The sequence below is a fragment of the Ornithodoros turicata genome, chromosome 1 (assembly GCF_037126465.1).
Source record: "Ornithodoros turicata isolate Travis chromosome 1, ASM3712646v1, whole genome shotgun sequence".
Taxonomy (NCBI): Eukaryota; Metazoa; Arthropoda; class Arachnida; order Ixodida; family Argasidae; genus Ornithodoros; species Ornithodoros turicata.
The window spans coordinates 65,210,340-65,354,518 of record NC_088201.1 but is presented as its reverse complement, the minus strand read 5'-3'; the positions used below and the strand labels follow the sequence as shown (position 1 = coordinate 65,354,518).

At 45.0% G+C, this 144,179-nt stretch overlaps 3 protein-coding genes across 3 annotated transcripts in view; 1 reads left to right on the top strand and 2 right to left on the bottom strand.

Annotated features, from left to right (window-relative positions):
• LOC135378341 (15-hydroxyprostaglandin dehydrogenase [NAD(+)]-like) overlaps positions 1–5,173 on the bottom strand; it is a 24,950-nt gene extending 19,777 nt beyond the window's left edge. Inside the window, exon 1 of the mRNA XM_064611356.1 lies at positions 5,117–5,173. The gene's annotated coding sequence lies outside the window, so the exon portion shown is untranslated. The remainder of the gene's footprint in view (positions 1–5,116) is intronic.
• Positions 5,174–35,479: 30,306 nt separating this feature from the next.
• LOC135378337 (CD109 antigen-like) lies at positions 35,480–119,087 on the top strand. Its single transcript, XM_064611352.1, has 32 exons — positions 35,480–35,888; positions 79,676–79,856; positions 83,593–83,761; positions 84,516–84,586; positions 84,669–84,720; positions 84,997–85,322; positions 87,295–87,525; positions 91,216–91,413; positions 93,128–93,238; positions 93,353–93,415; positions 93,703–93,900; positions 94,160–94,309; positions 95,363–95,503; positions 95,641–95,689; positions 96,331–96,444; positions 97,139–97,259; positions 97,852–97,969; positions 98,037–98,150; positions 99,147–99,263; positions 99,388–99,516; positions 101,062–101,233; positions 101,442–101,630; positions 103,793–103,862; positions 104,220–104,400; positions 106,360–106,452; positions 107,421–107,598; positions 107,705–107,934; positions 108,496–108,657; positions 112,349–112,545; positions 112,975–113,149; positions 114,583–114,688; positions 115,874–119,087. Exons 1-32 carry the CDS (start codon positions 35,740–35,742, stop codon positions 116,056–116,058), a joined length of 4,740 nt encoding a protein of 1,579 aa, XP_064467422.1. The 5' UTR covers positions 35,480–35,739; the 3' UTR covers positions 116,059–119,087.
• A 2,470-nt stretch (positions 119,088–121,557) lies between these two features.
• LOC135378338 (glutathione synthetase-like) lies at positions 121,558–142,108 on the bottom strand. The gene is made up of 12 exons (XM_064611353.1): positions 141,891–142,108; positions 141,595–141,775; positions 141,463–141,538; positions 141,246–141,397; positions 141,072–141,114; positions 140,395–140,468; positions 136,379–136,537; positions 136,251–136,317; positions 134,199–134,390; positions 127,233–127,314; positions 124,789–124,978; positions 121,558–122,026 (listed from the first exon to the last, which is right to left on the bottom strand). Exons 1-12 carry the CDS (start codon positions 141,973–141,975, stop codon positions 121,903–121,905), a joined length of 1,425 nt encoding a protein of 474 aa, XP_064467423.1. The 5' UTR covers positions 141,976–142,108; the 3' UTR covers positions 121,558–121,902.
• Between the last annotated feature and the right edge of the window lie 2,071 nt (positions 142,109–144,179).

Here is a 144,179-nt window from a genome sequence, read left to right as displayed (position 1 = left end):
CGAACTACAGCCGATAAGAGCCTCCCGCGTCCGGGGAGGGTCACGCGGCTGAGAAGTCACGTGACGCTGATTGAAAGAGGGGGAAATGGGAGAGATTTCTTCTCCCTCCTTGTGTTTTCTCGAAGTTCAGAGCGGTCGGAGGATATGTCACGTGGGGCTCCGCTAACGAAGTGCAAAAAGTGAGCCCCCGGAAGGCGCGAAGGGCGACAACGTTGCCAGATGACAGCCGGACGCTCCGTCAGAGCCTAATATGACGTCACAGTTCGCAAAAATAAAAATTAATTTTCTCTACACTCTTAAAAATGAACTTCACCGCATAGCACGCTCCTAGCCAACCATCATCTCAAATGATATCGTTATCTGCCCTGATTTGTTGAAAACGGGAGGCGTACGCCTTTTCTGTGACAATTATGAACAGCATAAGTGTCACAAAAAAGGCGTTTTCAATAAATCAGGGCAGATAACGATATCATTTGAGATGATGGTTGGCTAGGAGCGTGCTGTGCGGTGAAATTCATTTTTAAGAGTGTAGCTTTCGCGTCACGTAGAGCAAAACTATTTTGCAGGAATGTAAAGTGAGACAAAAAGATTTCAGTAACTTAAATTTGGTAGGATCCTGAAGACAAGAGATTTAGTCCGCAGTGGCACTTTAATGACACAAAGTGTATCTCGGCAGAGCAACACACCTGCGCCGTCCAGTCACCAAACAAATTTTCCACAAGAACCGAAAAAGCTGAAGGTCGAGTACAGAAGTTAAACACACCTGTCAGGAAGCTGACCGCGACCGTTGCAGGAAACCGAATTCTTTCCCTGCTAATGATAAGGAGGGAACACTTACACAATGACCCTTTCCGTGTTTACACATTTGATACGCCTCTCTTTCATATTTTGTGCGGCCTCTACCAATAATCTCCACTCGAGCAAAGAAAGGAACATTAATTAATTAATTCGTTCATTCATTAACTCTTGAATCAGGGAATTCTGGGGGAAAAGCGAAATAACAGACTTTGGAGACAACCCTCGTTGAAAGCCATTCTATATTTTAAAACTCCTGAAACGAGCCCATGACGTGAAATATCCATCCTGTATAACACGACCATGACACAACATGACTCCATGTCCGTAATTCATGTAAAATATCCTTTCCGTTTTGTTTTTTCGCAAACATCGCTGAATTTCGGTATGCAAATGATCCAAAACCAAACCAGCGCGCGTCAGGAGCGCATCACCTTTGCCGACATAGTCTTATCTCAACCGGAAAGCAGTGGTGGTGGTGGAGAGCGGTTGACCTGACCAGCAGATCAGCACCTATGGTACAATCATCTCCATGGATGGGTGGATGGATACGGTCAGGGGCGGATTTAAGGGTCTGTCATGGGGGGGGGGGGGGCGGTCTTAAAGAAATTTCGTGCTTTGCGGCACAGCATCATCCAGGAGATAGGGTTTTTACATAGGGAACACAGCCGTATGGGGGGGGGGCGGTCGCCCCCCCCCCCATCGCTTCCCCATTAAATTCGCTCCTGTATACCGTGGCTTCCCCATTAAATTTGAAACGGGCTGCGCCATCTAGCCTAAAATTAACGCATTATGGCCATTGAAATTACATAAGAACTGTTTACACTGTCTGTGTTCGAACAAGAATTAACTAAATTATTCCTATGTGACGAATCATTTAGTTGGTCTTTTGTACTTTGTACCGCTTTAATGTTAGTTCGTCCCTGTCGTTTTGGAATCCTAGTGCTTCCCCTGAGGTCACATCCCCTCCTTGCGCCGGTAGAATACCCTTGGTCTCCTCTTGGTACCGGCGGTCTGTTCTTCTTGCCCACGTATACCAATTTAAATTTCAATGCATTTATTTCCGTCCAAAATGATGGGTGGAGCCGGTCAAAAAAGCTTTAAAAAGTTTGAGAGACGCCGCGGCTCCACTGCTTATGTGTGTACACATGTTTTGTCTGTGATATTCGAATATTTAGCCACATGAGTTTTCGTTCGTAACATCCCTGTCGTTGCCTCCAACAGCAACGCCTCCAACAGCAACGCGCTAGAGTTATCGAAAATTGCCCCTGACCGTATTTCCTTTTTATGTTCCCTGTGCACCCCAGGAGACGGTTTTGCCTGCTATTTACTTGGCCAGTGTCTAGTTTCCTATTCTCTTATCCTAGTTTTTATGGTTTCCTTCTTACGTTCCTCGTCCCAAGTTAAATATCTAGCAGACAAACGCCTAGTTCTTTAACGCATTTTGTGTCTACGTTGTTCAAGTACAAGGTCTGTCCCAAAAGTAATGAGAACGACTTTTTTTTACATTCTCAGAAACCTTAATGAACCTTAGAGGTGTTGAAGACAGTGTATGGCGAAGCCGCTGTGTGAGATGGCAAAGGTCTTTAACGTTGCAAGGAAAGCCGTTGAGGGTCAACATAGGGTGCCTGAAACTCGCTCCCTCTGTGTCCAGGGCGAGCTAGTACTCAGGCATCCTAGGTCAACAGCGCTCGGGGCGGCATTCAGCGTACCGATGAACCGATGAACATGTGGCTAGTCTCAAAACCGTATTGGGACCGACATTTAAATGCCAGGCTAATTTCGGACGAGGTACCTACAGCCTACAGGTCCTCGAGTGAAGGTTATTTTGAGTGTGCCATGTAACTGCCAGAAGGGTTCGGAATCCCGATTCGTTTGTACAGTCCCGGGATTTCGGAATTTCTAAAGATGAATCACGGAATCCCGAGACGGGATCGGTTTTTTTTTTTTTTTTCAGCTATTCCCAGGATGCGATACAGAAAGGTATCCACCTGTCATCCTGTCATACCCGCGGAACATTCTAGTGGAAGAAAACACACGCAAAAAAGGAAAGTAAACACTGCTCACCGGGCAAAAGTTTCGCAGCGTATTATATTGAGCTTTCGCACCGTGCAGGAATATCGACTTTGCGTTGGAATGCGTCTCTTCCCACCCGCTACGGAATATCTTGTAACTGCGTCTCCGCATTTTTCCCGCGGTTCGCAGTGCACGAGAAGACACGACGTTCTGCACTTATATGTACTTAAGCAGCTGCTAAAAGCAATGACGTTTTTCGCATCTTCCGCTGGGGTACTCTGGGGATTGGTGCGTTTTGCTCTTCTCCCCTTTTACTCATCCACAGTAATTGTTGTCTTCTGGTCTGAAGCATCCCAGTCAAGCTTTCTCAAAAGGCTGCCTCATTTTTTTCTTCTCACTTTCAAACATGCGTATTCATGGATAGTTTTAGGAAAAAATATTTCTAGAAACAACACCGCAAAGGACGGTGCCCCGACGACCGTGTTATGGGCAGCGCATTCAAAGACGCGACCCACCCGGGGACGGACCGCGTTACCAAGGGGCGCTTCTCCAAGATATGAAGGACCGCCTCCCTTCACAGCGTACGCATGTACTGCACTCTTAAAAATGAACTTCACCGCATAGCACGTTCCTAGCCAACCATCATCTGGAATGATATCGTTATATGCTCTGATTTGTTGAAAACGGGAGGCGTACGCCTTTTTTGTGACAATTATGAACAGCATAAGTGTCACAAAAAGACGTACGCCTCCCGTTTTCAACAAATCAGGGCAGATAACGATATCATTCCAGATGATGGTTGGCTAGGAATGTGCTATGCGGTGAAGTTCATTTTTAAGAGTGTGGCATCGGAGCAGAAGACCAGCCACACACTCTTAAAAATGAACTTCACCGCATAGCACGCTCCTTGCCAACCATCATCTCGAATGATATCGTTCTCGCCTCTGATTTGTTGAAAACGGGGGGCGTACGCCTTTTCTGTGACAATTATGAACAGCATAAGTGTCACAAAAAAGGCGTACGCCTCCCGTTTTCAACAAATCAGGGCAGATAACGATATCATTCGAGATTATGGTTGGCTAGGAGCGTGCTATGCGGTGAAGTTCATTTTTAAGAGTGCACAGACTGGTTCTCTCTAACGTTTCACACGGATCTAGACTAGGACTACGTAGATGCCAACTCTAGAGCAATATGATCTTTCGATTAATATGTGTGCTGGACGTCACCATGCAATCATCGAAGACTCGCGGAAAGTTGCGTGTGTGACCACTGAAAAGTGAGGCACATACGTACCGCGTACGAAAGAGAAATTATGCAGAGAGAGAGCTTTTGTAATACTTTGTGTGACCTTATGGATCGGAAGACTCACGATTTCGTAGGTGTTTTAATGCAAGGTGAAGGCTAATCTTGGCTATAGCTTGCGTGGTTTGCATAAGTTATCAGGCAACGTCTCTGTCTTCTCTTGTGTCGTGGACGATAAGGTTTGTTCGGTTTCGGATTGCAAATGATATTTTTAGGGGAGGTCCGCTTGAAACCAAAGGTCGGTAAGACATCGTTCTTTCCTTTTCACTCGTACGACCGCATATTCACTATCCCGAAATCCCGGGATTTGGCCTCGCGAAATCCCGGGATTTCGGAACACGAAATTATGCCCACATCCCGAGATCCCAGGATCCGAACCCTAACTGCCCCCGTGGGTCCTCCACCAGGACAATGCGCACGCCGTGGCGCAAGTCATTGGCTGTGACAGAATTTTTTACACAGACAAACATCCCTACCTTTTCCTGCGTGGCTGACTAAGTTCCACCGCCACCACCCTGCCGATCCTCTAACCCTAACTTGGTGCCGTGCGACTTTTTGTGTTCCTCAAAATTAACATCCCCCTGAAATGACACCATTTTGGCACCATTGACAACGTCTAGTCAGATGCGATGAGCGCTCTGGACAGCTTCTAGCGTGAAGACCTCCTCCACTATAGTATGGAGAATGGCAGCTTCGCTGGAATCACTGTGTTCAGTCGTCTCTTCGCTCTCACTTCACTTTCTTCGAGAGGACGTCCGCCTAGCCGTACCTATAACTCAACTGCAAAAACAACATCTATACTGCTCTCATAGCTTTTTTTAGAAAAAAATCTGAAAAGGATAAAAAAACGCCCTTATACAGGATGACAACAACAACAATAAATGAAGAAGTGATGATGACATGACAGGATGACGATGAAGCAAGGCAATCGGCAAAGCGTATTTTTCTTGTTACTGCGTAGCACATTTCACATGCGAGAATGCGCAAACGTGGTAATACTCACATCCACCCAGCAGAAGCTTTTCCTTCCGAGTGCTCGGCGAGCGACGTTAGAGCAAGATGTCCTCGTTAATTCGTGGCCTTATCAATCAGATGTTTCCGGCCACCACGCTACTTGCCGACACAGTTCCCTCAGGAAGTTGGCTCGGAAGAACGATAATGTGTTTCTCGCTTCTGAAGGACATTCCGTGTAACTGTTACATGGATGGCGATCTATTATACAAGTAGCATCCGAGCTTTTGAAGCTCATATTAGACCTGACGCGTTGGTATGTTTGAGTGCGCATATCGACCAATTTTTATTGCGGAATAGTGACGTTCCGAGTATATCGTGCTACTTCGGATGCCATGATAGTAAAAAAAGATGTTTTTTTTAACTTCGTGTTAGCGCCTCAAAGCAACTGTGGCTATGAGCGGCGTACAGAAGTCGACAGATGGAGAGAGGACAGCAGGAAGAAGTGGGGGATAGGCGGTTAGTATGCGTCCTGGGCCGACTTCAGGGGGAACTGTGCCGACATTCGCCTAGAAAGTCTTCGGAAAACCCAGGGAAAACCTCAGACAGCACAGCCGGTGACAGGATTCAAACCCGTGTCACCACCCATTATCGGCATGGAAAGCGATCATCCTAACCACTATGCCACGGGAGCTGGTTAAAAAAAAAAGAAAGAAAGATGACAACAAAATAAATATCGGAACACTGCATACAACCTTGCTCACATGCTCTATGATCAAATTAAAATCAACTGCAAAGAGTTCATGATCGACTCAGTGCATCACAAATTTCAACTGGACGCAAGAGCACTGAGAATTTATTGTTTAGTTCCTTTCTCTTTTTGTGTGTGTGTGTGTGTGTGGCTCAATGAGGAAGATACGGTGCACTGAGGGTGTCAAGCTATGATTTTAGAGGGGCGAGAGCCTCGGTAATTCCAATTGGCTCTCAGGAACACGTGACCTCTCCCGCGGCCGCTGCCCTCGTGATACGGCAGCCGCGCTGGCGGGGACGTAGGTCGTGATGTAGCAGCCGCATCTGCTTCCGTGCTCTGTATTCCATATAACACACTGAATATGACACTGTTGTCACTCCTGATTTGAGGAGAGAGTCCAGAGTACGGCTTCTGATGATCATCGCAAAGTGTCCGAAAAAGGCCGTAAGAAATCTGTTACTTATTTATGTACTTCTAAATACCCCGCGGGTCCTTACACACATTACATGGCGGTTGGAATACAGCATACGTAACAAGAATAAAAAACATGACAAAACAACACATAACGGAGCTTGCCATTGTTGGCCGCACGCAAGTGAGCATCATCACGAATATAGCAAGTCACGTCATATAACATATCAATGATCATTAATTACTGTCCAGTAACAAAGGACAGCAATCAGCGGTTGTACCTACTCGTGTAACAGAAGGCAATTCAGAGCAGCAGGAAAAAATAAACAGGTATAAAGGGACGTATATCCAAACAATGTATTATCACGCATGTTGTTTCGAGGAAGAAAAGGTTGCTGATGATGATTGCAGTTTTTATGGTGCAAGAGCAACTAACTATAGTTCGCCAAAACAGTGATATGTGTGGCAAGGTAAAACTGTAATAGTTCAATTACAACCAAATTATGTCACAATTTCAGGTGTAAACCACAGTAAAACACTTATAAAGCATTTAAATAGCCGATAGCTCTAAAAAAGTTGAGTTCTCATGTAGGACAAAAGTGGTTCATCCCCAAGCAATAGGGCTGGGCGAAAAGGCACTTGATATCGATCAAATTTTTTATAATGACGACGACGGTGATTTTCGTGTAATGGACATGCGATTAAAATGTGCACCGCAGAGAGCATGCGCATTGGGGGGGCTCCTCTCCATGGGGTAAAAAACCATGACGTAAGTATGTCCGAGCCTTAACCGAGCTAAAATTACTTCATGAAAGCGGTTTTCCAAATATCGTGTGAGGTTCCCTATGGTATCCTTAGTTAGGCGGATGATGATGATGATAGGAAAAAAATTGAGATGTGAGCGCGCTCACTGCGGGACAAGCTAATCCAGGTCTAGTAGAGAAAAAAGAAAAAGAGAAAAAACGTCTGAAAAGACGAGAGCTCTGCTATGCTCTTAACGAAGGTTATGAGCGAGCGCTGTGTACCCTGACGATGAATCGCAGGCCATTCGCTCAATACTTTCACGACGTCAAAGGGTCGGCTATCAAGGACGGTCCAGGGATCTCTGAAGTTGCAAACGTGCAGTGCGAAACCGCGCACATTCGAGAAGAATATGTTCCGAATCTTCACGCACACCGCACGTTGATCACAGCGACGAAGGATGGGCGCATATCTTGAACAGAAAATGCGTTGCCCAATGGGACATTGAGTCGGAGTCGCATATCTCATCCTGCTCCATTATGCCTTGGGGTAGTGGGCCGCACCTTACACTCTCAAAAATGAACTTCACCGCATAGCACGCTCCTAGCCAACCATGATCTCGAATGTTATCAATATCTGCCCTGATTTGTTGAAAATGGGGGGCGTATGCCTTTTTTGTGACACTTATGCTGTTCATAATTGTCAGAAAAAAGGCGTACGCCTCCCGTTTTCAACAAATCAAGGCAGATAACGATATCACTCGAGATGATGGTTTGCTAGGAGCGTGCTATGCGGTGAAGTTCATTTCTAAGAGTGTACGTGGCGAATTTCCCCATTCATTATCATTAATTTATTGGTTTTTGTTGTTGAGTCGGAGTCTGTGAAGCAAAGCTTCGAGAGGCCGGGACATCCGCGGAGGGATTCGGTAAGACAGGTCCAGGTCAATTCTGCGCAGCAGCGTCGGCTTTGCGGAATTCCACCACTGACTATGACATGAATATGATTGACACTGTCATATGCACTTCTGATATCCAGAAATACAGCCACTGTCACCAGTCCGCATGCCTTCTGCTCATCGATGTCCGATACCAAGTCCAGGATACAGCCCATGGTATTTGGACCCTTGTGAACCCTGCCATGACGGGAAGGAGGAGATTTCTATTTTCCATTTTCTACATTTCTTTAAGATTTCTACATTCCAACCGGTTTAAAACAAGCCGTTCAACAATTTTGCATAAACAGCTGTTAAGACGTATGGGACGAAAGGAATCAATTGAACGAGGGGATTTCCCGGACTTCAGAACGGGGACAACCACGGACGCTCTCCACGATGAGCACTCTTTGAGAAAATGTCGAAAAAATGTAGTAATGGCTGCAGTTACCACCGCTTTTCTCCCACTACTACCTTTTACCCGTGGTTACTACCATGCAGTTTTCAGACCTCATGATGCTGTACGCGTAGTAAGTGCTATTGTTACTATAACTCTGCCACAATTATACTATATTTCTACCGTGCAGTTGCTACCACGGCGTCTACGACTCAACGTCGCCTTTACCCCTGTGTTCCGTGTTAAGCTGGATTACAGTAACATGGCGCTGTGCCTAGCTTGCCGCACCCCAGCTACGATCCCCCATATCATCGAGGACTGTGAGCGGTACACGTGTGAACGCCGGGTACTTCGACGCCAACTTGAACTTCTCGACCACAGACCGTTCAGCCTGTCCAAAGTACTTGGCCCATGGGGCTCCCCTGCGCATCAGTGCCGGGCGCTCCCTTTTTGCTTTCATGCAAGCCACTGGACTCCTCGAAGAGCTCTAAACAGAACTCCGACCTGTCGTCGCTTCAATCTAACCATAATTTATCCTCTCATATTAACCACTGTGAAGTGGGGTAGGGTCCTGTGGCTACCACGGGGAAACATCCCATGTCATCGTCACTTCTTCATTTATTGTTGTTGTTGTTGTTGCTACCACATCCGTAATGCTAACGTTCGGGTAGTAACGGCTACCGTTACTACCGGCAAAGACACAGCACGTGGCGAGCAGGTTTTTTCTTGCGTGCTCCCTTTCCCTGGTAGATCAGATGAAATCTATTGTGAATTGGCCACCAGTCTGCTGTTCTCTGCTGCATGGGAGCCCTCTCTGTCCTTTACGTTGAGTTCACTGATAACTTTATCTTTAATATCTTTAATTTCTTGGAACTTTGCCGATCTAGACTGCATTGCAGTTGGTGTCCTGCGTGTTCTGTCGTTGCTGCTGAAGGAGCAGCCCGACTACCTGGAAAGCTCTGTAAGTACCCCTGTTATGCAAACCATTTTTAGTTAGGTCTCTTGTATCGATATTTTTCACCCATTTTCATTTGTTCATCGAGCACATTGTCCCTCTCTGTTCATGCCACAGACTTTCTCTCGTATTCATCCTCATTCTTGCAGTATTAACCCTCAGGTCACAGAATTTGACCATGATCAGTGCACAAGTTTACCAATCAATTTATCTATTGTCCAGTCGGCAGGCTGATGGATACAGCGGTATGGTGTTATTCATTAATGGATAGTAATTAATTCATAGTTTGTGTCCAGCACGACATTTTTACATTGATAGACAATGATACATAATTTAAATTCCATTCAATGAGGGAATCAGGATTAAAAGTACTGGTACGAAGATCAAATTGCCTAGCATGTGCACAACAACTGTGGAACAAGGACTAATTGCAGTGAGAAGGACGAGGGAGTAAAAGCTCATTAACTCGAATTTCCAGATAATTCAAACCTACACTCTTAGAAATGAACTTCACCGCATAGCACGCTCCTAGCCAACCATCATTTCGTATAATATCGTTATCTGCTCTGATTTGTTGAAAACGGGAGGCGTACCCCTTTTTTTGTGACACTTATGCTGTTCATAATTGTCACAAAACAGGCGTACGCCTCCCGTTTTCAGCAAATCAGAGCAGATAACGATATCATTCGAGATGATGGTTGGCTAGGAGCGTGCTATGCGGTGAAGTTCATTTTTAAGAATGTACATCAGGCAATCCCGCCTGTGCCTTAAAGTGGGCTTCACCGAAAGCATCGGAGTAGTGCAGCAAAGCCGCATAGAGGAACGCCTATCGCCACCGATAATCACGCGACGCTCTGTCACGCGTATTTTTGAATAGTAACATCTCCAATTCCTCCTCCTCTTTCGTTTTTCACTTTCATTGCAATGTTTTCAGTGATTTCCACTGCACACGATGGCACAGAAGCAAGCTTACGAAGTTGGTTTCGGGATGTGTTTTTGAGTATATTCGGGTTAAACCAGAAAAAGTAAGGCCCTACCCATACATACACTCTTAAAAATGAGTTTCACCGCATAGCACGCTCCTAGCCAACCATTATCTCGAATGATATCGTTATCTGCCCTGATTTGTTGAAAACGGGAGGCGTACGCCTTTTTTGTGACAATTATGAACAGCATAAGTGTCACAAAAAAGGCGTATGCCTCCCGTTTTCAACAAATCAGGGCAGATAACGATATCATTCGAGATGATTGTTGGCTAGGAGCGTGCTACGCGGTGAAACTCATTTTTAAGAGTGTACTTATGTACAAGGCCCTTCCTATTTTACTCACGGAACTGCGGAAGACTTCCATCCCAATATGACATTTCCAGTCATTATGACTTTGTATTTTTGTCCAATGAGCGTTGAATTGTACGCAATATTCCTCCTGAACTCGGATTTTTTTTTTCGAAAATTCAATATATGATTGTGATGCTTGTATCTAAAGCGGGCTTCCTGGCGCACGTAAGCACTGCAGAAAGCTGCCTTTACAGGTCAGTTTGCAGGTGGTGCAGTGGATACCTTGCATGCAATGGCTGAGATGTATTTTTTACAAATAATTTTTGTGAATGATACCTATTTTGTCGTTATTAAGTTTGAAATTAAATTGCTAACAGAAGGTTACTCATCCTGCTCATATATAGCCGTGACAGAAAGAGCACCATCTGGGGTATTGGCTGGGAAGGAATGTCAGGTGTATGTCTCCTCTGTGTAGACCAACTGGTACGCGAAAGCAGGACACTATTATTGTTAAACCATAAGGAATGCTTGAACAAGCACTGGTTTTGCTGTTGCCGCAGAAAATCACAGAATTTAGGGAGTCGAACCGCGGAATTCAAGGTTTGCCGTTGCCGAAAAGATGGTCCTTACTCATGTATAATGCCTGTCATTAATTCTCATGCAAATCGCGCCCACTACGGGTAACTCAAACTGACCGCCGCCCCTGAGCAAATGAATAGTCACCGGAAGGGATTTTTGCCATAAAAAACCACTGCCACAGCTGGACTATTGCATGCAAAGTTTTGACCTGCTGAAAGAGGTTCTGTAAAGTGGGCTTCCCGCAACGCTTTTGTGTGTGCAGGAGAAGCCCGCTTTACGAATGGAATCAAATTGTGCACTTCCACAAAACTCTGTGCCAAGCATTGTCCAATTGCCAATTCCGCGCTGCGTACCGAATTCTGCGAATTTTTGCGCAATCGCCATACTTCTGGCGAAATTCTTTTTGAAGTCAACCTTGGGCGATTCCTGTTTTTGCCAGCATTGGACATGTGTTTCCTTGCATTTTCGTTAATTCAGACTTCATTAATTCGAACGTCGTCTGAGTCCCCCTGAAATTTGAATTAACAGACTTTTACAAGCCTGGCTTTTCCTTTGACAAGTGGACAATTAAAGGGACCGAAAAGTGAAAAATAACCCCCATATTTTTGACCACTATCGTGCACAACATCGTTGTTTGATAACGCGCAGAAAGCATTACTTCTCAATTCGGCATATTTTTTACGTATAAATATTTTGAAGATTGCCGGAACATGGACGGTGCTGCCAACAAACGGCGAAAAAGAGCAACTTGGGTTTCGGGTCCAGGGCTCCCAGGGATTGGTCAACCCTTACCACGTGAGAGTTAATTTTGTAGAGAACAAAGCTGACGCGCATGATCTTACAGCCAAACGCCATTTCAAAAATGACGCTCACTTCCATAGTTTCTACATTGATAAAGCATTAATAAACATTCAGCTACTTCGCCGCTACGAGTTACGATCCGCCGCGCCATCTGCAAGGCCGTCTGTGTGTTATCGCGTTTATTGTCTACTTCGTGGGTGGTCGTGTTGGTCGCGCGAAGCAGAAAATGGAAGTGAATGACATGTCTGTGGCTGCTGTGTCACGTATTAGAGAGACCTACATATGCCTGGTGTGGTTTTGGTGTTCGAGGATGCAAAAATCATCTTCGTTCAGCTTCGACGACGGGCGTGTTCTAGCACAAGATTCCTCAGGACAGTGCGCGAAAACGAATGTGGTTCGAAGCACTCGGCTACTAGATACAGCAGTCGTGTCGTGTGTGCTGAGCTCATTTTGCTGCCGATGACTACGAAGATGCCGTAGAAGGCGAATTGCGAAGAAGGTCCGAAGGTCCGAAGCAAACTGCAGTTCAGTAACCAGTGATTTTGCTTCACCGAGGTGACGAGTTCAACACAACGTCTTAGGTATGTACAGGAGTCACACATGTATAAATTATAATATAGCGATGACGTATTCTATTTAACTCATGTTATCCTACTTGTCCCGTGCTGAACATTGTCAACATCAACAAATTTAATTTTAGGGGCCTTCCAGTGTTGAAGTGGCACCAGACTGCTTCGTGTGTGCGTGTGATCCAGGCACTCAAGTTGACTAGGCAGATATAGCTGAAAACAGGTATGCAAAGTCCACAGATGGAAGCACTAGATCTTTTACGTGTTGCAGACTTTGTGACATTTTTGGGGTCTTTGGACAGGTGCAGAACATTAGTATGACGTCAACAGTAGGAGGAGAAACCGATGAGAACTACTAGATTCTTTGAAGGGTAGAGGAATACTTCCTGTTGAGGTAGACTAAGGAACGCTAATCAACTTTCTAGAGATGCATCCTCTACACTTGAATTCCCAGTGAAACAGGGGAAGTTCATTGTCTTTGAAGCCCCACTACTGGAATTTTTCAAAGTGTGTCACAGCTGGAGTGAGCCATGCAAGGTTACCACATCATATTGGTCCTAAATTTGCAGAGTTCCCCTATCTCGGACACAACTGTCATTTCTCTTTATTGCTCTCCCGATCCTACCTTCTCAGAGATTAATGTGGTTCTCCATGCATTGCATTGGCACTGCCTTTTTCTACTCATGCTTTCAGTGTCTTGTTGTGTTGAATAAATCTTCAATTGAGAGTTTGCAGCCATCACGATTGTCTACTGTGTTTGCCCCTCATCTATATTGACGTGCTATAATGGTATAGCACATCAACATGCCAACAACCTACCAACAACAACCAAATAACCTTGCCTAGTCCTACTTTTGGATGGAAACTACATGTGGTGACATCCACATATATAAAATTTTAGTCAACGTAGATTTGCTGTTTTTGTACAATCTTCATTATACATTTCTTTTGTCTCACTTAGCACACGTGAAGAAAAGTTCTCATCTTCATCAAGATGACAGGTCATTGTTGGATCTATCTGTAGCATTATTGTTCCTGTAATCTTTTCATCAACCCAGAATACAAAAGTGCACAAATGGTAAAATATAACTTTCTTGTTAAAAGGGAAAGACAAAACTGTTTATACTTCTCTTGTTTATTTTGTTGCAGGTTTTACAACTCTATCAAGCATGTCAAAACATCAGAGGGCAGGAAGTCCTGCTCTGTTTCCTAAATCCCTGGACAATGAAAAAAGAAGGCTATAGTTTGAGTTGTGACAAAATGTTGCTTCTGCTCTTACATTATATTTCAATTAAATGTTACGATGTGTTTGTTGTGTACACTGAAGCCAGTTTCAATTTGCAGGGCTGTCAAAAGTACATCTCAATTACAATAACAGAGAACTTACACAATAAATTATTTAGCCATTTGGAGTATTATTGCCCACACCAATGCTGCATGGTTAACTTTGCTTTGAACCCAGATTAAGGGTTGCAATACTTGTAGTCAGCCCTGAAGTCCTTCTTTACGATTGTTAGTTGGTGATATGATAATGAATCAGTTACAACTACTCCTTTTAGCAAAACAGAGTTAATTAAGTGTTAAATCCCAATCTCGGTTCAAATATTAATTGGCATTTGGAAATCTGGTCAATAAGAAGCATATTAAAAGGTTATGAACACAGTTCAGCTGAGTGACACTGATGAAAATTATCGTATTTACTCCTCATATATATAAGACATGAGTATAATCTACAAATACAGATATGCCCCCAGGGTACTTAAGCCTCCAGGAACAAACTAATAAGTATAATATGCTGTGACTGCAAAGAAAAAGCAATTAGAAAAACTTGCAGCAAGCAAGAAATGAAAATTTGCTGACATCAATATATACAGATGACATATTTTCAATATGTCTCATGTTCTCATGTTTAATACTGCCGAGCCCATCCCTCTCGACACACATCCCTGGCCTCCTGGGGCCGAAGAGCCAGATCCCCGTTTCGGTTCTCAAGCAGTCTACTTTGGAAATGATGGATACAAACTACAGAGGCCGCACGGCTGTGTTCACAGATGGTTCGTCTACGTCGGATGGCTCCTCTGCTGCCTTTGTCATACCGGAGGAGTCACTATCATGTGGGTTCCGCCTGTCACATCGCACTTCGTCGACCTCTGCGGAGCTGTATGCCATCTTGTTATCTCTAAAGTCTGTCTCAAAGTACCCTCCCCGTTCCTGGGTGATATACACCGACTCAAAATCAGCCCTGCAATGTGTAGGAACCATGGGCATCCGCGGCTCGTTGGCCCCGGTGGTTGTTAGTATCCTGACGGCGCTCAGGGTTCTCAGCGAACAGGGACACCGGGTGACCCTACAGTGGGTCCCCGGCCACACCGGCATTCAGGGCAACGAAGAGGCAGATTTGGCGGCGGCTGCGGCCCACCGTATCTCCAGAGCCCTGCCCATTATCCTCTCCAACGGGGATAGACGCTCCTACTTGTCTGCGTTGGTGTCACCCTTGGCCCGCCAGCAATGGCTGCATGACATCACTCAATGGTCGCTTCTTCATGCAGTGGACCCGTCATTATCATTTAGGATGCCAGGTGGCTTCCCTCGCAGCTTTACGACACTCCTGCGGCGTCTACGACTCAACGTCGCCTTCACCCCTGCGTTCCGTGCTAAGCTGGGTTACAGTAACACGGCGCTGTGCCTAGCTTGCCGCACCCCAGCTACGATCCCCCATATCATCGAGGACTGTGAGCGGTACACGTGTGAACGCCGGGTACTTCGACGCCAACTTGAACTCCTCGACCATAGACCATTCAGCTTGTCCAAAGTACTTGGCCCATGGAGCTCTCCTGAACATCAGTGCCGGGCTCTTCGCTCCCTTTTTGTTTTCATGCAGGCCACTGGACTCCTTGAAGAGCTCTAAACAGAACTCCGACCTGTCGTTGCTTCATTCTCACCATAATTCATCCTCTCATATTAACCACTGTGAAATGGGGTAGTGTCCTGTGGCTACCACGGGGAAACATCCCATGTCATCATCACTTCTTCATTTATTGTTGTTGTTGTTGTTGTTTAATATATACATTTCTACAAGTCTGCACACTGATGGGGAAATCGTCCCTAATAGCATGCACGACGCAGGCAGGAAGAATACTTTCTATTGTACTTTCTCAGAGCACCCCATATCCTCCTTGTGAATAGCCGACAGGTGATATGACAGAATTTCCTGCAGAAATAAGGGCTTTCCGTCCAGTTTGCCGTTCAAGTAGTGCGTAAAGACCACACGGCGCTTCCGCGTATGTTGCCATGCTCTTCAGTTTCTCGGATGTATGTAAAAGACACTTGCAGTACTTCGGTGTCCAGGCACAGTATTTCGAAATATTCATTAGTTGTGATGCAATTGTCTCTGCTTTTCACACGCATTCTCTACCACTCGGCAGCAAAAACACTGTTCCGTGGTATCCACCTGTTTGCATTTCCCACATGAACACCTGCACGACAAAAAAACAGCGCTTGTTTCGGCTTACACAAGTGTTTCTCCCTGATACATGAAAATTTCACAAAGCAGTCCGTGTTCACGGCGCGGTGAGCTACTGGTGAGGACGAGTGTGACTCCGGTAAATCTCTGGACGAGGAATCTTCTGCTGCGAAGAACACACTTTCCAGCACGCTATCGCACGAACAGAAGTTCTGTGAGCGATAGTTCTCGAATGCGAAATTCCAGCGCACTCATGTTCAAGAAGTTATTCTCGATATAGAAAGTGGTCACAAATGCTAAGGCCATTTTCGTTTTCGCCGGATTAGCGACCGGAAGCGCGCGTATTACATGCGTCCTCGACAGATGGCGCGGGGTGATGCAATTGTTGACAGACTGCTCGGTTTCCTACTAGGTCCCTGGACATGCAATCATGGAAAATTCGATTACAGAAAAACTACAGCGATTTCAGCGGAGTTCTTTGATATTTGAACTTTTGAAGATTCAAGATTTTCGCTGAACATAAAGTTTCGATAGGTTTATATTCACTTTTCGGTCCCTTTAAGCAAGCAGTTTCGTGTATAATCTTGTGTGCCATACTCACAAAAAGCCACCACCTTGCTTGACGATTTCTGTGTTCCTCGTCTCTGAGCTTCTGAATACATGTGCCTATTTAATGCAGCTTTGTTTTCCATTTACAGGATGTGTACCCGTCATTGGTGTATGATGGAAAGCTTCACGAGACCAACAACATCCGGGTAAAATTTGAACAGTTTGACATGGAGATGTCTGACGCGATAAGCGCCGTTGCAACAGCGTTGGAACTTTACCGGGTCCTCGACGTGAAGTACACAGCCCAAAAAATAGGGATACCTGGACTGATTGAGTATGTGATTGGAGTACGCCACAGCGTTCTGTCACCACTGGACATCCAACTTCTGACATCTCTGGAGAGTGAATAAAGGCCATCACGCCCACTGTGAGACTGTTTTGTGCTCCTTCTTCTTTGCTACAGAGAACACATGAAGATCTCACATGCTGGCCAAGCACCACGAAGCACAGTGCACAGCCTCGTGCGTGTGGATACTGCCTGCAGACTCGGGGCATATTAAATGTATGAGTAGCAATGGCTACTACTCTGCTGATTACTACCTGCGGTTACCGCCTGAGCAGTAAAATTCTGCGACAGCTGTTACAACCTTTCGAGGCAGTAAAGTTTACTATCGCTTGGTCGCCAAGGGTAGTAACTGCATACATAGTAATGTTTGCTACCCAGCTGATTACTACACGTGGTTACTACAAATGTAGTAGAATTCTGCGACAACCGTCACTACGCTACATGTAGTAGCCACTTGGACCTTTTTTTCTAAGACTGAGGGGCCACAACGTTGGTCCAGGACGTGTTAATGAGACCCAGCAAGGTAGGAGTAACTTTCAGGCCGAGGTTCTGAATAGACCGGTAGGATATGCCATCCACGCCTGGTGCTGAGAGATCCCTATAGCTATGGAATGCCGAACGCAGTTCTTGTAGCGTGAAGTTCACGTTCATAGTTTCATCTTCGGCCGGGACATTAAGATCTATGGCTCGAGAAGCCAGGTCAACGGAACGTCTGTATATTTCCGTGGAAGATGCGTCAGACAACTTACAAGGCCGTAGGCAAAAGTCATCCCCCAACATATCTTCCTGAACCCCAGAGTAAAGGGCCATCGCCGGAAAAGGGCTCCGCTGGATGACCAGGGATCTGAGGCGCTTAACAATCTTCCATATATGCCCAGTATCCACTTCACACGACAGACAACAAACTCAAAGTCTGCAATCTTGGGAGGCACACAGCTGGACACTAGGAAAGTCCGACCTTATGCATAAAACAGCTGTGCTTTGACCATGTGCTCTATCCAGGGTTGCGGAATGGGGTCACTCATTCAATTCCAATTCCATTCCGAGGACTTTGTTCCGAGGAATATTCCACAATGTGATAATTCCGTTCCTTTCAATTCCTCGGAATGGAAAGGTGTCGTCAATTCCCACTCCTGGAATGGCTCGGCATCCCCATTTCATTCCTTTAATTCCATCAATAAAAAAAAAAGGAAAAAGAAAAAGAAGAAGGACCGGTAACTGTACCGGATAGCCGAAAAGTGTTAGAGGAGGTTTGCATTATACCCTGCACGGAAAAAGCACAAAGACAAGTTGCGGAGAGGTTCCTAACATCCCAACAACATCGGTGCATTAGTAATTGTGATGATAAACTTTTTTTTTTAATTCGAACATGTAAGCAATCTTGCTGATCAGTGATATCGTGTGTTCCGGTTCAAAAACATGAGGTGCTGGAAAGATGTGCCTGATACCCAACTTTGCTGTGCAGTCATAATATGCGAAACTGTGGAAAATACTCGTTCTATACGCCTCCTGAAGCTGCGCGGAGTTCTGGGTGACCGCGGAGAGCTTCCCTGTATTATTATTTTCGAAATGAAGGAGAAAGGAAGCCCCGTTTATAGATGCCGAATATTCCACAATATTATTTCGCTCTTGACTGTATGCAGGTGCAGTGCGTTGCAAAGGGCGCGAGGGCAGAAACCAGTGAGTTGAAATTAAAGCTACCATCAGAGCACCAGACCATTCCCATTCCAATGCCATTCCTGCGAAAAAGAGGCCTAATTCCATTCCCATTCCATTCCTAGGACAGTTTCTGCCATTCCATTCCAATTCCATTCCAAGCTATGATAAATCTGGAATGATTCCGGAATCATTCCACCTCCGGAGTGGCAACTCCGCAACCCTTGCTCTATCAGAGCTATACACCACGTAATTGGAGAGCCTCACAGGAGAAGCGAGGCGGTGTTCGCTTCAATGCAAGTATGGGAAACTGGTGCCGGTAAGTGACGTTTTTAAAATCGCCTAGTTCGGCACTGAGACCATTGCAGTTTCACTGAAAGACTATTGTGTTGGAGTACCTAGTCATTGCGCGTTGGGTTTAGCGGGTGCTCCATGGCAAGTAAGGCTTGGACTTCAGGAATACGCGAAGAGGATGGCAGATCGCGTACAATTGCACGATAGTGCAGCAAACGCGAGTGGGACAATGGTTTCGATGGCATCTCATCTCGGGTATGCAGTACCTTGCGGGTAGGTTGCGAAGAATGTTCCCTTGCTGAGCAGCGCTTCGCCTTCCCCGTGCTTGTATTCGAGTGAGCAGGCACCTGAAGAGAAACTTGGTGCTTGTGCATCCCGGAAACGACAGCAGTCGCAAAAGTCTTCGGAGAACCATTTTCCGGGTGACTGCGGTGCAGTTGTTGATTTTTGTCCGCAGGGTTTACAGGTCTAGCGTACGTAGGGTTGGAGTGTACAGCTTTTTGCAGCTGTTGGTGCTCGCGGCGAGTGGTACAACTTTTGTAATCGTGATCTCCGAGCATACCTTGCACGTCTGCCAGCCACGGCAATTCCGAGCAAAGTGGCCAAGACGCCAACATTTGAAGCATTGAACATGAGGGAGCACCTATTCGACGACTGGACGTCTGGTAAAGCCCAGGCATACTTCACGTGGCAAATCCACCCCTTTAGCGAATATGAGGATGACGCTGCCCCTCACCTTCGCCGTAGATGAACAGTCTTCGTGTCGCGAGAAGGCCTATTCTCTCTTAACGTGCGTAACGCCGTAGCATTCAAGGTATTCATGCAGGTCATCTTCGGTGTACCACTTGGGTATTCCCGTGGCACGACCCATAGTACGGAGATAGAACTCTGGATGTACGTTAGCACAGGGAGACCAGCAAGGGCCTTCATCTCCATTAATCTAGTAGCCGACCCTTTCGATGCTACATTGATGGCAAGGACGTCTTCTTTTCTAATTATGTGCGACAACACCTCTTCTTGAGTCGCTTGAACTATTTCCTGAGCTATGGCGTTTGGGTTAGCCCTCCAAAACGATGTTTCTGAGCTCTCTGGTTTAAATACAACACATATACCAGATTTGCGGGACTTCTTATAGGACACGAGAGTAAACCCATCGTCATCAATACGGTTGCCTGTTGGCTGCCTGCAGATAGGCACTGCTGCCACTGTTTCTTGTGCTGCGTCTGTCGTCACCTCCTCATCAATCATAGTTGCGTCCGATGAAACCTCATCGGGATGATCTGCACGAAAACGCTTACAGCGTTTTACAGCGTAAGGATCGGGATGGAGGTTCCCGAGAAGCAGTCAGAGGAGGCACAGGAGCAAAGGCTGCACCCGGGACGTCCGCCATAGCAGCGCCACGGAAAGCGAGCAAGCACTCTTCTTTCCTGCAGCGATTAGGACTAGAGTCACTAAATAAGCTAGGACCGCTTAGGATGCCACGTAAGAATGAAACGTAGAAAAATGAAATGTACTGCAGAAAACGAAAGCAGGACAGCCGTTCGGAGCGAGCTCCTTCTTCTTCTTAGTTAGGCGGAGTTTGTTGTAGCGCTGTGTGTTCCAGTGTTGCTGCCATTTATTATTTGGTATTCTTCTCAGAACCGCCTCAAGGTCCTGAGAAGAGACATCGAAAGGGGTCATGTCAAAAGAAATCTCAGCTATGGCAGCTGCATCGGCACGCTTGTTGCCGGGTATGCCCACATGACTGGGTACCCAGCAAAAGTTTAAAGACAGACGTTTGTTCATTATTCTACTGACAAAGAACTGCGCTCTCCATACAAAAAGGTTCTCTGATATATGTATGTTACATATGGCTTGTAGGCAACTGAGTGAGTCAGTGTAAATGACTGAAGACCTGATGTGATGCTCTAAGATGTAATTGAGTGCTGAGATTACACCGTAAACTTCGGCGTTGAAGATTGATAACATGTTTGGTAGGCGGTGCGATCTTGTAGAAGCCTGGGTTGCCATCGCACGTGAAACCCTGTACTGGTCTTTGACCCGTCCGTATAAAAGGCTACGTGCTCTCCGAAACTAATGCCAGGAATTCCTGCTGTAGCACCACAGGCGGAGTATCCTGTTTCTTATATTTATTATCCTGTTTCTAACTAACTGGCTATATTTAGTTAAAGGGGCCGTAAACAGGCCACCAAACATTTCTGAAATAATGATACCCCATGAAAGAACACAGCTCATAATACCCAAATATACATTTCGTTCGGCTCGTGCCAGCTCATTGACCCGTATAACTGCTTTCAAAGATGAGTAACCAGCGAGCCTCTCTCCACAACGCATACGTCACATGGCTACGTAGCGTTTTGCCGTCCAATCGGGGGGCCGAGCTGCGCACATGACGTTTCAAATTACCAGCCAATAAACATACTTCGTTATCAGCTGTGAGTCGGAGCGCTCAGTTTGTTTGTGTGAAACGACGTTTTGCGTTCAGTGGTTCCGAAATTCAACGTCATGACATCTTCAACATCTCCGGCTGGCGCAAACGTCAACAGCTGGGCTGCTATCACATGACGCGATTCGAACCCGGGTTCCTCCCAGTCACGATGTGACATGGCCAGCACGCTATCCACTGTACCACGCGAGCTGGTGACGCGATGCCGCGTGGCTCAAACCAAAGTACGGCAGCCCAGTTGTCGGAACCATTCGAAGATGACGAAGATGTTCCATAGCGCACCTACCTAGGATTCCGGAACTGTAGTCCCGGATATTCATTCGCGCTCGTGTGTGCTGCGTGCTACTGCCCAGAAAACGTAGTGCGCGTATGATACCTAAATTAAACGCATTTCTTTCTCAGTTCGAGGCTCTAACCTGTTTAGATTTTGAATAGAAGAGGATTCACGTTCATCTAGTCCAATTCCGCATTTGAAATGAAATCGTACGTGGAACACTCAATCGTAATTGGTGGGGAAAACGCTACGTCAAAATGACGTAAAGTTAGAGCGTGGGGCGGAGCTAAAATGCGAAAGAGTGCAGTGAATATTTCATCCGTATGCAAGCGCCTTTTGTTTTTGAGCGTTAGTAATTGCAAGGAGTTTTCACGGCCTAAGTTCCAATAATATAACACAAAGAAATGTGCACCTTTTGTACCTGTTTACGGCCCCTTTAATGAAGAGTTATGCTGTGGAGGTGGCTGCCACGGGGGAACTCTTCCGCTAGATTCTACAACCTGACAAGCATATTTAGAGAAACCATATGATTCAATCCCGTGTTGAATACGCATGTTAAGTAGGACGCAGGGACAACCGCAGGTTTATGAAGAAAAAGCTGTTCAAGTATGAGTGCCGTTCAGTATCCTTGATACTCGGCAGGGCTGGATGGCAGGGTATCCCCTTACTTTTAATGCATAAAAAGAAGCTAAGTAGAATCTGCGTCGTTCCAATGACCACTCATTAGATTCCACATAGAGACTTTGGGCTGGCGAGGTGCGGAATGTTATCAGAACCAGTCTCAGCCCTTGTTGGTGAATGGGGTCTAGACCTCGCAGGGCAGATTGACGTGCTGAGCTGTAAACCACAGAGCCATAGTCAAGTTTGGAGCGATAAGTTGAGAAGTTGATAAGTATTTTTTTTTAATATGGAGAAATTGAATTCGGCACTCGACCAATTCTGCAACTAAAAAAATACTAATATATAACTAGAGAAAATACTAATATATAAAAAATAGAAAGAGCAGAAACCCACGTCGTAACACACGCACCCACCAAAACGTAGTCTCGGGGCCACAATTATACAGGGTGTTTCACCTAACGTGATAAAAAAAATTCTAACTGGCGACGTACTCACCGGAGGATTGTGGGACTTTCGGCAATTACCTTCTGGAAACTTTTGCCACCATTCAGGAAGGCTTTGGACAATTTTTAATTGCGGGAAATTTATTGTTTCAACTGAACTTTGAAAATTGCCAAGCGAACCTAAGTTTTTTTTACAGAAATATGAAGTCCTCCACTGATAATCACAGACCATCACAGACCCAACAAAAACTATGCACAGTATCGCAACAGAAATAGTCGAAAAAATTAGTAAAAAGTATGCTTTAGCTCCGCCTGCTCGGTTGTCACAAAGAAGAGCCCCCGGAAGATGCGGGGAGAGAAGGTAGTGTTCTCGCCTCTTGTTTTACCTTTCTTTCCCCCGCTTTGACCTTGATGCTGTGGATGCTTGATGCTTGAAAATGCAACGTTGAGCCTCATGCGGTGGAAGCGTACAGTAAAGGGGCGCGGTAGTCGCGGAGGAATTTCGAGAGAAAGCGTGGGATCTACATCCGAGAGAAGGGAGTGGGCTATGTCGTGTTGCCATTGAGCCTGCATCTTGGGGCAGGTGAGTGTCGAAAGGAGGTGTCTTCGGTCGCACAGGGACATCATTATCGGGGAAAAAGCTGCGTGCTGATGGGCGCTCAAGGCGGCTCTGTCTGCTTCTTCATTACCACTGATGCCGACATGTCTGGGGATCCACGGCAATGCGAAAGTGTGCCCTGCAGCGGCTGCCTTCTTATAAACTTGCAGAATGTCAAAGACAACAGGGCTGACGGACCGCGTATCCTCAAGTATAGGACACACACTGGAGCGCGGGTCTTGAGTCTGTAAAGACAACCCAGGGTCCATGATGAGCAGCAGTGAACATGAGATGATGTTTTATGTGCATGCCTGAAAACCATGACGACATCATGGTCACAATATGTACCATTAACAATGCGTACTCGCATAATGCATGTTTCTGAATTTGAGCATACGCATGCTCGTGATATGAAGCAAACTGGACACGGAACAAAGTGGGGTCTGCTGTACACCCTGCGCGAGACAGGGGAAAGTTACAGAGGGAAGTCACACATCTCCTAATGAAAATGAAGTCGGCATAGGCTAACACCTTAACGGTATAACACCCACATTAAAGAGATTCAAGGTACAAGAAGAAGGATAGAGGAGCAACCCTGCCTGACTGAGCAGATATTTTTCACCGCGTGCGAACTCACTTCCATCGACGAGGAGCCGAATGCCCATATCGTTCCGGCACATGTGTGCCCACTTAAGGATAGTCTCCTCCACTTCAACATGGGCCAACTTTCCAAACGCGCCATCTCATGAAGATGGAGATAACCCTCTCCGGCGCCTCAAGGTCATGCGCATGCGCATAAGCCCTTGTGAAAAAGGTCCAACGGACCTTTTCCAATTGACCGTTATCTCCGGTGAGTACGGCGCGCCAGCATGGGTAAGCTTTGATAGGTATTAGCTACCCTGTATATTCGCCCAAAACGTATGGCAGCCTTGACGATAAAAGCGCTAAAACAGACAAAGACAGACGACACAACATAGAGCACTACACTATCAACAATTTAATGGACTGTCAAACCATCTTCATTTCTGCAGCAGGAATTCCCTTTCCTTCTCCGATAGTGTGATACTCTCTGTGCTAGCACACGTGTCACCACCTTTACCAATCAGCAGGGCTTCCCAAATCTCTCTCTCTCTCTTTGCTTTTTATAACGTCCCTTTACTTTACTTTTCGTAACGTATCTTTGACAGTCCATTAAATTGTTGAAAGTGTAGTGCTCTATGTTGTGTCGTCTGTGTTTGTCTGTTTCAGCGCTTTTGTCGTCAAGGAAATGTACCAACATGCCCATATGGATGTTTTAGCGTACGTATGACAGCAGTGCACAATCCTGGTGCGCAAGAGAGCTTTCAAATGTCACGGTGCCTTCTCTCCTTCTCCCGGCTTCCAGCCTGCGCGACGTCATGGCATCCGCTCAATAGGGAAGCGTGCGCCTCTTTATTTTTATTTCTTCTTCTTCTTCTTCTTTTTGCAGTTGCATTTCGCGCCGCCCCTCCCGCGTCTCAACTGGTCGTTCTCGCTGGAAGACGATTCTCGCCAGCCAATAAAAATTGCTGGCTGACTTGGTGCCACAACACACGAAGAGTGGGTGAGATCTCCGCCACTGCGCACGTTCTTGTAAAGGAATTTTCTCATGAAATTCGCATATCGCAAAGAAAACATTTCAGACAGCTCCTGAAAGTATTATATGTTCATATCGTGCGGTAAAAAATATACGTTCCAGGTGTCTTCCACGCTCCTTTAAGACAAACACAACATTTAAGCCTCGTCAGCACCCAAGCAATGATCTCAGAGACAGCAGTCGGAATGAAAGACGGCTGAAGCACTTCCGAATTGAGTACCGTTCGTCTGCGAAACGCGCAGTAGATTGGAGGTGTCCTGCGGTATAGCACCCTTTACAGTAGCATCGTGTATGCAGAAGCAACACCGTTTGAGCTTCGGCCGTGCTTCGTCCATTCGAACCGATACGATTCCGAGCCTACGTGTAAATTTCATATTGCAGATGATTTACTCAAGATATGTGCACTTGTATTGCGCAACACAATCCTAGATTACATCTTTTTGTTATCGTAATGGGAAAGCCGAAAAAAGATCTCTCCCAATCCTCCCGTTGTAACGGCCTATTTTATTTCATTCTTTTGGCCCTGGATTTTGTAAACATTCAGTTGAATTTTTTCCCCACTTGATTTGGCTTCTATACCGCCCGAGTAACCAAAAAAATACGAAACACGAGTTTAGCATCGCTTGGCTATGGAAAATGGCGTCATGCCCTAAAATAGGACATGTAGAGTGCGGATTTTTGGGCACTAACAGGGGGCGTTCATGACCGCATAGCACGCAGTATGCCAATCATCATCGCAGATGATATCACTCTGTCTCCCGATAAGCTGAGAAAGGAGGCGCACACCTTTTTACGTATCAACTTTCCTAGCAATCGGAAGATAAAACGATACGATTCTGCAGGTTGGTTGCCTAGAACGATTTATGCGACGAAGAACAACAACAACAACTTTATTGCAAGATGATGAGTGGGTAGTTTCATGCAACGAAGAACGCTACCTGTTAGCGCGCGCACCTGTTTCCCCTGTATACCTGGAGAGGTCGCGTTTGACACAACCGCTTCCAAAACGGCACTCGCGAAGACCAAATTGCCAATTTCATCAACTTCGGCGCTTAATATCATCTGATATAAAAATGATATCAGAGACGTCCTGAGATGATTTTGTAAATGGATATGTGAAATTAAGGTCGCGGAGTTTGAGCCCCATACCTCTTTCCCCTGTTGCACCCTGAGAGGTCGCGCTTGAGAAAATCGCTTCCAAAACGGCACTCGCGAAGACCAAATTACCAATTTCATCAACTTCGGCGCTTAATGTCCTGTGACATAAAAATTATATCAGAGATGTCCTAAGCTGATTTTGTAATATGGATATGTGAAATTAAGATCGCTGAGTTTCTGCCCCATACCTCTTTCCCCTGTTGCACCCTGAGAGGTCGCGTTTGACAAAATCGCTTCCAAAACGGCACTCGCGAAGGCCAAATGGCCAATTTCATCAACTTCGGCGCTTAATACCATCTGATATAAAAATGATATCAAGGATGTCCTAAGCTGATTTTGTAATAACGATATGCAAAAATAAGATAGCGGAGTTTGAGCGTCGTACCTGTTTCCCCTGTTGCGCCCTGAGAGGTCGCGTTTGACAAAATCGTTCCGAAAACGGCACTCGTCAGGGCAAAATGGCAAATTTCATCAACTTTTGCTCTTGATATATGATGTGCAATAAAAATAAGATCAAATATGTCCAAAGCGACCGAAACGACTAGCGTCATGGTGCAAGAGGGATCAACGGCTATGCTATGACTATGCCCTTCTACTGGGATTGTAACAGGAGCGACCACAAAGCTGGGAACAGGCGGCAGCAGAGCCCTTAGAAACGTGCGAAACCCCTTCAATCTTGGTGCCAAGGCGTACCTGTTTCCCATGTTACACCTTGACGGGTAGCATTTGATAAAACAGCCTCCGTGACATGCACTCTGGTCAGTGGCGGCCCTCCACCAACCGCCCCCCTCCCCCAAACGCTAGGTTACACATTAGTTTTTCTCCTATCCCTCCTCCTTTCCCTGCTTTTTTTCTATAAGCATTAAACATATCCCCCTCCCCAATTACTCGACGCTTGGACAACGAAACTTCCCCCCTCCCCAAAACGCGGGTCTGGGTCCGCCCCTGACTCTGATAGGTCAAATGGACAATTTTATCAAATTGTACAGTTTAATGTAAAAACGGTATAATATAAAACAGTATCATATTTATAGTAGTCACTCAATATGGCAAAGTTGTCTACTGTGTGAGCACTTTGGAGATCAATAATCAAAACCCTTCGCCGTTCGAACTCCTTCGGACCGGCCGTATGGTCTCAGCGCATGCGTATTACGATAATACTGGGACTTGGTCCGTTGATCGCCTATAGGAGGGTATACTCGTGTCTGGGTCGCATTTTTGAAGGCCCTTGGAGTATCAGGGTTAGCACCTACAAGTCGTGCTGCGGTTGGTATGTCGTGGCCTGGAGGTCGTACTCAGTCAAAACAGGAGACGACATTTCAAAAATTTGAATTTGAATTTTTCAATTTTGTCGAAAAATCATAGGCTGAATATGGGCCCTGTGTAACAACTGACGAAATCCCCATATAGGCGCAATGCATTAAAATTCATTTGGCCAGGGTGCACTAGATTTACATCCTGTTAGCGCCTTTCATGTTTCCAGGGATTCTTTACATGGTGTTCTTCCGTGTTAGACGATGACACCTTAAACTGTATTCTTCTTCGCTGTTATTTGGCATAAACGCAATTTCCCACTGTAAGGCCGCCTTCCTGCATGGCGGCTGAGCATAGCAGCGGAGTCTGCCGACGGGACGGGTCACCGCGAATGCTGCGAACGTAGGTTTATTTCACCCCCCCCACCCCCCACCCATACATTCCCTGTGGTTCACTGTTCGTCAGACTCGTCAGTTAGCTCATGTAATGCAATAATTAAATGGTAATGGTACTGTGATGTTACACGTAAGGTTAGTCTCCGCAGTGTGGCGACATGTTGCACGTGCCGCCGGGTAGGACTGCGGATAATTTGGACCGCGTGGGGTTTTTTTGACGTGCGCCGGAAGTCTCCGACACACGGTGCTGGAAGCAATGTTTACCTCCCCCACATTGCTACCGCCCTTGGCCGAGAGGGAACCCGCGATCTTGAGCTCAGCAAGCCAGCACGTTACCGACTGAGCTACGGAGGACGGTCATGTAATGCACGATGCCCGTCGTCTGCCGCATCTCGTAGAACAAGTTCTTCGTCTTCCTCGTCACCTGGATCATCATTCAATTACGAAATAGTGAACATTGGGATGTAAAAGTAAACCTATAGTTCACCATAGTAAAACCTACCAGGTGCAATTCCTATCAATAAAATAAAAATAAAGCAAAGGAAACGCTGCAGCGAAGTGGTATTTCTTGAGCCCATCTTGCAAGGAGCGACAGGCATAGGCCATGGGCCGCTCTCCCAAATTTAGGTATGGCGGGCTAGGACACAGGACACATACGGCACATAATATAGGACACATGTATCTGGGCATGCCATACCCGATGCATACACCGGGGCAAGAATTTTTCAGTGAGCATAGTGTCTTCAATAACTTATTATTTAAATTACATATAAAATTCCCATCACGGCCGCCAAAACGCTTCACTAACAAAAAAATATATATTTTGTACTTCCTGCTGCTTCCCTCACAACCGTCTTCTACCCCCTTCGTCTTCTTTTTACCCCTTCCACGAAATGCGACAGAGCAATAAGTGGTGCACATCAGGATTAGGATGTCTTACGAGTATTTTCGAGATCTTCTTCTTTGTTTATTTACGCCATTTCATTGAGAGGTCAAAACTGATTTTTTTGTCCTTGTTGTTAGGACGACAGGGCCGAAACGGTTAAGTGTCATCAGTTTCAGCTGTGACTAGTCCATATGCAAGCCTAGTTGGTGGTGCATGTCACAGACATATTTAATTTTCTGTTTAGCATATTTATGCTTCAGTTGATTGCCACATTAGTACTTAAGAAGAGATCGTCTGGCACCCCATGTGTGTCTGAAAAATGACGCAGATGCAGGAGTAAGCAGTGGCTTTTGTCTAGAATACGCTGTTAAAATACACGAGGTATTTGTTCGATTGGCTCTTTGTCAGGATTCTGCACGAAATTACTGCGCGCAAAAGCTTGGGATGAGACTCGATGAAAATGACTAACAGTTTACAAGGTTAAGGTCCGGTTTGAAAGTTATCGATGGAGTCAAACTGCGATGCATGAAGTGAATCGCTAAGTACAACCTGCGTAAGTTTGTTTGGCCAAGACATCAGCGCCGCGCACACCGAAGCTCTAGACAAAGGCCACGACATCTGGCTGCAGTGGATATCACGGTCACATGGGCATCAGCGGCAACGAAGTAGCCGACCGTCTCGCACTGAGCGCTCACCAGCTCGCGCCCACACAGAAAGTCTATTTCACCGGGTCCGACACGAAACGTACTCTTTGTCTGCTACGAACCCGACTGGTAAAACGTTAAGTGTACCGACGTCACTGCTCCATAGCAGTGATGCTCACCGCATATATCGAATACCGTCAAGGACGTCCCGACTACTGAAATCGATTTCGGCTGAACGTTCCCCACGGCCGCGCGTTTCTACACCGCATCGGGATAGCTCCGTCGCCAGATTGCATCCAATGCCGAGTGCCAGAGGACACTGAACATATACTGCTCAGTTGCGAGCGATTCACGGCAAGTCAACAAGTTCTCCGGGATGCCTTGGTCAGACACAACAACGGCCCTCTTGACCTCAAGAGGGTACTCGGTGACTGGCCAGCACATCGACATGTTTCACACTCTGTGATCTCCTTCCTTTAGCACTTTTGTTGAACAAACATCCTTTTAGACTCCTTGGTAGCCAGACCTCGCTGCTATAAGCGTACTGGAGCAGCCGACCCAATGTATAGAGGTGGGCCAACATCTCCATATTTTCCTTTTTCTTTCTTATTTCTTTCTTTTTTTCTACCAACCAACCAACCAGCTGTAATTTGTGCTTTGGGTTTCCCGGATTTATCCGAAATAGTCGGAAAGTCATACGCCGGTAAAATGTAAAGCAATTCTGTTCCACGACAACAACAACAACAATAAATGATGACGATGAGATGGGGTGTTTCACCGCGATGGTGCGGTACCCTACCCCATTGCACGTGGAACATTATGTGAAGATGATGAAGGAAGGATGAAAATACGAGAAAGAACTAAAGCGTCTGGAGCAATCCAGAACAGGTGAAGAACCCGACGATGGAGCACAGGATCTTCATAGGGGCCAATGAGTGCAGCTAAGGTGAGCGGCCTCTTGCTGATACGGGCAAGCTCATCACACAATATCCGCCTTTTCGGGCAGTAGAGTGCATATTCCATAAGAATGTGCTGGGCGGTCGCCACGACACCGCAGGTGCAACAGAGGCTTGTGTCACAGCATCTGATCATGCACTTGAATTGCGGGGTGAAAGCCACATTGAGCCGGACTCTACGCAGGAGGGAGGTAAAATGACGGGCAGGGAAAGAAAACGACAAATTTGGGTCTACCGAATACATGAGAGATTGAGCCATGATGTCCGGGCGCTATTGCTGCAGAGCCAAGGGTTGAAACCACGCAGTTAGTTGCGTCCTTCTTTCACCTCTCGACAGCACAATGGGCACGGCTGTCGGGGACTCGTGGGCAGCCGTTGCTACTCTCAGCCTCCTCATTGCCTCTTAGACCGCAGTGACCTGGAATCCACTGCAAGGATATATGATGACCTTCATCATGTAGACGCTGACCTTGGTGGAGAATATCTACTACGATGGAGGCCAGCGACCCACGAAGCCTCATGGTTGCCACACATTGCAGAGCAGCCCGTGAATCGGTGTAGACCACCCAGGCACGCGGAGGAAGTTGGGATATCTGCTGCAGAAAGAGTAGAATGGCATACAGCTCCGCCGATGTTGATGACGTACGATATCAGAGACGATATCCACGTGCGACTGCATCAGATGGGACGACAACAGCACACGACGAACCCTTCCGTGTGGAAGATCCATCAGTGAAGACGGCAGTGTGGACAGGATATTTAAGGTGCATCATGTCCGCTGCCAACTGTTGAAGAACTAAAGGTGGCACTTGATGCTTTGGAACCTTGAGGCCAGGGACAGATAAGTGAAGGAAGCGCAAGCGACCACGGAGGGGTTGTGGGAATTGTTGGGTGGATTGTGAACGGAGGAAGCTTGGGTCTGACTTTCATTAGACACTTGAAGACAGCACTTTGACTTCGCCAACAGACTGCACAGCATGAAAAGCCATGTACTGATGACTGATTGACAGGGTTCGTCCCTTCTTGTGTCGAGGTTGCTCCTACCGTGGGTTACCCAGTCCCTGCGAGAAGGAGAGGCGCCTCGCTGGACCCAACATGTGTATGAGACCAATACGGTAATGTTCGGCACCGCTTCACAGTCTAGTTGGTCAAGTTTCTCTTCCGAAAACAGGGGGGGGGGATATGTTTCATGTCAAAAAAGAAAACCCAAACGAGTTTTCAATATTCGCGCTCCCTCTGCAGCTAAGGAGGCCCCAACGATAGTAACATTATGATGATGTAACCAGGCACACACTCTTAAAACAGGTGGCGGTGGTGGTGGAACTGCTTGCCGTATATAGTCGGCCACGCACTGGCTGGCTACGTCACGACTATCGCAGGGGGGATTGTGCGTCCTAGGCAGACTTCACAGGGAACTGTGCCGACATTTGTCTTGAAGCGTCTTAGGGAAATCCAGGGAAAACACTCAGATAGCACAGCCGGCGCCCGGATTCGAACCCGGGTCACTTCCCAGTCTGTGGATCAAATACCATCGTCTCATAAAACAGAACTTCACCGCTTAGCACACTCCTAGCCAACCGCCATCCCGAATGACATCGCTCACTCCCCTGAATTGTTGAAGTTGAGGTGTACGCCCTTTTGTGGCACTTATGCAGTTATGGTAATTGTCACAAGGTGGTGGTGGTAACGAAAGAGCTCCGCTTTGTCGGCCTCACAAAGGTGGGCAACGTCACGACTAACGTGCTGGGGGAATGTACGTCCTGGGCCGACTTCTAAGGGAACTGTGCCGACATATGTCTTACAGCGTCTGAGGAAAGTGTCATAAAAAGGCGTACGCCCCGTGCTTTCCACAAATCAGGACTGACAACGCTACCACTGTGCAATGATTGACCTTACGCGTGCTATGTGATGAAGTTCTGTTTTAAGAGTGCACGAATTTGAGCGCAGCGCAGGCGATTGTCTCCGTGATCGTCTGCTTGGCGTTCGCACCGCAATATACGAAATGACAAGTCCTCTGGAAATACGCCGACTTACGCTTGCCAGTGTGAGCTCCGACGCGACCATGTCGCGTGGAACACTGTGTTACTCTCCTGGCTGTACGAACACGTCCGACGCTATCCCAGAAGTAACATTCCACAAGCCGGTCACAGACTCTCCGCGACTCGCAGACGCGCTCCCACCCACCCGCCAGTCGCGAAAGGCCCTCCAGCCGCTCCCTGATTCGACTTGTCTGCGCCAAAAAGACGCTCTCTGATTGACCTTGTCCGAGTGACGTTTTCTTCGATTTCCTTAGAGGGAATTGCGGCATATGCTCAGCATCCGTCTTCTGTTCTTGCCATGCATCACATCAAATTGCACAGAAACCACTCTACTTTTTCCTTCGTGCAGTCCCTTTAAAGGAACTATCGCATCCGTCCCGGTCCATTCCGAAAGTACAGTATCGTTTTACTCCGCGTTCATCACTGACAATAATGCCGAAAATCCGACGCGAATTGGTGCCGTTGTTCCTGTGCAGTTTGATGTAACACATATAAAGAGCAGACGACGCATATTGAGAGTATTCCGGAATTTCCCTCTCTGGAAACGTCACCCAGACAAGGCCAATCAGTGAGCGCCCTTTAGCACGGACGAGACCAATCAGGGAAGGCTGGAGGGACCTTGGTAGCCTTGGCAACCGATCGACCGACAGGCGGGCGGGCGGGCGGGCGAGTGGGAATACGAGGGGACGGCGTCTGCTGATCGCTGCGAGTCTGTGATCGGCTTGTGGAGTGTTGTTTCTGGTTAGCGTCAGACGTGTTCGTACAGTCAGGAGCGTAACACCGTGTTCCACGCAACATGGTCACGTCAGAACTCACACTAGCAAGCGAAAGTCGGCGTGGCGACTTTCGCCACGCCGAGGACCTTTCGCTTAGTCTGTTGCGATGCGAACGCCCAGCAGACGACCTCGAAGACAATCGCCTGCGCTGCGCTCCCATTCGTGTGCCTGGCTTACGTCATCATGGTGTTAGCTGCAGAGGAAGTATGAATCGTTAAAACTCGTTTATTTAATATGTACGCTGTTTTCGGAAGAGAAACTTGGCCAAGTAGACCGTGAAGCGGTGACGGACATTACCGTCTCATACATACGTTCCCGGACACAATAGTCCTTTTAAGGTTGTGCCGGAGGGGACAGGTAAAAGTATGTACACTCGTCGTGATTTTGACTTTACTGCACTGGGTTCCGCAGGTGTGCGAAGGCTTTGTACTAGGTGGATCGCACAAAGTGATTTTAGTTCTTTTAAGCCCCATCGTTCGCGTAGTATTCCATATAGGTCATGAGCTCCGCAGCGTCCGCGTACTTATCAAGGACTCCAAGTGTTTATGTTAGCGGCAACAAAAGCACATCCACCTGAACCCCTACGTGACACTCCCCCCCCCCCCCCCGGTTTGGAAAATCTGTCCCAGCAACGCTCTGCGCTCAAAGCTCTTCTGACATTTCTGGACACCGTCGGACTTCGATCGTTATTGTGAAGGGGCTCGTTACTTTATTCCCCCCATTCCATCCAGCAATGGGGTAGAGTATCGCCTGTGGCGATGAAACTCCCCACTCTCCAAGGTCGAAAATAAAGTTGTTGTTGTTAGTGCTTTGGCAAATAGAAAAGATGGCGGCTGACGTGAACGTTGACTTTACAACACAACCTAAATGCACTCGAAACTTCACAAATGCGGCGGTATGCAAAAATCGTGCACATTCCAAAATCCTAGGAAAAGATGGTACGTGCAATTCTGGAGCGCCTAGCTGGGAATCATGATCTGATAAATCACATACAGCGCCACTGCCATGATGGTGGCCACTTGGACGCGGGACTTCATGACCGCGTTTTTGGGGAACTGCAACTATAGTTAGTCATCACGAACAACGCCATTCAATGCCCTCTATAGAAAATGGCGACCACCAGTGGGTAGAGCTCCGCATGCGTGACGTCAGTACGTATCGTGTAGTCCCCTTATAGCCCCCCCCCCCCACAATAACACGAGTTCATGTGTTTGAGTAATGCGCATTAAGCTCGAAATGCGTTGCAGCGAACATATGTAAATAGAACGGATGCAGTCATGCGGAATCGTTGGAGAAGGACGTCCATCTATACATACATTTTGCATTACAAGTACTCATGGAGCGTAACCAAGACGACAAGACATCCCGAACTGCGCTGCTGCAAGACGAAAAATTCCATTCACCGTTAAATTTTCCGCTACAATGATCTGGAACGCTAAAACTGGAACCCTTTGTTGTAATGCGCGGTTGCTCAAACCGCCAATGGGGTGAAGAGACTTTACCACCGCACTTCATTCACGTACGACGCGCCATATATCAAAGCGTGTGGCGCAGAACACAAATTAGTTACACAAATTAGAACTGATTAGTTGAGTCATAACGTGTGCAATGCAAAAGAGTCGCCCTCGTCGGTACATACAAGAGACATCTAGCACCTCAAGCAGGATGGCCGCATGAAGAAGAAAAAGTCGAGACATCGTCGTCAGTGGTAGTGACGTATTCATTTGTGATGTCCTTTGTGATACAGTGTCGCTGATAGTTGCAGTCGTCTTTGACTAACAAGGACGCACCAACTTTCAGTTACACCAAATGCGAAGTCGCCGCACTCTTCAATCATCACCCAGGGGCGGATCCAGACCCTGCACTCTTAAAAAAAGGGTGTACTTTAAGTGTGTAAAGGAGTCTTCTCACTCCTTGTTGGGAGTGGGGTTACGCTCTATCCCCCTACTGGACAGTAATATTATTCTCCGGCAGGGAGAAAGGTGTTATGCTACTCCCTTGAGGGAGTGAGGAGACTCCTTTTTTGAGAGTAATTGTACTCTCCAAAAGGGAGTTATATATGTGGCAAGAAGAAGGAGTTAAAGTACACCCTTTTTTTAAGAGTGTGGGTTTGGGGGGGAGGTGGTGGTTTCTTCGATGAAGCGCGTAGAGAGGAAGGGAAGAGAGGAAAATCCAATGTATAAACTGACGTTTTTGGAGGGGATCCCCCTCCACCTGGATCCGCCACTGTCATCACCTGCCAACAAAATGCAATTCATCGCTTTGACAACAAGCCACCGAACAACAGCCCGCACCAGTAACCTGACAACAAAATGCCAATGACCATTTTCCCTTCACAACAAAAACGCACTTGCACCTTCACCTTATACAGCAGCTCATCGTACATGCAACCTCAACTTCCGCCACTCTAGTGTTACAGCCAACGAAGCGGCCACCACAGCCTCTCTTCTCTCACCAAGTGAGCTACCTCGATAATAATCAACTGTGGGAACCGGTTCCTATGCTCGACGCAGCGTCGTTTTGTTGCTTGTTTTTATTGCGTCACAATCGCCCTGCCTGCCCAGCACGCCGCATACCTACCCACCGCAGAACGAACGCAGCTCGTGTGTCTCGTCTGCCACATTCAAACAGTAACGACGCTGCATCTGCGACGAAACCGCCTAATTTGTGCTCGCCATCAAAAGTGGCATCGCGCCTACCGTTCAAAAGTGGCATTCTTTATTTTTCCCCTCCAATTTGCTTTCAGGAACATGTGTTTGCCGTAGCGACGCCGGAATTCTTGACCCCTCCGCGGGGATACTCAAGTTGTGCTTCCACCTGGTGGTCGGTATTAGAATTGGTCAGTGCGCCATGTATCGGCGGGCTGTGCTAGCGGCTTTGGTGGCGTGCGTTTTCGGCCCATGTGCCGGACCCTGGTGTTCTGGCACTCGGGAAGAAATCAGCAATGACCTCACTGACATCTTTCTATTGGATAGATTGGATTTGAACGGCACTTTTCCGTAAGTAGTTGTGTTCGTGTACAGGTGCGTTGCGCACGGAGTACGTGAGTGATGTGTTTTTATTTGCTACGGTTAAATCTGTGCGAAACAAAAATATCGTTTCTTGTGTGGCGTGGCATTTTACAGGTAAGATACATGTATCCGACTAGAGACTGTGAATTTACCTCTGATAGTTTCTTCATCATTGAAAGTTGCAGTTGGAAAGGGGGTGCGGTCTGTAAACGTTGCATGTTGGAAAGGTGCTCATATAATGTGATGTACAAGATGTAGATCGCAATTTTGTGAACACCTCTCTTCTGCATTTTCTTTATCACTGTTATTTTCTCTGTCGTACTTTTATTTGTTTTGTTTTATTATTATTATTATTATACAGTATTGTACAATATATCTGCACCGAAGAATGTTTCGTTTTATTTTTTCTACGTTTACCAAACTTGTGCCACGTGAAGTCTGCCTGCAAAATCACAGTGTTATTGAACGCACGAAGGGCTCGCGTCCGCGTCATTCTTGGAGGCTGAGTAATGCTCATGGGTGGTGGTTGTGACGTTTATGAAGGTGTGTGTCGTTGCAGGCGAAACCTTAGTTGTCTGGTGTGCAAATGAAATCACAAGCAACGTGCTCGCATACCATACTTTGATATGTATTTACTGAGAACGAGAACATTTCAGTAACCTGGTCTCTCGCTGATCTACCATCGATGCCAATGTTCGCGCCTAAAAGTTCCCAATAACAGGCTGTGCAACCAGGGAAACGTTAAATTTGTGAGAAACACGTAAAAAGAAGCAAATCACGCACTGCAAAAGTGAATCACGATTTTGAGAGGAACGTAGTATTTATCCCGCACCAAACTTGCTTTTGAATCGGCAACGGCTGCAGACGCGACCGGTTGTATGGCAGAAGTGGTCAGGTGCGTTGCGCCGCCAAGAATAGGGGCGGTCCGATATACTGGATAAGTGGTAATTTTCGCGATGAACAAACTTATTTGCGAAATTCGCGAGCGCTCTTTTCTTCGTGAATTTAAAGTTCCGCGAAATATTCAAACCAATGGCAGAAAAATACCAGAACATGAAATAATCTCAGAAATAAGGCACAGGACGCTGAGGTCACTTATGTACGCGGCTTACTGCACTATTACACTCCATTGCCTCATAAAGTGTTCAGTTCTTCCGTTGCTATTAGAGATAGTAGTGCAGCCATCATGAATCTCGCACGGATGTCCGCGTCCCGTGATTCCAGTTCGCCTGGATCATCATCCAGCAAGCGCTGCCACGAAGATCGGCCTTTGTGAAATCTACAGAATCACTATCGTGTGCCATACGCTCTGCGTACCAGATACCAGCCCAACCGAGTAAGGATCCCTTAATACTCTAGGAAGAAAAATGGAATGGGTTGCCTCCACATATGTTGCTGCCCAGTTCTGATGCCTTTCGTCAACTTCTTCCCGAAAGTTCAAGGTTTAGAGCTCCAAAGTCGTCTGGTGCAGGGTCGAAAATCGCGGTACCGCGAATTTACGGTTCCGCGAATTATTGCCTCCTCCTGGCTATTCACAAATTCGCGATTTATTGGGCCAGCGAATTTAACCGCTTATACAGTACACGTGGCGTCATTTCCTGGTAATGCCGCTTGTTCCGAAATATCGTTGGACTTCGCGTGGTCGGTGATGTGATGATGGCGATGATGGGTTGACGTTTTCTGGTGCACAAGCGACTACGGCCGTCAATGATGTCCATGCGAAGGGTACGAGAATAATAATGTACGTATTACATTCAGATTAATTCGGTTGAGATACATGCTGGTTTGACAATGGAAGATCTGTCTTTCTGGGTTTACATTTAGTCGAGGGAATTTTTTCACCGTCTACCGTCCTCTAACTCGTTCAACCGGTCCATTGACACCTGGAATACTGAGCAAACTGTTTTTATAATAGTGATACATCAGGAAAAGAATGTCTCGAGTAATTTCATTGTTCAGTTTCGATAACTCTGCCACGCACAATATTCAACGGATATATATTTACTATAACCGCATATTTAGCATCGATTGTTCTTTGCCCAACGGTCGGGTTCCTCTCTATTCATTATTCAATGAAGCTTGTCCGTGTTCACTCGGTTAACCAATTGGCTAAATGCACACGATTGTTCCCTGTAGTTTCCTGCTTTATGCATGACTGTCCAAACAGTGTTTGTGCGACGGCAAGTATAATGTGGTTTGAGAACAGCCTTTGTTCCGTTTGGTCCTCTGTAAGTTGTGTTTTATAACTGCAGTTTACACTGTGAAAAAACTGTGTCTTGCGATAAGAAAAACTGTCTATAGTAATTAGCTTCCTCGAAATGACGTCATCGAAGAAAGATCTTGTGAACTTGAGAAATAATGGAAACGTCATCTGTCTGACCTGTCTTCAGTTCTTAGCTGTGTGTGACGTTCTTGTTTCTCAGGTACTCACTGCTGCTTGAAGATGATCGATCACATTAGCATTCAACGAAGTTAAGCTAAGCAGACAACAATGAAACGTCAACAAGCGCTGAGAGCAGAAGGCATGCGAAACGCTTGCATAGCTCCACTGTCGAAGTAACCTCGACGTTAAAGGGCTCGTGAATTATTGCCATCCTTCGCATTGTTGTCACATCTATAATCCTCGTCTCTAGCTCCGGGCAAGAAGCGTCGTCTGGTAACATGATCTCTCTCGCGTATAGGACGGGGTATCTGCTTTCACCTGTCGTTCTGCTTCCTGTCGTTGTGCACGATGTCACCTTTGCTACCTCGGTGGTATGCCTCGGGGCAGGCATTTTCTGCTTTCTTAACCGCGTGTCCGGTGTGAAACAGGGCGCATCGAATGACGCATCCAAAATATATGGTGCGCAAAATATCGTTGCCTCTGAAGCTTTCTCAAAAGTGAGGCGTGGAATCTTTTGCAAACCCACCGGCATCGGCAGTATTAGGACATTGACCGGGACATTCGAGAAACGTGGAACTTTGCCCTCCCTTCCTGTATACGTTGTCTTCTGGTCCGTTAGGCGCCCTTTGCCGGGCAACGAAACGATCAAACAGCACTCCTGATTCGACTGAGGATTGACAAGGTGTGCTTTGTGCATAGTACTGGCGTTCAAGCTCCAGGAGAGATATACGTAACTTATTCCATGTTTTCCTGTCCTGATGTCGCGTGGAGGTCCTCCCCCTGTACTTTTATTGAACGCCTATTTCTTACACTGCTCGTGTAGCTATCTTTTTGTTGTTTTAGCTGCGTGGACGAGAGTATGCTCCACCAAGGTAGAAATTTACCAAGGTAGAGAACCAAGAACTGCAGTTCCGCTGTTGTGTGTTTCTACCGTTGTGTCTTCGTCCTCTCTTTGGCTGCAAGATTTTACTCATAGCATGCTCCAGTCTGGCGTGGGGTCCTGCCCTCACTCTAAAAGCGGAATTAAACAAAAAACGAAGTTCACTACAACACGCTCGAGACTAACCACGGCACAGAATGATAGTTTTATCACCAGGAGAGAGAGGGTATTTTTATGACCACGCATATGTGCAAAGTGTCCCTAGAAGGCGTACACTCTTAAAAATGAGCTTCACCGCATAGCACGCTCCTAGGTGGTAGGGGTACGCATTTTTGTGACACTTATGAGCAGCATAAGTGTCACAAAAAAGGCGTACGCCTCCCGTTTTCAACAAATCAGGGCAGATAACGATATCATTCGATATAATGGTTGACTAGGAGCGTGCATTGCGGTGAAGTTCATTTCTAAGAGTGTACGCTTCCCACTTGGAGCGTGGTCTGCGTATGTGAGTGTCTTGAATTCCTGGAATACCAACATTGATTGGAAACTGACTCGTTAAGTTCTGCATTACAGTAGACAGGAGGAGATGCGCGTAAAATGGAAACTTTGGTTGAGTGTGACATAGAATCTGATAAATAATCGGTTCAATACTGTATGTGAGACTTTCTGTGTTGCGTGTTTTGTTCGTGTGTTGCGGTACGTGTGATTTGGTAAGCTTATTTAGAAAGGCCTCCAAGCGATATCACGAACGCAGACAGAGAAAAGTCGTTTGTTTTACTATCAGTATAGTGTTACTTCTTCGGGAAACGTCTGACAAGTGTTTTCTTGTTGTTGGCGTCACCCTTAAAACAGAACTTCACCACATCACGTGCTGAATGTTCACCATTGCACTTTGCACAGAACGATACCGTCATCGCTGCTGATTTGTGGAAAGCGTACACTGTTAAAACAGATCTTCACCACATAGCACGCTCCTAGCCAACCATCATTCCGAATAATATCATTCTGTGTCCTGATTTGTTCAAAATACGGGGGAGGTGCCTATCTGGACAAGATAATCTGTCCCAGATAGGCGCCTCCTCCCATTTTCAACAAATCAATGCACAGAATGATATCATTCGAGGTGATGGTTGGCTAGGAGCGTTCTATGTAGTGAAGTTCATTTTTAAGAGTGTAGAGCAGAACGTCGTGTGTTCCTCCGCGTTGGCGTCTGATTGGGTGCTACAATTCTTCAAATGATGTAATAGTGGACAGCGGCATCTGGCGGTACGTCTACTCGCCAACACTCTACGTCTACACTCTACTAAAAGAGTGCGTTTTTGTATTAACGCTGCACACGTTATGGAGCAATAGTATTCGGAACAATGAATTGTGAATAGCATTACGAAGCGTACACTCTTAAAAATGAACTTTAACGGATAGCACGCTCCTAGCCAACCACCATCTCGAATGATATCGTTATCAGCCCTGATTTGTTGAAAACGGGAGGTGCACGCCTTTTTTGCGACGCTTATGCTGTTCATAATTGTCGCAAAAAATGCGTACGCCTCCCGTTTTCAACAAATCAGGGGAGATATCGATATCATTCGAGATGGTGGTTGGCTAGGAGCGTGCTACCGTTAAAGTTCATTTTTAAGAGTGTACAAGAACAATATTACGTCTATTACACCTGTAACTACACTGTTAAAACAGAACTTCACCACATAGCACGCTCCTAGCCAACCATCATTCCGAATGATATCATTCTGTGCATTGATTTGTTGAAAATAAGAGGAGGCGCCTATTTGGGACAGATTATCTTGTCCCAGATCGGCGCCTCCCCCCTGTTTTGAACAAATCATGACACAGAATGGTATCATTTGGTATGATGGTTGGTTAGGAGCGTGCTATGTGGTGAAGTTCTGTTTTAACAGTGTAAGTACCTGCAGAGAGGAGTTCTTACCTTCTTTAAGGGCGATGGGTATGAAGGCGTTATCATCACATTCCAGAGTCTCAATGCCCGTTGCAGCTCACTCTTAAAAATGATGGTGGTGGTGGTGAAAGGGCTCGCCGTTGTCGGCCTCACAGAGGTGGGCTCTTAAAAGTGAACTTCACCACATAGCACGCTCCTAGCCAACCTCATTATCTCATAATTGCCACAAAACTGGCTTACCCCCCCCCCCCCCCCCGTTTCATGGTTACACCTCCATAGAATCATGGGAGAGAACGTTGTCATCGTCAAAATATAATTGGTGTTGTTGTCGGGGTGGTGGTTGGCTAGGAGCGTGCTATGCGGTGAAGCACTGTTTTTAAAGTGGGAGTAGACGAAGGCATTAACACGATAGGTGGGAAATCATATTTGTGTCTTACCTGCAAACCAGTAAAGGTGAGGTTATTTGGAAACAGACAATGATACCGCCTTGCAGCTGCTAACAAGTTTCCTGACAAGATCATAAAAAGCATACACATACAAGGCTTCACGGGCTTGTCAGGTGCCCTTGTAGGCAACGGAGCATAGCATTTACCCTGCGTTAACCGCTTCTGAGGCTATTCGGCGCCTGATAGCATGCTAAAACTTGTTAAACCTATCCACTTATTGATTTCTAGCATTCCAACAGTGCAGTACCGCGCTTCATTTTATTTTTCCTCCGTGTGCTCGTGAGCGTCCTTCCGTACCACAAAGTTGTTTTACTGTTTTTACACTTACTTTACACTGTTTTTTTTTTACTGTTTTACTTTTTTTTAATTTGTGTTGTCTAATTTAATTGGTGTATCTCTTCAAAAAGATGTCTGGTTTGGTAGGTTAATTTTTCAATTCCACGTTGCAAAAGGAGGGTAATTATAATAGTAATAATTATATTAATAATAACGGTGGTGGTAGAGATACGCTACTCCAGAACGATTATGTAAAAGCATATGGCTAGTAAGGTGTTAAAATGACGTCTCCTCCTCTATGACCTTAAGAAAATATGTAAGCGAACCTTGTGATCATACCTCGTCTAAGCTCACCCATGCTCAGTGTGGCGAATGAATTGAGCATGAGTGAACAAACGGAGACCTGAGTGGCGAGTCAGTGAGCATGAGTTTGAGGAAGTCACAAGTGTCGACCTCAGCTTGTGATTTCCACCACGCTGCCTTCGCCAGTTATAATATACATTACACCTTGGTGCTGAATCCATGTTAGTGCGTCATGAAGAGCATGCCATATGGACTTCTGTGCTTCCCTATTACTCTAAATAATGTTTGCCAATTTTCCCCAGTGTTGTACCCGTTACCGAAATATGGTATCGCGATACCGATACTCGTTACTTGAGTAAAAAGTATCGAAATACCGATATCGATACTTCTTTTGTAAAGTAACGAAGTACCGCTACCGTTACTAAAAAAAGTAACGCGATACTTTGGGCGATACTTTTGTTTGAAATACGGAGATGGTGCAACATGGAAATATCGCTTACGTGAACAGTTCTGCAGTGAGAAGACAGCATATTTCATATGTAGCTCGGAAACGTTATGCTTGACTTTTAGCAATAGCTGGTTCTTGAAATCGTCTTCTGTCATCCTTGCAAGCTGTGGTGTCTCTGGCAGCTGACAGAGGCCAGTGTGACAATTACGTTAGTGTCAGGCCCACACATACCATGAAGTCCAATGACCCAGGAATCCTATCTGAAGTTTACAATGCCACAGTATATGTGAGTGTGACTCAGTGCGGCACGGCAGCTTAGCAGTAGAATTTAGAGCACACTGTTGACCTTGAACTTGAAGAACTTGACCTCTGTTCGTTGACCTCAACTCTCTTGTTGAACACAGCGTGGTTATTTCCTTCAGTTTCAAAGAAAAACGGTGAACACGTGTTTGGTATAATTTCATAATTCCGGTTACGGAGCACGTAGGCGTGTCCACAAGTTTCTTGTCGAGGGCTAGGCGGACCATTGACAATGAATAAGAGTAAGAAATATACTCGGTGAAGAAAGGGTGGGGCACTAAAAAGTATCGATATCGGTAACGATGCGTTACCATAAATGCGTAACGGAAATACTTTTCCGATACTGATTTTAAAAAGTATCGCCGATACGCACTCCGATACCGAAAAAGTATCGATTACTGTAACGGCGTTACTTGTAACGGCGATACGTACAACACTGATTTTCCCCCGCCTATACTGAAAGTAAATATAGTATTAGCTCGTGACCACACGAACAGAGCAGTGCATGACACCGTTCAATGCCCCGAACGTCCTCGCTGACCTCCCCGCATTCTATTAATAACCAGCCTATTGCAGAGATCAAGCTGAGTGCACTTTTGGGTGCCCGCGACGTGTGAACGTCAAAAGTATATAGGGGAACGCACCCAACGTCCTGCCGGCAAATGGAGCAGTTTCCGCAATGGCATACCGGCCTTTCAGTGAGGAATGTGGGAGACGTGGATTTCCCGCGATTCTTCCCGAACGGTCCTCCTTTTGTTGACGTGCTCGTCGGCATGTTGTCGGACATGAGGTGGCTGACACGTATCTGTCACTCAGTACCTTTACTCTTTCGAAGGTAAACGACACTGCAACTGGCTACATTGTAGCGATACCACTATACCGGGTGTTTCAGTTAAATCCCCGGGCTAAATAATTCGCGAACGGGTGCACCAATCCACGAACTTTCTTTTTTCCAAGTATCTGTCCGATACCACCTACAAGCTGCACACCGTGTGAATGAGTGGGAGGCGCTCATTATTAAAATAAAAATGCAAATGAGTTTCGTAAAAAAGCGTAACTTCTGAAGCAGGGCGCTGTCGGCATTAAAATGGGTACTACCCCTTTTGAGACCTTCAATGGACACCTTTTAGAGAAAAATCTGCCACCGCAGCGGGTCATTTGTTGCAGTAATTAATTGGTTTCAGTTTACGTATTTTTGTCGCGGCTGGTCGCGGTTTTCCTCAGACGCTTTCAGACATATGTCGGCACAGTTCCTTTAGAAGTCGGCCCAGGACGCACATTCCCCCAGGGCGTGAGTCGTGACGTTGCCCACATACGTGAGGCCGACAACGGCAAGCCCTATCACCACCACCACCACCACCACCATCATTTTTAAGAGTGTAGAACAAAAGTAAAATAACCGAAGTCAGTACTGCTTGTCTGATTGCGTTTCAGGTTATTGGTGGATGAAGGTAAATTATCAGCGATTATGTCATTGGGAGTGCCTAGACTCTTAGAAATGAGGGGGGGGGGGTGATGGCAGGATAGGCTCGCCGTTGTTGGCCGCACAGAAGTGGGCGTCGAAATGAACTTCACCTCATAGCACGCTCCTAACCAACCATCATCTCGAATGATATCGTTATCTGCCCTGATTTGTAGAAAACTGGAGGCGTACGCCTTTTTTGTGACACTTATGATGTTCATAATTGCCACAAAAAAAGCCGTACACCTCCCGTTTTCAACAAATCAGGGGAGATAACCAGAGTTGGAGGTAACTCGTTGCAGGTCTGCACTCTAAAAACAGAACTTCACCACATAGCACGCTGTGCGCCAACCATCGCCACGAATGATAGGGCTATCGCTCCTGATACGAGGATAGAGGAGTGCGTATACGCCCTTTTGTGGCAATTATCATATATCCAAATTGCCACAAAAAGGCGTACGCTCTCCTCGAATCAGGGGCGATAACCCTATCATTCGTAGCAATGGTTGGCGCACAGCGTGCTATGCGGTGAAGTTCTGTTTTTAGAGTGTGTAGCTAAGTTCCTTTTTTCGGTAACTTATAACTTAACTCGGTACTTTTGCGCCGTGGTAACTTTCTGAGGAATTGGTTCCTTGTTCAGGTAACTTTGCCAAAGTAACTTAAACTAAGCTCCATGTCACTTTTAATTCGCTTTTCACAAACGTACACATATTTTCTTGCTTTCTCTCCGGTTCTTTCATGGTAGTCTATGCCATAAAGCGTGATATTCAATCAATGAGAGTATTCTATTCAGGAAGTAAGAACCGCTGCCATTGAAATGAAGCTGAACCATTGTTCGCCCACATGGAATAAGATGCAAAGCGTTCGAACTGTTGGACCTAAACGAAAACGATCTAAGCGTGCTGCAGTCCTCCGCAGGCAACTCAAGGTCTAACTCAACTGCTCACGCGCGCTGCACATGTGTTGTGCTATTTTGTGTCCGAAGTAACTTGGAAGTAGCTCGTTCTTTTTTTTTTAAAGTAACTCCGTGACTGCGAGTTACATTTCAGGCCGAAGAACTTCGTTATTAACTTAGTTACATTTTTCACACGGTAATTTAACTTGTAACAAGTTCTTTTTGACGGGTAACTTCTCGATCTATGGAGATAACGATATCATTCGAGATGGTGGTTGGCTAGGAACGTGCTGTGTGGTGAAGTTGATTTTTAAGAGTGTTTACGATGCTTAGATTGAATAAATAATAACTATATAGATTGTGCAGCCCTTTCGTATCAGTTCTATGACATCATCATACACACTCTTAAAAATGAACTTCAAATGGGCCGTTATCTGCCCTGATTTGCTGAAAACGGGGGGCGTACGCCATTTTTGTGACAATTATGAACAGCATAAGTGTCACAAAAAAGGCGTATGCCTACCGTTTTGAACAAATCAGGGCACATAGCGATATCATTGGAGTTGATGGTTGGCTAGGAGCATGCTATGCGGTGAAGTTCATTTTTAAGAGTCGATAATTGAATTGTTGTTTTTGTTATTAGTATCAGTTATCGTTGGTATTGTCTACAATACTAAACTGTACAAGGCTCTGCATTGGTTGGCTGAGTTTGGTGTCAGAAAAAAATATATGTGGTGGCCGTGAAAAAGGGCCGGCTACTCCTGCACTCTCAAAACTGAACTTCACCGCATAGCACGTTGTGTCCCAGAAGACACGGTTCATAAAGAGAAAGAATTTGTAAACCGAGGGTTGACTGTGTTATACAGGGTGTTTCACCTAAAGCGATAAAAAATTCTAACTGGCGGTGTACTCGTCGGAGGATTGTGGGACTTTCGGCAATTATCTACAGGAAACGTTTGCCACTATTGAGGAAGGCTTTGGACAACTTTCAATTGCGGGAAATTAATTTTTTTCAATTGAGCTTTGAAAACTGCCAAGCAAACCTGTTTTTTTTTTTTTTTACAGAAATATGAAGTCCTTCACTGATAACCACAGACCCAACAAAAGCTATGCACAGTATCGCAACAGAAATAGTCGAAAAAAAATCGCTTTAGCCCCGCCTGCTTAATTTACGCAAAGAAGCGCGCGCGAAATGCGCGTCTAGAGGAGGAAGTGTCCCTGCCTTCATTTGTTTTGCCTTCTTTGTGATAATAGGATTGTTTTGTTTTCTTTGCGATAAGACGGTTGTCACCAGCATGAAGGTCAAAGCGGGGAAAAAAAAGGCTAAACAAGAGGCTTCCTCTCCATGCACCTTCCATGCGCTCTTCTTTGCGGCAATCAAGCAGGCGGGACTAAAGCGGAATTTTTACAGATTTTTAGACGATTTCTGTTGCTATACTGTGCATAGTTTTTGTTGGGTCTGTGGTTATTTGTGGTGGACTTCATATTTCTGTTAAAAAAAAAGGTAAGTTCGCTTGGCAATTTTCAAAGTTCAATTGAAAAATAAATTTCCCTCAATTCAAAATTCTCCAAAGCCTTCCTAAATGGCGGCAAAAGCTCCCAGAAGGTAATTGCCAGAAGTCCCACAATCCTCCGGTGAGTTCGTCGCCAGTTAGAATTTTTTATCACTTTAGGTGAAACACATTGTATCTCGAAGCCGCGAGGAGCCAGGACAAACCGTCGTACTTCGCAAACACAGAATTATGCTGTTCGTCATCCGACCGCTGTGATGGTAGTTGTCGTAATTGGCATCCCAACCAGATCCTCACAACGTCGGACAGCATAACGAGAAGAGGCTATGAGTGTCATTCATCGGAATCGATCGTCATATATAGGGGCCAAAAAATACCATGTCGAACTATAAAAATAGGCACCTGTGCTAACGAGCGGCACACGATAGCAATCAAGGGCCAGATGTTTCTTGGGTACGATGCTGCGACCGACTCAGAAGCTATTGGAGATTTATGTGTATGGGCTTATATTGCCGGAAGTGGGAAACGATATTCGATGAGTATCGGACAATGGGCGCGTTTACGCGAAGGCGACAGAAGCCATCGCATCCATTAATCTCACCCCTCTGGGTGGCTTGGTGGGAGACGATTCAGTGGGATAAGTGGGTACGATGCGCGTGCTGTCGCTTTCACGTAACCGCAGCTGATGAGCTGTTATATCTATAGCGGAAACGGGCCTTCTTTGTATAAAGTCTCGAGTATCGTATTTCGATTTTTGTGAACATTTTCTCGTCTATTCTATAAGGGTGAATCCCTTTCCAATACAATCATCATTTCACTTACCACACAAGCTCGACAGGGGAATTACGTTGCTGTTCCGTACATGTGCTGCGTCTGTGTTTTCTGTGTGTGTGTTAGCGCCGCGAAGCAACTGTGGCTATGAGCGGCGTACAGACGTGCACTCTTAGGAATGAACTTCACCTCATAGCACGCTTCTTGCCAACCATCATATCGAATGATATCGTTATCTGACCTGATTTGTTGAAAACGGGAGGCGTACGCCTTTTCTGTGACAATTATGGACAGCATAAGTGTCACAAAAAAGGGCGTACGCCTCCTGTTTTCGACAAATTAGAGCAGATAATGATATCGTTCGAGATGATGGTTGGCTAGGAGTAGGAGTGTGCTATGCGGTGAAGTTCATTTCTAAGAGTGTACTTTTTCGACACTTTCCTCAAATCGGGATATTTTTGGTGCCAACTGCCAATCAATTCGAAAGCCAATCAAGCTTTCGGCGGACTCCGGAGGCGCCAATTTTAGAAACACACAAACAAACGTGGTTGGTGGATTCGAAAGACTCGATTCGCCGTTTTGGGCACTGGCATTCGGATTTCCCAATATGGAATCGCTGCCTGTATAGCATTCGATGATTCGCGGATTCGGTTGGCTCATTCCTAACATAAATAGAAAGCCACGACGGAAAGCCGTGAAAAACAATGCTGACGCCGTAAATGCCTATCGAATTGCGGTACTCTTTCCGTTTCTGCACGGCTCACTGCTCCAATGGCGACGAGGACGGAAAGGCACGCGCACTTTAGGAACCGTCCGGCCGTAAAATTGTTCGTTAGATACGCTTCGTGCAAGCATTCTTCGAAAGTGAGCTCTCGGATGCATCTTGCTTGCCTTGAAGAAAAGCGATGGTCCTGAAGCTCCAATTCATTTATTCCGTTGGAGTTTCCTGACGAGGCGAATTTCACGGCCAACGATGATGATGATAGGTGAGACGCAGAGAACTCGAATACGTCGTACCCTAACGTAGCTTGGAGAGACGACAGACACAGCAGAATCAACAACATCAACAACTTTATTTTAATGATGATGAGTGATGGTGGGTTATTTAAATGATGATGATGAGTTCACGATTTATGCGCGAACGAAACAGCAATTTGGAACGAACCGCAATCTCAAAAATCGCGGCAGCGCGGATCGTCATGTCATTGGTCTGCCCCACTTTAGTGCCCCTAGTTCACTAGCACCTGGTCATAGTGCAGGGAGGTAACGTTGGGTAGACGAGCGGCCTGCCTGCCTCGGCTGGCAGCAGAGCAGGAGTCATCATTTTAACACCTCACTTGCCATGTGCGCTCGCACGCATAATCGCTCTAGAGTTACTGCCCTCCCGCTAAATGGGGATCACATACACATATCTTTCTTTACTATATGCCACCACCACTGTTATCATCAATAATGGAGCAAAGAGAAACACCAACCGCAACGCAGACATTGCGCTGTGTCGCGTCATTACAACCGCCCGTTGGAACATTCTTGGCGAGGAAAGTCGCAGTCGAAGGTGTTATGCCCTCGCTTATATTACTTTTGTCTGGCAGCGATGTAGTATGACTCTCGATAGACATATTCTATGTGATGCATATAAAATGATCTTTTTTTTATTTTTTGTATGAGTTACTGGGCAATAGATAAACGGCATTCACTAAACCACGAACACAATGTGATGCATCTTCCTCTCCTTGCTCGCTTTCAGGTGCTACTATTTTTTTTTAATTAACTGTAAAAAAGAACAAAAAGGAAGTGCAGCGTAGTTATGACCACTCCGCATCCGCAAGTATTCATATCCGCGAGTACCTTCGGCGTAATATAGATGCGTTGTCATCAAAGTGGAATATCGAACCTATACGTAAGCATCCGTGCTAAACAGTGTTGCCATGGGTAACACCCTCTGGAGTAGATACACAAACACTTAATCAATATTCAGTATTGCGGGTAACTGGCGGTAATTGGATGGCATGTTTTCACTTACACTCCTTGCTGTCGTTTACATTATTTCTTTCGTGGTGTAAAGAAGCGAGCTTTAGCAGACCGGAAAGTATTTGCAGTAACGGTTCCAAAAACACGATAAGTTACTGGCGCTATTCCTTTGCAGTGACCGACATCACACTGCTGAATTTTGATTTGACAGCGCAATGTATCGTATCGTTTTCGTAGAGTGCTTCGTTTTTCGTGACCACCACCACGACCGTAGAGTGCTTCCGACCGTCCCCCTAACAAGAAGGCAATTCGGACCCAATTTTCAACGTTAGATACGAAACCATTCATGCACTACATGCACGGCTACATGCACGTTATTTCGTAAGAGACATATTTGTCGCGTTGCCAAGGGCTTCGTGGCACTTTGATGTTGAATTAACATTTGATTTGTAACGAAATTTTCCTTCTTTTTTTTCTTTTTCTTTTTTTTTTTTTTTTTTTTTTTTCAGAAAGCGTGCTTTTGCGAACATGAAGAAAGTTGTCTATGAAAGAGGGACAGGGCGAACCCACGACTCAATCGGTGTGATTTCAATTTCAATTTGGTTGATAGGTCATTTTATCACTGGTGATAGGCTGCCTAATATGTGACAAAGGCGAATAAATTGATTTGCTGCACGACCTATCTCATACGCTAGTACCTCCATATGTTTGTTCATATACCCATCCATCCTACTAGTATCTCATACTTTGAACATTGCAGCGGAAACTTCGTAAGGAGCAAAGTTGCATTTATCATTCCGCAATTATTTGTCAAGTCCGTTAGAGTAGAAAATTCAGTAATCGCTGCACCAGACTTAACTGTAGAGACATCCCATAAAGGTGAAGGTATTATGCCGGCGTGCAGTCAAGGCTTTCTGGACTGTGCACAACATCAAAACAGATTCAGTTTGAACCGTAGCAATTTTCTTTTGAGATAATCCAAGAGGAACGTAGCATCGTTGATAATACGTATACCCATTCGATGGCTATCTGCCAGAAACTATACCCATACAATTCTATTCACCCACAAAGACATTATGTACAGCTGTACATCTGTCAAAAGATCCCAGCCACGCATTTTCCCAACGCTCGCGTATCGTCTTTGGGTAATATATTCATGCCGTGTATTCGTGACCACTGGCTGCACGATCGAAGCTGCTGCGGCCGCTCGGCATGTGCTTGTGGAAGGTTCGTCCGCAACAAAAGTGTGCGAAGAGAAAGCGACCCAAACCGTTTTCTCACTCACCCAAAGGTTTCCCCGAGTGCGTGTACCTGCGGTGTTCGCTGAGAGGAAAATCACTATGCAGACGGGAAAATGGAAAAAAAAAAGGGGGGGGGGGCGAAAGAAATCGCGGAAGTGTTACGCATGAGCCCGTTTCGATGGTTACCCCGTGTTTTCACTGTCGTCTACAGACGTAGGGTGGGCGTTGTGGCTCATCTTTGAGATCTCTGTGGGAAAAAAAAAAATGCGTATTTCGACACAACGTATTGTTGTTGACCGGCTGCTCTCCGGAGTCATAAAGACGCAAGGAAAAGCTTCCCTGGGAGGTGATGTCATTGCCAATAGTTGTTTCGAAGATGTTGCGATTTTCGTGTTTGGTAACGGCAATGTAAAAAAAAAAATGCATAGGCGAAGAAAAGCCAATACCTCGTTATCCTTATCCACCAATAAATTACGTCCTTTTGCGCTTCGCCGCGACCAGTCGCGACAAACATATGTAAACCGAAACCAATTAATTACTGCAACAATTGACCCGCTTCAGTGGCAGATTTTTCTCTAAAAGGTGTCCACTGAAGGTCCCAAAAGGGGTACCGTAGTACCCATTTTAATGCCGACGGCGCCCTCCATTAGAAGATATGTTTTTCACGAAACTCCTTTGAATTTATTTAATGAGCGCGTTCCACTCATTCACACGGTGCGCAGCTTGTAGGTGGTATCGGACAGATACTTGTAAAAAAGAAAGTTCTTCGATTCGTGCACTCTTTCGCGAACTATCTAGCCCCGGGATTTAACTGAAACACCCTGTATACTGCGTGTGAATGGTGTTAGGAGAAACGCAACTGCAGCTTTAAACTGCACTGAAAATGCAAATCTACGTTCTGCTGGTATTTCTTTGCCCGTAAAGATTTGGTGTATCGTTACACTGAGAAATGCGAACCCCAAATTTCATCTTTATGTAGTTGCCTGTTGGAGCATAAGAGCGTTGCACTATGACGTGCGGGAGTTGTATTGAAACTCTTCCGTCTATCGCACTCACGAGACATAGAATTTTCTCAATTACGTTATCCGATGTGGTAATTTAAAATATCACCTCATCTGATTCGAGTATATACATGTAGCCCCCCCCCCCCCCCGCCGATTCCATCATAAAATACTTTGAAGAGCAGAGAATGATTTTGGTAATATAGTAAGCCCCAGAAAACACTCCGCGCGTCTCAAACGGACACTTTTTTGCATTTGCAGGTAAAAGGAAGAAGAAATGCAACAAAGTGTCCGGTTGAGGCGCGCGGGGTTTCTGGGGCCGAAGTAAGCTCAAGAACACGTAATTCGTTGGTGGATAAGGGAGTGGAAGAGCGTCCTTTTGCGCTTCAAATTACTGCCAAACCAATTAATTACTGCAACGAATGACTCGCTTCGGTGGCAAATTTTTCTCTAAAAGGTGTCCACCGAAGGTCCCAAAAGGGGTAGTACCCATTTTAATGCCGACTTCGCCCTGCTTTAGAAGTCATGTTTTTCACAAAACTCTTTTCAATTTTTATTTAAGTACTGAGCCCCTCGCCCTCATTCACACGTTGCGCGGCTTGTAGGTGGTATCGGACAGATACTTGTAAAAAAGAAAGTTCTTCGATTGGTGCACCCATTCGCGAATTATTTAACCGGGGGATTTAAATGAGACACCCTGTATAGCTGACCTCTTGTTTGTTTGCTTGTTTCGGAGATTGAGAGGATAAGTTGACGAGGCGCAGATCCGGGTCTCTGGCCTTCCATCAAACTTCTCCATGCGCTGTAAGCTTTTGTGAGTTTTTTTACAGACGCCAAGTTGGTGGATTTACTGCGACCATGAACGTGATTTCTGGGGTCTCCGTGTCTTTCTTTATTTCTTTCATTTATTTCCTTTCCTCTTCCAATTACGCGAAGTGGTGTAGTAGTCAGACCTCTTCATGAACTCCGCACAGTCATTTCTATTTTTTCTTCCACCCCACCAAACCAACCAAAACTAATTCGGCCACATCCCACGAAAGCTTTTGTTTTGTGAGCACGGGAGGAGACGTTGACAGAGCAAATACTAGCGGGAGGGGAACCGTGAAATGAACGATGTCAACTGCGGAGGCGACGAGGGACGCACAGCCAGGAATACGTATAGGATCTGACTTTTTCGGGTTAAAACCGATTTACCCCGATTATTTTATCCGGAATCAGTTTAGGACCATTTAACTCTCAGTTCATTGAGTAGCAATTTGTACGCGTGCCAGATGTAAATATTATTTTAATGCAACGATAAACTATGTGAAGCACAGTTGATTGATTGATTGATTGATTGATTGATTGATTGATTGATTGATCGATCGGTAAAAGAAAAAAAGGAGATGTTAGTCCCAAACTACTCGGGACAGGCTACTCCAGGACGCGTTGTTTAGGGCTCAGTATATGTAAAACAAATTAAGGGAAAGGACGGTGGGGGAAAATGCATGTGTACCTCACAAAGTATATAAATTTGTACAGTTTCCCCTTCTTTTCATGACCCACCACATCGTCATGTGTGTGTGTGTTCCTTCTTTTCCATCACGTCATCATCCCATTTACGTGTGTGCCCCTTCTTTTTTCCCCGCAGTTGAATTTACAACATGTGGCGCTTGTCACTGTAAATCAAAGTCAAAGAAAATGGTAGAATTCCCTACCCAAGCTGGTAGAATGACAGATTCTACTCTGTAGTTTGTTTCTACTCTGCAGTTATACCCAAAAGGTAAAACTGGTTGGAGTAGAAATGTGGTTGCAATGCAGCTCTATATACCGAAATGGGTAGAAAATCGTACCTTTTTTCCTTAGAGTGTAGCGTTTTGCAAGTAGCCCGGTCCGTTTCGAGTATAACAATAATGAGGGTTTATTACAAGGCCAAAGCATTGGTGACAGTACGCCCCCCGTAACACCCCCAAATGTTTGGCGCCCCCCCCCCATCTTTTTTTCCTGTGCACTTCCTACAAAGGGGGGGGGGGTCTTTGGTTTTTCGGTTTAGACACATGTCGACGATGCTGCGTATCTGTTACAACGAAACTGTAATAATGCCCCCCCCCCCCCCAATTTTTTTCCAACACGAGCCGTGCTTGCGATTCTGGATAAACCACCACTTGGTGACAACAGACAGTGTCTTTGGAGCCTTGCTCTTTGAAACCTATACCATTCCGGTAACCGATGTTCGTTATGAACATCGTCGGTAAAGACATATCGAACAAAAGATTTTGATATTTATTCTGTACACGCTCTGTTATTAACCATTTGCTATCTCAGCTGTTAGCGTCAGAGGGCACGAAGGACATCTTGACCATAACCAGTATAGGCCGCCCAGACCGGCGCCCAATGGTATAGGTACCGAGCATTTGTCGTGTTCGTGTCCATCAGACTTGGGATGTTCGGCCACTGCCAATGCGCGACGGTCATCTTCATTAAAAAGATACTGAAGTGAGAAGTATAACAACGAAATAAGTCATTCAAATTGAGGTTGCATTATCTTCCCGAGTGTGTTTCAATTCAAACGCACATTGTATCCGCACATGTCGATCAGCAACGCACTAAAATGTTGTCTATGAAACTGACCCGTACATGCGATTCACCGCACTGTTCCACTGCCTACATTCCCAGTGATGTTTCTCAAATACTCCTGGCCTTGCCTCAACGCAGCGCCTTTCTCACGTGACGTCATATCTGAAGCGCTCTGCATTGTCTGCTAGAACACATGGTAGCTAGAACCTCCGGCCCGCTCCAGTCCAGTCCATAGTCTAACCCGCATTAGGATATTAGAGCGCCGCGCGCCAGCTGACGAGCTCAAGAAAGATCGGGTTCAAGCTTGCCGCTGGCCGCTGTTGGTGGCGTATCAGTTATGGGCAGCGGTTTTTCGTTTCGGTTCAAAGAAAACGGTTCAGTTACGCATCAAGAAGAATTGATTGCAGCGAAAATAATCCCCTTTATTCTTCCCAACAGAGAGAGAAATAAAGAGAAGGGTTACAAGGTCCTACCATGTGACTTATAGACAAAAACAAGGAGCCTGTGTCTTGCGCTCTGGCACATTGTTGTAATGTGAGGTTGCTGGAGTATCCTACTATAACACCAAGGGATGCCGTATATTGTGCACTTGAGGTCTTGCGTTACGTACCCTTGAGGGCGAAATAGTTCATTTCTTCATTTGAACCCAAAACCGAAAACATATTTTCGGTTTCCCTCCGGAGCATAAAATTTTGGTTTTCGTTCCGTCGGCGGTTCGCCCAAAAATAACGTGTGTGTGTGTGTGTGTGTTTCTGGGGGGGGGGGGGGGGGGGGGGGTTCTGGCTTTCTCTTCGCTCAGGAACCCTGTCACGACTGTAGCTGGAAGATAAGGTAAGATAGTGAGGAGAGGAGGGCAGGGGGGATATAGATCGATCCATCAATAGTCCTCCAAGTTCAAGTCTAAGCTTGTGCAAGCTATAAGAGGCCCAAAAAACGTGACCATAACACCTCATAAAGGTCTCCAGCTAGCAATGTTTCAAGAAGGAAGCGTGCTAGATCCTGCGTGCTGCTCACACCATTTCCGCCACCACAATCGAATTCAGACTGACTAGTTCCCAGCATCAGAAAGTGCCGTTGTAGGCTATGGCTATGGGGCGTGGGCTATGAGCATTTCGGACACCGATAGGGACCGTGCTGTGAAGTTTCGGAGCCGAGAATGAAGGCGCTAAGCGGTCGTGTAGCTTCCGCAAACGAACGCTCACGAACGTGCAGCGGCCGTGTTTTGTTCGCAAGGATAGTTCACCTTTCGTTTACTTCCGTTATCTGTTTTTTTTTTCTTTCTGAATGGCAATGAAGTTGGTAGCGATAAAAGGCGATGCAGGGAGCGACCGGAGAGTTAAAATTCTACCAATTTGGCGCTGTCGCCACAGTGTTCGGCGCGCAACATGGAGAAGCGCACGTCCCCTATTGGATTTCCTGTATCACTCACGCCTCACGATCGGAAACGGTTAGAAGATCTGCTCTTTCGTTACGCTCCAGAGAGCGTCCAGATGTTGACAGTGTCGAGGCACGAAAAAGAAAATGAAAAAGCTACGAGTGAGAGAAACGAAATGTTGTAAACAGCGCAGGTGCGACTCGTTCTGCGTCTGTGCGTTCCAGAGGCTGCTGTAACGGACGCTCGCTGCATAATTGCTTTTCTCGTGTGAACGGTCCAGTGGTATACGAGCATGTCGTGATTGATTTCGAGCGGGTGTTCGTGGGCGGCTCGCTTCAACCGATGAGACGTTTCGGAAGGAATTGACAGCGTGGGCTCCATTTTTGGCGGGTACCGAGCCGAGGCAAAGTATATAGGCGATGGATTGCGCAAGGTTACGAGTGCTCAAAGCGCAGTTTCAAAACTTAGGGGCTCCTCTCCGTCGGAGAGGTCAGCGAGGTTTTGGGCCTAGAATTTATATTTCGGTGGCTTTCGCGATGTTAATCGTGTTCATGAGTTGGTGGCCTTGACTGGTAAGTCGCAGCACTATAGTTGAGGTTCTGAAACAGCTGAGGAACCGTCTCGCAGACGACGTTGAACGCTTCTGCTTGGTGATGGCGAGCGTCTTTGAGTGCGTTAGGGGTGAAAATTGGTGGAGGAGCCGTAGCATTCCAAGGTTGTTCTGCACATTTTCTTGCTCCATATGCTCTCCGATACGCTATTCTCCTCAACGCCAAAACGTTACGTGAAATCTCTGTGTAAAATTATTCGAAACGAAGTACGTTATGTATTTCTGTGATAGTAAAAAAAGAAAATTTTTAACCTGTCTATTAAAAAAATAAATCCTCAAACGAAGCACGTGCTCATTATCATCATGATCCTGAATGACATCGTTCGTCACTCCCAGCTGATTTGTTGAAAACGGTGTGCGTACGCCTTTTTGTGACACTTACACGGCTCAGACAAAAGGTATTCCGTAGCAGACGACAGGGCCGGTGGTGTCATCTGCTGTGTGCTCAGTATAGTCAGTACGTCACTCCCGATATTCTGCCGTTGTGCGGCTGCTCAACATACAGGGTGATTCACGAACTATGTCATTTGGGGTTTATAAGAAAACGGTAGAACGGAAAAATATGCGGTCAACGGCTCCCGTGCGGCAATCAAGTTTGCCGTCTACAAAAAATAATTTTGTCGAATTTCAATTGCAATAAATTGAAATTTCTTAATTGAACTCTGAAATTTGCCTAGTCAATATAACGTGTTTTTTTGTTTTTGTTTTTTATAACAGACTCAGGAAGCCCGTGTCGAACTTAGTGGAATACACCGGAAGCTGAAGTCTCTAACGCTACAGCGAGTGCAAAAAAAAAGGGAAAATCGTCTTTTCCTGAAACGCGTATTTCAACGGCGCACGAAATCGGCCGTAAAGATGCGATGAGAGGAGGACATACCCCTGCCCTCTACCAATGGGAATCCATGTAGCCTCAGATTATTATCGCGATGTGTCTTCCTTTCCCTTTCCTCTTGTTTTTTGCAGATCAGATGTCTATCATCTGGGCAGGGGCATGTCCTCACCTCATCGCATCTTTGCGGCCGATTTCGTGCGCCGTTGAAATACGCGCGTCAGAAAACGCCGATTTTCACTTTTTTTTTTTTTTTTTCACTTGCTGTAGCATTAGAGATTTCGGCTTCCGGTGTATTCGACTAAGTTTGCCACGGGCTTCCTGATTCTGTGGGAAAAAAAAAACGTTACGTTGACTCGGCAAATTTCAGAGTTCAATTCAGAAATTTCAATTTATTGCAATTGAAATTCGACAAAAGTATTTTTTGAAGATGGCAAACTTAATTGCCGCACGAGAGCCGTTGACTGCATATTTTTCCGTTCTACCGTTTTCTTATAAACCCCAAATGACATAGTTCGTGAATCACCCTGTATAAGACGCGGTGCAGTTTTTGCTTTTGTTTCCACTATAACATTCCGTATCGACATCACCTCAACCACCCTTTTGTGAGAGTGTGCCTGCCGATAGACGGTGCGACAACGGCTATACACATCACCTGAATGCGGGACATTTTGGTAATGACACCTAAATTCCCCTCCCACCTGGGGTAGTTTATTGAGGGATTTCCTCGGATTCTCCCGACACCGTCCAAAGGTTTTACAACATCCCCTAAATTTTCTGACGCGAATATAGAATTCAGTAGCCAGGCGAGATGGATGGCCACACTTCCCTGCAGAAAGTCCCGGTTGGTGGCGTTTCCTTGTCGAGCGCTCTGCGCGTCGATATAGCAGCATGTTGCTGGATGGGACATCGTGCGTCATCGCGGCTCGGACTTCGTGTGAAAATTATCCCTGAAAAAATCCCCGAAGCTGTAACCCATCAGTTACGTTTCTTTATTTGAAACGCCGTGGCGCTGTCGTATGTCGAACTTTCACCTTTAAGTAACACAGAACTTCGCCACGTAACGCGCACAAATGCCACCCATTGCGAAGGATGGTACACTCTTAAAAATGAACTTCACTGCATAGCACGCTACAAGCCAACCGACCATCTCGAATGATATCGTTATCTGCCCCGATTTGTTGAAAACGGGAAGTGTAGGCCTTTTTTGTGACAATTATGAACAGCATAAGTGACACAAAAAAAGGCGTACGCCTTCCGTTTTCAACAAACCAGGGCAGATAACGATATCATTCGAGATGATGGTTGGCTAGGAGCGTGCTATGCGGTGAAGTTCATTTTTAAGAGTGTACAGTTATCACTCCCGATTTGGGGAAAACGTGGGGCGTACGCCTTTTTGTGACAATTATCGTAACTGCATAATACCCTGGTCACACGGGCAGCGCTAACCGCGGTTACACGTAAAACCGCTGTTCGTCGCTGTCACGCGGCCGACCGAACGGAGGTTACGCCGCTAACCGCGGTTATGGGAAACAGAGCTTGGCAACTTCGGTTTCATGAGGTAACCGAGGGAATGGACGGTTGCCGTAACCGCGGTTAGCGCTGCCCGTGTGACATTTCCCGCAAATAATCATGCGCGTACCGTGTATTTAATGATCCTTAACCTTTTTAATTACCATTATGCCCTTTTCTTTTCATATTCCACGTGCTATGGGGTACACTCTTAGAAACATGAACTTCACCGCATAGCACGCTCCCAGCCACCCATCATCTCGAATACGTACGCCTGCCGTTTTCAACAAATCAGGGCAGATAACGATATCATTCGAGATGATGGTTGGCTAGGAGCGTGCTATGCGGTGAAATTCATTTTTAAGAGTGTAGGGTACCGCACCGCCGCGGTGAAACACCCCATCTCATCGTCAGCATCTATTGTTGTTGTTGTTGTTCTTTTCATAATATACAGCGTAATCAAAGTATACCTGGCGCTTGTGTCATAATCACGAGGTAACTGCAGGGTTGCGGAACGGGATCACCCACTCCATTCCAATTCCATTCCGAGGAATGAAGATTTGTGATAATTCAATTCCTTTCAACTCCTCGGAATGAAAAGGTATCGTCAATTCCCACTCCTGGAATGGCTTGGCAACCCCATTCCATTCCTTTAATTCCACCAATAAAAGAATTAGGACCGGTAACCGTACTAGCTAGCCCAGCAGTGCTATAGAGGAGATTGACATTACCCAGCCCGGAAAAAGCACAAAGACAAGGTTATTTCACCCTCCTCCTCCTCTCCTCCTCCACTTCATTGGCATCATCATTACAGGAGTTTTCCACTACAGTAACTGGTGCAAGTGATGTGGGGTTGCAGGCCTCACACTAGTGAAGCCAAAATCTCCATTTTATTGTTTCTTAAAACCAAACCAAACCATCGCCCTTGACCGTGTGGCACTCAGACCATTACACTCCAATTCCATTCCGCCTGAGAAAAAAATGCCTAATTCCATTCCATTCCATTCCCAGGACAGTTTCCGCCATTCCATTCCAATTTCATTCCGGAATCGTTCCAACCCCGGAGTGGCAACTCGGCAACCCTGCTGCTATCATGTCACAAACTGCCGTGTGACAACAGCAAACCGCGGTTCACGATAACCGCGGTTTGGTCGGGTAACAGCACATCTCATTCTATCCATTGTGCCTTGGGGTAGTGGGCCGCACCTCATGTGGCGAATTTTCCCATTAGTTAGAGTTATAAAAGAAAAATATGGAGGTGGTGACTCCTAGAAAAGAAATGAAAATAAAAATTATGACGTCTATTAAGTTAGAGGCGCTGCAATGTCCACAAGGAACGTCATTAAAGCAGCTGTCGCAAGATGTCTAAGATCCCTCTGCCATTCTCTCAGGAGCTTCCTTAAGTCTAGAGGACGGTGGTCCAGTCTTTCCAAGGCGGCGCTAATGTCATTACGTTGGACACTGTATCTGGAGCAGTTAATTAATATGTGTTCAGTGTTCTCCACATCAGCACACGTGAGGCAGTTCGGCGAGTTTACCTTTCCCATCTTGAACAATAGGGCACGGCTGAACGAGACGTCTAGTCGAAGGCGGTACACCAATGATTCAATGGCATGCGGCGTGCGACTCGGAAGACAGAAGCATAAATTCGGGTCGACTCTGGCTAGCAGGCTGGACTCCGCGTCAACCAACCATGTACGCCTGTAGGCGTCGTAGTTTCCCCATTCATCATAGTTAATTTATCTGTTGTTGGGTAACTGCGGTTAAGCGTAACCGCGGTGAAAACTGCCCGTGCGACAACGGTATTAGTGTCACAAAAAGCCGTATGTCTCCCGATGTCAACAAAGCAGTGGCGAGAACGACGCCATCGGCGTGGTTATGGGTGGCTAGGAGCGTGCTATGCGGTGAAGTTCTGACTCACGCACCCCCTACGCTACCCTTCATCATCCATCCGGTTCTTTTTTTCTATAGTCATGACGCTGCCCACTTCTGTGTGGCCAATAACGGCGAGCCGATCCTGTCAATACCCCCCCCCCCCAACCCCAGCACCTGCCCCCGAACATTTGTAACCCCCCCCCCCCCTCCTTCAAACTACCGGGCAGAAAGGCCAAAGACGCCACAAAAGCAGCAGATATGGATGTCACCTCAACCCCCAACAGCCCCCCCCCCCCCCCCGAGATGAAAATCCTGGGAATGTCCCTGAAGTTTTGCTTTAAGAGTGCAAGGGTAGTGACGAAGAACTGTTGTTTTGACCCCACCCCTATCTTAAACCGTCGTGTCGGTCTCAACTGGAAACGAAGCTGCATGGCACGGCGTAGTGGATACGACACAAGATATACTGCACGCAGCCATGTGTACGTCCGGCTTTCCGGCTGAACAAACAGCAAGGGCGGAAATATCGAGCCCCTGCCACTTTACCTATAGGACGAGTACACGGGGGAACCCTTCCTTAACGTACGACAAGTGCACACTTGTTCACAGCTGTCAGGCGCGACATTCTGAGGGAAACGACGCCTCTGTTTGAGAGAGATGTACCGCCCCGCTCATGTTAAACCGCTGGAGGATAGATTCCCCCGGAAACAATAGCGGGTGGACGCTATTTTTCTCAGCTTCCGTTGTTCCGTTACGTCGGGTGCGGGCCGCGTCAAAGCCAAAATAAATGCCTGAACGTTTCCTCGCTTTATGTTAGAAATAAGAATATAAAAGAAAAAAAAAGTGAGCGCCGTTGTCGCGTGGAAAGGGGGTGCGTATAGTATTCACACTTTAGGTGGAGCAGACGACAACTGTGGAGCACGACCAGAACCGCACAGCTTGTTTCGGAGGGAACAGATGATAACGTGTGTCGCTTCGTGAAAGAGTGAAATGCGGCGGACGTCGAAAAAGCGCGCCAGTCTGTGGCAGGAGTCGATCCCGCACCTCCTGATTACCGGTCAAGCACGCTAGCCATTACATACACTGGCACGGCTTACCGACGGCTCGCCAAGGGGCCACATTCAACGAGCAGGTTTTCCTTTTCTATTTTTTTTTCTTTGGGGGAGGGGGGGTCTGTTTATGGGAGTAGCCGAATTTGTCGTATGACGAACGCAATCTCTCCTTATTATTTTTTCGTCAACATCGGCATCACTCTCTTCACATTATTTCTTCGGCTTGATGATGATTGAAAGAAAAAATGGGGATTGTAGCCCTCATCACGAGGGCCGGCTACCCTAGATCACCTAAGGAAAGGAATGCCAGACACATCCACCCACACCCACTGGAGATGTCGCGAAGCGGCGACGAACGCCACAGACAGGGTCATAGCCCGTCTGACAGCTTGGTGTCCCTTAAAAACTGTCTAACGGCTCGCAAAGCTGGCAGTTGAGTGCTCGTTGGCCATGGGCCCAGCACCTTCTGCACTCCGAAGGGTCGATTGTCAACCCTGCCTAACGCGGCTACAAGTCTGTCACGACACTCAGAGTATCTTGGGCACATAACTATAATATGTTCGACGTCTTCGATTGAGCCACAGACTGGACAATTAGGAGAGTCCGCCTTCCCAAGCCTATACAGGAGTCTTGCGCTGTATGGTACATTGAGCCGGAGCCTGTGAAACAATGACGTAAGCTGCCGTGGCATGGATGTTGAGACGACCAGGGCTAGTTCGGGGTCAACCCGGTGCAGAAGGGAAGATCCAGCCTCGCCACAGAACCATTCATCTTTTGACAGCTTATGGCTCAGAGACTTTAAGGCACGCTTGGCGTCCGCCTTCGTGAAGTAAACACTGCGAATGTGCTATTTCTATGTGCTTTCCCGGCGTTGTGATCGGCCGCATCATGTCCGGTGATCCCACAGTGGCCAGGTATCCACCGGAAAATCACGTCATGGCCAGCGATCACTGCTTTTTGGTGCGCTACTAGTATGTCATTCAGTACAGGGCTTACAAAGATGTTACACATTTATGTTGCACACTTACGTTGAACATAGGAAACGTATGCCTTTTTCTATCAACTTACTTATGTGTTAACTGATACAAAAAGGCGTACACTCGGCTATTTTTAACAGCTCAGGAAGGAGTTGTCACTCTGAATGATGGTTCACTCTGAGGATGTTATATGCCTCGAAGTTCTGTTATTAAAGTGCCGTAGTTACCGAAAATATTTTCCCCGCCACTTGACTCCCAGCCAAAAACAGCAGTAGCGGTGAAATATTCGTGACGTGCCACGAATATTTTCCCTTCTTTACAGATTCCCAGTTGCAGATTGCTTGCACCGAGACTTGTACGTAACGGGTAATTGCGTTACTAGTAATCAGTTACTTTGAGTAATTTGTAACGTAATCGATTACTTTTCCTGCCCAAGTAATTTTTGAGTAATTCAATTACACGCGAAAGCTTGTACAAATTAAACTTAAACAAAAATCTTCAGTGTCGGCTTCTGTATTTTGTTTATGTGATCTACAGGACTTGACTCCCCTCTTCGTATACGCATCTATTACTTCGAGACTAAAGAACCCACACTGTTCGGAAAGACAAAACATTGGGGGTGCCAAAGTATAAATTTCATTCTGAGAAAAATCAGGCTTAACAAGAACAAGGCAAAGATTAATTCGCAGGGTGCTTATCGAATTCAATGGGGACTTAACAAAACGTTCGCCGTTATTAATTGAAGATAGTTGAACAATAATAACACGACATCTAAATGAAACGCAAACTGTTTTATGGTTCAACACCCAAATAGTTGCTCTTTCCTAGGACCTCTGGTTATGTTCTCCGCGTGCGGAATGTTCACGACTCTACCATGAACACAGAATAAACAGCCATTGGGCAACGCAGTACCGATGATTTCGAAGAGTTTTCGGGCACAGCCATGCAGCTTGAGCAAACTTCTCGACGATTGAAATTTGGAATCCGCTATTATATATACATATACAATATAGCCTCGTGTATACATGGTGTTCAAAATTAAGCTTTCACGAGCGCTACGCAAACACAGCGATGACAGGAAATCGGATGATAACTTTACGCTACTTGTGTAAGAAACAGGTGCTGCTAATTATGTACACATCTGTTTCTTACTCAAGGAACAGAAAAATAGCAGCCAGTTTTCTTTTGTTCGCCTATTTATAAAGTGCTAGTGAAAGCTTAATTTTGAACACCCTGTATGTGCACAAGCTTTGATTCCGTACGCATATTTAACAAAAAGTTATATATATATGGGGTTTCTGGTGACGGTGACCCAATGAAATAATTGCTTAAAACAAGTGAGCTGGTGAATGTAATTCATGACTGTAAGACCCGGAGACTAGGGACGACGAAAACAGACACATACAGATGTGTCCAAACTCTGTCTGTGTGTGTGTCTTCGTCGTCCCTAGACTCGGGATGTTACTGTCACACAGCCACAATTATCCGAGGCATCAGCTGCACAGTCGACTTTTAGTATAAAAAGCTGAAAAATGCAAAGCAAATACAAGAAAACGAAATGTATATATGGTCAAAGTTTTTGTGTTCTATTTCATTAGAACGGATGTCGATATTTGTCTACTGCAATAATTATACTTGGATATTACACAACCGCAATGCAAGTCTATGACTGAAAATGGTAAACGACGGCAGTAGTGAGGAATAATTATTTCAGGGCTTCATATTTCAGGAATTAGCTAGCCCTTGAGTACAACAAAAATACCGCCGCCTACATATCGCCAGCAGCCGGAATAGCGCTGCCAGTCGGGGACATTTCTTGGGCGGGCAAGAGCTACCTTCTTGCTGCTATGGCACCGAACGACACAACAGTAGTTTGTAATTTTTAATAGAGTTCGATTCAAGTAGAGTAGAGCTGGATTTCGAAAAAAAAAAAAAAAAAACGGCGAACTCTTTCGCGCGTCCTACCCGTTGCTATCAGTTATGCATACAAGGCGTGAGCGGCCGCGTGTTGTAGCATTCCGACGGTAGGGGTCAGAGTGGCGCTCCAGTCACCCTCCTCAAACTTTAGCGCAACAGCTCTATACTTCACGCCGTCTTGATGGCTACAGGTGTTGTGATGAACAACAAAGGCGAAATGGATGTCTATAGTAGTTTTCGAATTCTTCTCTTTAATGGCATATTACGGACATAGTGTTGATGTTGTAATGAATGTGAAGAGCAAAGCATTCTGTACATTTCCTGAGGTTGATTGTCTCTAATAGTTCCATAACATTCTTTTGCTTCGCGGTGCTAACACGGAATTAAAACAGTTCACTAACGTTCTGTTCAAGCTCACTAGAAAAACGTTTTATTGCACTGCGAATTTATTTTAAGTCTACTGTTTATGAAGACTGACAGTAAGGCTGCGCGTTGTACTTCCATGCTTGAAGGAAAAACTTACATAAAGGTAATCAAATAAGTGTATACGTTGAGGAGAAAGGCCAGCCTCCTCCTCTTTCTTTCTTTTGATACTTCTGATACCACTACACTCTTAGAAATGAACTTCACCGCATAGCACGCTCCTAGCCAACCATCATCCCGAATGACAACGTTCTCGCCCCTGATTTGTTGAAAACGAGAGGCGGAGCCTATTCTGTGCCGTGCATAATGGCACAAAATAGGCTCCGCCTCCCGTTTTCAACAAATCTAGGGCTACGCGCTCAACCATTACCCCTTTCACCCTTACCTTTACTACTTTCACCTTTTGTTAAGTTTATTTTCTTTTCTTTTTCTTTCTCTCTTTTTTTTTCTATATCCCCTCCATTACACCGGATGACGTCGTTCTCACCATTGATTTGTTGAAAATGGGAGACATACACCTTTTTGTGTCACTTATGCAGTGGCGTTAGTTGTCACTAAAAGACGTAGGCCACGTGCTTTCCAGAAATCAGGAGTGATAAGGTTATTATTATCTGTGTAACGGGTTGGCCTTCAGCGTGCTATGTGCTGATGTTCGGTTGTTCGGTGTGGCCAACAACGGCGAGCCTATCCTGCCATCACCCCCACACCCCTCGGTTGTAAAAGTGTACAGTATTGTATATACTGGGTGTTCCACCAACCATGATAGAAATTCATAGTAAATAACCTAGGCAACGGAGAGACATGCGGTCGATGGATTTTATTCTGCCAGGAACATTGGCCCTAAATTGGTACCATTTTTCATTTCAACTGATGGAAATTCCATTTCTTGAATTGAACTCCAAAATTTCCCAAGTCAACCTAATGTTCTCTTTGCAGAAATGGGGAATTTCCGTCAATTGAAATGAAATAAAAATGTCACCAATATGTGGCAAATGTTCCTGGCAGTAAAAAAAAAAAAGCCCTCGACCGCGTGTCTCTTCATTGCATACGCTATTCACTAAATTTCTGTCATGGTTGGTGGACCAGCCTGTATATGACTTATGTCGCATAGGACGTGTCGTAAGAACTCGGGGCGTATCACGGTTGGCATAAGTCCCTTACTGAGGCTGTTTGGTGATAGGCATTAATAAGGGTAAAACAAATGCGTTACAAGTAACGATATGGTGGTCGTAGAAACAGAAATTGTGGAATGAAACGGAACGTCTACAGAGCAACGACTATAGAATTACTCATAGGTTCGCGCCATGTCAACGGCGCTCTTCAAGCAGTTATGAACAGGACGACAAACGATGTCGGTTATGGTCTGAGAGCTGAGACTGAGAAGAAGAAAAAAAACTAATAGAAATACTGACAACTACACCCCTCTAGCGTACCTCCCATCAACAGTGCTCTTCGGCCTCATCGGTTTTATTCATCCTGTACATACCTCACCTTCACCCCTTCAACCTTTTGTTGTTGTTGTTGTTGTCTTTTTTTGTTGTTGTTTTTTTGTGTCTTCAGTCGTGACGAGATGCCCACTCGTGAGTGGCCAACTACGGCAAGCCTATGTCGACATTACCCCCCTCTCTCTCTCTCTCTCTCTCTCTCTCTTAGTTTTAAGAGTGTAGGATACTCGACTACTAGCAACATGCAGTTGGTCTCTTAGCGTGGAGCGCTCCGTCCTTTTTAAGATCTTGCTGCACGTCAGTTCAGACACCCTGCACATGAAACTCCGCAACAGTGTCCTTGCAAGCTCCAATTTTCTGTTTTTTCTGGCCCCACCACTCAAAGGCGTTTACATTGTCTCCGCCGAATGCACAAGGTCTGGGTGCGGACAAAGCACGCAACTCTTCCCTGTGGCAAAAACAAAGGGTGACGCTTCACTGCTTCCGTAATTACCTGGCTTGTATACTCATGTGGGACCCACGATTAATGAAGCACGAGGAGGCGCCATTCACCCACGCACCACTGCCGCGTCGTTTCGTTTGAATGAGGAACTCGACTGCAGCAGCTCCACATCGAATGGAATGCGATGTATCACACGCCGCTATTGATAGCCGTCTGCGTATGTGTAGAGAGCGTGTCACAGGAGGGTGGACGCCGACTTGTAACCTGTTTGTTGCGAAAGAAGGAAGTCTTGTACAATGATACGGAACGACGCCTTATAAATTATGGCGTAGCATTGTCTCGGGCAAACGTTGTCTCTTTGCAGCGTCAGGGTGTTCGGTACAGCTATCTTGCATCGCGGGAGACTTAATATGGTATGTATACACCTCTCGGCTTCGATGCATCCGGACACTGTTCCAGCTGTTGGGTGCGCGGCGACCTGTGCTACATTCTCCTGGTCTATGTGGGCAGCATGGACGGCAGCGCGTCCTTGTGGAAAATGGTATGCAGAGACCAGCAGGTGTCAGTTTGACATCGCGAAAATTCTCGTGCCGTCGTCGAATATTAACACCCCATAAAACAGGTGCAGGGCCTACGGACTGTTACAGGGTGTCCCTTTCCCGCACCGGTGTGCTGGACGAGCTCCAACGGGGCACGTAAATACAAAATATAAATACAGTATATAAATACCATAACTACTACCATAAATACTGTGAGGAAGATGTCATCCAGAATTACAGAAATAATGATGATCATAACAACACATGAGTAAGGAAAACTAGCATTTATTTGTTAGGTTATCATGGATATTTTTAGAAGTTTCTCGAAGACTGCATCTTCTGTTTGGCCGTAGAATCAGATTCGCAAAGGAGAACACCTTTCCACTCGTGCTGATGAAGAAAGGCTTTTGTTAAATTTGACGAAGATGCTTCGTACAACAAGGTAGTCGCGTTGGCCCGACCATCGTCCGCAACAACAGTGAAAAACTGGCCATCTAAACTGCTTTGTTGTATGTGCGTGCTTGCTAAAACATGGCATAACTGCGCGGCTCTCCAAACTCACCTTTGCCTTTCTTACCAAGAATTTCAAATGCAGGGTAACTTTAAGATTTGAGTCAGTATCTTGCGTATTTAGGAGGATTTATAAAGTATTTACAAAAATAAGTACCCAAAAATTGGTATTTAAATGTAATTATAAATACATTTTTCGAGTCTCTATTTAAATACTGCCAATCCCCCTGCCCACTACCTACACTCTCTCACTATCTACAAATGGCACTGGGGCAGCGCCCAGCCTGCTGGCCGGCATCAGCCTCATCTCATCTCATCTCATCTCATCTGTCTGTCTGTCTGTCTGTCTGTCTGTCTGTCTGTGTGTGTGTGTGTGTGTGATTAGACACTAGCGATTAATTAATATAAAATCTTAACATGAAGTATATTTCTTTATGACCGTACGAAATGACGAGAGAGAACGTTGTGCGGTCTGTCGATGAACGGCAAACCAGTCAAGCAACATTTTCACGGCGTCAAAAGTTATCGGCATGCTATCGATTCTCTCCATGGGTCTTCGCAGCATCTCCCGGACAATATATCCCGACTCGTGTTAAATGATCGCCCAGTGTCAGAGTTTGCTCCGAATGTTCTCTCACGCCACGGGCGGAGCATATATACGGGAGATGTTGCGGCACTAACCTCATGTATATAGAAGCAATGCAGTCGGAGACTCCGATGAAGTGCTTCTAAAGGTCGGGCATTCGTGATGGAATTCTGCCTGAGAGATTAGTGTATGTTCTCTGAAGAAGTGATGATGGCGCCGCTCGTCCATTTACACGTAGTTAGGCGATGCCGCAACCCGTGGAATTTATCTTTGGCCTGGCCGGATGTGTACTTCTGAGCCTGGAGCGCTTCGTAATCAGCTGTATGATTCCCACCAATGCTGAAATATCCATGGATCCTCTGCAGGCGCATTTGTTTTCTCTTTTTTCTATTTTGCGCCGGTAACAGGTACACCTTCGTCGCAATCGACCATTTCTCAGAGTGGGTTGAGGTCCCGTCCGCCCCCCCCCCCCCCACCCCACCCCACGGAGCTCACTGCTCCTTACCACTATGAAATTAAGGGCCACTGGCTTAACGTAACAAAGTAACAACTTTACCATGACGTTATTACTTACAACTTTAGTTACAACTTTACTCCTTACCACTGTGACCACAACAGAAAATAACTATTTGTGTGCGGCTAGTTCTTGTCAAAAATTGTACATATGCAAAGAACCGCTTTCTTCCTTCCAAGAGTGCGTTGTTTATTTTATAAGTATAAATTATAACGTGTCCTTATATTAGTGTACTGCTGCTTTTGCTTTCGTGACACAGTTGACCCTTCTTTTGACGTTTGCCAATCATAGTGCAAATAAATGAACTAGTACACAGGATACGAAATATAGGGTTAATGGCATTGGTGCCGGGATTTGCAACCTCAACTTTCCTGCATGTTACCTGCAAACTACATATTTCTCACGTTAAGTCCTTGCGATTCTAAACGGGACACAGAGATTAGGTATGTATAAGATGCGCCGCCGTTTCTGTTCTTCCAGACCGTTCCACGTCGTTAGCTGACGCAGTCATGCCTATCGTACGCCCACCCTAAAGAAGAACTCTCTCCTGCGGACTCGAATGTTTTGTCCACAACATGTTACATGCAAAACGCATCTCGGGGAAAGTTGACGTGCACAGTTGGGTGTGTTGACATGAACGTAAACGATACAAATGCAAACCGTAACAGTAAGCGAAAACTGAGCGATCTTTTCTTTTCTTTGCGGTCTTACCACTTATCTTTGAGATGCATAGGTTCTAGTAGTATACTCACGATACAGTGCGCGCTGTTAAAATATGCGACCATCGCCAATTAGATTGCTGCCTCGCTCATGGCGCGTTCTTCCAGGGTACTGTGGTCACGTAGTGTGGCATTCACCTACTTCCTTTGCCCTTTCATCTCTCTCTTCGTTTAAGTGTGCTATTCATTTCTGGAACGTTAGCGTCATCCGTTCGCGTGACCCGCAGCAAGCGTAATCCCTTACATGTATGAGGTTCAAATGATATGTTGTACCACTACCGACTCCGTGGCCTGGAGACTTTGGTACTTCCCTCTTGGTGCACTTGAACGTCTCCCGTCAATGCGTGATTGCTCCAGAACAAATGGGATCACCAGCAGGGCGGCCGAGTGGGGAAAAGCGTCCGCTCCTTGGTGAGAGACCGGGAGGTGGTGGGTTCGAATCCTACCACCGGCTGAACTGGTCTCCGGTTTTCCCTGGGTTTTCCGACAAATTTTCTAGACGAGTGTCGGCATAGTTCCCTCTGAAGTCTGCCCAGGGCGCACACTAATCCCCCTGTCCGCCACTCCTTCCTTCTGTCCTCTCTCCATCTGTCCAGGTCGGTACGACGCTCATAGCGACAGTTGCTTCGCGGCGCTAACACGGAATTTAAAAAAAAACACGAATAGGATGTGCAGGGGTTCTAACTATACACACTCCGATTACTTCACTTGGGCAGCATCAAGGCAAGGCATCTTTTTTTGTTATTCTCTAAACAAAAATCTTCTTCCTCACACTTTCTGGCCCCGATCCACAAAGAAAGGTTAGTCAGGGCGAGACGTAAATATGCTCGCTTATTATAACGATGAGGACGTTAAATATGTGATGCTGGTACTTTATTATTATCATTATTATTGAGAAAGAGAGGAAGAGGGAAAGGGTAGTTCACATTCGTGGCAGTGGCTGGGTATGAGACACTGCAATCTCGTACGGCTCTCACTGTCCCCCGTGGGTACGCAGTGCCATTCCAACCGTTAGAGCATAAATGCATCCCCATGATGGAACACTAAACCAGAATTTCAGAAATGGGGCGCATGAAAGGCCGAGAGAAACACACGTTCGGGGTATTACTCCGGGCTGCCTCGGGGAATATTTTATCAGTCACGTTTCGGATGAGGAATCACGCGCACGAGGCAGAGGTTAAAAGAAATTCTCTCATTTTACCGTAGACGTCTCCGTTTTTCGGCGAATAGGACAGTCACGTTAGATGAGTGCGGGTATGTTGAAAATGTAGTCTTTCGGCTTGCCTGCGCTATCCCGGTGGTTGAATGACCGCGCCAGTACGTCGGTGTGTCAAGATTCGAGGCAGGTCCTGAATTTCCGGGATATATTTCGCGTGAAATTGTGCGGATACTCGGCAGAGACAGCTGACACAACGAGAGCTGTGTAAGTTAGTCAAATATGTAATTAAGTTACAATTACAGTTACGTGACTCTGAAAGTAATTAAGTTGCAGGAAAAGCTACTGAAACTGAAAACGTGATTCAGTTACAGCTACTCTTCAAATGTAATTTAGTTACTTTTGAGTTACTTCAGGCCGTGCGCGTTTAAATCGGCCACACGTTACAAATCCTGCCAGAAAAATAAAAAGGACAGTTTCTCATACCAGAAGTTCATAATCGACATCACAGGCTACATGACATAAATGTTTATGTGAGCAATGCAACTTATACGTAGGAAGCAGAATACCTGCACAGGATTCTGAACAGACAACACATCTAACGCTGGTGTTAAACTAGTAATTCTATATGGCACCAGAAATGTTACTCAACTAAAGTGTAACATACAGACCAGCAAAAATTAAAGCGTACATCATTGACGGGTTGAGAGGAGTATCCACATTCGCAGTTCACACATTGTTTGAGTATAACATGTACGCTAAACTGTAAGCAAAACCAGCAGCTACAAGAAAAATGGAAACACGAACGCAGTAGAAAAGTCCCAGACTTAGTTAAGAGAAAATACAGCAGACAGGAATTTACAGCGAGCTCAATAGAAACACAGCGGGAAGTAATTGACTTTTGACTATAAGTTAGAGGCAAAATGCCCAACTAAATGACAGTTACTCATTTCTGAAAGCATTTATATACAGTAATAATAAATTACTCCAAAAGTAATTCATTACTGTAGCTTAATTACTTTACCTAATCACTTCATAGGTTTCGGATCACTTCCTGTGGTGTAAAACTTGGAATGCAGTTTCACATCAATTCATATAACCGTTTTCTAAATTATTTGGCATAACTTGGCAACCCCTTTAAGTGTTGTGCTTGTCCTACACTCTTAGAAATGAACTTCCCCACATAGCACGCTCCTAGCCAACCATCATCCCGAATGACAACGTTCTTGCCCCTGATTTGTTGAAAACAGGAGGAGGAGCCTATTTTGTGCTCATTATGCACGGCACAAAATAGGCTCCTCCTCCCGTTTTCAACAAATCTGGGGCGAGAACGTTGTCATACGGGGTGATGGTTGGCTAGGAGCGTGCTATGTGGTGAAGTTCATTTTTAAGAGTGTACGTTTCGTTGGCCTCCAACTAACGGTGTAAACTTTCCAGAAATTTTTAGTGGCTTCAAAAAAAAAAAAAAAACGCCTATTTTCTTTTGAAAACGCGTGTTTTTCTTCCTCTTTTTTTTTTTCAGGAAAATTGGAAATGCTGCAGAAAAATAAATAACGGAACGTGACATCTATATTCTGATAAGAAGGGCAACATTTCCTGAAATTTTAGGTGTTATACACTCTTAGAAATGAACTTCACCGCATAGCACGCTCCTAGCCAACCGTAATCTCGAATGATATCGTTATCAGCACTGATTTGTTGAAAACGGGAGGCGCACGCCTTTTTGTGACACTTATGCTGTTCATAATTGTCACAAAAAAGGCGTACGCCTCCAGTTTTCAATAAATCAGGGCAGACGACGATATCATTCGAGATGATGGCTGGCTAGGACCGTGCTATGCGGCGAAGTTCATTTTTAAGAGTGTAGACTAATACCCTACCCACATGGCAAACTTAATGCATTAAACGGAATGGCAGTAACTTGACCTCCTAACCAACCATCATCTCAAATGGCATCGTTCTCTCCCCCGCTTTGTTGAAAACAGGAGGCGTACGCCTTCTTTGTGACAATTATGCGGGACATAATTGTAAGAGAAAAGGCGTACGCCTCCTGTTTTCAACAAATCAGGGGAGAGAGCGATGTCATTTGAGATGATGGTTGGTTAGGAGATCAAGCTACTGCCATTGTGTTTTAATGCATTAAGTTTGCCGTGTGGCTACACGCTGTGCAAGTGCGTCTCTGCGCATGACAGGAGGCAATGAGAGGGAAGAGGGAGGGCGCCGCCTTAGCCAATGGGGCTTCCCGAGTGGAGTAACCGGGAGAGGAGATATGCGCAGAACGCTCGGTTACTTGCAGAGCGTACACTCTTAAAACAAAGCTTCACCACATGGCACGCTGAAGGCCAACCGTTGCACAGAATGATACCTCTATCACTCTTGATTTGTGGAAAGCGCGGGGCGTACGCCTTTCTGTGACAAATTAACATTTCTGCATAAGTGTCACAAAAAGGCGTACACCTTCCGTTTTCAACAAATCAGGGGAGACAACGACGTCGCTCGGGTTGATGGTTGGCTAGGAGCGTGCTATGTGGTGAAGTTCATTTTTAAGAGTGCAGGGTATAAAAACCAGAAAGGAAGCGAGTGTTCATTGCTGCACTCTTAAAAATGAACTTCACCGCATAGCACCCCTCCTAGCCAACTATCATCTCGAATGATAACGTTATCTGTCTTGATTTGTTGAGAACAGGAGGCGTACGCCTTTTTTGTGACACTTATGCTGTTCATAATTGTCACAGAAAAAGCGTACACCTCCCGTTTTCAGCAAATGAGGGCGTACAACGATAGCATTCGAGATTATGGTTGGCTAGGAGCGTGCTATGCGGTGAAGTTCATTTCTAAGAGTGTGGTTTTGAGCATGTGCTGCCCATCCGTGTCTCCTCAGACTCAAGGAAATAATTACCTTTCTCATGTGTGCACCCGTCAGCTTGCATTTTTCTACGCTCTCCTACTTTATTGGTACATTTATTCCGTAACATTGCAGGTTATTATAAAAAGCAAAAGAACTAAGCTACTGCAAAATTTTCACTACAGGGAGGGATACAGCACTCATTATTGGAATCAACTCTCTTTTTTTTTTATCCTGAAACGTGCACGTACTTTGATATATAAAGCGCCAAATTTTGATATTGATATACGAATGAGCCGAAACCAGAACTACGCACTTCTCGAGCGCAGGAACTATTATGACTTTCAGCTTATCTGGGCGGCTTATCAGCGTTTACTGCAATCAGCTCCATCGCTATGAAACACGTGGCCCTCCAACGCGAACGCCCGTCGCTCCTTTTGCGCACGAGATGTGCGTGGTTTCGTTTTCGGCTCATTTGCATAGACAAATTTAGCGACTTATATTTCAAAGTACGTGCTCCTTTCAGGATGTTTAAAAAAGAAATGACTGGCTCCAATTCTGCTATCTCACGTTTACCCCAAAACATCTAATTAATAAGTTAATTAAATGATTTTAGGTATAATTAGTCGTCCAGTAGTTACCTACCCTTTCCGACCGGATGTTCCCCTGGCCGCAAAACCTGTGAAAACCGCATCTAGGGAGCTCTCTAAAAATTATGTAAAGAATAGGAAAAACGTCCTGTATTTATATGGATAAGAATATGAAGTTGCGCTCACTTTGTTTTATGCCCTCTCTTGCGCCGTCTTTGGCCTTACGTGTGCAGCTTCAAACCAGAATATATTCGGTTCGGAAGAAACATCGACTTGATTCGATATTCGAACATAAAATTCCGTATTCAATACGGAAATCGAATCGAATATAAAATTATTCACTTCGGTATTCGAAAAATTCGAATATTCGCACATGCATACTCTGTTCTCTTTGAGGTGAAATCTTCCGGGACTTCTGGTCTGTGGGGAAGAACGCCCCTGATACTCCTCTTTTGTACAAAATGCTCCTGAAGCTATGTACAGATGACATCAGCATTGCCGTCGTAGATGTAGATGTAGCCATCGGATGAAGAGTAGACACTGACATGAAAGGATGCAATTGGTCGGGAAAGATAACTATAGGAAGGAATCCAACTGTTAATTTACCGGCATTAGAAGAGTTGACGTGTGCCAGACAAACAGTCGCCACGCCACAACCACCAGCCTACGGCGCTCAAGTCAGGCATGGCTTAATTTTGCCGACAATATACCGTAAAACCCTTTAATTTCACGACCCCAATTTCTTGCGAATCGGGCACAGGACACATATTCGCGGCTACTAAATTTCGCGAAACTTAGATGCTAAAGTTCGCGGCTTGATTGCCTTACTTTGTGATACGTCTTAGATTGCCCTCACCATATTTCATTAAAGAGGCACTACATATGCTTGTGTGGCAAAGCAGTTCAAAGCAGGCAAAGCAGTTGGCCAGACGGGGCGATGTTTAAACATTAGGCTAAGGGAGCATGCTGCAACCCTGAGGGGTACCCCGTCCGGTCACTTGTCGGTGCATTGTAACACGTGTGGCTGTTCTCCAAGATTCCCGGAGACGACGATAAAAGGTCGTTCTTGTGATCAACGTACCAGAGCAATAATAGAGGCATTTGAAATAAGGAAAAATGAGCAACAGTGTGTGAGTCAGGCTTCTATCACTCTGTTTGATAATGAAGTCAAATTCCTAAAAACGTGGGACAAGAAAAAGGATGATGAGTGTGTGGATGACACATTAACCTTCTGAGTGTCATATTTAAAGACGGTACTATGTTGCCAATAAATTATTTTGTTGGAAGTCTAGCACCTGTCCTGTCGTCTCCTCTCTCTGTCCCGTTCCCAGTGCTAGTTCGTCATGCAGTTCAAATGCTTACTAGCAAGTAGCAACTGACTGTGAATATAAAGTTTGCGATTGCATTATTGACCGAAGTGTCAATTCTTATAAAATAACTTGGCCAATCATCCTGGCGGTTACCGTGGTACAGGGAGCGTCCCAATGAAGGCTACTGGGGGATGCTCGCATGTTCTCTGTGGTGGGTATAATGCTCTTGGGTTGGTGCCGAAACCGGGCTTGGGCCCGCGGAAGGTTCTTCGCCCAGGAAAAGAATCAGGAGGACCACTTCAGGCCAGCGATATGACAGACCAGGCTGAGAAGGAGTTACTTCTCGTGAAGAGAACTTGCACCCGTCAGCGGTTGACTATTATTCTCAGCGAGGCCGAACAAGTCATTACAGAATCCCACAACAGTTCGGACCACGTCAGTGGTTGTGAGGTACTGGTACAAAGGATCAAGACGTTCTCCACGAGCCTTGCGGACATCGACAGCAGCCTAGATACTCTGTTCACAGTTCAAGAAGCAGAAACGGAGTTAGGTGCAACGTTTGAATGGCAAGACTGCATCTTTCAAGTCATTTGCCTTCTGAAGAAGCGACTCGCCCAGCATGTGGGAGCGACGTCCAGAACAGCGACTCCGAATCGACAGCGGCCAATCGGATTTCTTCGCTACAGTCTTACGTTCCACTACTCAGGTTTGACGGCCGCCACGAATCATGGCAAGAATTTTGGAGCCGGTTCGAGGCACTAGTCCACAGCAATATGTCCTTGACGATCGCAGAGAAGATGACGTACTTAGTAACCGTGCCCTTCGGGGAGGCCGCAACGTTCATGAAGGGTCCTCAGCTCACAGATGCCACGTACGCCACCGCGGTCAAGGTGCTGAAGGACAGATATGGGAATCCGGACTCGCTGCCATCAGTCGTCCCACTTGAAGTAGAACTTAAAGGCCAGATCGCAGAAGGCGAAGCACCGGTAGACGCTCCGCAAGGAGCAGTAGAGCTGGCAGCAACATCAACAGGCGTACCTCTGCACGGAGTCCCATTAACTGGACTTGACGAGAAACACGCACCAGGATGCATCAGCCCAGCAGAGAGCAGGGTAACTGCGGAGGCAACTGCGGAGAAACCTCCAGCTGCTCTATTCGCGGATGCAGCTGAGGCCAGCGTGGAATTTGCAGTTGAATTAGAATTCGCAGCCGTACCTGAATTCACACTTTCTCCGCCTGAAGACGTGATTCACAGTGAGACGTCACTTACGGATGTCGAACAGAGGAAGGACCTCGCACTGACAGCGTCACTTGTTGAGACGCAGCGCTTGACCATAGGGCCATAGTATTACGGAAGCCACTGCAACGTAAACAGAAGGAAGCAACATGGAACATCAGCTGGCGTTTCGAAACGCTTAGCGACTCTACTTCGCATGGTGCCGTTCCGCTAACCACTGAAGCAGGTAGCACAGTCGTACATACAACGGGGGCTGACGATGAATCTTCTCGGCCTCCTGCAACAGAAACCGGCCAGCGTAGACACCAAGGTCACGAGCGCGTCAGCACAGCCTTTGGTGGACGCTGTTAGTCGTCGCTTGCTTCACACCGCTCTGGACGCAGGACAGGACGAAGCGGTGGAGCAAAGTCAAGTTGTGAAGCACGACGATAAGTTTGGACAACCTCGCCGGAGATAGTGTCAGCGCCGCATGCATCACCCAAGAGAAGAGCGTACGATACGCCGGTAAGGAAACAAGTCTATCAGCTTTCTGAGGAAACCGAGCATGATCCATTGACGACGGTGAACAAAACGCAAATAGCCGAAGGCCCCTTTAGTTCGACAAGTTTAAACGAAGTATTGGAAAGCACGCCATATGACACAGTAAAGCCCTCAGAAAATCACGAGATTCTCATAACCGCTGCTCACGATGCCCAACAGCATTCCAAACAAGGACCAGTGCTAGGCGTAGCAGCAGTCATATCTCAGCAACCGGCGAACCCAATGATGAATGCAGGTGCGAGGGAAGTTGCCGAATGGGAAGAGCACGGTACGCTACACCATTTTGGGGAGAATAGACTTCTCGAGCGTTCAGCAGAAGACGACCCACCAAAGTCTTTCGAAGCTGGCCGTACAGAGCCTAAACGTGTTCCCCCACAGAACGACGAAACTGATGTAGTGGATGTGGAGCTTCGTGGATGATTCCAGACCATGATCTAGTCCAAGTCACGGAATACGAGACACCAGCGTTGACAGAAAAGATCACAGGAACGACAGCGCACAAAATCGTATCACCCACGTATGTGCCAGCAAAAGCCAATGATGATCAGAGAGAGATGATGTTGGACGAGAAGCCGGAACAGAACCTCACTACATATATGGACCTCGCAGGCTAGAAAATAACGAAGCTGCGGAACTACAGAAACCAGCAGTCCAGGTTGCACGTCGGGAAGACGGAGCATTATATGGTTCCCCGACGCACCTCGGACTGCACTTTCAAAGCTTTGGTAACGATTTAGACTACCAGCTGGAGCCTCAGCACGAAGTTGTCCCACCCATGGCTGCTCGCAGCAAAGACATCAGAAATGACATCACTTCATCAGACACGGCGCAAGAAAACAAAGAACACGTAACAGCCAAATGTGACCGTGGCGGCGATAAGTAGGGCCCGATGCAGCGAGACTATACACCCACCAGCACCGGCACCGGCGTCGATCGTGGACGCTAACAATCTTGTTACGACCTAGACGCCACGGCTCGCTGTCGGGTCTCCCTGCATCAGTCAGGAACAGATCAACAGCTGTTAGCTGTTAGTAATCATAGATCGTCGGTACAGAGTCGAAACCACCTCATCGGTTCGTGGGCCGGAGTGTTAAGGAAAAGGAAGAAGGGAGCTCGAGCACGCATCATCCATCGTGTACAGTCGTTCTAGTCATTCTATCCATTAAAGCCTGTTTTGTTCACATCTCTGGCGCTTCCTCAACAAAGCCTCTCGCCTCCGTCATTCACGAGTTATTTCCGTTCATATGCGCGGCCACTGCCAGTTATTACCAGTTTTGCACCGCCCTCTGTAGGCGCTGACTGTCTGATACGTGCGAACAATTGTGCCTGCGCCAATGCGCCGAACTTGAGCAATCATGCCTCTCACAGTGATGCAGATATCTGGTTCTGTCCCTATCCTGCAGCTCAAACGCACACATTCTTCTGTCTACATTTCCTATAATAAACTATAACCACTGAGTGATACTGAACAGAAACAAAAGTACCACCTATGCTTCATGTACAACGCAAACAAAGGAAGCCCGACAACTTTACGATGTTCCTGCCACAATGACGAAGAACGCGTTGCACGTTCCTCCATTTATCGCGGGATATTGAAAATTCTGCTGCAGTGAGTCGATTCTGCACCCTTGCGCGCAACCTATGGCAGAAACACGGTTTTCCAACGCGCATTCAGATGAAAGTGCTGCACAAATCTCTGATAGCCGCCACAACCACCACCTGATCGAGAGTACGTGCAAGCACTCTGTCTTTATCTGCGAAATATGCCACCAGAAGTTCCAAATTTACCAGAGTTACCAGTTCTCGAAATTAACCAGAGAACAGGTAAAAGAAGAGCAGTTAGTCCTGCTCATTTGCGGATAACTTTGTTATTAGTAGTAGTATTTTTCAGTGGGGACATGCAGCTTTCAGATTACCACGACTTCAGCTACGTAGGGGTTTGAAGACCCCCTGAAATCTTGCAGATCATGTATGGTGGTCCTCTGACTGATCACACGAAATAAAATACTTGCAGATCACATTACGGATGACAGTGAAAAGTGCGGAAGAGCGTGGAAGCGGACCTCAGCGGCTTCTTACGCTCTCAAAACATATATTCATGCTTGAGATTGAAGGAAAAGCTTTAGGCCGGGAGACGCCGATATTTCGAACAGGAACTGTTCTTCTACTGGGCAGTATACAGTTGTTCAATCCTTAAACACCGGACCCTCTAAATGCACTGCCAATGACGAGGACGGTGCCCGGAACAGACTCTGTTCGAAATATCGACAACCCCTGACCTGATGCTTTTGCTTCAATCTATACCTTCCCCCGATCGCGATCTTCCTCTTCTCGATATGCATGCTTTAGGACGCCTGAGAAAACACGTATTGCTTTTGTTTGTCACGTTTTTGTGTACATGTCACCTGTTGCCGTGCAGACGTTACTTCGTGCTGGCGTCGAAGGTTGTGCGCCCTGGTCAAGTGTACAGAGTGTCTGTGAGCCTTCTAATGGCCGATTTCGCCCACACTATCCGCACGTCCCTCCTTAGCGACGGGGAAGAAGTGGCTTCCGCTAAGGAGCTCATTTCACCTGGAGAGACCAGCCTCGTCCTCATGCAGGTAAACACCTTGTATATGAGCCTTGTTTACTGTGTCGCAAGCGTGTCCTATCCCTACGCTGCAAACGTATAGTGGTCTCGACATGACGGCTTCACTTCAATAGAACAACCATCTTTATTTTATTTTATTTTATTTTATTTTATTTTATTTTATTTTATTTTATTTTATTTTTTTGTTCACTTTACGCCACTTTATCTCAATGTGATACACTAGCTAACAAACATTCGTTTGAAGCAAGATGAGTATCGCTACGAAGACTTTAAAAGACAACGCAGATTTAACGCCTGTTTCGCTCAACCCACTGTAGACTGACTTGCCTCCTTGTTGCATCTGTCCGTCCAATTCACGAAAGGCTTATGATAAAATATCGAGAACAATGAAAGTATGTGCGCGTTTTGCATAGAACAACATAATTGCGCAATAATGCAGTGTACGTCCAACAAACCATGCTGTGCGTCTTTTGATATGTCAAACACTCGCCGAAAGACGCCTTTCCCTGTGAACCAATGCCACTCCAGCAGCGCAGTATGAGAGGTGAACTTCTCCCACGCAAGGGCCTCCATCCGTTCATGTGCACGCGAGATGGACGTGCTTTGGTGCCCATGAGTGCGTTTCGTGAATGGCGCAGTCTTTTGGATCTTCGCTCAGTACCCAGACATACCAGGCTCGATGCCGGGTCCAAGTAACATCGAAATTTATTGCTGTCTCAGTGCATCTATATGTTTTTAAACGACAGGGGACTCTACGCGGCGCAATCATATACAATCGTCGAATGTCTCTATTTCAAAAACTGACCACTCAAGTGCAGTTTTACACGCTTGGGTACTATTTTGACATCATTCGTGGTTTTCGCCTGAAAATGGGCTTAGCAAAACGACAAAAAGGGAGCGGATGGAAAGCTTCGAATAACGCATTATTGTGTGGTGTATTCGTCTCAACTTGATATATTTGATCGAGCCCAGAAATAGGCTCGTAGAATACACATAGAATTTATTGATTGAATATTTTCTCATGTGACTTTGCAGAACGCGGTTGACAAAAAACAGCTGTGCCCGCTGAGTTCAGTTATAGTCCACCCGCCCAGCAGGGTATTATTTTAAAGCGATATCTTTATAGGATGCACCAACGTCGACAGCCGTGTAGGTCCGTCCGTAATAGTTGTTGATAAAGAAGAGAGAGAGGAGAAGGAAGAAGTGACAATGGTTCAGGTCCCGACAAAAGTTTACGGAACACGCGAGCCACACCCTAGCGGCAGGCGGAAGCAGACACGTTTGGGCGAGTTCACTACTCCGGAGGGGTGAGGGTGAATGAGTGTGCTGCGACACACTGCGGTAGCTTCGGTTGCTTCTCTTGAATGTGCCCGCGAAGTGGGTTGGATTTCACTGCAGTGCTGTCCAACATCACGTGACTGAACGATTGTATATGTAAAGTGCCAACTACCTCTGATTTAATCTGTTTACCACTAAGTCCCGTAACGATTCAATTGTTTGGAAGATACACCTTGTTTCTTTTGCTTGTCAGCGCATCGCTGCAAAAGCAATACAAAGCAATACACCGTTTCCACATGACTCATCCTTGTTATCCAAATGATAGCGGCGAGCTGCCAGACTTCAGAGTCTTTCAGTCATGTGGTGTCGGGGAACACTGCAGCGAAATCCAACCCACTTCGCGGGCACGTGCATTCAAGAGAAGCAATACCGAAACTACCACAGTGTGTAGCTAACAGCACACTCATCCACCCCTCCGGAGCAGTGAACTCGCCCAACCTCGCCCGCTACCGCATGCCGCTAGGGTGTCGGACCGGAGAAAAAGTACGCAACTCGCGTGTTCCGTAAACTTTTGTCGGGACCTGTACGGAGACGGTGCCTGAAGATGGCCCTACCGCATTTACGCGCATTTGGCGCAATGCCCATAGATGCAGCCTTTTTGTTCCTCTCTTTTATGGGCGCAATTTACACTGGCATTCCAGGGCATCAAAAAGCAACGCCTGATCAAGGCGCAAGACCAACGCATTCTGTAAACTAAAGAAAGCCTTATGTAGACATATATGGTGATGGTGGTGGTGACGCGAACCGCTTGCCGTTGTTGGCCTCACAATTCTAGCGGAGTCACGACTATAGCTGGGAGATAAGGGTAGGAGGTGATTAGGATCAACCGATGGCTGGCCGGTACTCCAAGTCCAAGTGTAAGCTATTTCAAGCTCCAAAGGCTTGACCTAGCACGTCATAGAGGTCTCCAAGACAGCCCCGTTGCCCAAAGGAAGCGTGCTAGATTCTGGGCCGTCATGCGTCGCTCGGAGAACGTACCTGTGGAGTGTACAATATCCTTCAGGGGTACCGTTCTTGCAGTCTGCCAGGTGCTTTGGGCGCGCGCCATCATGCGCGCAGCAGTCCATTGGGAGGAGTAGATTTACAAGTAAGGTGAGTCGACATGCTGCACGTGCCACAGGGTAGGACTGCGGAGAATTTCGACCACCTGGGGTTATTTTGACGTGTGCCGGAAATCTCCCGACACACGGTGCTGGAAGCAATGTTTACCTCCCCCACATTGCTACCGTCCTCTGTCGGGATCGAACCCGTGACCTTGAGCTCAGCAAGCCAACACGTTACCGACTGAGCTACTGAGGACGGCAACAGTCCATTGGAATGTCCTCAGTGGCCTCGAGCTAACGACAGTGCTCGCAATTTGCGTCACCCACAGAGCCGATTTTGTGGAGCAGCGAGTTGGTGAGCGCTGACCCGGTTCGCAGCCTGTGCAGCGCTGTTTAGATGTTTCTTGTGAGGCCTATCGTAGACCATCATCCATCCAACCGACAATTTAATGTAATACGCATCCCGGGTTCCGGGGTGTTCCTTTTGAAGTAGTTATCTAATGACCACATGAGTTATCTAATGACCACATGTCCATCACTGTCTACTGGCGTTGGTAAGGACGGGCTGCAATTCAAAATTTACGAACCCTGTCTGTGCGGTAGCATTCAGAAGACTGCTGGACAGACATCTCGTGGCGCAGAAGTCTCCCTGCGGTGGATTCCCTCACACGCACTAATCAGCGGCATTGAACACGCTGAGCGCTGACCGTCTAGCAACTGCATATCACGTCAGCTTCGTAGACATCGAGAGTCGCGATGTCGTTCGTTTCAGCCAATCAGCACAGACGATTTCAAACACAAAAAGTCTGCGGCTACGAGTGGCTGCCCCCGCGCCTTATGGCGGCTCGCTTCCATAGCTGTGATTGACCACGTCGCGTCGATTAGTCACCAGGCGTTATAGAAGGCGTTGCCCTGACGTTGGTAACGTAAGCAGGCAATAGAGCTCTACCCGAGAAACGTCATCATGGCGTGGTAGACAAACTGAAACCGAAACAAATCGGAAGGGGAGGGCTGGGTTCCACGAATGGGCACGTGTTCGCTGCCTCCTATTGAAAGAAAAGTGGGACCGAAGGTCGCGTCCCTTTCAGGGACCATCGTAATCCCCTCAAGATCCTGGCTTTCGGACGCGACCTTGTTCGCCCATATAGCTTCGAGCGTAGTTCTACTCTACCAAATTTGTGGCACTGTGGAACACTATGACGTTGTTTACAAACAGGGAGAGGTCTATACACGCGTTACACCCTGTTACGTAAACACCCTGTACTGCCTACAATAGGTCAAGTCCACCCCCCGCTAGGTGCTCTGTACTTTGCCATGGGTATAACCATTAGGCACTTTTCCCATCACTTGCCATTTTGCGTCTAGGTCCCTCAGAGTGCCAAACCAGGTGACTACAAGTTACGCTTCGATGGCAACGCCAATGACGTGCTTGGAAGCACAGTGTTCACCGACGAACGTCCAGTCTTCTTCCAGCCGCAGTTCCTTACCATACTCATCCAGACGAACCAACTCGTCTTCAACTTCGAACAGTCTAGTAAGTGTACATGTCAAGCTCTTTTCCACCTCTCCTCTTTCCTATTTCCTCGTGCATGAGAGTGCAGACGAACGAATCCTTTAAAATGCCACTACGGACTCAATCTCATGTCTTTAAAATCCTACCGAATTTGTGTCATTGCAACCCAGGTGTCTCGCACTGTATTTTCTCTCAAAATATTGTTTACTTACGTGAGGCGGAAATATAAAATTATTTTCTAGTTTTGAGAAGTTTTTTTTTTATTCCGTGTTAGCGCCCGAAGCAACTGTGGCTATGAGCGGCATACAGATCTGGACAGATGGAGAGAGGACAGCAGGGGGTGGGGGACAAGGGGGGCTTAGTATGCGTCATGGGCCGACAGTTTTAAGAAGTGTGACGTCATATGGTGTGCAACCTACCATGCGTCTGGCAACATTGCTCCTTGAGGTTCGGTTTCCATCTCCTCACTCCACCTACTGGCAGTCTTCCAACGTGGGGTGGACAGCGGAGGCGCACCATGTTGCTGGGAGACGGACGCCAGAGCTCCCGGTGACGTTACCTACTCTTGGAGAATCCGGAACTATGAAGTTTTGTGGGTTCTCTCGAAAATACGTAGAAGCCCGTATTGTTCACCGACGGGATTCATATTTTGCGGACAAGTCTTTGACGAGCTTAATTTATAATACAAAATAAAATGAATATATTTTTAGTCTGTTAGTGGCACTTCAAAAACTTCACTGACATCACACCAACATGTGGTATGACGCATTTGCAGTCAAATTTCGAGTGATTCTGCTAACAACGGAGCTGAAGCCCTACACTGATCCTGTGGACATTTACTTAACGGTTCGTGTGATTTTTTCTTCTACTTTCTTTTTTTGCTTTTTTTTAAGTTGCAGATCACCAAGACCTTCTCTTTGTCTCGCAGGACTCTCGGGGCATAGTTATGAAGCGATGGGTATCGCAGTATCCGTACTTAGGTAAGTGGAGGAAGTGTCCTCTGGAAAGCTGTAAGACGCGTCATTGGCACGCACGTTCCATTTCTATGCGCGGTGATAGACTTGCAATGTTCTTGCGCGGAACTGTACACAAGGCAGTGGAAATTATCAACATAGTGTCAGCGATAAAAGAAGGTATATCTGTTGGCAGGCTAAGGTATCCTAGGCCACCTTACTTCTCAGCATTCAGCCTGGGCGTTGTTGTGTGTCATTTATAATCAGCTCATTGGAGACAGTTGAGATTTCTTTTGCGCGTAGGATTCCTTCGGCTGAGCTTTGATCTGCCGTACCATTTCGCCGTGGGTTGGTGGACCATCAAAGTGGTGGCGCTCAGCCAGGTGGAAGAGAAGAAGATCCTCCTGGAGCGCTGGTACACCGAACGGTACGACGTCTACGTATCCGTGCCGCCTTTTATTGTGGACACGGATGAATATTTGGAAGGGGACGTGTCCGCGAATTACACTACTGTGGCACCTGTCTTCGGCAATGCCACCATCAAAGTGTTTGTGAGACCTATCTTAATCCAGGATCAGTCGGACGACGTTCGAGTCTTTGACAAGTACCTCGTCGACTACGTGAATAGGGTGAGAAAGTCTTTTTTTTCTTCCTAAGGACTGTACGAGATGTAGGATATTACGGGAGGAGCTTCAATACGCCCAACAAACTGTGTCATTCCGATTCAAGTGTTCCATGATGCAAAAACCCTGCCTCCCGGCAAAAGCGAACTTTTCTGTCTTTTGATCTGCATTACGATCACGTTCAGCTGGCAGTGTTTTCATTCTGATGACGTACAGGGTGCTTCACCTAACGTGATAAAATAATCGTATTATAAATCTACTTGTCCAAACATTATGGAGTCAATGCTATTTATCCAAGGGAAGTAGTACCCATTTGACCATTTTAATGCCGACAGCGCCCTGCTTTTGAAGTTATGTTTCTTTCTTTTTTTTACGAAACTCATTTGAATTTTTATTTAAATAATGAGCGCCTCCCACTCATTCACACGGTGCACAGCTTGTAGGTGGTATCGGACAGATACTTGTAAAAAAGAAAGTTCGTCGATTGGTGCACCTGTTCGCGAATTATTTAGCCCGGGGATTTAACTGAGACACCCTGTATATATCCAAGTACAAAACGGTGGCTGGAAATGACCGCGTTGTACTGCAGGTTCCTTGTTTTTGAAAACCTAAAAGTGCGTTCCTTTGGAATCGTAAATAAGGGTAGAGGACACAAAAATCCCCCTAAAGGAGCACTGAGGTGACCCCCCCCCCTTATTCTTTTTTCTTTTTTTTTTTCTGCGGCGTGTTCTGCAACGAATAAGCCAGCCTCGCCCCCCCCCCCCCCCCCCCCCAACGCTTTCGCACCCAGCACATTCCAGCAAGGAGGAAAGCAATACCATGGAGGAAGCATACGACACGTGTGCTTTCCTTCTCTCTGGCATGTGCGGTAAACAGTTTTCAACATGCTCCCCCGGCTAGACTGCGCTGTGCTTTCAATATGGCGGCGTCCACGGGAAAACGGTGTATATGAAGAGCGTAAGCTGAGAAGAAAGAAACAAAGAAGAAAGGCACGAGGACTTTTCGACATCACGCGGGGATCTGTCGGCCGTCCGCGGTTGCTTTCTCCGGCTGTTTTTGTGACAATACACTGCACAGCGAAAATATCTGGCTCTCGATGGACAGCATGACAGAAGAGGCAGGGTTTCGAGACACGTTAGATGTCACTTCATGGAAGTGCAAATCTTGCAAGACATCCTTTTCCCATTTCACGAATATGCCATCACAATAACATCGTCATTTGACTCGTATGACTTGCGTATTGACTCACCTAATCAAAAGGTGGAAAATCCATCCATCGATTCGGTGAAGAAAGGTTCAAGAGTCTGTTCTTCTGTTGTCCCAATAGAAGAACGGTCTCTGAAATCAATTGACGAGATTGGGAAATTGCGCGCTACGAGCCATTTAGACGGAATAAGACGTATAGTAACTGTAATGCGACATTTGGGCGGCATGATGTAGTCCTTCTGCTATGCAGTGCATTTCTACGCAGCGACTTTTGTAAAATCTATGGTACCTTAAAGTGGGACTCCGCAACAAAATCACCACAAAGATTGTGGCATAGCAGTAACCCTTGGGATGTCACGACATACATACGAAATATCGCGTTCAAAAGTGCGCAGATTTTCTTCAAACGAATTATTACGAAGTGAGCGCTTCGGCCTATGTGAAGCAAGACGGCACTGAAAGCAACACTGGTGGCGTAATCCGGCATGGAAGAATGCAAGCTTCGTAGCAGACGACAATGCTGGGTGACGTCAGAGTAAGTTCCTCCGGGCGAACCGCTGTGCGCTTTGCATTTCGGTTTCGGTTTGGTATTGTCATTATTTACGGATTAATTACTCGCGTAAAGGGAATGGGAATGTTGTACTCGGTATCAAGGGGGCGGTCTGTGTTCGGTATGATGCTCATCTAATTTTTTTCGAATCCTTGCGAAGCCTCCCTTTAAGACGCCGAGCAACCGTGTCCGTAACATTTGCGTGTCTTTCTCTTCCTGTAGTTTCGTATGGGCTATCAGTTTAAGTTCCCGATGGAAGAACTGCGACGGTTGGCAGAGCCTTATTCTCTTCGCCAGTGCGAAATTGAGGTCTACGCTTCTGTGGGCGAAAGGTTTCTTGACGTCGTAGTAGACGGCTACGCGCGAGCGAGGGTTGTCAACTCGACGCTCAGCCTCAAAATCCTTGGTGTCAAGCCCCTGGTGTTCAAGCCAGGAATGAAGTTCACAATAAGGGTAAGATTTATCGCGTTTGCACCTTTTAACATTTTTTACTATGGAAAAACGTGACTGTCGTAAAGACTGGCTTCCAAGTGAAATGCCTTACAGTGTGCTGTGAACGGGCAGTTGTGTGTGTGATGCACAATACGTCTAGACTCACACACTGCTTCTCTGCGAACAATTCCCAAATTTAATTTACAAAACGAGACCGATTTTTCGGACTCCAAACATTATGACTTTTTATTTTTCGAACAAAACTCTTCGCATCGAAAACCGCTCCATAGAGCCAACGTATTTCTGCTTCCAATATTTCGGACGGTTTATTAAAGGTATCACAAAGCAGCAGACAGACAGGCTATGAAATGAAATATGAAATATTTCATCGTTGATTTCTTAGGCAATTTGAGGCTTTGTTGTATCTGCCCCTTCTACGTTGTTCCAGCCTCAAAACATCAGTTTCTCTCTTGTCAGACAGGCTATGATGGCGGCGTAGTTAACAGCTTGTTACTTGTAAACCCAGCACAACGAGTTCTACATGTGGCAAGGAACGCTAAATATTTTTAATTTGCTAGTAAAACGGCTCGCGGCGACTTCTGGTAGGAAATAATCCCCAATTTGTCAAGCAACAGTGATCGATGTTCCCGACACGCTGTTTTTGCTGGACCCTCGTTTCAAAGAGGCCCACCAGGGATGCACCAACAATCCATCCATCCTGGCTTGCTGCTTATGATGGCTATGTAGTCGACTTCTTTTGTTTTAGACACAGTGTTATGCGCATGCACTGTCGTTTTGCCGCGGTACTTGACGAGCCGTGCCAGTTGGTGGTGACTTCGACGCAGTGTTGCCCGTAATTTTAATTTTCTATTAAAAAATTATGAGGGCAGTTTGGACGAAAATTGTGACATAAGAAGTACTGAGGGTTTAAGGTATCGAACCGATAAATTTTCTGGGAAGCAGCTCTACTGCTTTACAGTACCTTTAAAAGAACGGCTCCATTTTTGTTACGCATTTCGGCCTGAGCTTGCTCTTTCGGACCGAAATGCGTAACAAAGCTTTCCCGAAAGCTGGAGGCTCTAGATCTGAACATGACTGAGCACGTGGTCGCGCTAACGCAGCGTACTCGCAGACGCGCCAGGGCGCACGTGCGCGTACTTCTTTGCTGCAAACTTGAAATGCGTTCAAACACTTTATTTCTAAACACGGGTTATAAAGGCGAAGGAGGTGAGAAAAATGCATTGCGGAAATGTGCTAGGTGCAGACGATGATTGCATCGTAGGCAATCGAGAATGCCGCGACGAAGACGTTCGCCTTATCAGCAGCGCCGGCATCAAAAACCACATACAGCGAGAACCAGCGCGGTTTTCGCGTCGCGCGACGCATCTCTTGTCGCGCGAAGGACCAGTGACGCCGCTCCCTTTCTTCCCCTCCGCGACGTCGCAAGCGACCGCCTGCGCCTCTGCCAGATTTGGGTGGCGCGGTCGTCCGGTGCGACACCGGAAACCAGAACGCAAAGCACGAAAGACACTGGATGTAGTGACTATCAGGGTGTTTTTTTTTTTAATCAGGACATATATTTTATAAAAAGGCTATAGAGCAACGTGAATTTCGTTTTCGCGGGTGGGTTATACGGCCAGGAGGACATCATGTAGGAGAGCGTATGAAACTACTGGACGACTAATTAGCTAAAATTCAATAATTGACTTATTAATTAGATGTGTTCTGGGGAAATGCGAGATAGCAGAATTGGAGCCAGCATTATTCAAATCCATTGTCCTTATTAAACACCCTGAGAAGCGAACATACTTCGAGTTATAAATTGCCAAATTTCACTATGCAACTGCCAAAACCAGAACTACGCACTGCTCGAGCGCAGAAAGAGTGACAGGCAATCCGCGTGAGAGGGTCATGTGCTTTGGAGTGATGGAGCTTACTGGAATAGGCGGTAATCTGTTGGCTAGATAGACCGCTTTCCGACTCAGATAAGGTGAAGATCGCGTTGTTTCTGCACTCGAAAAGCACGTAGTTCTAGTTTCGGCTCATCTCAAAGTATGTTCGCTTCACAGGGTGTTTAATAAGGATGGTGGATGTGAATAATGACTGGCTCCAATTCTGCTATCCCCCATATCCCAGAAAACATCTAATTAATAGGTTTATTAATGAATTTTAGCTAATTAGTCATCCAGTAGTTGTATATGCTGTCCTACAGTATGTCTGCCTGGCCGTATAACCCACCTGCGAAAACGAAATTCACGTTGCTCTAATAGCCTTTTTATAAAAAATATGTCCTGATTAAAAAAAAACACCCTGCGTATAGTGACTATATCCAGTGACTTTACAAATCACTAATCAGGTCATATCGGCAGTGCCGCTATACCAATGTGGTTCTTTTGAAAAGGTAGTGCATGGTGTCGTGCAAAGCAATGTCGGCCAACATTACTGAATGCATTATTGAGGAAGTGCACGCACGTGCACCACTTTGGGACATCTCCAGTAGAGATTACACAAATAAAAAATGAAAGAATGAAATAATAAAACAATTATAAAAACGAAAAGCAATGATGAAGATGACCACAGAATACACAGGAACTGTGTGAAACGAAAGAGAATCCGAAGTGGCCGGCGTGCAACTAGAGTCACTAAATATAAGCGTTACTAAATAAGCAATGCTCCTTTAGTGACTTTAGGGTGCACACCTACAGACATGCTTCTTGCTTCTTTTGTCAGTATTGAATACAACCCTACTTCCCGTCAGTACGAGGTATGCTTTTCTAATGCAGGGTGTACGCCACATGTAATTATATTTAGTAATTGTTTTGTACATGTTTATCAACTTTGTGTTAGCAGGCATACGACTTGCACATTTGGGTTTTCTGTGTGCGACATCGCGGTGTTGTCGCGGCTTGTAGTTCGTAACACGACAAGCCACCTCGTCGCGCTCGGTGCAATGTCGGTGGGCAACGATCATCTCCAAAAATCGTTCCATATGGCTTACCACTAGAAACAGTGTCAGAAAGAGCGTCAGCGAAACGTCCAATCGGGTCAAAGGGATTATGCAAAAACCCGAAAGTTCTGTACTGGTCCCGCCGTCGATCTCGCGTTACATCGCCTACCAGTGGCGTAGCCAGATGGGGTTTTTGGGGGTTCAACCCCCCCAACCTGAAATCGTACCTTTGGCAGTGCATTTGGATTAGAAAAGAGGGTGAAATCCTCTCCCCCATGTGTAGTTCCCATAGAACCCCTTCCGAAATATCTTTCTGGCTACGCTACTGTTGTCTGCGAAAATGCTACAGCATGACCGCACTTGTACCGGATGGTTTCATGCTGGAAACGTAGTAGAAACTAGTGCTATGTAGATAGCGGTATTAAGGTCAACTTTAGTTGAAGACCAGCGCGATGACAATTCCCTCCGATATAACTTGAGATATGTGCGCTAATGTTGCCAGCTGTATTAAATTTTGTGCCCAGTTACACCAGTTGATTATTACTTAAGTGCTCTACACTTCATGTGGAAACTTCTATAATGTGAGTCTGAGTTCAGCACTGAACAGTTCTGACCACATACCATCAAACATGTGAAGGATTCTGCAGATATAGTAAGATTCCTTCTAAACAATATGATGCACCAGACAACTTCAATTCAATCAATTTGTGTGACATCCTTGACTTTTTTTTTTTTTCTGTGTGAACTCTTTTTTTCTTCTTTAGGTTGCAGTAACATACCACGACCTGGTGAGACTGTCCGAGGAACGTCTGGCAACGTCCAACATGACCATTAGACTATCAGCACAGACATTCCGAGGGGGACGCTATGACTTCTTGGAATACTCGCATCAGCCAGATGAAAAGGGACTACTGGTGCTCAATGTTGATCCCCCGGAGGACTCTGAAAAGATACTCATTAGGGTATGCAATGCCTTTATTCCACTTTGGCGAAGCCCACAAAGGAAAGCGCTGTTTCCATGACAGCTTCAGCAGGTGCACTTCAAACATACTTATGAACTACACATTTGAGGCACTAATATGAGACACTAACACATGTATTCCACTGCATGCTGCATGTGAAGTTCAGTGCAATAACCTTTGTGTGCAACCACAGCTACCTTAAGGGAGACAGATGTAGTTGCGTTTTACAGTTGAACCTCCACATAACAAATGCAGATTTAACGAAATCCTCTATTTAACGTATTATTTCAGTTGCACGTACATTTCCCCGTAGACGCCAATGCATTTCTTCACTCGATTTAACGAAGTGCTTTCATTAGACACGCTCTATTTAATGAAGCCCGTAAGCAGCAAATACCCGAAAACCCCCTCTTTGCACCGTCACACGTGTCTCTCCCCATGTGCAGAAGAGAGGATGAGTCCCGGCCACAGGGGAGGCAAGGAGCAACTTCAACATGACAATACGTTCTCATTGGTTATTGGCGTTGTCACGTGAAATTACATAATTAGCGGATCGGGCATTCATCACTTCTGCCATGTGCTTTTGCTGTGGGAACTGCACAATCGCTCCCCTGTTACATTAGTTTTCCGAATTTGTTTTCCAGTGGTGCTTTTTGATTAGTGCGGTCCAAAAAGTGAAGGTTTTGTCAGTTGATGAGGAACTTGCGATAATCAATGTCGTGTCCATGGCCGAAAAGGAAAATGGCGTTGCTATCCACGACTTACGAACATCCTGTGCTTGCCACGTCGGAAAGTACGATTCATGCAAGAATTACTTTTTTTTGTATGCTCCTGAACGGCAAGTACAGCAGTGACGTTTGTACTCATTGAAATTTCCGCGACACTCAATAATAAGCGGGCGTTCCGTGTTTTTACGCTAATCTTATGACAGCATAGCGTAGAATGGGGCGCGTGGGTTGGCGCTTGGGTCATTTTTTCGGAACTTATTTGGTTTAACGAATTATTCTATTTAACGAATTAAAGTGTGGTCATTTTCAATTTTGTTATACAGAGGTTCAACTGCCTAACTACGTACATAATAACTAGGGCCTGACTTTTTCGGGTTTTATTTTTGGCCAAATTCGGGGGGTAAATATCGGGTGATATTTTTCATGTGAAAATTCGGGTGTATTCGGGTTAAATCCCGTTACGGCATATTCTGTCGTCAGGAATTCGGGTGATTTTTTTTTTTTTGTTTAATAAAAAATTGTCTTAACATGGAACTAATGTTTAGCAATGTTATCAAACTTTATTTTAATACACACTTATGAGTGTGCCACGCGACCTGGTTGTTTTCGGGTAGATTCGGGTTAAACCCGAATTTTGCAGATTTCGTTCGGGGGGTAAATATTGGGCGGATACAGGTTTAACCCTAAAAAGTCAGGCCCTAATAATAACGTGTACATACCCATAACTCACTAACCTCTGTGACATGCCTGGTAATGTTCATCAATCCGAAACCTCAACCATATGCATGCATATGTGGGTCGCTTTCCTTGTTCACCTAAAAAATTATGTGCTTTGTTGACTAGAGTTTTGCATACAGCATCTGCACAGTTTGACACAGCTTTAGTTTCATGACCAGAATATTTGTTTATTTGCACTCGCAGCGGTGCGCTGAGAAATGTACCGAGGGTTGATCCATTCATTTAAGTATTCTGGTATTTTTATGTAGGCAACTTATAAAGATAGTGAAGATACAGTTCACAATGAAGCCACAGCTGTTGCCTATTATTCACCAAAGCGTAAATATCTCCAGATTTCAACGAGTACGTCTACAGGTTTGGTGAGTATAGTTACATAATCATGGCATCCTATGGGACACGTATGCCCTTGTGCTACACTACCATGCATCTGAGCTAATTTTTAATACTCTCATTTCTGTTGTTTCTTCACCCAGGCTGGGGAGTATGCTGTATTCCACGTGAGGTCAAACTACTATATGCGATCTTTCCACTACATCGTAAGTTTACAGGTTAAACAAGGTTATAAAATCTGGGCTGGTTGGTATTACATTGTTAAAAGCAATAAAAGCCCAGTGCCAGGACTAAGAAAATGATGAGGGACAAGACAAGAAAGACCTTGTCTCGTCCTTTGTCCTTTTCTTAGTCCTGGTACTGGGGTTTTCTCATTTTTTCAATTTACGTTTTGCAACTAGAGCAGGATATTCATTAAGTGAAAACTCTGATAGGAGAGGATAGGATAAGATGTGCATGTAGGCATCTACCAAGTTTGTGCTCTTCCTTTAAGGTATTATCGAAAGGCACAGTGCTACAAGCCGGAGTGATGAAAGCCAAAGGAATGCTCAAGACCATCACCACATTCTCTGTTCCTCTGTCGCCGGAAATGGCACCAGCCATTAAGGTGATGGTGTTTCAGGTGTCGAGTCAAGGAGACATGGCGACAGACGCTGTCATTTTGCCAGTCCAAGGCATCAACAGAGGAGGGGTGAGTGACTTGTCGTTTGGTTACTTTTATCCCGAATATGATTTGACTCCAAAATACACGTCCCATCTTTCCCTTGAGCCGTGCTGTGACTACGAGGTGTGACTGCAGTTGATGAATGGAATAGCCTAAAGAGGCATCAGGTGTTCACAATGATGGTCAGATGCTAGTTTTCCTTGAATTTGCTCGTTGTTCCTTCTCATTCGTTCTTTCTCTAGATTTCTTTCCCGGCTGCTGTTCCAGTAATCTATTCCCATTTCAGTTTACCTTGAAGAAGCACACAAGGCAAGATCGCACGGGAAATGTGCTCGAGCTGAATCCCGTTTATACTACAGAGTCTATAGTCGGACTGTCAGGATTAGACAGTGATCTGGTTGCTGTACAAGCAAGGAACGATTTAACTCCAACCTCGGTAAGCCAGATGAACTCAGCCTTATGTCTTTTCTGTGCACTTTCTATTGTGTACTTTCTATTCCTGCACGGAAGCTCGCCATTAAAACTAAATGGTCCTAACCGTTTGAATTTTCTTCTGACTACCTCCTTCGTGGACTTGACTGCGTTTTGGTACTTTGTCTATTCACTTTTTATTGCTTCAAATGCGAACAGAGATATAGATCTCATATAAATTTGAACTTCTGAATGTGTTTGTGAGATACGTATTGTTTGTTTAAAGTTAATCCAGTAGGTATATCAGCAAAAGAAGAGGGATTACGTTCCTTTATTGAAAAAGTTATGCTCTGTTGATCATGCCAGTGTGCAATGTGTACACAGAGACATGGAGAGCGTCTTGCTGCTCTGCAAGTTCCCTTGTGAGGTCAGACCTGGGCCTGGAGTTTTAGGGTTAAGCCTGGTAAAACCCATTTTTAGCCCCCGATTCGCATCATTGTCAGCCAAGGCAAAACCTGAAAAACCCCAACAAGTCACTTGGCAAAGTGCCAATTCAGTCACCAATATGAGCACTGAAGAACGCTCAGCACTGCACATTCAGCACGGCTATTCGGCATGTTGCGTTAATGCAGAAAGTGCTCTCTTTTTATTTTCCACCCAAAAATCTGCTTTTCAACCTTTGCCCTGTTTTACGGCTCCTGAACTAGCACCCAATTTTTACCCCGATTTTCAAACAGCATAAAACCCGAAAACACAAGGCCCTATAGGTATACGTACTTCCTTAAGTGCAGACCTGACTGCACAGACTCATTATTATGGAGAAGCGTGGTATGGAGAGGCATGATGAGATGTCCTTAAGCATTCAGATTCTTTGCGTAATGGTCTATACTAATCCTGCCAAGTGTTTGTGCTACAAAAGTTCATCATCCATCCAAAAACTAAAGCAATCTTGAAAAGGTACAGCCCCTGAAAGCAGTGCCAAAATTACTTATTCTGTACATACCCGTACATGTAATCCCTCTGAAACCCCTGCATTATGAGTCAGGTCATGTAAAGTGCGCGCTTACATTGTTCCCAGGTCATCGAATCGCTGTATCGCATGGAAGAACACTGGGGACAACACACACGAGCTGTTTGGAGGGATCGAGATGGAAAGCCTGATGAAGCAGAATATTTCGTCACTCAGAATTTTGCTTCGGATGACAATGGTACCTTCCAGGTATCATCTCATACACATCTCTAATTATGAGCTCCTTATTGGCTTTCTCTTTGTCTTCCTGCTTTATATATATATATATATATATAGCTTAGAACAGGATATGTGCTTCACGTTATCTTTCATGTCATCTTTTTCAGTTTTCTGGCTTGGTAGTGGCTACAAACTTGAACATCACCTCTTTCCCACGTGAGTGCAGTGCTTTCATTTGTACTATATCTATAGCTAGCTTTTCAAATGAAAACCTGCTGACGGAAACCAGAGAGAATTCTCGACGTCAGGGCCATTGCAAATACCATTTTGCTGCATCCTTGGGAATGTACGCCCAATAACGAACATGTCGCCCTCCCTGCTGCATGGTAGCAAAAATAGTGTACTGATATTTATTTACTTGCTCATGATACTCGCACTATCAATGGCATGCACAACAGAGACAAAAATGTTTTACATGTCTATTTTGATCACAAACTCAATCACGGTCACGGTTGGTTAGTTTGTGGAGTTTTATTGCTGAGCCCATGGTGCTAAATACAAGATGACTATGGGCAAGAATGAAGATCGTGATATTAATGTCAAGGTGTGTAATTTTAATCAGCATTGTGAAGCTTAATGGAGCTGGGAAGTGACATTTAACTTGGCTCTATACCCTGTTTCATTTATGAAAGAGTCAATCAGAAGTGGCCATCCAAAAAATACTTTCACTGAACGATGTCTTATTACTGTGCAATTCAGTTTACAGAAACTCTCTGAAAAATAAGCGAAGGTGGGAAACAGGGTATTAGCTTTCGTTCTGTTGGTTGGTGACGGGTCCCATTTTGATCACCTTGCAGACATGTGCAATGAAAGTCAAGGACAGCTTGCCTGTGTGAGCGGACAGTGTTACCCCAAATCGGCAAAGTGCAATGGCTACAAGGACTGCGATGATGGTACAGATGAAGGCAGCTGTAAGTCAAAAATGTCTTACAGTGATACATTCTTAAAATGTCAGCTTTGGCCTGTTGGTACAGTATCATATTAAAAGCACTAAAATATCTGTGCTATCTGTGTGTTTCGTCTTCTGTCTGTATTTTAGCGCTTTTATGATAGTGATACATGATACAACAATACAATAACTTTATTGGATGGGAGTTCGCAGGAGCCGAATCATAATGCTTATAGCAGCAGTCGCTTACAGTACAACAGTGTTGAAATGAGTCACAGATCTTAACTGGATTAAAGAGCAGATGCCAAAGCATATAATGTTCACTAGCTTTATTGCTGCGCTAGCAAAAGGTGGGAAATGAAACCAAAGGAAAGACGTGAATGAAAGAGCTAGGGTCAAAGCAACGGTGTGGGCGAGTGGGCGAAAGAGCTAGGGGAGCACTTAATTCCTGCTACGTACTGATAAAAACCAAGTACAGTCAAATACTTATCACAAAGCCACAGCCAAAAAGTAGACTCCCGTTATTTTATTTCAAATTCATCAAGACATAAAGTTGTGAAATCCTGCTGATGTACCTTACCTGACTTAACACGACCTCAAATTTTCTAAAAATGAGAAATTAGGCTTGACTAACATAGCGAATGTGAACTGTTTGGCATGCATTAAAGGGTTTAGAACTCATTATAAGACACTGTAACATGCACGTTTCTTTACAGGCGAGGAAGATGAGCTGATGGACAAGTCTCTCTTGAACTTCTACCTTTATCGGACAAACCGATTCAACAACTTTTTCGACGCTACAGGAGGAAATTTTGCCTGGCACGACCAAGCTACAGGGTACAGCACTTTGTGATGCTTGCTAAATGTCATTACTAATTAACCATTTATTTTAATGTGTATGTGATACACTTGACGAAATGATGGTTTCGCGTCATACTGTACAGAGCATGAACCCGCGTGGATTCGTCTGTCGAAATCAGTCGAAGTTCGTAAATGTTAAACATGGGTTCGTGTTTGTGGATGTTATCAAAAACTGCCGCTGAAATTCTACTGATCGTACCGTCCAGGGGAGTGTAAAGAACTAGAAAAAAAATACACTCTACACCGTGCTGAAGGAGGAGGCTCCTGAATGATGCAAGTTACCATGAAATATAAGGAAAATATTAATATATATTACATAAAGGAGTTCTCCATAGGGAATGTCAAATTCTGATTAACAAATTAGCAAGTTGCGGAGAGTTGCAAATGCTCTAAGAATGAACAAGAAGTTGTCTGTATTCCTTGTCTCGGGTTTAGTTCGCAAGAATGAACATGCAGAATTTGATTGCATGCACAACAAATTTTGTTTTTGCATCTAATCCAGGCTCTGAAAGCAGGAACTCAGGAAAACTTTTGGATAATAAATATATTGTTCTGTCCTGTGTTGCAGAAATCTTGTCGACTATTATGTCCAGTGTGAAGTACCAAAGAGTCCAACACTGTACATGTTCAATGCAGTGTCTGTCAGCAAGGAACTGGGCTTTTCCATCCTCACCAAACCTATATATGTAAAGTATAAAGTACTTGTGGTAGCCAGTGCATCTATAGACTTGCCGTTTCTTCCTATTGTTACAGCATAACAGTGTACGCCCCTTCTACATGACATACGAAGCCCCAGAGACCGCTGTTCTCGGAGAGCAGATCGGAATACGCATTCTCCTCTTCAACTACCAGAACTTTGAAGTCCAAGTAAGTTTGCCGTTAACTAAAAGGTGCAGTGAATCAGGCTGCCAATGACATGATGACGTGGGCAGTGGCGTAGTCACGGGGGGCCTTTGGGGGCCAGCTCAAGCCCCCCTACCTACCACGGGCCAACCAACGCAAATCATGCAAATCCAAGGAGAAAAACATTATATACATATATATATATGTGGAGGGGGGATGCAGGGAGATCCAGTGTGATAATCGCAAAAGTTCTTGCTGTTTCTGGCATCTATCTAGGCAGCATTTTGAATAGTTTTGAAATTATGAGGTTTTCAAACTACTTATAATCTCGTGACGCGGTATCGCCATGACAGCCTGTATGTACATAATCACATTTTTAACGTTCAAATATTCTAGATTTTCAGATCTTATCTTGCTGTATGCACAGGTATGTGTGTGTTGGAACAAACTGAGATCAGAGGGAGGTGGGGGGAGTTCATACCCAGCCCCCCCCTTACCTTGGAGGTCTGGCTACACCACTGGACAGGGGAAATGCGAGCCCTTAGTAAGCCTGTACAACCCTAAGAACAGAACTTCACTGCACAACATGGTCAAGGCCAAACAGTATTCCAAATGATGCCGCTCTTTCTCCCGATTCACTGGGGATAGGGGGCGTACGCCAGTTTTGTAATACTTTGCACATCTATAAAATCCAGTACAATGTAAAAACTAGGGCGTCATCCGAAGTCTCCTCATCCTGTTCATTGCTGTACTATGTATCTTCATCTCCCAACGCCGACTTCGGCAACCGAACACTACATCATCATGACCCTTTCTTAGAGTGTATACCAAGTTACCAATTTGCCAACACCCTCGAGGTTGATAAATATGTGGGCTGTGGTCGACTGAATGTTCATTGCCATGAAACTAAGTATTTTACGTAAGTTAAGTGGGATGAACTAAACCTGCAGGGCAATAGGTACTGCAAGACCCACAAGACCATGTGACATTTCAATCTGATCTTGCATTCTGTACTTTCAGGCTGAGCTGAGGGTGCTCCCTTCGGAAGATTATCGCTTCGTCCAAGTGGGACCACTGGGCAGGGTGTCGGCCTACAGCCCTGTCACTACGAAAGGAGAACAGCAGCACGTTGTCTTTGTATGAACTGAACTTATGAATGATACAATACTTGTATCTCATCCGTGACACACTCAAGAGTCATGTCATACAATTCATAACGCTGCATGCAAGCACCAACCATTTCTTTTCTTTGTATGTACAGATCCAGCCTTTCAATCACCTTACCATCCATGTTCCCATTGTCTCGGTGAAGAAAGGAAAGGTTGAAGTCAAAATCTCGGCTCGTACCAATGTAGCCTTAGAAGAGGCAACAATTCCTATCACATTCTTGGTAAGAGTTCCCTTCTCCATTCCTGATGTCATTTTGAGTACTAGCTCAATGTGCTAGCAGTAGAGCTGACTTAGACCACTAAACGCTACAGCTTTCTTGTAGTACTTTCATGAAACCTATACTTGTGCTTTCTGCTGCCATCAAACGGAAATGGAGGAGGACGTGTCGGGAGTATGTGAACTTTACTTGCAGTACGATTTAGCGTTAGCACTGTATGCTACATTCTGAGTGGGGAAGAGTGTGACTACTATACGTAAGAGACTCAAAAAGTAAATAAATAATCCATATTCCAACACTTAGCTTTGCCAATGTATAACATAGTGTGCACATACAGTACCATATACTAAGTACTGTAAAACCCTCTAATTTCATGACCCCAATTTTTTGCAAATCGGGCACATATTCGCAGCCATAAATTGAAAGAATTCTGGATGCTAAAACTTGTGGCTTGATTGGCTTACTTCATGATAAGCCCCAGATTGCCTGCACTGCAATTCCAGAAAGGCGACAATGCACGTGCCTGTGCTGTAAGCAGTTCAAATCTGCCTCTAACCTCAATCTGCCACTACTTTTCACTCGTCGAACAATAACTGTTCTCTGTTTGTTTCACAAAATTTATTATCATTATAATTACGTCAGAGAATCGTTAATCTAACAGCCTGCATATATCTCAGCTCGTACTGATCACCCGCAGGAAGTGGGCATTCCCTCATGCTCAACGAGGTCAATTCACGATTCATTTCTCCCTCGTACATCATTGGAGTTGAACCGCCTTCCCGGTGCCATTACTTCCATTACCAACGTCAAGCAATTTAAGAAAGAGTTTATGCGACCATTTTTCTGCATAGCCATTTTTATTCTACATGTTGTATACAGTCAAACCTCGTAATAGCGAACTTCGTTACAGCGAATTTTCAGTTATTGCAAAGTTTATTTTGCATTTGGTTGGCCACATTTTATTTCTATGGAGTTATTTTTTGTACAAAGAACTAAGCTTCCCCATATTCTGTTGGTTCATCGGTTATTGCGAAGTCGTTCACCTTGGTTTTCGTCTGCGGCGCTAATCTAATCTCAGCCTTCCGATGAATCACAGCCGCTTGTCGTTCATGTGCTCGTTCAAATTGGGAGTAGATTTACACGTAAAGTGAGCCAGCCTATTTGTGTGGCGACATGCTGCACATGCCACAGGGCAGGACTGTACTTGTGCTGTCATTGTTTGCTCTAATCAGCCCAAATCTTTCATTTTTTATGTACAGCCACGTATCTGTCTAATTTGTTCATGTGGACTTAATTTGTAAATATATTTTTGTATGCTGCTTATATTAACATTGTATTATCAAATGTTAACCACTCCCCTCTGTATTGCCTCACGGCCCTGAGGGTAAATAATTAAATAAAGGCTTACCAGTAGCCAACTAGGAAGATAAATTTTGCGATTCCAGCATAGTTTCTGAAGTGTGAAATCTTGCTACAAATTTTCACATTAATTAAGGACTCGCGAACATTAAGGGTTTTACAGTAAAACGTGTGCTTGTTGATGTGCAGGCAGATGGTGTTGCTGTGCATACACACACTTCCCTTTTGATGGACCTGCGAGCCCAAGCGTACAACATTAAGTTCATGGACCTTAACGTCACTGAGGATCCCATCATTCCGTTTGAGGCCCAGTACAGGAGGTACATGTTCGGGTCTCCTGAAGCCCACATTTCTGTCATGGGTAAGGCACCACTTATTGTACAGTGTGGTAGGCACAGGGGGAACGCCCCAGAGGAAATGTTGGGGCTTTCCTTCTACTCTTGCTGTATCACTATGTTATTTCTTCTGGATACTACTGTACTACTACATACTGCGCATTATGACGTGTCATGGCTGCTCAAGATTCACTTCTTCTGTGCTCAAATAGTGTGTGTTCTATGGGTCTGCAGGTGATGTGGTGGGTGCTCCCATGGAAGGTCCCATCCTTCCTGAGCAGTTCAGATTCTCAGCAGCACTCAAGTCCGGAGAACATTCAATGTTCAGCTTCGCTTACAACATCCTCACTCTCAACTACCTTCGCCTCACCGACCAACTGACGAAAGAAAACTCAAAGCCCTTTTTTGATCACCTCAACAAAGGTAAAGTTCTAATGATTGCATATCGAATATCAATAAACGAAACAAATCAGCACTGTTTTTTTTTTCCTAGCATAGACATAGCATTTATGGTGTATTTCTCAAAAGAATGGCTAATTCCAATGATAAAGTTTGGACTGGCGACGGAATGAGGATAGAGGTGCGGAGTACAAAGGTGACCAGTGGACCGTGAAAACGTGAATACAGAGGTGGTCTCAGGAGAGAGTCAAACGAAGAGAATATGGAAAGAAAAATGGAGAGCTGTTTTACAGACCATAACCCCCTTTTTATCCTTAATTTCTGGAACGTCACCTACATACGTTCTCGTTTCCTGCGTACCGTAATTTCACGCGTATAAGCCACACCGCAGATAAGCCGCAGGACGCGTTTTTAGGAACGTTTTGAAAATTTTCAGTCAGATAAGCCGCATTCGCAGATAAGCCGTGGGCAATACGAGACGACTGATTTATGCGACAAAGGAGACCATAGAGAAGGCCATAAACCCTGTGGTCCATACTCCGGGATCAGCAAAGTGTACAACAAAGCAGGTTAGTTCTAGAGTTCTACCAAGATCGGATTGTACCCTTGTTGGGGTTTTTTCGTGGATTGATGGGTCAGTGGTCTTCCAGAAGACGTGAGTCATTATAACCACTTTCGTTAAAGCTACTTGGGGGAATGCACCAGGAAGATCAATCTACTCGAATGTGGACCCGTCCCTGTTAAGCACTGTTCGTGCATCGGCAGGGCAGTGCTGTTCCAGAGACACTGTCGGCCCTTTCGTTAAAACCGGCGTATGGGGAAAATACCAGGAAAGAATAGTCATCAGATAAGCCACACCGGTGGATAAGCAGCAGAGCACCCGTGAGAAAAAAAAAATCGCGCATAAGCCGCGGCTAATACGCGTGAAATTACGGTAATCCCTTGGACTCGCGTTATGTTGCGCTTCTGATGCCCCTGCGTTTGTATTTATGTTATTTTCATTTTTACCTGTATTTGCATCCTTTCCATCACCCTGTTACCCTCTCATACCAAAACTCCCCCATCAACTCTATGTATGTTCCTGTACCATGTTCATATTTTTGCAACCTGAAGAAGTGCAGTCTCGTCCACAAAAGTCTCGTTACCATGTGTAAATAAATAAGTTGCTCCTACCGTTTAATATCACTCTTTGATTTACTCACCGGCAACTTGACATCGCCTATTTTTCTGCCTTCGTATCTTCTAGTACATGCACACTGTTTAGGAGCCAATATCTCAATTGTTCTTTCTACGCTTAAAGGGGCACTACAATGCAAAAACAACTAGCTCTTAAATGGAAGTCCATGTTTCAATTAGCATAATACAAGCAAAATTAGTTCACACGGCGCTACCGTTTAGAAAAAAAAAAACGCAATGAAAACAGAGCTGTCTTTGGCAGCAACGAATGGGATCCCCAGGAGGCAAAGATTGGCGGCATCCAATGAGACAGCAGAAGCGTGCGCATACCTATCATGGCCGTGTGGATTTGGAACGGGTTCGATCATAGTGTTCATTATATGCGCAGCATAATGCTCAGTGCTGCAGTTTTCAGTACAGATTCACTGAATTGTAGCCCACAACAGTTCTCGTGAATGTTCCATTGATAACATTTATCTTCACGTCCTTCGGACACCGCTTCGCAACATGCACTGTGTTTTTCACCGGGACTGTTCCATGGCGTGGCACACACGTGCACGCATAGCATGGACTATAAACACCTATGCATGAGCTGAAACGACGTTCACTGCTTAGCGCCGAAGCAGGAAAGAGCCCGGTATAATTTCAATTGTAGCTCTGTAACGGAATCAAAGTTTTGAATTATGATGACAAGTACGAAATTCACATAGCGTGGAACGCAATTTGAGGTGAACTTTTGCATTTTAGTGCCCCTTTAACTTAACCTAGCCTAGACTTTTGGATTACAGCTTCCACTGAGTGTGCACTGTTTAAGTTCCATCACTGCAATTCGTAAAATGTAAATTCTAATTTGTGAAATGTAATTTGTTGAAAATCCATAAAATGTAATAAACAATCCATGAACAAGCATCTGGTCGATGTCTAGGTGAATCTTGGTCGATCTTTAAAGTCATTTCCTTGCTCCTTCAAATTTATGCAGTATGAATGTGTGCTCTCTCTATTCTTTCTAGAATATATCTATCAGAGTGGATTCTGTAAGAATGGCGCATTTACAATGTTCAAGAGGGAGCCAAGCGTTTGGTGAGGAAGCTGTTTTGTACATTTTAGAATAATGAAACACTAACACCTTTCAACACCTTAAACATCTAAGGAAGTTGTGTGGTTAATCCTAGATCAGCATCCATCACGTGGCAATAGTTTTTTTTTCCACTGTTTTTCTATTCATTTTTTTATTGCAATTTTGAGATGACATCTGCATTACCGACATACCAAATGAATAATCCTGTAATTGTGCTCTGTTATCGCTGCACACTGTGAGACAAGTCTCAAGCCATCACTAAATATTTTAAACTTGATGATTTGCTCAGAAAGCAGAACACTGCACACTAAGTTGACATTATTCAATGATGCATCTAAAATTATTGTCATTCTCTTTAGGTTGACGGCGTTCTGCATCCGAATGTATCAGTACGCACAGTTCCCAGACTGGGAATACATTATATACATCGACCGGAAGATAATTTCAGATGGCATTCTATTCGTGCTGAGACATCAGAATGATGATGGCTCTTTCTATGAAACTACATCCTCACCCTGGAACAGAAGAATGTCGTCCATGGTATGGTTTTGACAAACAAAAGTGCTACCAAACGTGTTTGCTGCTATGGCTCCACCGTAGCAGAGATGTTCCAAGCAGATGCATGTAGGCATCATTCCAAGCAATGATGTTCCAAGCAGAGGGGCGCGAGGGGCAACTGCACAGAGCACCTTTGGCATATAGGGTGCTGGACAACGGGCACCGGCTCTGGGTTGCGGGAGCTACTGCAGTTGGGGAATAAAGTACAAGCTGAGAGAATTTTCACCGTAGAATTTAGAATCTATAGTCATGTTCAACTTAAGGAGGAAAAGAAATCTAGTCCGTCAGCTCTCAAAATATTACTGCACCGCAGATAGGATGGCTGGCCACAGGGACGTCACTCTCCCTCCTCCACCAGATAATGTAATCCATCATACTCACTCTGCTTCCGTATTGGCTGTTAAGACTGACCGCATGACACTACGCGAGCCCACCCCCATGGTTGCACTGCATTATTTCTCCTGGCACGCTATTGTGTCTCCTTATCTTCAACGGCGTATGTAGATGACATACTAGATTTCTTTTCCTTCTTAAGTTGAACACGACTATAGTTTTTCTATTGCATGTTGCTTCTTTTTTTTTTTACTTAAAATTTTTCTGAAGAGGCCCTAAGTGCAGAACGTTTATACAACAAAATTAATTGCCTGCTACGTGTGCATAGCTAAATATCAGGGACACAGGTGTAAATTCTATGCTCAAATTTTTTTTCAACACTTTTGCACTTTAAGACGCCATTCGGTTTGCCATTATCAACATTCGGTTGATTATCTCGACAGAGTGCATTGTTTTCCCATATCTCGTCACATCTCGTAAGAGCACATTGCGTTCCTAAGTTCTAAGTGGCTTCATCGTCAAGGGATCACAAAGTTGAAGTTATAGGGTGACAATTATCTAACTTCGTGACAGGAAACACATTCACTATAACGCCCAGCTTAACATGTTCACGACCCCAGATCTCAGCACACAGGTTACAAGTAGGGTTCCATCTTCTCTCTGTTTGGTGGGACAAATTCAGTAGATGTTTTTCTGTGTTTATTTTGCTCTCGAGAAATTGGTGCATTTTGGATAATGTTGCAGCATCTAGCTTATTTACCCTCCGACAACAGGCATATTTGGACTGTGAAACGAGCAACCACGATTGCTTTACATCGTAAAAAAGTGTAATCGAAGTTCTTTCTTTGAAAACAGGGAGGGCAGCGTAGTAATCTAAAATTGGCACTCGGCAAATCTTGTAGAAAATGCTGGCATACTTGCCAAACTTCTCATTAGGAATGACTGAGCGTTAGCTGACCTGTAGCACACAAGAATTCTTGGTTCTACATGGGCTCTGGAAACCCCTCAAGTCCTTCTGGGAGCCCGTAAGAGCATGAGTGAAGTTAAAGTCACTTTGTGATCCAGCAGAGATTACAGGCGATGAGAGATCACGTCAGTAGATCATCTTCCAAGGTCATGCTGCTTCACGCATTGCTGACATTTGAGGGCATTTTTCTCTATCAAATTGCACAGTGATAAGCAGGGCCGGCGAGAAGGAGGGGGGGGGGATGGCGCCCCAGGGCCCGGGCCTCTTCAGGGACCCGCACGACTCACGGCCCATCGTAATCATATAAAGAGTTTATGTCATCAAGACGTGAAGAAGGGGCACAGGCATGATCCATCCCCGGGGTCCGTAATTTCTCTCGCCGGCCCTGGTGATAAGGCACTGTTCCGCGAAAATATTTTGCACGTTTGCTCCAGATGGATTTCAATTAAGCATGTTTACGAGCACTTTTAAACACCAGTTTGTTGCTCCTTTAAACCAGAAATGTGGAGCCCTAGTTAAAAGGCTTTGCTTGCCATGGTTTTGTTGTATACTATAATTGCAGGACAGGACAAATCTTACCAACCTCCGCAACCTGCATGTAATATGTATCGTCGTAACAGTCTTACTTCATTTGCTTCCAGACCCTTGGGCGAGACAACAAGTACCACCTGAAGAACGTTACTCTCACAGCCCATGTGCTCATAACTCTCACTAGGACATCTGACCTGACTGGGGTGAGAAATAAAAAAAATTTAGGTCTCAAGGACGTCTGTGTTTAGATTGTTGTTGTTAGACGCTGTTTAGGTCCTTTACGTCTGTGTTTATTCACTGCGTAAAATACCATCTCACTTTCTTTCATCTTTAATTTGAACTCTGCCCTAAAACATGTAACGCTGCTGAAACATTGTCCCACCTGATGGCACATGACTTCACACCACCACCATAGTATTGCTTGTGTTTTGTTTTTGTGCACATTTTGCAGTTTTACATGCATTTATAAACACTCAAGACAAGCAAATTGCACTTGCTAAGGCCTTCTCTTCTGAACTCTCTTCTGAACTGGAGCATTTGTTTGAAATGTGTGCACATACAAGCTTGTTCACAATGTACTGCTTGCAACACACTTGTCTCAAGAAGTCACGAGCACACTACCAGCAACGACAGTCTTTATGCAGTATCACTGAATACATCACACTGCCCCCCCACCCCCCACCCCACCCCTCCGAGTCCACCTCTTTCATAGGTGACACTGCAAATAGGGGACACCGGAGGAGTGTGTCCAATGTAGTACATTTGGCACCTGGAGCACATTACATTGTGAGCAGCATACACATTCTAGATACCCTGTACTTTTGTGTGCTCCACGAAGCAGTCATCTGCATGTCCTCCAACAGTACATTGTGGTGTCATAGCCAAATGCCATTCAGGCATTCTATTTCTGTCCCAATTTTATTCCCCCCCCCTCATTCTTGCCCATAACAATGGATTGTCTCATAATACCACATCAGAAACGGGATGACTAGGGCGATACAGGGCGACAACCTACCAGGTACTTCATTGTTCTTTTTTAGGTGCTTCTCCACATTGCATGGTTATGTTGAGTTGTATCAGAGTTCATTAGAGTGTGTTCATGTCTAAGCTATACTGAAACCATGACACAAAAGAGATTTATAAACGACTTGCACGGCTATGCCATTCGTAGTACATCAAGCTGAAGGCATCAAACGCCAGAAGAGAAGCTGTGAGATTTCTAGAGAAAGAACTAGCATCTCTCGAGGATCCATACGCCATTGCCATTACAACATATGCTCTTATGGAGGCCGGGTCTATCGAAGCTGAAGCTGGCTACAGGATTCTAGACTCCATGAAGAAAGATGCAGGTGACGCTGCATGCTTATCATTGTATACTGACAGAAAACAATAATCCAGATCTGCTAAGGATAAGGTACTTCTTTCGACACTGTAGTGTTTCGTGTGATTTTGCAGAGGGTGCGACCTATTGGAGCAGAGTGCCCATACCTCCTCCAACAATCATCTCCCAAAGCCAACGGCCATTCCTGATGCCACGATGGCCACACCCGGAAGATTCTGTCGCTGTCGAAACCACTGCCTATGCCCTTCTGATATACCTCAAGCAGGGAGGCTTCCTTCAAGACCAAATTGTAAAATGGCTAAGTCGCATGCGCTATAGCGACTTTGGGTTTGTTGGAGCACAGGTAAGCATTTGTTTAGACAATACTGTGTAGAGACTACTAAGCACACGTGGTGGCAGTGAGGATTTAGCGAATGGCCTGAAGAGGACATTAGCAATGTTTAGGCAACACAAGGGCAACGTCTCGGCAACATAATCTGCTACTAGGGTTATTGCCTTCATGTTTTCAGTGCAGATGTACTGCACATGTATTAAATGTTGATTTCTAGACTGTAGGATATGAGGGTGTGATTAACGGTGAATGTTGTCCCTGGAATGTTGGTGCAGTGTGTCAGTGCAGTATTCCTGCAATGTTGTTTCTATAATGTTGCTGCAATATAACAAGGGCGGACATTAGCAACGTCACGTGGTGGCCACCACGTGGCGATCATCTATGTCGTGCACGATTGCATGCTTCTGCACATTTTATAAGCCCTCACATTCGGTGACCGTCTATTGCAATACGATAATCTATTTCATATGGTTTTGGTTGTATATTTATTTGATTATTTGTAGTGTTATTTTATGATTTCGTTGCGTATGTGTGTGAAGTAAGGCCACACTAATTTCTCTTGTCATTTCCCAGGACACAGTCGTTGCCCTGGAGGCTCTCACAGAGTATTCCTTTAGGACCCATGTTCGAGGCATCACAGAAATGCACGTTACGGTTGAATCGTCTTCAAATCCTGGAAACAAGGCAGTTCTTTATGTTGCTCCAGGCAGTTTGGCCAGCAGAAAGACTTACGAGGTATGATCAGAAGAAAAGTTCTATTTGTCAAGAACCGGTTACCGTATTTTCCGGTGTATAACGGAAAAAAGTGTCACAAAGGCGCACTGCACATTATACATCAGAGCGTTTCCCGGAAGATCGACTTTTAGGAGGATGTCGGTGACTTGTAGCCTAGGAATAGCCAATGTAGTTCAAGTAATAGTTCAATGCGGCACCTCTTAGGTAGTTATGATGGGGTAGATCTCCGACAAATAAAGGACACTAGGCTTCTTAGGTCCTGGATGGATAGCTGCTTCCCTTTGCAGTGGTATTGCTCCTGACTGAGGGCGACATATAGCACGCATGAATCAGCAGAGGGTCAATGACCCCAGGGGACTTCAGAACACTAGTGTTCCCTGGTGTTTTCACGTGGCATCACATTCTCTAGATGACCACTGAGGTGGCAGACCTGTACTTTAAAATAGAGGCCGTACCTTGCAGGTAAATAACCCAGTCAACACAGAAAGTTGCAGTAATGTTGCAGTAACGTTGCTGCAATGTTTCACAACCAAACGCAATGTTACCACAACATCATTTTCTCAATGTTGAAACAATGCTGCTGACACAATGTTGTGGGGGCAATGTTGTGGCAGTGCTGCAAGAACATTGCTGACACTCGATATGAAAAGGACAGAGTAATCACAAAGGAGCAAATTGACGCAGACAAGCAGATCGGCGGCGTTTCCCTAGTAGCACATATTGTGACCCCGATGTTGCAGCAATGTTGCGAACGTTGTCCAATGGGGGGCAACGTTTTTCAACCTTGCATGGTAGGAAAGCGCACAGAAGACACGGACAAAAGAAGACGACACCACTTGCGCTTTTCAACATTTCACAACATACCTGCAACATTATCAAGAGTGGACCAACATTACTTGACATTCAGCAATGTTCAAGCAACATGGCAGGGGAACGTTTGAGGAACGTTGCAGCCGAACATTCCTGTAGCATTGTCAGAAGTGGACCAACGTTACTTGACATTCACCAATCTTCATGCAACATTGCAGAGCAACGCTGGAGGAACATTGTGGCTCTATATCTTTCCTGAACGTTGTGTCAGGGTGTCGGAGTGAACCGAAAACCGGAACCGAAAACCGAAAAAAATCCGCTATTTTGGTGCGAACCGGAACGGAATCGAAACCGTATACGTTTTTTTCGCTCAGGAGGGAAACCGAAAAATATATTTAACGGTTTTCGGTCCAAAATAAAACTTCGCCGGTTTGGACTACGGATAGGCGAATGAAACAGACGTCGTGTGCTCTGAAGTCATGTCATGGGTACCATACGAGGGTTACGGTTACGGTGGAATGTATGTCGATATACTATGACCCTTAGGCTCCCTTTGTAACGGTTTATCGTTCGCGCACGCACACAGGCTTAGAGGTACATGTGACTCTCTAGCAATGTGCCGTACTGTTCGTTCTAATTTGATCCCCGCAAACTCTCCTCAACTAAACAGCGACCCAAGGGGGCTGCATAACGGCTTCTTTGTATGTAATGTCGTGCAACGCGTCCCTTGTTTGAGAGCAGCTAAGTTGAATACATTTACGTATACGCGAGGCCAAGCCCGTGCGAAGTGGCAACTCTTTTGTGGACAGGACAGAAAGAAAATAAAACGTGGCCGTCGAGCGCATTTGTGAGTGAAGGTGTTCCTCGATTTGCGTCGTACTCGTGCGGTAGTGCTTGCTGGCTAGACAGTAGCAACAGACATTCGGATGGGACGCGATCGCTCCAACCCAGCAAGAACGTACTTTACGTATGACATCACGACAAACAAGTCTGTTTGTAGCATGTGCTTCAAGAAAGGAGAAAGCCTATTTGAACAGACAGTAACCTACAGGAACCAAGAGCTACCAATTTCACAGCTGTCTATTAATATTAAATACCATGTATGCGGAATAAACGGGTTTACATTTTGTAACATTGCTTTTTTTTTTGTGGGGATAAATATTCCCAGCGGAAAGCGGAAAGGAGAAAGCGGAACCGGTTAAAAACCGGTATGAACCGTTATTTTTTTGCTCCGGAGCAGAACCGGTACCGGATCGTTTATGATGTAACAGGAACGAAAACCGGAACGAAAAACGTTTCGGTTCGACACCCTGCGTTGTGTATTGACTTTCCAGCAACATAACACTGCATAACACTCTGACCAACAGGGGAAACCTACTGGTTTTACATGTCCAAACAGCAGGTAATCACATTAGAGACGAAAGCCTGAATTAAAAACACAGTATATGACAGGGAGGGATGTGAAAAATGTTGTCAAGTTCACTTGACTCTTGCATATGCAAGTGCTAACTTCAAAGACGCATGCTGGTCACCGTTGCAAACGTTGTACACCCTGCTACACTTAATGAGTACACCCCAACACGTTGCATTTTAGTATATGCTCCATCCTGTTCGCAAATAGGCTACCTCTATATCCAAGTAGTATACCCAAGCGGTCTCCCCTAGCTAGCCCCACCCCAGTAAGTGAAGCGGAGATTTGCGGAGCTGAAGTCGGCTGCCAGTGGCGTACAAGTGCTTGCAGTCGACATGCGTCTATCTTCTGACGCAGAAAAAATATAAGAAAAGAAGAAGAAATAAATAGCGCACAAATACCTCCACCAACCTCTTGCCAATATTACCTAAATGTTGTTATGTATAACTTTGCCTGTATGTGGAATGTTGCAGTTGTCATGTTGCAGCAACGTTGAAATAACATTTTCTAGCAATGTTGCTAGAATGTGGCCTGAAGAGGACATTAGCAATGTTTAGGCAACGCAAGGGCAACGTTTCGGCAACATAATCTGCTACTAGGGTTATTGCCTTCATGTTTTCACTGCAGATGCAATGCACATGTATTAAATGTTGATTTCTAGACTGTAGGATATGAGGGTGTGATTAACGATGAATGTTGTCCCTGGAATGTTGGTGCAATGTGTCAGTGCAGTATTCCTGCAATGTTGTTTCTATAATGTTGCTGCAATATAACAAGGGCGGACATTAGCAATATGACATGGCAACATTGCTGCAATATTACTGCAACAATTTTTTTTTACTGGTAAACTGTAATAATAAATTATGTTATACACGGCGTGCATGCTTTTGTTGCTATGCACAATGAGGACGATACAGAGCCTGGTTCCTGCTCAAAACTAAAGAACTGGGAATTGCATTTCGTTGGTGCACGTTATCTATCGGTGCACGTTATACACGTAACTTTTTTAAATTTTTGCTAACTTTAAGGGGTGTGCGTTATTCACATCGGTGCACGTTATACACCGGAAAATAATTAACCGCAAGCTGTCGATTTCAGACAAGTATGTTGCAAGCTGTACATTGCATGGGAACTTGCATGTCCAGTATGAAATGAGGGGAGCAGCATGGGAATCAGTCCCACTGGTACTAACACCAAACAAAGACTTGGAACATCAGTACAAAGTCTTTTCACAGACACTTGTCCTGTGCAGATTCCAATTTGCCCTCCTTGCTTGCTTGCCCTCACGTCTGCAATGGTTTGTTGCTGGAAGAGCTTTTCAGTACTCCCAATTTTAGTGCCAGGACAAATAAATACATTGTGACACAATGGCAAAACAAAAACAAGACAAAAATGGAACAACAAAATGACATCATTTTGTTTTCAAAATGCAGGAACTGCCTTATATTGCCATGTTCAATGTGTGTCCAGGTTCAACCCAATGTATGGGGACATTGTGACGTGTTGGCCAAGGGTGCTGGCTTGTCGCTCGTCCAACTTGACGTTTCTTACAATGTCGACCGAAACTTCCTGCTCATCCCACCTGCCAACGATGCTTTTGACCTGACACTGGAAGCAAAATACTCTGGAAGAAACAGGTCGCATATCAACATTAAGAGCTGTGCTAAGTAAGATCTCACAGTTTTTCTTTTTTTTTAATGTGGATATTGTGCTGCCCAATACATCGACAGCATGTGAACTAACTTGACAATGGTTAGAAGAAGAAAAAGAAAAATTAGAGGGTGAAAAGATTTGCAGGAGATTGTGAGCAATTTGAGACATGTGCGTATTCGGTAGTAGGCGAGCACATACAATTAAGAACATTTTGATGCATGAGAGTGTTTCAATGACATTTAGTCAAGGCGAAGCGTGTGTTTTATAACTGCATCGTAAAATTTTGCTACTGTAGGTTCATGTAGCTACTGAGCAGTACATGTTTTCCACAGTGCCAGCAATAATAATGTGTACTTTTGCTGCATCTCATAGAGGCCTCTTGATCACCACTTCCTGTCTTATGCGCTTCATTTTTTCTCTGATTGTCACTCACATATTATCAGGTGGAAGCTTACAAGAGTGAGCCCCACAAGCGGTGCAGCAGTTTTGGAGCTCGACATTCCAACAGGGTACATGAACTACCGCCCTGCCTTGGACACGTACGTCAAAGAAGGAAGTGTTCCACACCTACGAATGGCTAAAGTGCTGCCACGGACTGCAGTTTTCATGTTTGACCATGTACGTGTTATGCAGAATTGAAGATATTTCTACACTACCCAGCTGTCCGATGATGCGACAGGCTGATAATTCTTATAGTATTCAATACAAGGCATGCCGTTATGGTAAACGTCATGCTAGTTGCAGAAAAGCTAAGGGAAGAGCCTCAGGACGAAAGTCACTGATATTTCGAGTCATGGGGCGGCACTCTGCTCCTTCACCCTCTCACATTGGGGGTGAAGGAAAGATGCGTCTCCGAAGAAGAATGAACAAAATAAAGAAGAAATTGTGTTCTTTCACTAATTTTTTGCAGGCGATCTATCGAACGAATTTTTGTTCTGAAAACGGTAACGGTATCAGGTGACCGAAGGGACCAGATGTACTCATTGGGACGACCTTGTAGCTTTTATAATTGAAAAGTTAATTAACGATTTTTAGGTAATTAGTCATTCGACGGTTGAGCAGCAGATGGCCAAGAACGTCCACCGGCACTGAGACAATAGAAGTGAAAACAGGATGTCTATCGAGAAAAAAAAAACATTCTGTAGATCAACAGCATTCATGGTAAAATCCAGCTGTGCTTTTATGGCTGGGTTGAACAAGCTGTGTCCTTAAAGGGGTTGAGACACTTTCATAGATGTGGTTCATTACATCTTGGATGCATTGCAAGCCAGAATACTGAGGAAAAAATAATTATTCTTCGTGTCGTACTTAGCGATACACAAGTACTCGAATACACTCCCGAGCAAAGTGCAGACGTCAGAGAGCTCAGAGTTACGTCCGTTCCCGTTGGCAGCCGCAAGCACGTGAATTCTTGTGCGCTGCCTCAGTGGCAACAGCGAGGGCTGTGATGTCAGAACTGCACGAGTTTCAGTATTCAAAGTACGTTTTCTCCGCTTCTATTACCCTCCCCACTGTGAAACTTTCAATGCAGGTTCACATCGGTGCAAAGAACCGTCTTTTATGTTTATCTGGGATGACCTGTCGCAACCCCTTTAAGGCTGATGAAGCTTTCTGTGACAGTAGGAACATTGCTATGTATTGTTATTGTTTCTTAATATGTTGCCCTCTGGTGGTTAAGTATGTGCACAACAAAATGTGTCCACAATGTCATTCTTAGGTTTAACACAACCATAGATGTTGCAGCATTTTGGATATTTTGTTTAGTCTGAATGCATTCACATAGCTCTCACCTGCTCATACAAAGTCACATGTACAGTCAAACTCCTTTATAGCGAACACCTTTTTAACGAAAATACCACTACAGCAAATTTTTTTGCGGTCCCACTGGAGCCCTATAGGTCCAATAATGGACATCCTTTTTAACGAAAATACCTTTACTGCAAATTTTTTTTGCTGTCCCCTGAGTTTCGTTGTAAAGGAGTTTGCAGGACTGTACCAAGTAACCTGAATTATTAAATGAGTCTTTTATTCTTTTTGTTTTTTTCTTGCAGCTGGTAAGCAATTGGACATGCATAAATTTCCTGATTCAAAGGTGGTACCCCGTGGCCAATTCGACGAGATATCTGAAGGCTAAGGTGTACGAGTACAATATTCCAGGTAAGTACATTCCATGTACATTATGTACAGTGTTCCAAGTTCTTTGAAGCTCTCCCTTACGAAAAATTACACGATGTTATTCGAAGTGGTGTACTGGAGCTTATCTGGTAAGTGAGAGATATCTGGCACCCAAGGAAGAGTGAAGCAAAACAAAGCTTCGACAAAACAGTATACAGTATACGTAGGGCCCTCAGTTTTCGGGTTTTATTTTTTGTGAAAATCGGGGGGAGGGGGGGGTATATATCAGGTTGAAAATTAGGACCCGCCAAACAGGGTAAAAATGGGGTGATATACTGAGATGTGATGTATTTCATGTTGAAAAAAAGTGAAAGAATATTTATTAAGCGACGGGGATAATTCACTGTATCACCGCTAAGGCTTGCTTTGATTGGTCGGTGTTGCGGCTGGGGCGATTACAGTCGTTTTAAATGTGTTATACTAGTTGGAGCGGCAGCCGCGGGCTTATGCGGGTCGCCAGACGCGAAGCCAAGCAAAGCGCTGCCACAGTTTCGGCATTGCAGCGATTGCCGTAGCTTGCGAGTGTGCGGATTAAGTCCTTGGTTTGCACGTTTGCAAGCCCAGTTTACGAGTTTTATCGGGTTAATCCCTAACTATTTTTATGTAAATCGGGGGTAGGGCGGGGGGAACGGTCTTTGTCGGGTTTTACCCGAAAACCGAGGGCCCTAAGCATACCACCTACGTAATGCATAGCCTGCTCAGAATTATGTATAAACTGATTTCCTCACACATCTGCAAACATCAACTGTACACTGCAAATAGCCTTTGCATGCATCCTGCCACATATCTCATTCACCGTGTACCGGTACAGCTCGCAAAAAGGCCTGCCTGAATTAATTTAAAAAGCTGTAAATGGACTGTATATCACCTTCTCAAGTTTATCTAAGGTGCAAACACAAACATATGCACGTAACAGCCTTGTGAGGCAACAGAATCAACGTTTTATTATCTACCTGGTTGCGTTATGTACAAAGCATGAAAGAGGAACATGCAATGTCGTTGTAGATACTCAATAAACATTGTGACATCAAGCTTCTTGATATGCATAGTTGCTCCTTTTGTTTGACAACGGTGAGTTCGCTCCTACATCAAGACCTACAAGCAGTTGTTTACCACAGCACCTCTACTCTTTCACCATCTAACAGATATAAATCCTCTCCCCAACAGAAAACTACAAGGAGACAATCTGGGAAAACTATGACCTGTACGTCCTCAACATCTGCGAAGTGTGCGGCTCCTACCAGTGCCCATACTGCCCTTACTTCAGTGCGGCAAGCAGCATAGCAGCCAATGCATTATTAGTGCTCGTGGTAGCCCTGCTCTGTAGAACAGTCGTTGAGACATTCCAGTGACTTCAGCAGTGAATCGACTTTGCCACCTGAACAGTTCACGACACATTCACTGAAACGTTAAACTGAGTCACGCGTGAGTGTGTCACAAAACTGAATGACTTTAATTTTATGAAAGTTGAAAAGTTATGGTGTGCCTTTCTTTTTGTATTGTTTTCGTAATTTTTTTTTTAATGGGGCTCAAAATGATGGATGTAAGAAAGTATATAAGGTTACCAAGAACCAAACAAATATTTGTTAACAGCTTTGCTGTCGTGCTTACGTAACGGTGTGCTTATGTTTGTGAATGGTGAGACTGCAAGTGCAATGAATTATCTCTGTGAGAGACAAGGTATTCACAATGTAAATAGTACATCACTGCCAGGCATAACTTTACAAGTGCCACATTTAAGCACTTCCATCATCAAGTGAACTGCATCTCATTATGGAAATGTGGCTGTATGGCCATTGAAGACACTAAATGTACGGTGTCATCTTTTACTGGGGGTGATATGTACTCGAGCGCACCTAGTTTGAGCTTACCTCCTGGCTTTTAAATAGCTTTTCTTTTTTTTTTTCTTTTTTTCAAATTCAAATTGTCCATTCATTATAAGAAAATTGCACATACAAAAATATACTAGTTGATTGCTGATATGTACATAATGCAATTTTAAGGCTTAGGTAAATTTTTAGGGTTTATGCTTGCTTGCATATTATCATTATGCAAGCATATTGCATTATCAAGCAAGCTGTATGCATCCACATAAGGCAGAGTACAAGGTTCTCCATGGATAGCATGGACCGAATTCTCGTTGTTAGACATGTCTTCCACAGTACCCGTCGCACAAAGCGGCTGAGATCACGGCATCAAGTGGCATTTGGTTAGCAGCATTCGTCCTTCACTCTAACCCACTGCCCACATTACATGCCTCCTTTCCTGTGCGTTTTCTCCAGCTCCTTACGATTACTTTTCATGAAAATGCTCTTTGGTGCAATGTACTATTACGTTGGACAGACACTGCACTTCTAAGTTTATGGATACTAAGTCAAAGCATCTAAAACAACAGAGGTTAGAGATTTAATGATTAAGACCTTAGACAACGAAGAAGTGAGGGAAGCATTCTATTGTACATGCCTCAGTTTTATGGATTATGGATAATGTGGCGCAGCCCAGTCATGTGAACGACAAATGTGCAAGTGATACAGAAGCACATTGTATGGCCCACTTCTGTCCCCTGTCAACCACGAGCTATTCTACTATTGACTATATTTCTTGCACTTGTATTGCCACAGCGTAAGAACAGTGCTATCCCATTTCTGAAGATTTCACTTGCTCTCAAACCTCAGTCAATGGATGTATAAACATATGAAGGGCCCTCCCAGGAATGAAAAACCGCATCTTCTGATTTCAAGACCTTGTAGGGTTACAAGGTACTTGCAGCAAGCATTTACCTTCCATATTTGACCCAGCATCCCCTTGGAGGCTTCTGTCTGCATATCTCGATATATTTGCTACCACGCTAGTACAAACAGCTTGTCTTGCAACAGGAATTTGGTCCGAGGTGTGACACAGGCAAAACGGTCACTCGGAAATGACTACTCTTTTCAAAAGCTTGTTTTGATACGGGTGTACCATGCTCAGCAAACGGCGGTGACTATGATGCTGTTTATCATAGCCACGCAAAATGGTGCTACTTATGGTTGTCATCACCCTAGTCTCTACTTTGAAAAGTTCTAGTTCTAAATTCTGCCAATGTTCACAGGCATGTTATGTCATATAGTTGTGTATAATCTCCTCATCTTGAATTTATTTTAGACCTTAATGTTCAGGATTGCCTGAACTCTGTATCCGCCCTGAGCGTCCACAATCAAACTTCATTACACCAGAGCCTTCACTGAAGGCAGCTTGATAATTTCCAGTACACGCACGCTGTCTTATTTTACATAGCAAATTGAGCAGAGCTGTCGTATCATTACTGACATTTTTAATGAGTCACAAATGCGTGCGTACTATGGGAGTGAATTTTTTTCCATATTTCTGTAGTGAATTTTTTCACCTACTGCACCTCACGTTCGATCCTTGTATTGAATCTTTACACTACTTATCACAAGATTGTCGCTTTGCTCACTGGAAAGGATGCGCAACACCTGACCCAACCCAAGCAGCCATTGTACGGAAGGCTCCGGTACACTGGCATGGTTTGCAGGTATCTTATCAGTGGAGCACTTCATTTTGTAGAGCTGCACAATTAAAGAAAAGCTTCAGTAACCGGCCTGCCCCTACGCACTTGTACTTTCAGCACGTTGTGCTGCTTGGGAACCAGTTAAGCTCTTGCTCTTTCTCTTCTCAAAGTCATTCAAGGCACAGCATACTTCTTGCCTATGGTCATTCATTGACTTTACATCCATGTACTCAAAGCAGTCATTCTTGTGGTGTGGGCTCCTGTGTGTTTGTTACATGGTTAGAAATTACAAACTTTTTGTTTTCATGCGCGTGAATGTCAACCGGTGATTGCAGTGCCTTACATTGTGCCCACACAGTATGAATGTGTCTACCTACTTTTGTACCAGACATGTGTTTCCAGCAGATACGTTATAAAAAATAGATAATCTAGAGTCATCTGTGAACAGTGTCAACAAACAACAATCTGTTTTCTCTCACATGTGTCTGCTTATGTCAACTAAGTGTCCAAGACAACAAGCATGCTTCTGTGTTCACCTTGAGAATCTAGCCCCCGTTTCGTCTTGGGGCATGTTAAGACAGCGTTTACAAGAAAGAAAACATCGGACACAAGCACGCGTGAGGTCTAAGAAATGTACGACCATGCGGTTCTGTTTGTTATACTGTGTGTTGTATAGTGCATTATGCACAAAGCTTCATAAAGTGATACACAGTTATTTCAGTAAATGCCACTCTTATGTCATGTTACTAAAGCACAATATAAATACAGTACACTGCACAAGACAATGCAGATGCTGCAGTGTAGTCTCGTTAAATGAAAAGGTTTAATTTTGGACATAGGACAAGGAATAAAAGAAACTTGAAAATCTGATTACTGTATTTTTTATGTGCCATGCTTTGCCTACAAAGAATTATAGGTAGTGGCTTAAATTTGAATTTCTATACATTATGGTTATGGTCATTATGTAAATATGGTGTATCGCATTATTGGTCCATACGGTGCAGTACTATAAGCACAGGCGTGTCTGCTCCACTGCAACATCGAGCACTGCAGTCGAAGGAGCTGGTTGACGTCTATAAGGCATCTAAATGTAGATGTTAGGAATAGTACTACAAAAATAAAATGTCCGATATCCTGTTCAATGCACAGATACACCTAGCAAATGAAAATAGAAAAGCACCAAAGCAGGATAATAACGTGATAGAAACAAGGTCAATGGCTTCAGCACTGCCTTCAAATGTTGGTACCACTTTGTCAGCATCGAAGTTAGAGCCTGCAAAGGCTTAATGGCTCACTACCCTGATTTGCTGTTTTGTTAATTTAGTTTCAGGAGTGTGTGTTTCCAGAGTGCAGTAAGTATTATAGCTAATTTTGGTCTGTTTTGTTTTCTTCTGCACAGTTCCCTTAGTAGTATACTGTGAAAAATTATACCTTCATGACTATCAGTGAAAAACTACACCTTAGTGACTTCCCTTCAACAGCTGCCATTTTTCCAGCAGTGGCCATTTTCAGCTAAAATTTCCGGACAGGGATGGATCTGGATGAACGAAGAATATATTGCATTTCGGAGTATGTGTCCAAATATGTAATTGATGTACCCTAGCTCATCCTGAGCATCACTGTTACAACTACCAATAAGTGAAGAGGTGCACTTCACTATAGACCGTTTACAGTAGAGTTATCTGGGCGCCGCCATCTTAGCACACGTGACCTTGCGCACCATTGCTTGCCTTCTCTTTCGGCTGCCTGTTGGCACGGCACATGCACGCAGTACAGCGGTGCAACCCAGAGACACTTTCCCCGATTTTCAACTTTTTGCAATAAATTCCGGATGAAGGCTTTGGCTGAAGCTTATACGGTCAGGCGAGTGCTCTTTTTTATATAATTTAAGTTGCATTTGCCTGATTTAGAGTGATATTTCTGCCCTCGTACATCCCACATCATCGGCCCCACTATGCTTGAGTTACTACACATTTCGGCGTTTTTTTGTTCTTTTGTGCGCATGTTACGTTACGTTATGGACACGTTCATAATGTAATATCGTAAGATCATGATTTCTTGCTTTTTATTGCAAGAGTTGTGGTACAAGTACCTGGGGAAGATACGCATGTATAAGGGCTGTTATGTTTTCGTTATGAAGTAGCATACCTTTTTGTTGATTTCAGATGTATGCAATTACATGATCAACAAGATAGAGGGAGACGGAATGCACGCGCTGAACTACAGAGGGTTTGCAAAGGGAACAAATGTGTTTGACAGTGGCCATGTCGGTGTAGTACTGTGCCAGTGCAACGATAGTGTATGTATTTTAAAGGCTGACATCAAGTCGACACAAACAGTGAGCAGAACGTATAGTACAGAGATTCGCTTCGGGCCCACTTTGGCGGCAACATGCACCTGTAAAGCAGGTTTGAGCAGCAGGTGCAGTCATATCTATGCACTGCCCATCAAGGTTGTAGAGGCGACGAACAAGGGGCTCACGAGTGCTTCGTGCACCGACAAGGCATGTACATGGAACCGCTCTACTACAAGGAACGTGACCCTTGCTACTATGAAGGAAATTTATAGTCACAAGTAGCAACCAACGCCTACAGCAGAGTTTAGGGCTCACACAGAAATGCTGCGCCACTTTCAGGGCAGCATTATTCACCCTCGCTGACTTGGAATCCTTCATCTGAAGATTCGATACCCACCGTTGTCAGATCAGCTGGTTTTTCTCTCTTTGTGGGAACCCGTGCATTGCAAAAGACCTCGAACACGGGCAGTCTTTGTGTAGCGACGGCTCGTGAATTTGACCAACTGCTTCGTCCCACACGATCAGATCTCCGTCACAGTTTCTACACTCAATCACGGAACAAGTCTTCCCTCTGCTTTTCCACATTTTGCACAGAGCTGTAGCACAGCGGCTAAAAAGCTCGGAAGCACTCACATAGGCAAAGGCACACAGGCACTCGCAGAAGGCAAGCAATGGCTGAGCAAGTGTGGCGCCATCTATTGGTGCCTGAAGCAATGACTGCTGTAAACGGTCTATACCTAAAACCACGCATGTAAAATATGTAATACAGTATTTACATTGAACTCCACGGGACCTGTGTCATTAGAGCGTCCTTTGCTCCCCTGCCACACTGTGATGTCTAAGGTAAATGATGTTTCTAGTGTCCTTGTGGTCATTGAAGTTATTGCGCACAGTGCTCACCAACTGGAAGCAGGAACAGCTACAGATTGGCACAGCTTGCCTTTGCTTGGCAGTGCTGGTTAAGGTGCACCTTATTTTGGCTTTATATGCTGTTAACTCTCCTTCCCCCATGTGTGATATTCAGTACGTGTGAAAAGAAGCATGTTCTCACCTCTTGTTATCCTTTATTTGAAGATAATGCTGCAGATAGTTGTGCATAATTAGCCTAGCATGTACTGATGACAGTGATTCCTGAATTTAAAGCATTCACAGGCGAGTGATCTTCGTAGATAAAAAAATATATATCTGCATTTTGTTACTTTTTTTTACTATATAAAAGATACGTGAAAAATGTGTCGGTTTTGGTGCCTACATTTGTAATGCAGGTTAAAAGACACAAACCATGTACGTGCTGCTTGACAGCTAGACCTCGCAGCTAATGTAACATGCCATGTTATCACTACACCTTTTCTTTGTTGACTAGGTGCCTGCTACCTGCAATGGCTATCATCACACAAGCAAAATGGAATTGAGGGCTCCAAACCCGGCAGCAATTCCTCCTTCCCGGATTTCCACTTTCTTGGAACGAAGGATGAAGCCAGCTTCATAGTTCTCCAAAATGTCATCTTGGTCCCTAAGGTTGTACCAAGGAACAGTTTAGCACAAACTATGCGTGTTAAAAATTTTTAAAAATGGGGCTGTTCGGTAGTAGTTTATACTTTAAAAGCGATAAAGACATGGGAAAAGTAAAGAGCGGCGAGAAAGCAGGCGAGCTGGTGATAACTGATCTTCATAACGAACCCTGGGACTGGGGAAAAAAACACACTAAACAGGAGTCTCAAACACATCTGAAAGTTTATTCCATCCCACATAGGTATATACATCAAGGGGGAAAGGGAGGGAGAAAAGGGAAAGAAACATTTTCAACTGCTCCGTGTAGGAAAGAGAAGGACTGCTACAGTCTCCTGTTTAGCGTGTTTTTTTCCCCAGTCTCAGGGTTCGTTATGAAGACAGGAAAAGCACTAGGCAGGCTTGAAGGTGTAAAAGGGTGACCTAGCAGAAGAGGGCATTGCTGGCTCAGGTTATTTAAGAAGCAGGTCTGTCAATAAAATCTTGTTCGTCAGTCTGAGCTGTGTGTTGTGTCGCCTTTTTGTTTGTTTCCCGGCACTGGGGTTTTTATCGCTTTTAAAATATGCATGTTAGAAAACATTTTTGGTCAGATGCAGAAGAAATTGCATTTTGACAAACTTTCTTTCACCGTACCTGACAGCAGATTTATATTTACTTCTTCACCAGCACAAGTAATGTGCCAGTGAAAGGGTACACGTGCGTTTACAGCATTCTCCTAAATCGCCCCTTTCATGCCTATGTGCAGCAGCATATCAGGTTCAGCTTTTAGGACGAGTACAGACACCTTCTACACAGCAATACAACAACACAATGCTCATACATAATTTAATTTTAATGTGTAGTATGACCCCAGTGGTATTCTCATTAATGCGTCACACAATATGACTTGCAACATCTCATGACCTAACTGAGTTTCTGAAAAGCAGGGACCAGAGCTATGCAAAAAATCTCTCTCTTGTGGAGATAGTATTTTCACTATTGTAGTGATGCCACTCTCAAAAAGTCATTTGGAGCAATTTTTGGAGCAACAAAATTTTGGTTTTGGAGCACTTTGGAACATGCAAATAGTATGCAATTTCTGAGCGCTCTAGAGCACATAGCCACAAAATTTTGGGTACCAAAATTTAGTGCACGACATTTAAACATGCATCCACATGGTATCCTTTCAAGCACAACAGTACGCTCGCTTATGCTGGCCTCCACAGAGAAAAGAATCTGATAACGAGCACACTATCGCCTCTTGCATCCTGGAAAAAGATTAACAGAAAACAGCAAATGCAACTCAATATAATGGCACTTCGGACAGCATAACCCGATACATTTCTTTTTGTTTTGTTTCTGTAAGTTAAAGCGCAAGCTTCGACGCATGAGGCGGCACTGTGCTCCTTCACCCTCTCACATTGGGAGTGAAGGGAAGACGCGTCTCTGAAGATGCGCAATGAACAAAATAAAAAAATTGTGTTACTTCACAAATTTTTTGCAGACGATCTATCAAAAGGATTTTTGTTCTGAAAACGGCAACAGTATCAGGTGATCGAAAGGACCAGATGTTCTCATTAGGGCAACCTTGTAGCTGTTATAATTAAAATGTTAATTATTGAAAGTTATTTAGGACATTGCCTTAGGAGTTTGCTGGTGCCCTCCTAAAGAGTGCCCTTCAGCATATGCTATACTGCAATTGATTTCATCTCGAAAAAAGTGATATATATATATTTTTTTTAAAATCAGTTCACAGTTAGCTGGGACACACTGTATAAATGGACAACTTAGTACAGATGGACATGAAAAAGACATGAGATACAGGACAGTCCTGCTGAAGGCAGCGTGAACTGATGTTCACGCTGATGCCGACATAGGACTGTGTCCGCGATGTTGCTTTCAACAGGCTCCCCTCAGTCTCCACATCCTGATACCCCGAGCTTACCATAACCAACTATTACTCAACTGTTACCATAATATTGTATTTGCATTGAAGTAATATGGCTATAATGCTGTCATAATGTAGCAGAAACATTACCCAAATGGTGCCTCAATATTGTGTTTGTATTGAAGAAATATTGCTGTGATGGTGTCAGAATATTGTGGAAATATGACGGAAATGTTGCCTCAATATTGTATTTGTGTTGGAGAAACATGGCTCTAGCGCTGTCACAATGTTGCAGAAACGTTTTCCAGCAACGTTCCTGCAACAGATTTTCAAGAGGACATTAGCCACATTTTTGCAACATTTGAGTAAAACATTACCACAACATTCCGGGAGCAAATTGTGCTAGCACTAGGGGAGTTTCTAGCAATGCCTGAAACTTTCCAAACTATGCTGGAATTGCTAACTTGGTCCTCGCAGTTGGTTGTACGTGTAAGCATTTGAACTGTCTTACAGCATAAGCATGCACAATGTAGCTTTTATCATATTCGGTACGAGCAGTCTCAGGCTTATCATGAAATAAGCTAACCAAACCACAAATTTTAGCATCCAGAATTGGCTAAATTTAATGGCCACGAATACGTGCTCCATGCCCCATTCGCAAAAAATTGAGGCCACAAAAGTATTATTTACATCAATACAAGCTTTGCAACAGATTGTATTCACTGCATCCTTAACCATGCCCAGATTGAACTTTGCAATGTGTCCCATGTTTAGCACTGCTATGAACTTTAGGGATATGAAGACTAACCATATAGCTACCATACATCATGCTTTTCCACCCCACATGCACATCCCCTGTGCACCTCACTGGCTTATGTAGCATCCAACGTGCTACTTACCCTAGTACAACTCCAAAGATGCCAATCTCGCTAACGATGTCGACCAGCTCCACTGGTGTGTCAGGCTTGACAATATAATTGTGATTAACAGGCGGAGTAATCAGGTCCATCAAAATGAAGCCCTCCCGTTCCTTCTTGTTTCTCAGGGCTAGAAGCATTGTTTTCACATCTTCCCCATAAATGTTGTTTCCTAGAAAACAATGAACATAGCTAGTAGGCACAAGAAAAGTTTCACATCTTACAAAGCACAGCACACACAAGTGTTCCAAGCTGAGAGCAAATGGGGAGAGCACACCTTGAACACTTGTCTGTCTCCGATTAGACCTCTCTGGGTGAGTTGGAAATAAACGGAGACACGGGACAGACATGGAACAGACATGACAACACAAACAAATTCTCAGACACAGCAATGCTTCTTTTATAAAACCTACATCCTTATAACCAAAAATCTCAGTACTGAGTATGTAACTCAGTAACTCACTTCAAAGTCATTCTTTTCAATTGTGTTGTTAACAAATCTTTTGCAAGTGTTAATACCACAGCGCCCTTTAGGATGGGTTCACACGAGGGAAGCAGGGAGAAATCCTCGTGACGTGAGAGACGTCATGCGGACCATTTGTATGGCGGAGGCAAACCGTCCGTGCTCCCTGATCTCGTCCCTCGCAGACCAGAGTGTGTACATTTCCATGACGTAAGCGGTGACGTTTACGCTGTCCACAGATTGATCCTGGGGATCCGTCCGCCATGTTAATCTACTCTTAGCATCATGGATGGATTGCATTTCATTATTATCTGAATGATATGCAAAGCAGAGGTACCCTGTTACACAATTTTTAAGTGGCTCAAACAATTTTAATTTGATATCTTTCTCTATTTACAAATAAATGAAGAATGAGCACCTAACAAGTGCAGCCTCATGCACAAATGCCTGTAATTAAATGATTTATTTGTGCTCAGTTCGTTCTTTATTTATTTCAACTTTATCTTTTCGGTCTTGAATGACCTGCAAGCTTTGACCGGCCTTAATCCAGTTAGCTATTGACACACAAGAAGAATGGTACGACATGGCAATGGAGCAAGCACTAACGCTTCATCAAGGATTCTCCCTCTAGTATCTTTACATTTCATTCTCACACTATAAGCAGTTATACAAACCCAATGTGCAGGTTTGCCTCAGCCTGGGATCACATTCAACCCTGTGCATGGGGCTGACAACCTGGAGCACTCGCAAGTGATGTCAGAGGAAGAAATGCGAGATAAAAGGTGCGGTGCAATCCCTGTCAGAACATATGACAAATATGTACTGTGCATTTTTACGCAATCATGAGGATGGCTAATGTGTAGCACATGTGAACGGTACTTAACCCATTGAAGGGTACGGGCGCACTGGTGCCACTGCCCGACCGTGCCTGCCACTGCGCCGAGCGACCGTGCCACTGCCGGTACAGGCGCACCAGTGTATCCAAAGGTCTCGATTTAAATTTTCGTGCTCTCTCTTTATGGTGCCATAGTGCTGCTTTGGGAGTGATGTTTGGCTGCTTGAGGCTTCTCCAGGGAACTGTGGTGCCATCTGTGGGCTATTTTTACAAGTATACTGGTAATATCGCTGGTGGGTGGTGCAGGGAAGCCGAACGCGCAGGAGGCACTTTACTTGCGCCAACGCGGAACGCTCAACTATGGAAGGACACAGAATTCATATGCGTTGAGTACGACAAAGGCCTCCGTGTACAACCATGCCTTCAAGTAGTACCACACTCTTGCATACCTTTGCGGACAAGTAGAAAAACACAAAACATTTTCTGGTATGCGTAACCAAAGTAACCAAGCAATATGACTATCAATGGCTTACGGACTATTCATAGGAATACTCGATAAATAAGTTTCCCCCAATTCATCAGGTGTGCTCGTTGCTTATGAAGCCTTACCCATTTTGGCATGCAGTTGTAATTTTTGCCCACCCTTCAAAGGGATAATCACACATGGCGGAGTCACATGGGCTCCTCCTGAGCTGGGATTCCCCGCCAGCCCTATATTACTGTATCTGACATGAATGTACACGACATAGCAACCAGGTAAGGTTGGTGTCAAACCTACGCGTCAGCATTCCAGCACACTCTTCAGAATAAAATCCTGCACAAATCTCAGATTCCAAGAAACCCACTCGGGAATGAGTGGTTTTCTATTTCGCTTCGTGAAAACACTGCTAATGTGTCAGGATCGGATCCTGTTGTGACATCAAGCGACTCGGCCATAGTGGCCAGAGGACAGCAAAGAGTGAGACAAGATTAGAGAAAGAGCAGAAGAGAGAAAGCACTACATTTTTTAAAAATTTCGGACGATATGTGAATACTGTCATACTGCATCTCAGGTTCAGTAATCTTAGGTTGGCAGCTCTACACAGAGGACTGACTTGGCGATCCAATGACAGAATTACGTGCACCTACCTCCACCCTCACGCTGTGGTTTCAGCACATATCCATTTGGCTTTTCAATAGCCTTTGCAGCTGCTCGGTTCCCCTCGGGTGTCTGATCAAAGTACAATAAACAACTGCATTTAAAAAATCATCATTTGAAATGGAAAAGTTGCTAACCTTGCAACCATGCTGAAACAAGGATGTTTTTCCGAAGGGTAGTATATATAGGGTGCATTAGTAACTGTTAAAAAAAAATAATGAAAAATATGCAATCAATGACCTTTATCGTGGGAACCTTTGCAAAGTACTCCGAGCTATTTTATCAAATTTTATTTGAGAGACGAACTCTGAAACTTGCCAAGTCGATGTAACGTTTTTCTGCCAGAAACAGAAAGTGCACATCGGATTTACCCCACTGCGTTACCGTATACATTCCCTACCATAATAGTATGAGCCGGAAAAAAGATGCAAAAACGATTGTTTCCAGATGCACAAATTGTGGAGTCAGGAGGGCGAGGCAGAAATGAATCAGTCCCTTGGGTTCCTTATCCATGCTTCTGATGATAACTGCAGCAAGGTCAGATTGCCACAACTATCTGAAAACACAGTGAGAAGGAAACAGGAACGGGAGGAGGGAGGGGGCACTGTTTCCTTCTACCACTTCTTGCACAAGTTGCTCAGCATGCCGACAATTTGCGCATCTCTTGCTCCTTTTATTTCGGGCAAAAGAACATTGCACTGACTCCACAAATTTCTGAGTTAAATTCAATAAATTAAATTTATTTCACTTAGAATTTGATAAAATTACTTGCATCATGTGGCAAAAGCTCCCTGCTGATAAATGTCATTTATTGCATATTTTTCTGTGGTTTTTTACATGATTACTGAAACACTGTGTATGTCGTGTTGTACTGCAGTAGTGCGAAGAAGCATAGGAATGGCATGGGGCTTTGGAATTAATAGTTTGCGCAATTTTCGAATAAAGGTTCCACATAACATATCTGCCTGGTTGTACTACCGGCATTGGAGCTACCACATAATGTCTGCTCAGAATCAGATCTCGCCGAGAAAACTCATGGGTACCATGCAATGACCAAAGCAATGCCTTGGAAATGGGTTTGCACATTTAATGAAATATGGGGCGTTCATGACAAATACTTCGATTAATATTAGGGTTGTGCAAATAGTAAAAATGATGAATACAAATATTACCAATATTTTACTTCAAATATCGAATCGAATATAAAAAAGTTCCAGTCATGGGCGATGTACCGGTGGCCAAAGACAATGCAGGTGTGCATTTAATGGATGGTGCCTCATATGCAAACATACATATTATTGCGCATGCAACTATTTATGTGTACACAACTCATAACAGCATCCTCAGCCACTGATCTGGGAGGTTCTTCCACTTCCATGTTCAATGGCATCATCTGCAATTGCTTTGATCGGATGGCTATTATCACTGGCATGTGATTACTGAAGTATGAGATGCAGTCTTGTAGGAGTGCGCTGAGATGTCTCGTAAAAACGTAGTCGACACAAGTCCCTTTGTTTAGCTTCTTCCCTAAGGACATGCGCCTTCTGTCTCATTCCTTGATTACGGACACGATCTTGCTCCCGTTTACACACCAACTGCTCCGCCTCTGTCTTCTTCACTCGTTTGGCACCAGGTTCTGCTGCCGCACCCTGAGGCAAAGGCGCCTGCCTCTTATGGGGAGGCAACATCCTAGCTGGACATTCCTAGCTGGAAGCCGATTACTGGTTCCATAATCCACTTGGAAGTGGATCAACTTCAAGATGGAAATTCATTCTTAGTTGGAAACCAATTACTGGTTCCATAATCCACTTGCAACTGGATCCACTTCAACAATTTCTCCACCTGGGTATATGCGTCCCGTTTGGAACGTAGCCGCGTTTCGCGCATAGTTTCTGAAAATTGTTACAGTGTCCAGTTTTATTACCTCAGTATGATGATTTGCAAACAGATCGTACTTGCTGCTTCACACATGTGTGATGGAAAGTAAGAGAATAAGGAATTTCCTTCATGTATGAGAGTCAACCAACAAACGAGTTTCCCGAGTACCGTGAAAAAAATCTACAGCATAACACTGAAGAAATTTATGTACAGATTAGAGGTCAAATTTACTCCCTAATACAGTCACCTTATTTAGCTAAACATTTTTGGCACTGTGATACCAAGTTTTCGATACGTTGTCTGTGCCATGCTATGTCCTGTTTACGAAATGAGGTATTCACTTTGCATTTCACCTGATCAATTTGTGTTTCATGATCACTTGCGAATTGGTGACTGCCGAGGGGTACTTTGAGAGGAAGATGCAACAGCATCTGGGGCAAACTTCCATTGAAGTAGGAAGCATCACCTTGAGCATGAGGAGAACGAAGTATACAGGAAGCTCACGAAAAGGAGGCTCACGTTTGTGAGCCTCCTGTATACTTCATTTTCCTCATGCTCAAGGTGATGCTTCCTACTCCAACATTACAACAGCAGCTTGTGTGCTTATTCTCTCTGTGGCAAATTTCCACATGAACTTCTCGAACAAATCCAGAGCCTTCCAAGGCGGGTGCAGACCGCGTTGACGTGGTACGCTACACCCTTCCGAGTCTGTGGTGGAGCCACAGCCGCAGCGGACGCAGCGCTGATTTGATTTTTTTTTTTGAAGACACCGATGCTACTGATTTTCAATTGGTACACGGATTATCCAGTGCACGCTATTTTCCGGAAGGAGGGCGAGAAAAGGGTCTGTGACGGTTCGGAGCTATCGGCTGTCAGGCGAGTCTTCAAGTGGTCGGCATGAACTCTGCGTCGCCGGCCACCAGCGGATTGGACCTCGTAGATGACCGTGCCCACTTTATCGGTTATGGATCCCTTAATCCAGTCGCCTGTCCGTCGCCTGTCCATCGTTAATGTCGCCTGTCCATCGGATCAGCAGCCCAAACTGGTTGGCCAACCTCAAAAAGTCTGTCCTGCGCACTCCGGTCGTAATTCCGTTTCTGCCTGGTCGCAGCATGTAGGCGGTGTGTGTCTAAGGCGGGTCGCAAGAGGTCAATAGCCATTCTGATTTGTCTTCCCATGAGTAGCATAGATGGAGATTTGCCTGTCGTTGCATGAGGGGTGACGTGGTACTGCGTCAGGAAACTTTGAATTCCGTCCTTGGTTATTCCTCTCCTCCGCAAGGCGAACTTAAACGTGCGGATGAAGTTTTCTGCTTGTCCGTTTGACTTTGAGTGGTAAGGCGGTGTAAGAACGTGTTGAATGCCATGCTTTGTTACGAAGTCCTTGAAGGTCTGGCTGGTGAATTGGGGTCCACTGTCTGTAACCAGCTGCTCAGGAAACCCTTGGTGGATGAAGATGTCTTGCAGCGATGTCGTGGTGGCGGAGGCAGAAGTTGTCGGCATGTACGCCACCTCAGGCAGATGGTATTGTTCGGGCGAAACGTGGGGACAAAGTGAGAAACCGCGATGGTGGTGCCATCTGCCACGCCCACAAGAATATACCTGTAGTGTGTACCTCACAATAGGGGGGGTGCCACACGCCTGGTCAAGCATATGGGAGTTGTGGTGGGCCATAATTCCCGAATTTCTGTGGGTGAATCCATGAAACTCATGTCATTGGAAAGCATTCGATGAGACCTTTCGAACGGCATATGGTGATTTCTTATACAATGACTAGTTTGCATACAATTTTATGCGACGGGTTTGTTTTCGCTATAACCCTGAGAATTAATGCGTACGTCCTTAAGGTGGAATCACTCGCTCCTGTTATGTCAGCTCCTCCCGATGGATGGCGTAGCGAGCAGAGTGTCACGTGATGTTTCTCTCCAGGAGAGGATCTCAGTTGTCTCGCGACGTAAACCCCCAATTATTAATCTCCAGGAGAGATCGGAAGTTGCGTCACCCTCTCCCCTCTCTGTTTCGTCCCCTCCCTTTCCCCTCCCTTGGCTACGTTGCTACGTTTCTGACTGTTAGCAAGTCTGTCTCCCATACGCGTAGCACTGGTGTCCCGTTACACTGCGTCGGGGAGCCCAGAGGTGGGAGGAAATTTATGGCGTGAAGTTGTTGGTTGCCACGTATTCGCAAAAACAACCAGCGCAATTATCCGAGGCTCTCCTGAAACATACTGAACACGAACAAAAAGAACGAAATGGAAGGAAAGAAATTCGGTGGCTTTCTGACTGCCTTGACTGTACGGTTGCCAGCCTTGCCGGAGAAAACGATTTTCGGGTCTCCCTTTTCCCCCTGTGTTGTCCTCTTCGTACTGTGTGTTCCTCAAACTCAAGGAAATGGTACCTCTTTCTACAGCACACCAGCTTGCTTGCGCCATTCTAATTTGCTCAACTCAGAGAAGGCTAGTGGCACCTTCCCCAAACGTTATCCCTCCCCCCTCCCACAACTAAGGAGGTGAGGCCCTCTTCCCTCCGCTGCCTGTTCTCCTGTAAAGTGTTTTACTTGGTTGGTCCTCTTGTCTTCCACAGATGAATACCTGCGTAAATCGTAATACGCGTAATGTTGGACGAGAAAGTGCGGGGCTGTCACATGTTGGCTGCCCTGTACGCTGTGGACAAAGGGTGCTGCACTAATCATGTAAGAAAACTGTAGTTTGTAAAGCAAAGTGTAATTCCGTGAATTTCTTATTTTGGAGTGTAACTGCCAATAAAATATTCTGAAAATAAAATTATAATAAAAAAGCTCGATAAGAAGGGGCGTGTGATGTGATCAATGGTGCTTTTCCCGCTATCTTTTTGTCACACAGAGCGTCATTTCAAACTATTTTCGGGAATAAATAATGAATACCGCTAATTGTGCCTGTCATTCTGAGACTTTCAGGTCCCAGACTTCGTGTGAACTTTTATGAACCCCTCGTGTTATGAACGATTTTCCGAGGAACGTGTGCCGTTCATAAATCGAGGGTTGACTGATGACGTGCATACAGGAAATAGGGGAAGGAGGGACCGTTTGAAGTAAAACGGGGAGTTATCTCCCTTCGTGTCCGTCTCTAAACACGGTGTCCGGTTACATATAGCCACCTGCGCGTAGCTCCCTTCGGGGCGGCTATACCAACCTCTACTGACTGAGGACCGTTTCGTGGAACAGTTACTCCGAGTAGAGAAGTTCCGTGTGGAATGACACCACGAAATCTGCTGTGTCACAACTGTCCTGTACCGAAATATCCGTATACGCTGCCGCGGTCACTGAAGCCTCTTCCGAAGCTCGCTCCCGCGCCGAAATCCGACTGCACGTCTGCACAACCTTTCACAGTGAACAGGATGACAACTTTACAAGTGACAGTAGACATATTTCACGGAACTTGTGAAACGAGTATCCGTCTTGCAATGGTGAAATCAAGGTAATCAAGGTAATCGAAAGCAAGTTCTGGAGATAAAAGAAATGAAACTGATGCCCATATTATTTATTTAATCAAAATGCCCCAACGGTCAAAGACAGAGACTAAACCCAAACACTTCTTTCAAAGAAGAAAGAAAAGGAAGAGAAATGCGTCAGATGTCTGCGTTTGTGAACATTGAGCATGAAGCTAAAATCACGGTCCCCTAATATTACTGTTCCACAACAAACTGCCAACGAGCCCTTCTTGTAACAGGGCGCTGGAAGCCCCCAAATAGTTCACCATGGCAAAACAGTCAACAAGGCCCTGAGTTGAACGGACAGGATTAGACTGCGTCAACATGGCGCAGCAAATAAGACTAGGAACAAACACAGAGGGGGACAGAACACAACGTCTGCAAACTCACAACTGAAGATTTATTCGCAGAAAACGACACATGGGGCACGACGAACGAGGCCAAAGTACACCACCGCCTCCCTTGCGCGCTTCCTCCCCCACCCACCCCACCCCAAACGGAAACTGGTTGTGGTTGCAGCACTGTGCAGTACCTTGCTAGCAGACGACAAATTGAATCATTTTATCAAGGTTATCACAAAAGCCCGACTGGGTACACCAAAATAATTGCTGGAATAGGTTCCCAACAAAGAGCTACACGCCTTTACACCATTTTCAAGCTGGGCATTCGCCACGGAAGCACTTTGGTGGGCATTTTTGCGTTCTCCCCATAGGACTTCATGTATTACTACCCAGAGAAACAAATATTTCTATAAATTAAATGAAACGGTACAGAGAATTGAAAATGGAGTCATTTCGTGTGTGATATCTCATAGTATTATCTGACTGCAGTTTAGCTCAGTGCATGGAGCCGCTTGAGGTATAACCTGGAAAAATCGAGCCCCATAGGGAATGCAATGAGGTGATTCCCCCTTAAAAGCATAAGAGTGGATGCGAGTGGATGCGAGAAATACATAGCTGCATTAGTAGATGCAATGTAATAACTTCAAGCAAAAAAGCATCCTGTATGTAACGTAAAATTTCAGCCATCTGTCGCATGCGCTTCACTATGGAGGTTCATTACCAAGAGCACCATTAGCGGATCTGGACAATGCTCATCGCACTGCACTGGCGAGGAGCCATCAAGAAATCGTTCGTTGGCGCACTGGATGATTTTGCACTGATGTCACAAGCTGTCGGGAAAACGCTTGGATTTAGCACGTAAGGATAAGGTATCTTATTTATTCGAAAGCCACGAATATAGAATTGTCAAAGCAAATTGGAGTACTGAATAAGTATTCGATTCCTATTTGAAATAGTATCAATTGCAGGCACAGCCCTAATGAATATCGAATATAATTATATGATCAATATACCAGAGGTTATTTCATAATCATACACCATACTTCTGTATTGCATTCATGTGTGAGTTAAGGCCCAAACAATTTTTCTATTTTCTCCAGCCCCATATCCTAATTTTAGAAACAATCGAAAGCAAGCAAGTACAAGGCAATGCCTCAGCTATTTCTCGAGCATGTACTGCAGTAGGCATGGCTACTGCAAAGTTTTAAGCTAGCTAATTCCTTCTAATTAAAAGAGGAGACTTCCCGTAGCCACCACAGCTTTCTATAACTTACAAAGTCAAGGGAGTAAAGGCCGGTAAAGTAACTCCTGATTTCATCGATGGTGACTTTGCTTGTAAAGAACCTTTCGAGTACTCCAGGCTGAGCCAACACCTGCTGGACTTTCTTGGTTCCAGCCAACTGGTACTGTACTGAGGGGCACTTGATGGCAAGCGACTTCTCTATCAGAAGTCTTATTTCCCAGTCCTGTAAGACAGTGGCAGAGCATACCTTAAATATCCATTTTATCACTCAAGGGAACTTTATTACATATATGCTTTCATTATTATACTATCCAAACCACAGGCGACAAAAGAGACAATGCTCTTTATAAATTTCGCTACAAAGCACACAAAAACAACAACAAAAAAAGGAGTGCGATCATTACCCTTGTGTCTTTCTTTGTTATGAAAACGTCAACAGAAGAATAATAAAGTAATCCTGTAGCTGCAGCAAGAATGAAAGGCATATCCAAAAGAACAGTTAATTTGGCAAATGTGTTACAAAATATGTACTCAGGTACCATATCAGTAGCATGTGTTTTCATTTTAGCACTGCACGAATATCAATGGCACAGTATGTGGTACATAGGAAAACAAACTATGGTTAATAATGAAATTCCAGCCTATCATTCTTTGCAAACAGCAACTCCACAATTTTGACAACATGCTGCCAGCAATTCATGCCCGCCAATGCACAACCTTCCAGTGCTCCTTCATCCAATCATATGCAGCCCTCAACACTGTAACAGGTCCCAGGCATGCAGTGCCGCCACACGGTGCAGGAGGTTTTTGCGTCAACCCCCCCCCCCCCAATAATGGATCCCTTTCCAAACCAGTCGATACACAATAAATAACAGTATCATACAACACACAGAAGAGAAATCACATCTCGAAGAGGGCCCCTCGTGGTGTTTTTGGCAGCGTCACGTCACCCCCTTCCATCGCGTCACCCAGTGCTGACCGCACACCTCGCAACACCTCCTAGCCACTGCCGCAACAACATCCCACAGTAACGCACTTTCTACTGTAACAAAGTGCTCAAAACAAAGATTTCAGGTTGTTAATGGATCAGCTGTTGGAGCCTTCAGTCAACAGAGTAGTTCATTCTCAGTGGCCCATGCTTCTTTAATACATAATATCATAATATCACAATATCAGCAGCTCCCAACCTGAGGTTCCTTCCTTTCATTTGTTCTTGTTCCTCCCATTTACTTTCATTTACACTTGGCACTAGGAGCCATGGCATGAGAAGCTGTGGCATGAGGTTTGGGGTGGAGAAGGACAAGGGGACAAGCACACGAACAGGACAAAGACTCAAACCAGCAATGAACGTTCATTACGTACTCAAAATGGGGAACAGAAAAACAAACATGGGACGAGGTTAAGCAAGGCTAACAAGCAATGGTTTATCGAGGATTGCAAACGTGGGGGAGTCATTACTACAGTTATGTTGTAACACCCTTATACATCATTGCTGATATGTATATATAGCTCAAACAACACTGGCCACCCCTGTAGGGGGAAATGTTCGGGGGTGTCGCCAAACATTGGGGGGGCGGGGGGTGGGGTGGGGGGTTAGAGGGGGCGTCTGGAGAAATCACTGCTAACAAGGCTGCCAAGGGAAGGGTCAATGACAATAGAGGCCTTGCTTACACAATAGTGAGTATGATTAATAGTTGGGGAATCCAACAGAATGTGTGACACATTATCCTTACAAGAGAGCACAGGCTTCGTTGGGTCAAACAATGGTTTGCAATTCTCACAACTGGAAGTGTGTTTATTCAATTCAGAACAAGTGGATCCGTCTTTTATATTGTTGACATGTTCTCTGCGTCTCAGGCTAATGGCATTTTTACAAAGTCATGTATACCAGCTAGCTCGCATGATTTCCCTATGTTCTATAGATAAAATACTTTTATAGAATTTGCAGATATCCTAGAACAAGCTTGTTCTCAGACCTCTTCAAACAACACAGATCAATGTTTTGGTTCCTGTCAAGTATACCATTTTCAGAAGAAAACGCCTAATATTTCTTGTTAAAAAGTCTGATTATGGAGTAACTCACCTTCACAGTCATCTGGTTAGGTGCATATGAGGTGCGGTAATATACAACTGCAATCTCAAGGTTGTCACTGTCATGCAAGTAAGGCATTTTCAGTTCCAGTTGGAAAATAAATTAGAGAGGTAGCTTACACAAAAAGCCTTCCATCTTGTAGACTGCATTGATGAAGTTCAGAGAACTTCCTCCTAATCACTTTGACTCCAGGACTCTGTCTGATGATTGCATACTCCAGAAATCGCTGGTCATAGACATTGTAGGTGATTTCCTCCACAACAAACATGATTGCAGCCCTGCGTAATAAAAGGCCACCGAAGATATAGCGAAGCCAAAAATTTAAAAGGTCCTTTCTGTTTCAACCGGAGGTTAATAAGGCCAAAGCTCACTAACATCAAGGCCTGTAACTGAGAGCCATGGGAAGAGTGTTCACAGATTGAAAATCTGGACTCCAAGAACTTGAACATGCCTCCCTCCCTCCCTTTTTTTTTTTTTTTTTTTTTTGACAGACTGTCTGGCATCAACCAATACCTCATAGCACCGATGTATTATCAGAGCTGAGTATTTTTACCATTTCTTTGCAGAATAGCTCAGTTTTTTCCTTCTTTTCTTTTCTTTTTTTTTTTTTGTGTGTGTGTGGTACACTCGACCGTCAACCGGATTCACAACAGCTACAGAGCTTTGTTGAACCAAGTACACTGAACCCTCCCAGCACCACCTATGCCAATGCAGCACATGTCCTATACATACAAAGGCATACATTACATGTGATTACATTAGATTAGATTACATTAGAATACATTAGACATTACAGTGCACATTACATGTGCATTGTGCAGACTCAGCTGTCATGGTGTGAACAGCTGAGAGGCGAATTCAAAGCCACCAGCCAATGATTTTAACTTCAAGTTGTAAATGATGCTTGCTACACCTTCAGGTGAAATTGAGATGGGACTCGGGGACACATTACAGGTACGTAATTGCACAGAGATGTACATTGGCTGTATCTTCTCTGACAAAATCATCAGAAAACACACTGTTCAACTAGCATAGTATTCTTCACATTTAACACTGTCATTATTCTTAAGCAAACTACCAAGGAGCGGGAAATCCTCAAGGTGCGTCATGTCAAAAAACATGCCAGGAGGAATGTGTCAGTGAGCCATCTTTAAGTTTATCTGGTCAAGAATGCCGTATGATACAAACGTACTTTGAACATTCCTAGCCTTGTGAATCTCCCCGCGCCTTTCCTATTTTTTCTTTCTTCTCACCCACTTCCACAGTGCCGGTCTATGTCACAAGTCACATGATCACCCTGCCAGAGGAATTGCTCATGTCTCAAAGTGGCCTCCACCTCCCCTCGTTCCCTTACACGCTCTTTAAAAGAGTGGAGAATTTGCGAAAGGTGTGCAGAACTGAGGCCTCATGCGCGCTGCAGGTCACCCGTACCCGTCGTTCTTTCTCAGGAGCGCCGTCTGTTTGTAGCAGAACACGCCACAGCAAAAAACAAAAAAATTTATGGGGGGGCCACCTCATTGCTCCTTTAATCCTCAAGCGTACACCACCTGTTGTGGGTAACATGAACAACTAACTATGCTACTACACTACACTATGTACACTACACTACACTACACTATGTACTAACAACTATGAACAAAGGACAAACTCAAATGGACAAGGCAAGACGTTTTGTCTCAAGTTTTCGTTATTGCTGAAACCGATGTGTTATACCCTGCCTTTTCCTCCTCACCTTCTTGTCCCTCCTACATGTGTGAATCGCAATAAACCTTCAATGCTGGTTTGAGTCTCGTGTCATCACTTTGTGTTTGTCCATTGTTCATAATCCCCCACCCAGAGTCGGGGAAATGTTACTAACAAATAGCCTACACCAGCTTGCTTGCTTGCATTGCGTTTTTTTTTTGTTTTTTTTTTTACACCACCTCTTTGGCAGTCCACACTCCATACAACCACATTCATAAATCACATAGTGTGAGAAGGAAGTACTCGACAACAGCGGGCAACCCATGTTTCAGTTAAATCAATAATGAATAGGGATCTGCGTGCTTTGGGAGGGCAATTCTTGTGTTTGTTGAAACAATATATACTGTATTTACTTTCATAGTAAACATGAGAGCCTAAATGTTGCTATTTTTCTCTTTTTTTTTTAGTAGAGCCAACCCTTGTAGAGCAGCCTCCACTAATGGAAACTAGGTGCCTTTCAATTTATAACCATTCCACGGGACTCGCTCTTTAACTTTATACTGAGAAGAAGTTGCGAAGCGACTGGACAATCCTTTTCAGAGGAAGACATCATCAGTGTGCATGCTCAATATTATGTGATAACGGCCATTACTGCCTTTTGTATTCCACTCTATTGTATCAAGTTTTGAGTATACATTGCGTGAAATCACACATTCAAAATTAGAACCTTAAGTAGAACAGTACACGTTCGAAATGTATTAGGTGGCTCCTTATTGGGGCCTTCCTCTTCAACATTCCAAAACAGGGCCCGCTTGCATGAACATTGAGGAAATTCCTCAGTGGTGTCCTCAGTAACTTTGGTAGTGCTTCGGGCACACGCTGCAGTCCTCAAGGCATTTTTGCGTAAAGCACTGCCAAAGTTACTGCGGACGCTACTGAGGAATTTTCAACGTTTGTGCAAGCGGGCCAAGGTATACTGGAACCCCTACACAATTTTATGATCTTCTAACAGGTGAACCAGAAAGAGCACAACTGCACTGGACAGATTTGTGCATGGTACATGGTTGCACTGCACTGGACTGTAGGATTTCCTTCCAGAACCCCACTGAGATTCCATCCCGAGCAGTCCAAACCAGGGATCGGAACCGATATTTTTTCGCTCTGGTTCGGGTTTGGGTTCAGGCATATTGGTTTGGTTCAGGTTTAGCTCCGCTGAACCGAAATTATCAGCCTGAACCGGTTCAGGTATATCGGTTCGGTTCAGCTCAGGGAGAAACGAAAAAAAAAAAGTGGTCAGCAGTCGGGACATTTACAGGAATTGGAACCGTTGCTTTTTTCTGTCCTGCTTTAACCAGTTCATCGGCAGGAATTTTGCTACATGAAAGCGAGCTAACCCCCACCGTACACTGTTGTAAGAGAAAGGCGCGAGATAACCATTTCAAGAAGCGTCTACTGCTGCCTCGCTTCGACCACTTGATTCACAAGACGCAGCGTTCTTCGGGAAACGCACAAAGTTTTGTATACTTTCGGTTTCACTCTCTGCCTGTTCGTTGTACAAGATGGTCAAGGGTATCTGAAGGGAGAAGCAGGGCTCTGATATTTTACTGTATTGCACTCTCGTCGTCATCTGCTGAAAACGAAAAACAAAGTGCTGGAGGCCTTTTCGCAGAACTCGGTCAGGGCCCTCTTTTGCTCCGCCAAAAAAACTGGCGCAATAGTCACAAACTTTCAGTCGCATCTGGCATCGCACAAAAAATAAATAAATAAATGAAAAATAAAGGTCGGTCAGTAGTACAAATCTCTGAACCGATTCACGAACCGGTAACCGTATCAATTTTTTTCGGTTCAGGTCCGGTTCGGTTCAGGACAAGCAAAGAAACTGTTTGTGTTCGGTTCGGGTTCGACAGAAAATAATGTTTTGTTCCGGTTTTCGGTTTGGGTTCAGTTCCGGTTCCGATTCCTGGTCCAAACCCCCAGAAGACTGAGCAGACTGGATTTCTATAAGCTCAACCCACTCAACATTCCTATTAGATTTACAGAAATTACGTTTTTCAGTTCAGGTTAAAGTTTCTGTTACAGTTACGTCCCGGTTACGGTGCTTGACAAAATTTGGGTTCCCCAAGCGGTTTACGGTTCCGTTCCAGTTTCAGTCCCTGGTGGAGACGCAAGAAAAAACACACAGGACGAGTGCTGATCCTGTGTTTGTCTTGCATCTCCACTTTGTCCCGTCCCAGTAACAGTCATTACAGCACTTGGAATTTTTTTTATCTATGTATTACCAACTAGCCCAAGGTAAAGCTTTGTTCAACTTTGAGCTTTTTCCTTCTTTCATTCACGAGCGGTCTCAGTACATAATTTTTTCACTGCTGTTGAAGGCACTGAGGTACATGCATGACTTTTCAGTGCAACTAGCCCATAGTGACGCAGCAATGACAAGAGGGTGATAACTTACACCTTGTTGTTGTATGCTTTCCATGCTGCTAAAATCCCACGAGCCAGCAACTCATCACTGTTACTGTCAGGCATCTGAAAGCAAAGATGAGAGGCATAAAATCAGTCACATTAACTGGCAAGTAATATTCCGAGCATGGACACAGAAAAGCACGAGCATTAATATACAAATATGTTTACGCCTATTCCCTATCCATGTGCCTCCTAGGTCTGTCTTCATTACTGATACTAGATGTAGTGTAGGTTATCGTCCCTTTCGATGATTCACATGCAGAGTCTGACTTTTTGGAGTTAAATGCCTTTCCCAGATTTAAGAGGGAAAAATCGGGTGCTACGTTTAAATCTGTAATTCAGAGTGAAATCTGGTACTATCGACACACTGACACATGCATGCCTCACATGTTATGGTGACAAGGACCACATGTTCCAACATCAAATGTGCTTCACATAATTCATTGTTGCACTCAAACAATATTTACGTCAGACATGCATAAAACTGCTACTAAACAGTGCATGCGACATAGCGCAATGCATGACTGAAATTCGGGCAGAAATCGGGTTTAAACTAGATTGGTCCCAAACCAATTCGGGAGGGAATAATCGGGTTTAACCCAAAAAAGTCACACTTTAATCATACGTTACTTGTTTCAGAGCGGAATAGTATTAATGAATACTTACCTGCGGTAACAAATTGCTGAATCCCAAGGAGGACAATACATGCCTGTGAATTCAATCTAGATTAACTGGTGCATCGCGATTTCCATTTACAGACAATAAACGTGAGTTTTTCATGTTATTCTACGTCATATTACACAACTGGACTAAGCGAGTAGCTGTTTTAAACTTGCATACTTTTGCTGCGCTTGAAGCACAGGAGTGAGGCCGCCAAAACTCGAAGATATCGTGTTAATTTCGATCTGCTTTGGAACTGGCTCTCCTTTAGTCCCATTGGATGCACCGACATCTAGAAAATAATCGCTTCTCAATAAACCCAAGCTCAGAGGCTAGAAAGAAGAAAAGAATGTTATGAAAACGGCAATTACAACAACAGGAATGTGCATTTGTTCACCTGGGGAAATCCGCAACTGTAGACTTCCTCGTACATATTAAAAAGATGGGCAGTGAAGTCATCTGTCGCGATCGTGCTGTTGCGAAAAGTGTCTGCTTAGGATATTAAAATTGTGACCCCATATACCATTACCTTTCTAGGCAGTTCTTTAAAAATTCGTAGTCGTGGGCGACCCGATGCATGAGCACATTCATTTCTGTCTGGACCGACTTCAGGCGCTCGAAAACCGATTTTGGAAACGGAGATGGTGCTAAGCAAAACGGGAGAATGCTTATGCTGTCCGGAGTTCCTGTCCGTGGTTTTATGCACAAACCTGCACAGAAGTGAGAGGACGTTACGTGACCCCAGCGGGTTCTTTGCAGATTCTGAGGAACACTTATGATTCGCGTTCCGTTCTAATCTCTGCTGCACTTCACGAGACGTTTTACCGTGTGTAACCGCGTAGTCCTTCGCAGTTTCAACGGTGTTTTGCAAGTTTTTGATGCCACTCAAAGGTTTCAGGTGCGATTCCATAACTGACGTCTATATTGCTTTTGCCGAACACTTGTCTAGTTTGCTACGATTTGGGAAAATTTGAAAAGAAGAGGCGGAGCCTTTTGATTGCACTTGATATTGAAACCAGTGATTGAAACAAACGCGATTTCTTGTCATGGTAGCCAGATGCTCGGCTCATAGTTTTGCGGTTTCGCTAGATCGGCTAGAACCCAACCGCTTGTGTCGTATGTTAAAAAAAATAAAGTGGAAGACTGCCTTGACATCAATACGTGGCTTCAATAAATCTAAAAATGTCGTTTGTTTATCCAGTAAAAATCATCCGCTAATACTTTTCTTTTCTTTTTTTCGCTTGAAGTGAGAACCGCCTGGCAGTGTAGTTGCGTGGAATGGAATTGTCGCTCTTCCAAACTATTCTCCTTCCTTGCTTTTTGCACCAGCAAAGTGGGTATCACGTCAATATCGAAAGTATAGTACAAGAGCGTGGGAAACTGCACGCGGTCAGTATATAAGGAGGGACAGAGGCATCTAGCCCAGCATCCCCGCACCCCCGTATGCCCCCCAAAGCTCTTGCAAGCAACACCCACAAAATGCCGACCAGAAAGGACAAAAACGCCACAAAAGCAGCTCATATGGGCGGGCGTCAAGTCTGCTGGAAAACAGGGAAAACCTCCTACAGCACGGTCGGTGCGGCCGGGGATTCGAAAACGCGTCACCTCCCAGTTTCGGTAGTGGAGGGCGATCATTCCTAACCTCTACAGTAAAATCTAGAGATGAGACGAATCCAGAATTCTTTGAACCCGAATCCGAATCTGAATCCAAGGAGGGTTCTGCAAATCTTTCGAATCATTTCCCAAAAAGAGTTTAAAAAGCCAGAAAAAGAAGAAAAAAACACATCTACTGAAAAGTGTTTTGAAGGAAGATGTGATATATATACTTGGTTAACGAAAAACAAATTAAATAATAGTCCACTTTCAGGAGAAAATATACCCGTATGCTCCTTCTTAAATGTAATTAATTTAACGTGTTGTTCACCGACTACACATACATAAACTCTTGTGTCTAAATTCTTTCCATAAACCTAAGAAACAATCAAAAGCAAAACCATGTTACTTTTAAGCTTGTGCTCCTCTTAACTCTGTAATATAACTCCTCTTTTCTTTTCTTTCTCTTTTTCTCTCATCATGCAAATGTTCACTGTACTTTACCTGTATTTTATATGTTGCATTTGCTCTTTTTCCACTGTAACTGTATGTATGTAACTATACTGCAAATGTAACTGTTTTTTCCCATCCCCATGTAATGCTCGTAAAGGCCCTTGGGGTAATATAAATAAATAAATAACTGTTCTTCCCTGAACTCTTTCGGTCCAGAGCAGTGTAAGCAAACAAATAAAGCACAGCTGAAAGTTTTACATTAATGCAGATTTTTCTTCAAAAATACCAGCATTCTCACCCGCGCAGGATCTAGCCTACTGCGTTTTTTTATCAGATATGGCACCCGATGTTCTGAAGAGCCTTTCTGACATTACTGTCGATGGGGGTGCGATCAGGAACTTTTTCGCCAGTTTCTTCAAATCGGGATATTTTTGGTGCCAATCAATATGAAAGCCAATCAGGCTTTCGGCGGACTCCAGAGGCGCCAATTTCAAAAAGAAACAAAACGAAAAGCGTGGTTGGTGGATTCGAAAGATTCGACTCGCCGTTTTGGGCACTGGGATTCAGATTCCCGAATCTCGAATCCCTGCCTAGGATTCGAGGATTCGCGGATTCAGTTGGCCCATCCCTAGTAAAACCTATACAAATCCCAATGCCAGGGAACACAGAATAAACGACACGACACACAACACTGAATAGCAATCTCTAGCAATCTTTGGATTAACCTCCTTGAAGTTGGAATCATTGATACATTGGAAATGAAAGAAAAATATGGATATGTTAGTCCCGACCCAGTCAGGACTAGCTACTCCAGAACGCGCTTGTGGGTGGAACCATTGATACAGTTTGTTAGTGTTGCTTCCGTTTGCTGGCACAGAAGCTTCCTAGGATTTTTGCTGCCTTAACCACACCTGGGAAAGGGTTAATCAGTGACTCATGAGAATAGCTTTTCAGTTCGATTAACCTGCAGGATACATATCAGTCCCATAACTATAGCACAGCAGTGTTCGCACTGCACAACTTCCAGGACTCTTTCATCAAAAACAACAAAACTTTATTTTGAGATGA

Coding starts and splice junctions, on each gene's coding strand:
- LOC135378337 (XM_064611352.1), top strand. CDS start 35,740: ATGTATCGGCGGGCTGTGCTAGCGGCTTTGGTGGCGTGCGTTTTCGGC. Junction 79,857..83,592: donor CCAGCCTCGTCCTCATGCAG/GTAAACACCTTG, acceptor TTTTGCGTCTAG/GTCCCTCAGAGTGCCAAACC. Junction 84,587..84,668: donor CTGTGGACATTTACTTAACG/GTTCGTGTGATT, acceptor TTTGTCTCGCAG/GACTCTCGGGGCATAGTTAT.
- LOC135378338 (XM_064611353.1), bottom strand. CDS start 141,975: ATGGAATCGCACCTGAAACCTTTGAGTGGCATCAAAAACTTGCAAAAC. Junction 141,115..141,245: donor GTGCTTCAAGCGCAGCAAAA/GTATGCAAGTTT, acceptor TTGAATTCACAG/GCATGTATTGTCCTCCTTGG. Junction 122,027..124,788: donor ATCTTTGGAGTTGTACTAGG/GTAAGTAGCACG, acceptor GTACAACCTTAG/GGACCAAGATGACATTTTGG.